General features: G+C 39.8%; 3 protein-coding genes across 7 annotated transcripts; all 3 read left to right on the top strand.

The window, feature by feature from the left end:
- The first annotated feature begins 216 nt into the window (after positions 1 to 216).
- On the top strand, positions 217 to 15,236 carry parp16 (poly (ADP-ribose) polymerase family, member 16). 5 transcript variants are annotated; one of them, XR_014600989.1, is made up of 8 exons: positions 217 to 345; positions 3,570 to 3,746; positions 4,387 to 4,524; positions 4,767 to 4,973; positions 6,271 to 6,442; positions 8,330 to 8,474; positions 11,099 to 11,543; positions 11,578 to 15,236. XR_014600989.1 is itself a non-coding variant. In XM_084060152.1 (7 exons), the coding sequence occupies exons 2-7, from the start codon at positions 3,576 to 3,578 to the stop codon at positions 11,229 to 11,231; spliced, it is 966 nt and encodes a 321-aa protein (XP_083916278.1). In that variant the 5' UTR covers positions 217 to 345; positions 3,570 to 3,575; the 3' UTR covers positions 11,232 to 15,236. The 5 variants fall into 5 exon arrangements, 1 of the variants encoding a protein (XP_083916278.1); XR_014600990.1 differs by having other exon boundaries at positions 11,099 to 12,081; positions 12,134 to 15,236; XR_014600991.1 differs by having other exon boundaries at positions 11,099 to 12,758; positions 12,814 to 15,236.
- An 11,906-nt stretch (positions 15,237 to 27,142) lies between these two features.
- LOC311047575 (CTD small phosphatase-like protein 2-A) lies at positions 27,143 to 48,360 on the top strand. Its single transcript, XM_084060321.1, has 13 exons — positions 27,143 to 27,331; positions 37,002 to 37,848; positions 38,919 to 39,018; positions 40,909 to 41,061; positions 43,093 to 43,362; positions 43,810 to 43,894; positions 44,500 to 44,611; positions 45,080 to 45,166; positions 46,470 to 46,532; positions 46,613 to 46,692; positions 46,920 to 47,046; positions 47,951 to 48,046; positions 48,220 to 48,360. The coding sequence occupies exons 2-13, from the start codon at positions 37,030 to 37,032 to the stop codon at positions 48,283 to 48,285; spliced, it is 2,058 nt and encodes a 685-aa protein (XP_083916447.1). The 5' UTR covers positions 27,143 to 27,331; positions 37,002 to 37,029; the 3' UTR covers positions 48,286 to 48,360.
- A 2,938-nt stretch (positions 48,361 to 51,298) lies between these two features.
- eif3ja (eukaryotic translation initiation factor 3, subunit Ja) lies at positions 51,299 to 59,586 on the top strand. Its single transcript, XM_084059847.1, has 8 exons — positions 51,299 to 51,331; positions 53,752 to 53,831; positions 54,152 to 54,209; positions 54,811 to 54,902; positions 55,711 to 55,789; positions 57,521 to 57,730; positions 58,268 to 58,341; positions 59,261 to 59,586. Exons 1-8 carry the CDS (start codon positions 51,310 to 51,312, stop codon positions 59,420 to 59,422), a joined length of 777 nt encoding a protein of 258 aa, XP_083915973.1. The 5' UTR covers positions 51,299 to 51,309; the 3' UTR covers positions 59,423 to 59,586.
- The last annotated feature ends 62,310 nt before the right edge of the window (positions 59,587 to 121,896 follow it).

The following is a 121,896-nucleotide window of genomic DNA, read 5'->3' as shown; positions in this document are numbered from 1 at the left end:
ACACTGGAAGTAGCTGATGTTGGTGTTCATTATTACTATATGTAGTTACTCGTTAGAATAAAAGATGGACATAAATACCAAATGAAACCTATTTTAAACCAGGGGAATCATTTTAGAGGTGCACGGCACCGGGGGTTCCGGTGGTGCGTTCCGGCTGCTTGATGACGTAAAGTTATTTCCGCTCTGGACCGGATCAGGAACCTGAAGACAGTATCGATCCCACCGAGGCTAGATGTTGGTTAAGTTAACATAGATATCTATATGAAGCTAATGCTAATGCTAACATGTTTATTATTATAACTCTATGGACATGACTGACGTCATCAACACCAACAAACACTGAAGGTAAACAACATGCTTTAATGTATTTATTAATTCATAAAGGTTTTGATTCCATGAATGAATGTAGAAGAATCATTAAATACTAAATAAACACTAACTAGCTCAGGATGCTAACTTCAGCTAGCTGCTAACTTCAGCTAGCTGCTTTTGTTTGTTTGATTGAATACTTAACAGTTTGCATAAGAAGCACATAAAGTACAGTTCAATACAAAAGGAGCTAAAGGATTTAAACTCAAGAAAGCACTATGTCTTGTTTCCATTGAGGTCCTTGCACTCAATTCATAGGAACATTTAAGATAGCATAGCAGCCTCGACTGTTTCTGTTATAGCCATATGGTTCACATGACGCTCGTCTGTCACAAAGTGTCATGGTGGAACTTCTACCTGGCTTTAGTACTTTCTCCATTTACAGCCCGTACATCTACATAAACGTTCACATTTACAATATAAAGTGCTGACCTCATGGCCATGGATGTTACAAGTTGAAACGGGTGGGTCTAAGTACCCGTATCTTTCGTATTGTTCAATACAAAGCTTTTTAATCCGATTGGTGGCCATTTTCTCAGATTGTTTTCCCATGCTTTCAACAACGCGACCTTATTGGTTGGGAGGTGTATTGCACGCTGGTACATTATAACTATGAGAAAATGGCCATCGATTGGATTAAAATGATTTTTATTAAACAATACAGAAGATACGGGTACTTAGACCATCCCGTTTCAACTTGTAACATCCATGACCATGAGGTCAGCACTTTATGTTTGACATGTGAACTTTAATGTAGATGTACGGGTTGTAAATGCAGAGAATACCAAAACAAGGAACACGCTCCGCCATGACAGTTTCAGGGTTAATTCTGTTGGTAAGTTTAGTTTCATTAAGTTGTAACCAGACTGACATCAGGGCGATTATGTCATGATTAAACATTTAAGTTGACCATTAATCGTCAGACAAATAATTGAGATTAACGATTTTATTGTGTTTTTGGCCATTGAGCATTTGAACATAAGAATACAATTTAAATGTCTATACTTAAATATACAAATAAATTAAAATATATTTAAAAAAAAAATGTAATAGTGGAAATAGCAGATCTACAAGCTTACAACAAGCTTGCATCTATTTCTTGACGATTATTGCAAAAATAATTGCGATTATGTCATAATTGTGACAGGCCTGTGACCGGATCATGACAATATATCATAATAAATAATACTATAATAATAATAATATAATATTGTACAGGACGTTGTGGACGTGCTAATATAAATTAGCGATCTCTGATGATGATTTTGTTTGAATAGTTTATGAAAAGTTTGCAGATTTTATTATAGTAGTTTATTAACAGATTGTACAGAGTTAGAGGTGTGTGTGTGTGTGTGTGTGTGTTAATTGGCCTACAGTTCTAGGTTAATGTTTAAAACAATGTTGTAATTAATTAAGCAGCAACATTACAATAAATAAAGAAAAACATCACATGGATGCAACTGGGACGTATCATCAGTGTTGTAGCCTAGGGTCATCGTGTAAGGATAATTCCTTTTAACAGGTCGTTCATGAAAGTCCTTGCGGTCTTGTTTCCAATGAGAACCTGTGAGCAATTAGGGGTTAAGAGTCTTGCTCAGGAACAAATTTCATTTCATCGACACATATGCGGACCTGGCCTGGAATCGAACCTGGGGCAACCAGGGCCTCTGGCTCCCTAGGCGGGCTCACTAACCATTCAGCTATGGCCGCCCGTGTTTTGGGTCTCGCAACATACAACATACACCCTCGCCCAGGTGACCCAGCCAGGGTTGATCAAGCCCCGACTTACGTCCCAGTAGCTACCCACGGTCAGTCCTATAGGGAAAGACAGGGCTACTCAGTCCCCTTCTCCGGAACTACTCTGCCGGGACTCGGGGAGGCTCTGGCACGTGGAGGGACTAGGCTCTGTGGGTTGTCTCCTGGCCGGGCTCCTCCTTCGTCTCACCAGGTCCAGGACCTGAGCGCTGCGCCAGATCCAGTGCACCGCCCCGATCCAAACATTTACTTCTGGCGTGATGTTCCCTTGGGCCGTGGTGGTACTGCAGGCTCCACTTGCGGATTGCTTGAATGGCCCTCCTAAAGCCCTCACGGTGGCTTTGTTGGGCTTCTTCCTCACGGAAGACACAGCCTGGGGCGCTAACCCATACTGCTCCCGGGATGCCGTCTACATTCCGGCTGTCAACAGTCTCTCCTGTGGTCACCAAACTATTCCTGGTTGTCACATAGTCTAGTCCTATGAGCCACTATAAAGTATCTTTAAGAAAGTGCAAATCAAAGTTACTTAAACTAAAATGTGTTCTCTGTGGACTAACAGTTTGACATGAATTTATATTTTTTATATATCATATTTTATTTATTATATTATTATATTTGTTAACAGTAGAAACACATTGTTCTGACTCTTTGACATTAATTTATAGATCATATTTTATATATTATATTATATATAATAATCCAATGAGACACAGAGACAGAACTGATATTGTCCTACTAATGTGTGTGGAGAAGGAAACCATGTTTTCCAATAACCTTTTTCATTAATTGTATGCAAAAAATGCATTGCATTTCTTTTTTTATTCCCCCCCAAAAATGTAAAATAAATAACAACAATATGAGTCACCAGAACCAAGGACAATGTTTTAAATGAATCTAACATGGTTAAAATTGAGTTTAAAGTTACAATGGGTTTGTTTGGAAGGGGGCGTGTGACGCGTGTCTCGTCAAATTAATATCATGAATACTGAATCAAGCTAAAAGGTGTCTGAGGTGAAACATTAAAGCCTGTAGATGATAAAATGACCCTAAACATGTTGGAAAGGGAGAAATAATTGTAATTGTCTAGTGGTCACCATCATGGAGGATGTCAGGGAGCTGGTATCTTAATGTCGCAGTCTGGTAGTTGTCATTAACATTGTTATCAGTGATGTTAACATTGTTAACAGTGATGTTAATTATCTAGTCATTAACATCGTTAACAGTGACGTTAATGATCTCGTTAACAGGTGATCATGGATGCGGTCAGAGATCTGGTGGTCTCATGTCTTCACAGAGACCCTGTAGTCGTTAACATCGTTAACAGTGGTGTATTATCTCCTTGTGATCATCGAGGTGGTCAGAGAGCCGGTGGTCTGATGTCTTCACAGATACTGTACCCTGTAGTTATTAACATCATTAACAGTGGTTGATTATCTCGTTAACAGGTGATCATGGAGGCGGTCAGAGATCTAGTGGTCTCATGTCTCCACAGAGACCCTGTTGCAGCAGATCTTCGTCTCAGCCTGTTCGTAGCAGCGGCTCAGAGCTATAAGAGAGACTCTGTCCTCAGACCGTTTCCTCCATCATACATCAGCACAGAAAACAAAGACTTTGAGGAGCTGGTAAGATAAATATACTCTATATTATTATTCACACATATGCTCTATATTATTATTCACACATATACTCTGTTATTATTCACAAATATACTGTATGTTAATATTCACAAGTATGCTGTATATTATTATTCACAAATATACTCTGTTATTATTCACACATATACTGTATGTTATTATTCACAAATATACTGTATGTTATTATTCACAAATATACTTTATGTTATTATTCACAAATATACTGTATGTTATTATTCACAAATTTACTGTATGTTATTATTCAATCACCAATATGTGTTTCTCATCCATTGAAAACTCTGTGATACAAAGGAAACATTATGAGGTGTTTTAACATAAATCTGTGTTGAAAGGTGCTTTTATATGTATTATTATGATTCATTTCTAATACTTCTCAAACGGCACTGAAGTACTATTTATTTATTATATAATTGAGCCAAACAAAGGCATTCATACATAAAGCAAACACAATATCTCATGTTTACCAGAAAATACCTTCAATGCTGGTTCTGTTAGTTTAGTTTGACAGCAATAGAAACAGTCAGCAGAATGAGGCTCACTTTAGCTGTAAAAATATAATAATAATAATAATAATAATAATAATAATAATAATATGAATGTTCTACAGCTAACAGATGCTAGCTCTCTGCCTGGTGTGAGGGATCTGGTGAGACTGAGATCTGGAGAATCAAACCAACATTTATCTCTGGTCCACTGGGTTCTGTCTTCTAGAAGCTTTGCTGTCAAAACCCTGCAGAAAGAAGAGGTAGAGAGCTACAACTATTGATTATTGTCTCATGGCATGGCGAGAGAGTATGTTTTGCACCTTGTGTGTGTGTGTGTGTGTGTGTGTGTGTGTGTGTGTGTGTGTGTGTGTGTGTGTGTGTGTGTGTGTGTGTGTGTGTGTGTGTGTGTGTGTGTGTGTGTGTGTGTGTGTGTGTGTGTGTGTGTGTGTGTGTGTGTGTGTGTGTGTGTTAATGGGTCATGTTAATGCTGGTTTGTGTTCAGTATGCTAAACTCTGCAGCCTGACGGAGAATGAAGGCATCTCTACGCCCGTACCAGACTTCCTGTTTGAGCTGGAATACAGCGACCAGCTCAACCTCCAGTTCCAGAAGACCAGAGGAGACCGAGACGTTTTCTACGCCTTCCATGGGAGTCGTCTGGAGAACTTTCACTCTATAGTTCACAACGGTCTGCACTGTCACCTTAATAAGGTTAATATACTATATATATACCATATATATACCATATATATACACCTGGAGAACTTCCACTCTATAGTTCACAAGGGTCTGCACTGTCACCTTAACAAGGTTAGTATACTATATACATTTATTACACGGCTTGGTTGAATGCTCGATTCTGATTGGTCAGTCATCGGTCATTATTTCTGGATGACCGATGAGCTCAATAACGGACCGCTGTCTAATCAGAGACTCAGAACACCTGCTCATATCAACCTGCGCTGCTTGATTTTATGCTTTATCCAACATGACAGCCATGTAAACAAACAACCAATGTCATTTACAACTAAACGTTGCTCTCAAGAATGTTTTTGAAAACATTTGAAGTGAGAAATAGACGATGCAATAACCGAAAAGTCATTCTATTTGATCCACTACACTTCCTTGTTTATCGTGGCGCAACAACGGGGGAATACCAAAACGCTCGCCCCAAAACATAGTCGCCCCGGGGCAAATCCGGCGGTATTACAGGCAAATCGGCAGTAAATAGAATGGGGGGCGAGTGTGTTTTGGGGCGAGTTTTTTTCCATTTCGTCATTTGTTTTTGCGAGGCGAACTTGTCCGCCCAGCCCAATACTTATGGAATACTTTCATTGCCGTAAGCAAGGAAATACTTCGTTTTGTTGTTACTTTTGGGTAAATGTATTTATGTATTTATTAAGTAGCCGTGTAATAAGCGATTAAGCGATTAACCACCTCGGCTTCGCCTCGGTGGTTAATCGCCCTGTCGGGCTTTAAATTTCAATAATGACTACCTCCCCATGCATTATCCCTTGCATAAACTGCCCACAAAGTTCAGAAACTTCGGTCGATTATTTCTCCCCTTTAACACATTGGCTGCCATGGACGCAGATCTGCGTTCTATTAAATAAAACCGTGGGCTGCCAGAAGAGCCCAGAACGCAGATCTGCGTTCTGTTGTTTAATTGTGGTTTAATAGACGATCGCGCTGTTTTCTGTACATTCCGAGATCAGGTTCCCTTTTGTTTCAGACGTCTCTCTTTGGGGAGGTGTTTATGGTTATGTTGCAGACGTCTCTATTTGGGGAGGTGTTTATGGTTATGTTTATGGTTATGTTCCAGACCTCTCTCTTTGGGGAGGTGTTTATGGTTATGTTTATGGTTATGTTGCAGACCTCTCTCTTTGGGGAGGTGTGTATGTTTATGTTGCAGACATCTCTCTTTGGGGAGGTGTTTATGTTTATGGTTATGTTGCAGACGTCTCTCTTTGGGGAGGTGTTTATGGTTATGTTTATGGTTATGTTTCAGACCTCTCTCTTTGGGGAGGGGACCTACCTCACCAGTGACCTCAGCATGGCGGTCCTCTACAGTCCCCATGGTAACGGATGGAGGGAGAGTCTGCTGGGCTCTCAGCTGAGCTGTGTGGCGCTCTGTGAGGTCATCGACCACCCAGAGGTCAAATGTCAGGTGAAGAGGAAAGGTAGGTTGCTGTGAGAGGTCAGAGGTCAAGGGTCAGGTGGTCTGCCGTTATCAGGATGTTTTAAATCTTAACTCTTTCATTGCCAAGGATGGGAATTCCCGTCCGATTCTGCAATGGCTCTCATTGCCAAGGACGGAAATGGACCAAAATTTATAATAAAAAAATATATATATTTTTTTCATTTATTTTTTTGGGAGTTTTCTCAAAGGAACTAGGAGATAACGCTATCCAAAAAAATGCTGCTCCATTCACTTCAATGTTTAAAAATAAACACAGAAAAAAACATTTTTTTCCTGTTTTTACCATGTATTTTTGAGTGAAACATGCTATTTTCAACATCAAACAAATGTTAACGAGGTCACAATGGCCTCGTTGACATTTGTGAAACCACACCTGAAAACTCTCAGTGATTAGCAACCATCAGGGGATCAATCATACTGGAGATAAATATTCTGTGACTACTTGAAAAGGTAAGATAATCCTGGCACTGGGCAAACACAGCCAGAAATAAGTCTGGCAGTGAACGAGTCAAGACATTTACCTAGCTTTTAGCATCACTCCTTTTTTAATTCTATTTCTATTTTTGTTACATTTTCTTTTTCCCTTTGTGTTTTTATTTTTTATTGTCCTTTTTCCTTTCATTAATGTTAATGAAATGTTATATAATGTTTCATCAATGAGAGATAGAACATACGCTGAGGTAACCGGAACCATCGCCCCAAAACACACTCGCCCCCATTGTGTACTGAGCTGAGGTGTAGGAGTACCTGGTGGCGACCGTTCCCAGGTCGCCGGTCACTTTTCGCTGAGGTTACCGGAACGCTCCATAAGACATTATATAACAGTTTATATCCAGGCCACATAGCGACACATTGTTGACCGTGTTGTGTTGTTACTATTATTATTATTATTGTTTGGCATCGGGAAGGAGAGCTGAGTCTGACATCATTCTTCCTCATTTTTCAAAGGTAGGCCTCGTTAGTTATAGGCTGCTGTAGCCTACGGATTAAACAAGTGTTCTGTGTTAATAAACACATGTTTACTAAATAAAGTCTCATTTTTATTATCATTAGGGCTTTGATGCTAATTCTAAACATGAAAGCTGCAGTTGTGGTGCTTAAAGGAAAGGGCGGTTTGCGATATCCTCTCAACTGCGCGTTGAAATAAAAAAAGAAATCGATCGACACATCGATAAATGCCCCCAACACGTCCACACGAAAAACATGAGTCGTTTCCCATCCCTAGTTTGTAATGTGGGCTAGCATGGGAGCGTCTCTGAGGAATCTGGTGGGGTGTCGTCATGGCCTTGGTTGGCTGAAGGGGCCATGAGTTTCTTTTGGCACATCTTCTTTACAGGTTTAATTGAGAACGCTTCTTTTTGAACCCCCAGGTTTTCATAGTGAGCTTGGATCTGATCTAGAGCTTTTATAGAGACTTGAATGCGAGGGAAGTTTGTCAACCCTCAATTTGACAATTGTAGTGAAAAAACTGTTAAAACAGTTTCGCCACAATCAGTTTGTCAGTAATGAGCGAGCCTTTTGAAATAATGCAGAGGTTTGTAGATCTAGTTTGAAGCTGGTTGTTGCAGCCTAGTTGTTTTAGAGCCTTCCAGCGTTTATCTGAGGACTTTTAAGTTTTCCTCAATATTCTCATTTAACTAATTCCTTTTGGCATTTTTATCTCATGCTGTTTACTATGTTTCGTAGTTTTTTGCTCTTTACAAATAGATGCTCATTACGGTGTTTCCTGTATGCAGAGTAGCTTTTGTTTCTGAGTTTGTTACCACTGAACACACTAATGCTGGCTGCCTGCCTGATGTACATCTATCAGACTGTAATAAATCATACTGATAATAATAATAATAATTATTATTATATATTGTATTAGACTGTGAGCTGGTGGACCGTCAGCGCTCTAGAGCCAAGAACAGTGAGGGAGGAGAGGTTCCTCAGAAATACTTCATCGTCACCAACAACCTTCTGCTGAGAGTCAAATACCTGCTGGTCTACTCCCAGAGGAGACACCTGTCCAGGTAATATTAATAATAATAATTATAATATGGTCTATTCCCAGAGGAGACACATGTCCAGGTAATAATAATAATAACTAGAAAAAGTGCTCCTCGGAGCACAAGTCTCCGCCAGCAGACTTGTGTTGGGAATGTTGGGAATGTTCTAATTCTTATGTTCTAATTCTTACAAAAAATAGAACATGTTACTGTGTCATAGTAACATGACACAAGTGTCCTATCCGTCTGTATAACTGTCCTATCCATCCTGTCTGTATAAGTGTCCTATCCGTCCTGTTTGTATAAGTGGCTATCCGTCCTGTCTGTATAAGTGTCCTATCCGTCCTGTCTGTATAAGTGTCCTATCCGTCCTGTCTATGTAAGTGTCCTATCCGTCCTGTCTGTGTAAGTGTCCTATCTGTCCTGTCTGTGTAAGTGTCCTATCCGTCCTGTCTATGTAAGTGTCCTATCCGTCCTGTCTGTGTAAGTGTCCTATCTGTCCTGTCTGTGTAAGTGTCCTATCCAATTGTTACAGTATCCGCCATTTCGTGATTATTCCTGTCTTACCTCACTTTGAAAGAGGCAAAGACTCTTTCAAAGTGACACATGTATTTATAGCCCGTTATATGTCACTAGCCAATCAGATCACACTATTTCACCGTATTGTCAAGTGTCACGTGAGGCTCGACCAATGTTTGCTTGGCTGACGGATAGTGAAAACAAACTCTCCTGGCGGAGACAATAATTAAAGCTGAAAGCAGCGATAAGTGGAGCCAAGGCATGAAAGGCAAACAGCAATATGCAACAATAACACAATAGGACAAAGCAGCCCATGTAATTAACAAATGAGAATTCGCAACAGCTGAGCAGAGTGCTGAGGGATTGTGGCTAGCAATCCAGGGTTAAGAAACCTTACTCATAGACACCTCAACCCATGGCCATAGACAGGAATCGAAGCCTCAACCTTCGGACTCAACAGGCTGTCACAGTAGTGATTGAGCATGATGGTGTCTGTTGAAGATCATAAAGATGAAGTTCACAAACCATTTACCAATAGAGAAATGTGATGTCTCCTCTGTACCAAAACTAGTGAAAGTAGCCGATCCACAAGCTCACAAAGCATTGTTAGGTGAAAAGTTGTGAGATGGTAGATCAGCTATTTTCACAATGAAGTATGTCATACATTGAAAAAACATACTCTCAAATAAGCATTTCATGTCATCTTTAACAATTGCACATGCATTCATTGATACAATCATGTTGTGTGAAGTGCAATGCAATTTAAATGAAGTCTGCATGAGGTGAGGCCTGAACCGGCGACCTTGTGATTACAAGGCTAATGCTGTAGCAAGAAGCCATTGGACAAACATACCTGTAGTTGTGAAAAAGGAGCTGACACAGATGACAGTTTCACACAAATTGCTCAGAAATCCTGGTTTTAAGTGTTTTTCAAACTGCTCAATATGGCGGAAAATCTAAGGGCGGAGCTTACTGGTCAAAGTGATAGATGTGTTCCTTATGAGTCAAGGCACAAGTGTAAGCAAGTTTCACGACTTTCGGCCAAACGAGGCATGACTTATGCCTGTTTAAAGTTTGCATTTTCAAAAAATTGCTATAGCGCCCCCCTTTGGCCAATTGGAGTGAGATTGGTTTCAGTGATATTTGGAATGACTCTCTACATTACTGCAACGTTTCAAAGAAATGTGAGTCTTGCATGTATGTGTTAGGGGCAGATGAATAATTTTCATAAAACTGCAATAGTTAAAATCTATGGAATCCTGGAATTTTGGAGCAATCTGCACGAAACGTTTAACACTTGAACTTTGGACCTCTGCCGACAACTTCTAGGCGGCGGAATTTCCATAAGTGAAAAAAATGCAGAAGTTAGGAGCCAATGACTGTTTTTCATATAATTCAAAATGGTGGGAGATCTAAAGGTCAGAGGTCAAAAGTCAGAGCGTGAAAGTTGTTCAGCATGAGGAGACGCATATGTGTATCCAAGTTTCATGGCTGTAGGTCAAACAGGGCATGAGTTGTACCTGTTCAAAGTTGGCATTTTCAATTGAGTGCTATAGCGCCACCTTTGGACGAAAGATTGTGAGAATTATTTTTTGATCGTTTTTCATGACCATCTACCATATGGCCGAGTTTCGTAAAAAGCGACTGCACGGTTCAGCCAGAACTGCGAAAAGTGGCAGAAGAAGAAGAAGTGACAGAATACTGCCAATAACAAAACAGGTCCAGAGCTGAGCTCTGGCCCTGTAATAATAATAATAATATGGTCTACTCCCAGAGGAGACACCTGTCCAGGTACACAGTGCCTCCTAGTGGCCACATGGTGAATGATATGCATTGACATGTAGAGGTGTAATGATTTTAATAATAATTATCATTTTGGAGGTTGAATGAAATAAAAAAGAAAAGAAAAAGGGGAAATAGCTGATCTACAAGCTTACAACACGTCACATCATGTAGATTGTAGATCGGCTATTTTCAAACTTTTTGGGGCTCTAAATTGGACTTAATTGGCTAATACTCTCAAATGGATTCAGTTCATAGTGAAAAGGAACGTTTTACTGAATGAATGAACACTAACGTGTGTGTGTGTGTGTGTGTGTGTGTGTGTGTGTGTGTGTGTGTGTGTGTAGACATTCCAGCAGGACCTCCTGGGTGGTCCGCCATCATTTTGCTATCATGATGAGTCTCTACATCCTTCTGCTCATGTGCATCGGTGCCTTCAACTCCACCTCCTTCTGGAGCTTCTGGAACAAACTGTTCTAAACTCCTCCCCCTTCTGGAACAAGTTGTTCTAAACTCCTCGCCCTTCTCTGTGCTAAACTCCTCCCCCTTCTGGAACAAACTGTTCTAAACTCCTCCCCCTTCTGGAACAAGTTGTTCTAAACTCCTCGCCCTTCTCTGTGCTAAACTCCTCCCCCTCATTCTGGAACAGGCTGTTTTAAACTCCTCCCCCTTCTGGAGCTTCTGGAACAAACAGTGTGTCTGAATCTCCACACACACACACTATATATATGATGTATATATAGTATATATGATTTATATATATATATATTATAACACATTCTCCTCTCAGACGTCCCTGGGGGGGGGGGGGGCACATGTTGACTAGGGGAGACATGAGTTACCATTCTGTCTCTATCAGGATGTAACTCCAACGGCGCTGAGTCGGCTGACGCTGACTTCGCACCGTTCGGCACGGCGAACCGGGAGTTCACTATTAGTCACTCTGGTATGTTATGGTACGTTCTGGGAGTGAGAGTGTCTAGGAAACTGTTAGGAACGACTCCAGGCTGTTATTTGTTCATTAGTGCCTTTTATTCAACATCATTACAGACAATCTGGGTTTAGGATGAAGAAGATGCATGATGAAGGTTTTAGTCTCTCTCTGTTATTACAACAGAATTATCATAGCCTTCCCATGGGTGTAATTAAGATATTAAAGCCTTTCCATGGGTGTAATTAAGATATTATATCCTTACCATGGGTGTAATTAAGATATTATATCCTTTCCATGGATGTAATTAAGATATTAGATCCTTTCCATGGGTTTAATTAAGATATTATATCCTTTCCATGCATTTGGAAATATGCTCTGAAAACTCAGATAATTCTGGTGTTGACGTCATACAGTTAGTTCTGATTATTATCAGTTAATTAATGAACAGTCAGAGTAGAAACTCATTAACTAATGTTGACGTTTTCGTCTTTTTAAATTCTTTCAGTTCATCCCCATTGTTTAAACATGAAACATGCTGTTTTGTTAGAACATACTGAGCAGTTAGTTCTCAAACGTTCGTATGTCAAGGACTCCCAAATTGATACAGGATGTATTTTGCCGCGGACCCCCATCTCAAAAGATTTTGTGCCAGGGACCCCCATACGAGAACATTTGTTTAAAACAAATGTTTTCCAAATTATTCCCCATTTTTCACATTTTATACGCTACGTTCACACAGACGCATCAGTCAGCATTTTGTTCTAAACACGTAGCAAAGGACCATCTGAAATGAGCTTTTATCATAGAGTTTAGTTTCTTTTTTTATTTTCTCAGTGACTCTTTCAGTCTGTAAGTACAGTCAGGGTCTAAGGAACATATTTACCAATAATGCAGCATCATTCATCTTATTGTGTATTCATGTATCATTGTGTTAAAGGGCCATTCTGTAATTTTATTTGTCATTCATCTTATTGTGTATTCATTTATTGTGTTAAAGGGCCATTCTGTAATTTTCATATCATTGTTTTTTGGGTTCTGGGTCACTTGTTCTTCTGTCCACCAAAGAGTGTAAAGTTTAAGACCAAACCGCACCCATGCAACTAGTCGCAACTCCTTGCAACAACACAGTTTTAAGGCCAGTCCACACCAATGCAACTCCTGGCAAATGTCATTGAGGCTGTGCTTTACAGAGCAAGAATACAATTACAGAAAAAGTACAAATTTAACAATGAAAGAAGAGCAAAAGCAAGGAGTTGTAAGTAGTTGCATTGGTGTGGTCTGGCCTTAGAGCTGGTCAGTCACAACGTTCTGTCCACTGACCACAGCGGTTACTAGTAGTTTAAAGTCATACTGTGTAACTTTTAGAAGTAAACAAACGTCATTTTGATGTCATCTTTCCCTGGTATGTTCTTCTGGATATGCATTCCACATAAATGTGTTATTATGACAACTTCTCTAAACTCTATTAAACACTATGTTTATCACTATGTGTTCCCCCGACACTCACGGCAAAATGACATACTGTAGGAGGATGAATTGAATTAATGTGTTTTAACGTTAATGAACTCATTTTCTGGCAACTTGTTGTTCCAAAGTATGGACGGGCTCTAGGACCATGCAGCCATTCCATTTTGAGCGACAATTCTATATTGATGAATCCATGTTACACCGTATGACTCTGAGAAGAGCAAAAAAACACTGTCTTCACCTGAAGCGACCGATACGTGTCTCAATTTAAGTATTTTTGTTGTAAGTATACAAGAATATGTGCAGGACCCCCTTTTTGCTTTTCTCAAGTTCATTACTCCTTTATACACGCTTGCCCATATCAGTAGGTGTTCAGAAGGACTTTTACACCGTATGGACGTTATGCTTCTGTCACTAGATTTATTGGAACGTTGGCCACTTTTGTTCAGTAAATCTTTATATTTACTTTTATATTCCTTGTAAAGCTGTAGATCTTCATCAACTATTGACTTTTTTTTGTTATAAATTGTAAAAAATAGTAATAAAACTATAATAAATACTTTATTGCCTGAAGGAGTGTTAAATAAAATCCAACCTGACTGTAAAAGGGAACATGACACCTGTATTATAGTTTAGAGTTAGTCTTCCTGGGACCCAAACTTATAAAGGCACATAATGAATTCATCACAAAAATGAGTGAAAACGGCTGATCTTGCTTGAAGCTTGTAGATCAGAACGTTTCGGGGAATTTGTTAGTTTGTTTTTTAATCTTTAGGCGAAACAAATGGTATATTTACCGTGCTTAAGTCGTGACCATTATAAAAGGGTCCGCTACCCGAGATGGGTCTCCACCCTAGGTTTGGGAAACACTGCTGTTTAGCTTGTATAATGAATGTTAATAAGAATGACAGACGGCTTTAGAGTAATTTCATTGTTAAGGCTTGTTGTGAATATTACTGTGTGGAACCAGGCCAATCCAGCTAATAATAATAATAATCTTTATTGTCTCCTCAGGAATATTCATCTTCACTGTCAGAAAAACACATGTATATACTCTATGGCACACAACAACAACATAACACCAAGACAAGTCCCCAGTATACATAGCTGGGACTAAACATTCACAAGTTACTGGCCCTCATTTATCAAAGTGTTATGGTACGTTCTGGGAGTGAGAGTGTCTAGGAAACTGTTAGGAACGACTCCAGGCTGTTATTTGTTCATTAGTGCCTTTTATTCAACATCATTACAGACAATCTGGGTTTAGGATGAAGAAGATGCATGATGAAGGTTTTAGTCTCTCTCTGTTATTACAACAGAATTATCATAGCCTTCCCATGGGTGTAATTAAGATATTAAAGCCTTTCCATGGGTGTAATTAAGATATTATATCCTTACCATGGGTGTAATTAAGATATTATATCCTTTCCATGGATGTAATTAAGATATTAGATCCTTTCCATGGGTTTAATTAAGATATTATATCCTTTCCATGCATTTGGAAATATGCTCTGAAAACTCAGATAATTCTGGTGTTGACGTCATACAGTTAGTTCTGATTATTATCAGTTAATTAATGAACAGTCAGAGTAGAAACTCATTAACTAATGTTGACGTTTTCGTCTTTTTAAATTCTTTCAGTTCATCCCCATTGTTTAAACATGAAACATGCTGTTTTGTTAGAACATACTGAGCAGTTAGTTCTCAAACGTTCGTATGTCAAGGACTCCCAAATTGATACAGGATGTATTTTGCCGCGGACCCCCATCTCAAAAGATTTTGTGCCAGGGACCCCCATACGAGAACATTTGTTTAAAACAAATGTTTTCCAAATTATTCCCCATTTTTCACATTTTATACGCTACGTTCACACAGACGCATCAGTCAGCATTTTGTTCTAAACACGTAGCAAAGGACCATCTGAAATGAGCTTTTATCATAGAGTTTAGTTTCTTTTTTTATTTTCTCAGTGACTCTTTCAGTCTGTAAGTACAGTCAGGGTCTAAGGAACATATTTACCAATAATGCAGCATCATTCATCTTATTGTGTATTCATGTATCATTGTGTTAAAGGGCCATTCTGTAATTTTATTTGTCATTCATCTTATTGTGTATTCATTTATTGTGTTAAAGGGCCATTCTGTAATTTTCATATCATTGTTTTTTGGGTTCTGGGTCACTTGTTCTTCTGTCCACCAAAGAGTGTAAAGTTTAAGACCAAACCGCACCCATGCAACTAGTCGCAACTCCTTGCAACAACACAGTTTTAAGGCCAGTCCACACCAATGCAACTCCTGGCAAATGTCATTGAGGCTGTGCTTTACAGAGCAAGAATACAATTACAGAAAAAGTACAAATTTAACAATGAAAGAAGAGCAAAAGCAAGGAGTTGTAAGTAGTTGCATTGGTGTGGTCTGGCCTTAGAGCTGGTCAGTCACAACGTTCTGTCCACTGACCACAGCGGTTACTAGTAGTTTAAAGTCATACTGTGTAACTTTTAGAAGTAAACAAACGTCATTTTGATGTCATCTTTCCCTGGTATGTTCTTCTGGATATGCATTCCACATAAATGTGTTATTATGACAACTTCTCTAAACTCTATTAAACACTATGTTTATCACTATGTGTTCCCCCGACACTCACGGCAAAATGACATACTGTAGGAGGATGAATTGAATTAATGTGTTTTAACGTTAATGAACTCATTTTCTGGCAACTTGTTGTTCCAAAGTATGGACGGGCTCTAGGACCATGCAGCCATTCCATTTTGAGCGACAATTCTATATTGATGAATCCATGTTACACCGTATGACTCTGAGAAGAGCAAAAAAACACTGTCTTCACCTGAAGCGACCGATACGTGTCTCAATTTAAGTATTTTTGTTGTAAGTATACAAGAATATGTGCAGGACCCCCTTTTTGCTTTTCTCAAGTTCATTACTCCTTTATACACGCTTGCCCATATCAGTAGGTGTTCAGAAGGACTTTTACACCGTATGGACGTTATGCTTCTGTCACTAGATTTATTGGAACGTTGGCCACTTTTGTTCAGTAAATCTTTATATTTACTTTTATATTCCTTGTAAAGCTGTAGATCTTCATCAACTATTGACTTTTTTTTGTTATAAATTGTAAAAAATAGTAATAAAACTATAATAAATACTTTATTGCCTGAAGGAGTGTTAAATAAAATCCAACCTGACTGTAAAAGGGAACATGACACCTGTATTATAGTTTAGAGTTAGTCTTCCTGGGACCCAAACTTATAAAGGCACATAATGAATTCATCACAAAAATGAGTGAAAACGGCTGATCTTGCTTGAAGCTTGTAGATCAGAACGTTTCGGGGAATTTGTTAGTTTGTTTTTTAATCTTTAGGCGAAACAAATGGTATATTTACCGTGCTTAAGTCGTGACCATTATAAAAGGGTCCGCTACCCGAGATGGGTCTCCACCCTAGGTTTGGGAAACACTGCTGTTTAGCTTGTATAATGAATGTTAATAAGAATGACAGACGGCTTTAGAGTAATTTCATTGTTAAGGCTTGTTGTGAATATTACTGTGTGGAACCAGGCCAATCCAGCTAATAATAATAATAATCTTTATTGTCTCCTCAGGAATATTCATCTTCACTGTCAGAAAAACACATGTATATACTCTATGGCACACAACAACAACATAACACCAAGACAAGTCCCCAGTATACATAGCTGGGACTAAACATTCACAAGTTACTGGCCCTCATTTATCAAAGTGGTGTAGACCAAATAATGGGCGTACGGCGAGATCGCCGCAATTGTGGGCATTTATCAATCTATCATGACTTTGACTTCATCGTACGGCCCGCTCAGATCTCGCGTCAGCTCTGAGGCCGCGTAGACAACATTTTATAAAGGCATACATCATGGACATGCGCGCCTATTTCATTTCCAAGTGACAATGATGAGCAATTAAAATCTAACATAGCCTATTTGCAATGTTGAAAGTTAGGTGCTTAGTTGGGTACATGTTGTGTTCATAACTCTTTCCTCAATCGCCCCATAAACGTTCAGATTATGACTGCCTTGCCAGGTTATCTCTCATTAACGTGGCGAGACGGCAGCCCCTGACTGACGGGGAATACATGATTGCTTTATTTTAGTGTAACTAGAATGCACACTGGCACTGCGCTCTGTAATTACTGTATAAACGTATTCCATTCATGACGATGTGATTGGTGTCATTCATGTACTTGACAGGATCCATGAGGGTTGGCAGCCCTGGCCTAAGGCAGGGCTGCCAACCCTCTCCTTTTGGACTCCTGGATTGTCATCTCTCCTTGATTTGGTATCAAACTCCCAAAATTCACCAGAACACAGGAAATGACATCTACTCTGTTAAAAGGTTTCGGGGGAAGGACCTGGGCTCAAATACCAGCTGGTTTGTTTGTACACTCCATTGACACTCCATAAATAAACGAGGGCCACTGGTTGGAACCAGGCCAATCCAGCTCACTACATGAATATCAAGTCAAACATGAAGGTCAGATCCTTCCCTGTAATCTGTTCTTTTTCTCTATTGTTCTGTGTTGTTCATTCAAACTTTAACATAAAAGACACATTTATTACACCTGGCAGTGGCTCAGGGCCTTGTTATCTAACTCTGTTATCTGAGCTTTTTATCAGTCAAATATGAGGCTGATAAACATGACAGGCTGCTTTGTTTAAGATCTCATCTTCCTGATAGGCCACTGATACAGTGGTGTGTTCATCTGAAGCTAAAACCATAATATATATACTTCACTGTCCGGAGTCCCCCAAGGGTCTGTACTGGACCCCCTCTTTTTCTTTTACCTGTAAAACAAATCTCTTCACTGAAAATAGCCGATCTACAAGCTCACAACGTGTCGCATTGTGACACATTGGCTATTTCTGCAGAAAACAAAAGTAAACTATAGGATCATAGAATGTAGAGAGACAGTGCAGTGTCTCAGTAAACTATAGGATCATAGAATACAGAGAGACAGTGTAGTGTCTCAGTAAACTATAGGATCATAGAATACAGAGAGACAGTGTAGTGTCTCAGTAAACTATAGGATCATAGAATACAGAGAGACAGTGTAGTGTCTCAGTAAACTATAGGATCATAGAATACAGAGAGACAGTGTAGTGTCTCAGTAAACTATAGGATCATAGAATGTAGAGAGACCGTGTAGTGTCTCAGTAAACTATAGGATCATAGAATACAGAGAGACCGTGTATCATAGAATACAGAGAGACAGTGTAGTGTCTCAGTAAACTATAGGATCATAGAATACAGAGAGACAGTGTAGTGTCTCAGTAAACTATAGGATCATAGAATACAGATAGACAGTGTAGTGTCTCAGTAAACTATAGGATCATTTTAACCTTTGCATAAGACTAAGGTCGTCAAGGTTACGGGCTGAGAGGCGGAACCTGAAGAGGTGAGCGTTCAGCCTCATTACATGCCCCGCCCCCATCTCTACAGGGTGTCTGAGTGACAGGATGAAAACAATAAGTCATTCTTCTAGAAGAATATTACAAAGAACAAGCTATCCTTTGTTGTTCCACTTCATTCTGTCTCTGTATGAGCTGCATCATAAATGCTCTGTTATTCAATAACTATCAAGGTGTGTGTGTGTGTGTGTGTGTGTGTGTGTGTGTGTGTGTGTGTGTGTGTGTGTGTGTGTGTGTGTGTGTGTGTGTGTGTGTGTGTGTGTGTGTGTGTGTGTGTGTGTGTGTGTGTGTGTGTGTGTGTGTGTGTGTGTGTGTGTGTGTGTGTGTGCGCGCGCGCGCCAACATCATTGATTCATTGATACATGTCATACTTATTGTTGCTGTCGGGCAGAAACCTTGTATCTCCATAGTTAAACTGTTTATGTTTTTCCGAGTAGTTCACCCAAAAAATATATTATTTTCTATCAATGACACCCCATGAAGCCTTGAATTCATTAATTTGTTGTTAAATAACTCTATATTGTGATAGTAATCATTACTATTCACCTGTTTCCTAGGCTGTGTGTTTTCCACTTCCTGTCGATTTGATCCAATGAAATCCAATGAAACTGGTCAGATGACCAATGATATCCAATGAAATCGACAGGAAGTGGAAAACACACAGCCTAGGAAACAGGTGAATATAATGTAGCAATGAGTTCTAGAATACAGAGCTTTAACCTTTAAACAAAAACCTTTTTGTTTTCACCAAAACATCACTTAACCAACATTTAAACTGCACAGAAAGGTTGAACAAAATATAAACATAAGAGCTTAAGTTAGTACTTAATATTGTAGATATGAATGAAAGACGTGAGGCGATATACAGTAGTACTGTATGAAATTATTACATTTAATTCACTATTTTAACTAAAGAAATGGTTTTCAGGTTTCACATAGAGTTGGGAGAGTTAGCTGCCATGTTCATTTGCTACATTGTTACTGGTGTCGACGTCCTGTGAGATTCATCAGCAGCCATCAGCTGGGTGCAGGTGGACAGGATGGAACCAGGCACATGAAATACCCTTCAGGATGACTCTGTTGAAACACATGAAACACAATAAAACACAGTGTCAGTTACAGTTTAATGCCCAAAGCTAAACACATTGATTTATTCTACAAAACAAAACATGCAAGTGATGGTCAACCAGTGGCTAGGTGGTTACAGTGACCTACCAGTAAGGTGATGCTAGGTGGTTACAGTAACCTACCAGTAAGGTGATGCTAGATGGTTGTGGATGACCTACCAGTAAGGTGATGCTAGGTGGTTACAGTGATCTACCAGTAAGGTGATGCTAGGTGGTTACAGTGACCTACCAGTAAGGTGATGCTAGGTGGTTACAGTGACCTACCAGTAAGGTGATGCTAGGTGGTTACAGTGACCTACCAGTAAGGTGATGCTAGGTGGTTGTGGATGACCTACCAGTAAGGATGCTAGGTGGTTACAGTGACCTACCAGTAAGGTGATGCTAGGTGGTTGTGGATGACCTACCACTAAGGTGATGCTCGGTGGTTACAGTGAGTGATGCTAGGTGGTTGTGGATGACCTACCAGTAGCTTGAGGTGATGCTAGGGGGTTGTGGATGACCTACCATTAAGGGGATGCTAGGTGGATGTGGATGACCTACCAGTAGGTTGAGGTGATGCTAGGGGGTTGTGGATGACCTACCAGTAAGGTGATGCTAGGTGGTTGTGGATGACCTACCGGTAGGCTGTGACACACAGGGTGGAGATGTGATGCTAGGGGGTTGTGGATGACCTACCAGTAGGCTGTGACACACAGGGTGGAGATGTGATGCTAGGGGGTTGTGGATGACCTACCGGTAGGCTGTGACACACAGGGTGGAGAGGTGATGCTAGGTGGTTGTGGATGCATCGTCCAAACTGCTTCAGACAGGAAGTGTCGTTTGGGCTGCAGGGGCGGGAACAGGCTGGGGGCGGAGCTTTGAGGAGCAGACAACCTGAACAGGAAGTGTGCTGACAGGAGCCGTGACACGGCTGTTTCTGTACCGAAACAAACCTAGAAAATAACATGTTGTACATTGAATAATTAATTAATATATTAATACATTAACATATCCTCGCTGTTGGGCAAATGAAAAGTATTAAAAAGTGCTTTATCATCACCTTGACAATAACTGTTACAGAATATGATGTATATCATCACCATGACAACCTTTGTTATAGAATATGATGTTTATCATCACCATGACAACCACTGTTATAGAATATGATGTTTATCCTCACCTTGCTGAGCAGATCTCAGAGGGGTTGGCCTTGCAGAAGGCCTTAGAACATTCTGGAAGACAGTTCTCCTCATCCTGGGACTCCAACACTGCATCAAACCAGATTATTTCCCTTATTGATGTGTATGTGTACATATATACAGCATTAAACCAGATTAATCATCCTCATAGATGTGTACGTGTAGCATTAAACCAGATTAATCATCCTCATTGATATGTATGTGTATATATACAGCATTAAACCAACAAATACAAGCCCCAAAATGCTCGCCCCAAAACACGCTCGCCCCTGGTCAAATTCGACGACCTCGGAATGGTCGCCACCAGGTATTCCTAAACGTAACCTCAGTAAAACTATGCCTAATCCTAACCTTATTCCTAACCTTAACCTCAGTAAAACTATGTCTAAACCTAACCTTATTCCTAACCTTAACCTCAGTAAAACTATGTCTAAACCTAACCTCATTCCTAACCTTAACCTCAGTAAAACTATGTCTAAACCTAACCTTTTTCCTAACCTTAACCACAGTAAAACTATGTCTAAACCTAACCTTATTCCTAACCTTAACCTCAGTAAAACTATGTCTAAACCTAACCTTTTTCCTAACGTTAACCACAGTAAAACTATGTCTAAAATTAAACCTAACCTTATTCCTAACCTTAACCTCAATAAAACGAATAGGCTACGCTGGGGGCGAGCCTGTTCAGAACACCATATCAGTCCTCAGCTCATAAAAACACTGTTAATGTATTATTATTGATACAAGATGCACCACGTATGAGACATTAAAGGTGCTGGAAGATATTTTAGGGTTGTATGTTTTTTATTTTATTATTAGCTCAATATTGTGATAGTAGTCATTGCTATAGAGTGTTTTGTTCAGTAACCTGTCTCTCCTGCTCTTTAGTAAACACGTGGAACATTTCATGTCAGAAGAGACTACTAATGTTCCAACTCCTATTATCAGCTCATTTCTTTGTTTCATCTGTTTATCCTGTATGAGTTCTCTCTCCTGATTGGATGAGATTGTCATCCCACCTGTTTACTGAAGAGTGGAGAGACGGGGAGACAGACTCCTGTTATTGACACACACTCTTATGATTAAAGCAATTTAACACTTATTTTAACAAGAATATTTCACTTATACCCCCGATATTAAACACATAGTTTAACTAGACAAAGTGCTCCTCGGAGCACAGGTCTCCGCCAGGTCATGGTACGTTATTGTGGCCTCCTGGTGGCGCTATAATAGGCCATTTGTTCTTAGGCCTTTCACGGCAATCGGACACTGCATTCATGATTTGAAGCATTTTGTTCCAAAAATGTGTTTTGCTAAATTAGACCTGCTGGTGGCACTATAACAGGCCAATGTGAAAAGGGTGACATTTCTTCCTCGGCCTAGTGGGAATGAGTGGGAAATTTTCACGGAAATCGCACACTGCGTTGATGATTTGAGGCATTTTGTTCAAAACAAACTTGTCCTGCAAACTTGGAAGGCAATCTTAGCCAATCAGGATGGAATATGGAAAATATGACAGACCCGTGTTGATCACAGGACTCTAGAGATAGGCTACTGTATACCGATTTGTGTGATGTTTGGACAAAGGTTGTAGGAGTAATATTAAAAAAATGTATTTTGCAAAAGTCGGCCTCCTGATGGCGCTATAACAGGCCAATCTGAAAAGGTTCGGCTTTGGCATCTATAGGGAGTGTGTGCACAGTTTCGCGGCGACCGGGCCAACGGTGCCGGAGATTAGCTGTTCACAGACAGACGGACACACGGACGGACGGACAGGGTGCAAAACATAGTCATAGTCTCGTTTCATAGTCTGCCTTTAGGCCTGGTGGAGACAATAAACATATAAGATAATAAATACTAAGATTAATGAACGTATGTAGCAGGATGGGCGTTGGTTCCCGCGCTGGATGTCTGTCTCCACTAGTTGTGGCGCATGTCGCCACGCCGTCCTCGGCGGGGGCGTGTCCACGGCCTCTAAACCAAGCTGACCCGGGTGTAGTTGCACCATTGGAACGTCAGTTCTCGTTTGGGCGACCGTGATGTAGGACACGGTGGGCCGTATTAACACGGCAACCGCGTTGCTCAAGATCGCCTATATGGTTTAATGGTTGTCTTCCATCCCTGGTCGCCTGGGTCTACAAACTCTGGCTAAACGGCCAGAGTGTTTATTTAGTTGTTTTGTGTTTGTTTAGTTTATTTAGTTGTTTTGTGTTTGTTTAGTTTATTTAGTTGTTTTGGTTTGTTTAGTTTATTTAGTTGTTTTGTGTGAGACCGTCGGGCACATAGAGGCCTGTAAACAGACGTCATCCTTTACCTCTGGTAATAGAATGATGTCATTTTAATATATTGTACGGTGCGTTACTAACTACTATTACCTTTTCAGGACGGGTGCTGCATAGGGACCGTTGGGAACAGGTGACATGGTAGTGGTACCCCCCCCCCCCCCCTCCCTTTCATTTGTGTTTCTAATTCCCTTTTTGTTCTTTTACTTTGTTTTGCTGTGATTTATTAGGGTGTTACTGCCCTTCACATGGGCCTGTTATAGCGCCACAGATTTTGTCCAAACATCACGCAAATCGGTGTGTCAGTATCTCTATAGTCATTAAAGGACGACTTCACCGCTTTTCAACCTATCTTCATATCATTGGTCCTCACGAATACTCATGATAGAGGACCAATTATATGAAGATAGGTTGAAAAGCGGTGAAGTCGTCCTTTAAACAAAACGGGTATTTCAGATTTTTCATATTCCATCCTGATTGGTCCAAAATGCCTCAAATCATCAACACAGCGTGCGATTTCCGTTCAATTTTGCACACACATTCTCACTAGGCCAAGGAGGTAATGCCACTTGAAAATTAAATCAGCCTCATGGTGGCGCTATAACAGGCCGATTCGTGTTTTTACCTATAACTATAACTTTGCAATCTCTAGAGGCCAAGGAAAAACCCTACCTTTTTCACATCTGCCTTTTATAGCGCCACCAGGAGGCCGGCTTATATAAAATACATTTTTGGAAATTACTCCTTCAGATTTTATCCAAATTTCACGCAAATCGATATACATGATCTCCATAGTCATGTGATCAAGACGGTCTGTTAGAGTTTTCATATTCCATCCTGGCTAAGATTGACATATAAAGTTTGCAGCAGTGGCCTGTTTTGAACAAAATTCTGCAAATCCACCCTAAAATGCCATCCTATCATAGCGCCACCAGGAGGCCGATTTTTGCAAAACCATTTGTTTTATATTGCTCTTACAAATGTTGTCCAAACATCACAAAAATCGGTACATTATCTCTTTAGTCAAGTGATCAAGACGGATCCGTCCGATTTGTCATATTCCATCCTGATTGGCTGACTCCAAACATTGCTGGCCCACAATAACCTACCTGACCTGGCGGAGACCTGTGCTCCGAGGAGCACTTTTTCTAGTTCACTATAAAATGGTAGAATGAAAATAATAATCTGTACCTGCTGTACAGCTTCCTGTGTTCTCTGGCAGCTTCCTGTCAGTGACATCATCATCATCATCGTGGTGCTGAACGTTAAGGACACACACCAGGCCCCGGTCACACTTCCCCAGGTGGTCCCATGTGCCCCCGCAGGGCTCCCCGGCCAGGCGGGCGCACGCCGGGCAGCAGCCGCACACGCCCGTGGTGATGCCGCCTGGACACTGCAGCTTCAGCGCCCGCCTCTGGGTGGCGCAGTGGAGCCGCTCACAGGGCGGGCAGTGGAGGCTCTGCAGGGTCTGAGCTGTGTCAGGGGGGGCGCTGTGGGACCCTGTCGTCATCATCATGCCCATCAGGACTGAGCCGGTTACTAAGAAGAACAACCACATGTTTGAGTCTTAACTTAATAATATCTGTTATACATCAGCTATCCTGCAGGATTAGTCTAACTTAATGCTATCCTGCAGGATTAGTCTAACTTAATGTTATCCTGCAGGTTGAGTCTAACTTAATGTTATCCTGCAAGTTGAGTCCAACTTAATGTTATCCTGCAAGTTGAGACTTAACTTAATGTTATCCTGCAGGATTAGTCTAACTTAATGTTATCCTGCAGGATTAATCTCACTTAATGTTATCCTGCAGGATTAATCTAAATTAATGTTATTCTGCAGGATTAATCTAATTTAATGTTATCCTGCAGGGTTAATCTAATTTAATGTTATCCTGCAGGATTAATCTAACTTAATGTTATCCTGCAAGTTGAGTCTTAACTTAATGTTATCCTTCAGGCTGAGAGGCTTTTTATGTGATGCACCTTTTATAAACCACTCCCTCCACCCCGTCTGACAGCCTGACAGCCAATAGTTGACTGTGTGTGTGTGTGTGTGTGTGTGTGTGTGTGTGTGTGTGTGTGTGTGTGTGTGTGTGTGTGTGTGTGTGTGTGTGTGTGTGTGTGTGTGTGTGTGTGTGTGTGTGTGTGTGTGTGTTTGTGTAATATCTGTTAATTATCGGCACATCTTATCTTTATGACACTGGTTCTCAAAGTGAGTTCTGCTCAATTAAATACCAAATGGACCCTTTCAGGTCACACACACGCGCGCACACACACACACACACACACACACACACACACACACACACACACACACACACACACACACACACACACACACACACACACACACACACACACACACATTGATTTGCAGGTCTGTTGGGAAAAACAGCAGAAAAAAACATATTATCACCTTGATTGATTGATTGATTGATTGATTGATTGATTGATTGATTGATTGATGTACTTTATTTAGTAAGACATGAGAACAGTACATGACAGTACATAACAGTACATGGAAGTACAAATTCACAATACAAGGTCTACTAAACTGGATAGCTCATTAAGCACTTAGCTTGTTTAAGATGAGATCCCCATGCACACATGTCATGATGACATATAAGAGACAGACAGATATACACACACACTACTATACAGAATGTCATACAATCAGTTTACAGGTTACTGGTATGAAGAGTGAAAAATATGTACGAAAGAAGAAAGAGAGAGGGGGGGGGGGGGGGGGGGTAGGGGGTATAGGTTAGGACTTGGACAGGGGCCATTTTTGAATTGCAGCCTCCTGAAGGTGTATCTTTAGGGCATTTTTGAAAGTGAGTAGGGTTTTACACTCCTTTACTCCTTTTGGTAGGGCATTCTTGATGAATAGCATGAGAACGAGTTAATTCCCTTTGTTGAGCCAAATCTTGGTTGAACATGGTTTGTGGAGCTGCCTCTGGTGTTATGATCATGGACTTGATTAACATTTTGGAAGTATTTTGACAAATACAGGGGGATCCCAATGTTGTGGTGTATCTTGAAGACCAGGCCCATAGCGTTGCTGTACTCTGTCCTCAACCCTAAGCCATCCAATCCTAGCAAAATGAGCAGGGGTTAGATGGGTTTTGTGATTGAGGCCAAGAAGTAGCCTTACAAGTTTGTTTTGGGATGTTTGTGAGCCTTGTTTTTAAGGCCTTGGAGGTGTTGTGATACCATGAAGTGCATGCATAATCATAATGACCTTGTATGAGGGCCCCTGCAAGAATCTTCAGAGTATTCTTACTGACTAGACGATCAATCCTCCACAAATAGCGTGTTATTTTGTGGACCTTTTTGATCAGCCTTGCTAAGGTTAGGGTTGGACCCAAAGAGGATGGATTCAGTTTTACCCAGGTGTAATGAGAGTTTGTTTACTTTACTTTGTAAACTTTGTTTACTTTATAAAATAAACGAACATATTCTATTCCATTCCATTCCATCCTATCCTATCCTATCCTATCCTATTCCATTCCATTCGTTCCGTTCCGTTCTGTTCCGTTCCGTTCCGTCCCGTCCTATTCTATTCTATTCTATTCTATTCTATTCTATTCTATCTTGTTCTGTTCTGTTCTGTTCTGTTCTGTTCTGTTCAAACCCCAGTAGAACCAGTATCACAGTATATTAGTGGAGTAGCCGTCGCCCATAGAGTTAGGCTGTCGCCTGGTGGTCAAATCTGAGATGACAGGACTTTCGCATTTAAAACACTACTGCGCGTGCTTCCATCGTCTGAAACGCTAGTGCGCATGCTCTATTGGCTCCAGAAAGTAGAGTTACTTCCGGATGCTTCGTGGGCTTGTTGGTTGGTTGTGAGCTACGTTCATTGACATGAACTGGTAGGGGCGGGGCCGTGAGGCCGTCTGTTCTATGTTCCATAACCTAACATCAGGCGGCCAGCAGGAGGCGGTAATGAGACTCTCTAAGCTGCTTTACTCTAAACAACAACAAGAAGCAGCCTGAGCTTTCCTTTACTGGTGTGAGACGGTGCTAGCAGCTAGCAGCTAACAGCTAACAACAACTAACGGTTTCACCGACACACCGGCCACCGTTGGCCGAACCGAACCGAACCGAACCGACCCTTAGCACCGTTGTGAGCCTCGGTAAGTTACCTCTCTAAGTTAAACAAGTAAACAACATGTTGTACTGAGAGTTAGCAGCTAGGCTAACCAGCTAGCATGAAGGAAGGGGGGCGTGGTCATATGAATGGAAACAGTTGAATTAAAGTGTTTTTCTGTTCAGAAACACAAACACTTAAATACATGATTTAAAGATTTAAACGTTCTGTATGTGTTGAAGAACCATTAAAACCTTTAGAACCTTCAGGAGAAGCTGAAGCTGATAGAACCTTTATAAACATGTTTGGGTCTGGATGATTGACAGGTGAAGAGTAGGTCGTGTTTAGCTTTAAACTGAAGATAATCTAGTTTCTAAATAATAATTATAATTATAATAATATTTAAATAATAAGTAAGATAATCTAGTATCTAATGGACATACATATGAATAATAATGTAGTATCTAATGGACATACATATGAATAATAATGTAGTATCTAATGGACATACATATGAATAATAATGTAGTATCTAATGGACATAAATATTAATAATAATAATCTAGTATCTAATGGACATAAATATTAATAATAATATAGTATCTAATGGACATAAATATTAATAATAATCTAGTATCTAATGGACATAAATATTAATAATAAATATTAACTAGTTGGTTCTCAAACCTTTACATTTCAAGGACTGTCAGAGTGTCTAAATGTAACCAAATGAACCCTTATGGATCCATTTGTACTGAGAGTTACAGTCCTGTAAACTTAAAGGTCCATTTGGAACCCTGAGGGTCCTTGGACCCCCACTGGTTTAACTTTAGACATTAATACATTTAATGTTGTTATTTGTTTGTGTTGTCTTCAGGTTGTCATTGATGTTGTGTAATAATAATTAAAAAAATAAATAATAATAATATCATTGATGTTGTGTAATAATAATAATAATAATAATAATATCATTGATGTTGTGTAATAATAATAGTAATAATAATAATAATATAATTGATGTTGTGTAATAATAATATCATTAATGTTGTGTAATAATAATGATAATAATATCATTGATGTTATAGATGTTATGCTCGCTAACATGCTATTGATCTTTGTGACACTTTGATCAGGTGTTGTGACAAGATATTTATCCTGTCAATGTGTTCCCTCCTCAATGCAATAAATTACCGCACATCAATATGATTTATGTTACATCTATGTTTAAATATACATGTTTAAAACAGCTGTACGGAAAGCTCGAATAATCATCTTTGTGTTTGTATCTACAAAGTTTGTTTCATAAAGATGAGATACTTTTTATCAATACATTCCATGCAGGTGATTATTGTCTCCACCAGGCCGAAAGGCATGGCCGAGACTGTTTTGTACCCTGTCCGTCCGTCCGTCCGTCCGTCCGTCCGTCCATCCGTCTGTGAACAGCTAATCTCCGGCACTGTTGGCTTGATCGCAGTGAAACTGCGCACATACACTCCCTGGATGCCAGAGTAAAACCTCTTCCCCAAATGTTTCACATGGGCCTGTTATAGCGCCACCAGGAGGCCGCTTTTTGCAAAACACATTTTTTGACTACTTCTTCAGGTTTTGTCCAAACATCACACAAATCAGTACACACTATCTCTATAGTCATTAAACCAAACGGGTCTTTCAGATTTTTCATATTCCATCTTGATTGGCTAAGAATGGCTTCCAAAGTTTGCAGGAGTACACCGTTTTGAAAAATATGCCTCAAATCATGAACACAACGTGCAAGTTCCGTGCAAGTTTGCACGCACATTCTCACTAGGCCGAGGTAGACAGGCTATGTGAAAAATTTCAAATCAGCCTCATGGTGGCGCTATAACAGGCCGATTCGTGTTTTTACCTATAACTGCACCGATCTGTGTAAAAATGTGTATGCGCAGTGATGTTGCTAGGTTTTCAATGTAATGGGTCCCGGGACCCACAGGTTGTCATTCAGATGGGTCCCAGAAACATTTTATGGGTCCCCAATTACACGTCCCCCCCCCCGTCCCCCCCCCCTTCGTTTTCTTTAATCTCCAATCTCCATATCTTCTATGCGTGTGTGACTGTGTACATTATATCCTGATGCAGTGGATCTCAACCTTTTCAGGCAGCGACCCCCCAAAATAATCATATTTTAACTGGGGACTCCCCACCCTGAGGAATTAGGAGTTGAGGCACTTAATTTAGTTTCATTCAGTTCCACAGATACATATTGTGAAAATAGCAGATCTAGATCAGTGCGACCCGTTCCTGCTTTTCAAGACCGATACCGATATATATATATATATATACATATATTAAAAAATCATAAATATATTTTTTCAAATGTATATGATTCTGTAGTATTAGCACACCTTATGATAAGAAATACTAGTAGTGGGCAACAGGTGGATTTAACATACCTTTGACCAATAGAATACATTTAATCATAGAACCTTTTAATCATTATTATTATTTTATTTTGTATTATTTATGAATGTAAAATTTATTTTTACTATTTATTGTGTAGCAATAAAAGACTGAAAACACTGGCTTACAGTGGAATTATTGGCAAATAAAGAAATAGGAATTCAAGAAATAATGAAGACAAATACTGACAATGCCTATGAACATTGGCTTGCAGTTATTGCACATAGCCAACATGCAATAATAATATTAGGCTTGTCATTGAGAAAGGAAAATAAAGTTGTCTTTTTGAGGAGAAGTGGAACCTTATAAGTCTTTAAGTTTAGCATGAGGGAGAGGGTCTACCCTCTTCAGGGAATTAATTGATATGATATCTCTAGGGTACAGAAAACATCCAGTTGCCTATTAAACATACACAAGACACAGACGATAGACAACCGGTTATTACTTACAGCTGCCATTAATTAGTGCTTTTGGTTGCCTTTGTGGTCAAATCAGGGTCAAATGCATAGGCTCAACGAGCCATCGTTAACCTGCTAATGTTACACAGCTGATTGGCAACATTAATCCACCACATCACTCTGATCTCCAAGCAAGTTGGAGAACACTCTAAAATCGGGGATTTTACTTTGGCTGGTCAATTTAAGATGACAACACCAACAAAGATTAGTAGTAGACCTGTATGTATGATGATCAGTTATTATTCCAGACAGTGGTCTATCCAAGACGTTTTAACACGTTTAAGAGCAGGTCCTCATGCGACTCTCTCTCTCTGTGAGTAGCGTAGACTAACAGCGAGGGGCTGTGCTGCTGCTGCTGCCACACAACGCTGTTTAACCGAGTTATACTTCTCCAGTACAACGGTGTCTAACCGAGTTATACTTCTCCACCAACGGTGTCTAACCGAGAGAGTCCATGCAGATCACAGCTGACAAATATTATATATTATCGGAGCTATTACCTAGTGCGTCCCATGGACGCCACGACGGTGTCATGAATGCGTCCTTTCGCAATATGGTGCGTCAGCGACGCAGGACGCAGGCCTACGAGCATCTCTGTATGCGCACTCCCTAGAGGCTAAGGAAAAACCTTTGCCCTGTATTTTTCACATCTGCTTTTTAGAGCGCCACTAGGAGGCTGACTTATGTGTAAAACACATGTTTGGATATTACTCCTTCAGATTTTATTTAAAAAATCACGCAAGTCAGTGCACATGATCTCTACAGTCATGTGATCAAGACAGATCTGTTTGATTTATCATATTCCAGCCTGATTGGCTAAGATTACCACCTGTTTCTGAATGTCACATAATGCAGGAGGCAGCAGGACGTTGAGTTATTGAAGTCTGTAGCTGAACCTCTGAATGACATCATATTGTAGTTTGTAGCTGAACCATGTATGTAACCGTTATTAATTATATGTATGTAACAGTTATTATTTACATGTATGTGTGACAGAGCAGCTTGACTAATTTACTAAATGCATTGTATGTTATGCTGTATTGTATAACTTGTAGATTCTCAGTCCCACAGAAGGTGCACATTCTGCTGTGACATGGAATCTAATATACCTGTGTTTATCTGTTTATCAGATGCTGTAAAGGGGAAGCTGCCTTGAAGCCTGAGGAGCTGATTAATGCTACATGGGGAGCAGCCTGGGTGGATTTTTGAATGCACGGGTTGGTTGATTGTAGCCATGGGTGGGGTCTGTTAGACTATATAAAGGAGAGCTGAAGGAGAGCTGGTCAGTTGAGTGTGGGCTGCCATGGGGAGAGGCTGACACCTTACCTCTCTGTTAGTTATGTTCTGTTGAGTTTTGATTTGTTTATTTCTTTTGTTATTTCACTTATTGTTGTCCAGGCCTGGAATAAATGATATTATTTTACCTGCAAGCCTGCCTCCTGGTCGATCTATGACATGTAAAGGGTTTTTCACTGACTAAAATGCCTATACACAATCCCACTTGGTAACAAATGGTGGCAGTGGTGGGATTGTAAAGCTTCCAAGGAGCAATAACAGTCAGTGGAAAAGCACCTAAAATGTCTCTACGAGGGCGTGGCCGACCGGGCAGACCTACCCGGCAAAACCCAGAGCCGTTCACCAAAAATGGTGAGGGACTAGTGGAGGAGAATGAGGAGGAGCCAGTCGCTGAGTCGGGGGATGGAGGAGCCATGGCATCAGTGCTGACTGGTGAAGCCCAAGTAGTGGCAGACCAGCAGTTGAATCGAGAGCCAGAGGTTGAACAGCCTTCCGTAAGGCCGAAAGTGGCACCAGTGGAAATTCACAGCACAGCTGAGTTAAGTACTTCTCCTTACTCTTCACCGGAGACCCTTCCTTTTGGGCAACAATTTATGAATGAAATGAGAGAATTCATGTATAAGCAACAAAAACATGAGAAAATGCTGTTTGATGGGCTTGAAGATCTGAAATATGTTGTGTCTCAAAAATCCAAACAGGACTGGGTGACTGAAGAATCAGCCAGTCACCAGAGTCTGTTTGCCCTGCCCACTCCAGCTCAGCAACGTCAGCCGCCCAGCCATAGGACAACGCCGCAGCCTGCCCAGCCGGAGCAGCAGCAGCCCATCCACCGGTACGACAGAGCGAAGATTCCAAACTTCAGTGAGGGTGAAGACGTCGAAAGCTTCTTCATCCGCTTCGAGCGCATCGCCAGGACCTGGGGGTGGAATCATGACGAGTGGGCAGCTCGTGTCGTCACCCTCCTCACGGGCAAAGCTTTGGAGGCCTATGCCAGCATGGACGAGCAGCGGTCCCACCTCTATTCCGACATCAAAGCTGCTGTACTTGCCAAGTACGATGTGACCGAAGAGACCTACCGCCAACGATTCAGATCCAATACTCTACCAACAGGAGAGTCGACCAGGGAGACCTACAATAGGTTGAAGGGACTCTACCGAAGGTGGATGCGACCAGAGACCAAGACGAAGGAGCAGGTGGCCGAGACTTTGATCCTGGAACAGTACCTGCGTGTTCTCCGCCCAGATGTCCGAATGTGGGTGAAAGAGCATCAACCACAGACGGGGGAGGAAGCGGCAAAACTGGCTGAGAGGTATATGGCTGCACATCGGGAGCCACCTCGAGAGCCATTTCGACCCAACAAGGTGACTGTGGGGCAGGTTAAATCAGAGGGGTCCAAAGGTGATGAGGTTCTACCCAAGCGGGATACAGGGGGTGGGACAAGGTCTAACTATGGCACTGGGGCTCTTATCTGTTTCTATTGTCATCAACCAGGGCACAAGGCAGCTTTGTGTCCACTTAAAAAACCTAAAGAGGCTAATATGTGCTATGTTCCTAGACCAGAGTTTCAGCCCGCTATGCAGATTTCAAGGGCCAAATCCCGATATTTAACCTCAGTTCTTGTTAACGGGCAGGATGCTGAAGCACTGTTAGATACAGGTAGTTCCCAGACACTGGTGAAAGCAAAGTTTGTAGATAATGAGTCTTTGAACTTTGGGGAACTAGTAGGTTTGGGGTGTGTTCATGGGAAAGAACAAATGTATCCTACTGCTGTTGTGAATATTGTGGTTGATGGTCAAGCGTACATGATGAGGGTGGGGGTGGTTGATCAACTGTCATATGATGTCATTTTGGGGGATGATCTACCAGTTCTAACTAACCTTGTTCAGTCTGTACCCAAGTTATGTGCTATGGTTACTAGGTCTCAGTCCAAAGGTTTGCAACCCCTTCCTGACATCCACCCAGGTCTTTTTGAAGGTGGTACAAAGGTTAGGAAGGATAAACGGCAGCGCCGCCATGACAAGCATGTGGGGAAAGCAAGGGTGCAGGATCCAGTCTCGGTTGCTCCAGATCCTGAGACCACTCTGCTTGATCCACAGTGGCAAGTCCCTGACAACTTTAAGGAGCTGCAGAGATCAGATCCTTTGCTGCAACCTTTGTTTACTAAGGTATGTGAGGTAGATGGTGAACCTGTTAATGGAGCTAATCTCATTGGTGATAAATACATCCTCAAAGCTAACCTTTTGTACAATGCAGACAGTGAGGTACCTAGATTGGTTGTTCCTAAATCATTTCATCAGCTAATTCTAAATTTGGGACACCACATTCCGTGGGCAGGACATCTAGGCCAACAGAAAAGCTATGACAGAATCAGTCGGAGATTCTATTGGCCTAGACTCTATCAGGATGTTCAGGAGTACTGTAGGACATGTACAGAGTGTCAAAAAGTAGCACCAATTCGCAAATCAGATCGGGGACTGTTACAACCGTTACCAATCATTGGCACACCATTTGAGCGTATTGGTATGGACATAATTGGACCATTGGTTAAAAGTAGTTCTGGGCATCGATTCGCTCTTGTAATCTGTGATTATGCGACTAGATACCCAGAAGTATATCCATTACGCTCTACCCAAGTCAAACATGTGGTCCGATGTCTGATAGATCTGATTTCCCGAGTTGGTGTTCCTGCGGAAATTTTAACTGACCAGGGTGCTAATTTCATGTCAACTTTGATGAAAATGTTGTATAAGCAGCTAGGCATCACAGGCATTAGAACTACACCTTATCATCCCGAAACTGATGGGTTGGTTGAACGTTTTAATGGTACACTGAAAAGCATGCTAAAAAAGTTTGTGGATGAGACGGGTAGGGATTGGGATAAATGGATTCCTTTCCTCCTTTTTGCATACAGAGAGGTTCCACAGGCTTCGACTGGTTTTTCCCCTTTTGAGTTGGTTTATGGCAGACAGGTTAGGGGGCCCCTGGACGTACTCAAGGAAAGTTGGGTGGCTGGAGAGCCAGCCCAGTGCAGTGTTGCGTCCTACATCCTCCAAATGCGAGACAAGTTGGAAAAGATGAGACACCTGGCCCAAGAACACCTGAGAGAGGCCCAAACCAAGCAAAAGGTGTGGTATGACAAACATGCTAGAGAGAGAGAACTGAAACCTGGGCAGAAGGTATTGTTACTGCTTCCTTCCGGTACATCTAAGTTACTTGCTAAATGGCAAGGCCCTTATATTGTGTCTAGAAAAGTGGGACCAGTAACTTATGAAATCCTGTGCCCAGAAAGGAAACGCCAGAGGCAAATTTTGCATGTTAACCTGCTAAGAGTGTTCAAGGAGAGAGATGTTATCCCACCAGCAAAACCAGTGATGATGGTGCGGGTAGCAGAGGATGGAGATGATGATGAGTCTGACATGGAACCAGTTCGACCTCAAGGGGGTGCCATTGAGGCTCCTGAACATCTGAGTGAGGAGCAACAACAACAGCTGACTCAGGTGCAGAAGTCGTTCCTTCCTCTCTTCCAGGAGAGACCAGGACACACAGAGGTTATCAGTCATGACATTGTTCTGAAGGTTCCTACACCAATCCGGCAGAGGCCCTACCGTGTTCCTGAGAGAATGGTGGAGTCATTGAGGAAGGAGGTAGCAACCATGTTGGAAATGGGCATAATAGAGCCTTCAAAAAGTGAGTGGTCAAGTCCTGTTCTTTTGGTTCCGAAGAAAGATGGAAGTGTTCGATTTTGCACAGACTTTCGTAAATTGAACACTGTTTCCTGTTTTGACTCTTATCCAATGCCCAGAATCGACGAACTGCTTGAAAGGTTAGGCAAAGCTAAATACATGACCACATTAGACCTTTGTAAGGGATATTGGCAGGTCCCACTCACCACTGCTTGTCGACCATATACAGCTTTTCGTGCACCTACTGGCTTGTATCAATATACTGTGATGCCTTTTGGTCTTCATGGGGCACCTGCTACATTTCAGAGACTCATGGACATTGTTTTATCTGATTGTGGACAATATGCAGCAGCATATCTGGATGATGTTATAATCTACAGTGAGTCATGGCAAGAGCATCTCCATCATCTTCAGCAGGTCCTCCAGAAGCTTCAGACGGCAGGGTTAACCATCAACCAAAAGAAGTGCTCGTGGGCACAGGAGGAGGTGAAATACCTGGGGTACCGCATCGGGCATGGTCACATCAAGCCGCTGGTGGAGAAGTTGGAGACCATCCGAGGAATACCCAGACCGCAAACCAAGAGGCAAGTAAGGTCATTCCTTGGCCTAATTGGCTGGTATAGAAGATTCGTGCCTCATTTTGCCACATTGGCTACACCAATAACTAATCTCACTAAGAAGACTACTTCCTCCCATCTTCAGTGGACTGAAGAATGTGAGGAAGCCTTTAGAAAGTTAAAGGAATTGTTATGTCAAGATCCTGTCCTGAAGAGTCCTGATTTCAATAATAAGTTTCTTGTACAAGTGGATGCTTCTGATGTTGGCTTAGGTGCTGTTTTAGCCCAAGGAGAGCCTGGAGAAGAGAGGCCCATTCTGTTTCTGAGCAGGAAGCTCTTCGACAGAGAAAGAAAGTACTCTACTATCGAGAAGGAGGGTCTCGCCATAAAGTGGGCAGTGGATTCCCTCAGATATTATCTGCTCGGACGGGAGTTCATGCTTCAAACCGACCATCGAGCCCTGAAGTGGATGCATTCCATGCAGAGTCAAAACTCAAGAATACTGCGCTGGTGTCTGGCTCTTCAGCCATACCGCTTTATTATTGAGTACTGTCCAGGTAGTAGAAACCTCATTGCTGACTATCTGTCACGTGTACCAGGTATGCACAACCCAGAAGGAGAGGGGGTAAGAAATGTGACAGAGCAGCTTGACTAATTTACTAAATGCATTGTATGTTATGCTGTATTGTATAACTTGTAGATTCTCAGTCCCACAGAAGGTGCACATTCTGCTGTGACATGGAATCTAATATACCTGTGTTTATCTGTTTATCAGATGCTGTAAAGGGGAAGCTGCCTTGAAGCCTGAGGAGCTGATTAATGCTACATGGGGAGCAGCCTGGGTGGATTTTTGAATGCACGGGTTGGTTGATTGTAGCCATGGGTGGGGTCTGTTAGACTATATAAAGGAGAGCTGAAGGAGAGCTGGTCAGTTGAGTGTGGGCTGCCATGGGGAGAGGCTGACACCTTACCTCTCTGTTAGTTATGTTCTGTTGAGTTTTGATTTGTTTATTTCTTTTGTTATTTCACTTATTGTTGTCCAGGCCTGGAATAAATGATATTATTTTACCTGCAAGCCTGCCTCCTGGTCGATCTATGACATGTAAAGGGTTTTTCACTGACTAAAATGCCTATACACAATCCCACTTGGTAACAGTATGTAACAGTTATTATTTACGTGTATGTAACCGTTATCAATTACATGTATGTAACAGTTATTAATGACATGTATGTAACAGTTATTATTTACATGTGTGTAACAAGAATGATCATCTCTCTTCTTCCAGTTCATATGTTTTCATGTGAGGCTGGACCATGAAGAGGCTGAGAGTGGCTCCAACTCTCCAGCAGCCAGCTCCAGGCCGTGGAGGACGCCTGTCCAACGCCAAACGGAAACACTGTGAAGTCCAACCCTCACCTGCCAGGAAGAAGAACCCACAACCATCACCTGCCAGGAGGAAGAACCCACAACCATCACCTGCCAGGAAGAAGAACCCACAACCATCACCTGCCAGGAAGAAGAACCCACAACCATCACCTGCCAGGAAGAAGATCCCACAACCCTCACCTGCCAGGAAGAAGAACCCACAACCATCACCTGCCAGGAAGAAGATCCCACAACCCTCACCTGCTAGGAAGAAGAACCCACAACCATCACCTGCCAGGAAGAAGATCCTACAACCATCACCTGTTAGGAGGAAGAACCCACAACAATCACCTGCCAGGAAGAAGAACCCACAACCATCACCTGTTAGGAGGAAGATCCCACAACCCTCACCTGCCAGGAGGAAGAACCCACAACCACCACCTGCCAGGAAGAAGAACCCACAACCATCACCTGTTAGGAGGAAGATCCCACAACCCTCACCTGCCAGGAAGAAGAACCCACAACCATCACCTGCCAGGAGGAAGAACCCACAACCATCACCTGCCAGGAAGAAGAACCCACAACCCTCACCTGCCAGGAGGAAGAACCCACAACCATCACCTGCCAGGAAGAAGAACCAGAGCAGGATCCCACAACCATCACCTGCCTGGAGGAAGAACCAGGTCAGGAGCCGAGGCAAAATGCAGAACAACGAAACAGGCCTGTTCTCCACCATCAAAAAGTTCATCCGTGGAAACTCTGTCAAGGTACATCCATCCAGATGTTTGTAACTCTGTCAAGGTACATCCATCCAGATGTTTGTAACTCTATCAAGGTACATCCATCCAGATGTTTGTAACTCTATCAAGGTACATCCATCCAGATGTTTGTAACTCCATCAAGATACATCCATCCAGATGTTTGTAACTCTGTCAAGGTACATCCATCCAGATGTTTGTAACTCTATCAAGGTACATCCATCCAGATGTTTGTAACTCTATCAAGGTACATCCATCCAGATGTTTGTAACTCTATCAAGGTACAGACAGACAGTCGGACAGCTGAGAGAGAGAGACAGTGTAGGAGAGACAGACAGTCGGACAGCTGAGAGAGAGACAGTGTAGGAGGGACAGACAGTAGGACAGCTGAGAGGAAGACAGTGTAGGAGAGACAGACAGTCTGACAGCTGAGAGGAAGACAGTGTAGGATAGACAGACAGTCGGACAGCTGAGAGAGAGACAGTGTAGGAGAGACAGACAGTAGGACAGCTGAGAGAGAGACAGTGTAGGAGAGACAGACAGTAGGACAGACGCGTATCAAAAACCTCCAGCATATGGCTAGTGGCTACATTGAGCACTAGCCATGTGGCTAGTGGCTACATTGAGCACTAGCCATGTGGTTAGTGGCTACATTGAGCACTAGCCACGTGGCTAAAGGCTATCTTGTAAGTTGTATAAAGTATATGTACATAAGGCAGTGGTTCTCAAACATTTTCATGTCAAGAACCCCCAAAATGATGTGCATTTGGCCTCGGACCTCCATCTCAAAATATTTTGTTCCAGCAAAGATTTGAGTTACAAAATATATATGTTCAACGATTTGCACAAATGTTCACGATTTTTCAAAAATAGCAGATCTACAAGGCGCCATGAGGTTGGATATCTGCTATTTTTTAATAGCCAAAGCCTAAAATATGGATAAAGGGATTAAAATGATTGTGACGCTTTATTAACTAATTTTGCTGGGGACCCCATGGTACCCCCCAAGGACCTTTCGGGGTCCCCGGACCCCACTTTGAGAACCAATGAATTAAGGTATAGTGTGTTTGTGTTTTCAGGTGGAGGACGTCCCAGCTAAGAGGAGTCGTATTGATTGTAACCTGATCACCTCTACGCCTCAGAACAAAACCATCTCTAGAGTCGGTCGCAAAAATAAAGGTAAAAACTAAAATAAAGCTTATTGCTTAATGTTTACTGTGTGTGTGTGTGTGAGAGAGAGTGTGCGTGCGTGCGTGTGTGTGTGTGTGTGTGTCAGAGGTTGCGCTAGGATTTTAAACTGCCAGCCAGAATGTCCGGCATGATAATAATTGACCCGACATTTGTCAATTTTATCGGCCATATCAATGTTCAATGCAAGCGAAGAGCGAGACGGACACTGTAGTGTAATTATACTAACGTTATGGTGCTAATAAGTGATTTACATCACTCATCACAACACGCACGTTAACAACACTAACGTTATGGTGCTAATAAGTAATTTACATCGCTCATCACAACACGCACGTTAACAGGTGATAAGAAGCTACGTCCTACCAGGGAAACTCCCCCCTGTCAGGTGATAAGAAGTTCTAGTTGGCTCTCATGCATTGAAGGAGGCATGAGCTCGGCTCTGGGCAGGCAGGGGGAGTGTAGCGCCCAGGATTACTTCGACAATTGGCACTGGGTGAAAAAGGGTTGCAAAATCGTGGGATTTTTATTTTAAACAAGTTTAATCTCTATTAATCATTGCTAAAAATTGCGTGTTCAGTAACAGGGCTTCCCCCGTCTCTCCAGCTCTTCTTTAGTCAACAGAAAATACATTTTTAGGTGCGTCACCAATTTCATCCAATCAGGAGAGACGACCCATTTATCAGCTTCAATTTTATACTCATCCAGTTACCATTCGTCAGCTCATTCATTTGTTTCATCACTTCCATTTTCACTTGTTAATCCTACATCCCGGATGAGTTCTTTCTCCTGATTGGGTCAAATTGATTTCTTAGCCTGAAAATGTCTTTATTTTCTGTTTACTAAAGACTAAAGAGATGGAGAGACAGGAAAACCTAATGTTCTCATTATGTTGTTTTCATACTGTGTGTTGTTTATGATAATGTTTGTTTTTCATCATGTCAGACATTACATGATACGTAACCTGTGGGGTTAGTTCAGGCAGTATAGAGCACCGAAGTCTGACGTAATTTACACATCCTACCTGGGTCGCGTTTTTTTCCCCCCGTTCTGAATTCCCATAGACGTGTTTAATATCGCGTCAAATAAGAACTGTGTTCCAAAAATAAACTTGACAAATGATCCCGGCGATTTTACTCTTATGGATATGAAGCATCAACTGACGGTGAGAAAACGCTAATGTTACTTCCGCCAAATTAGTTAAATTTTCGCCAATAACAGACTGTATCAAATATGAGTGACTGACTATCATAAACGATACAGAGCCTCCTCCCTGACAATTTCGCAGAGACAGTTTGTTTACTTTTGGACCCCAATTCTTATATGAGATGATTCTATGATGACGCAATGTTATTCTCCATAGAGAATTTACCTTACGAACCAGGGGATGAACGAGTGACGTCAGGACTTCTGTACTCTATACACTCCAGAGGTCACATGCATGCTCATTACTATGTGGCTGTATACAGCAGATCCATACGTCATACACTGACGTGGCAATCAGCGGACCACTTGGGCGGGTTATTTAAGCTCACCTAAATCTGCGTTCCTTCCGCTTTGTGTGTTCTAGTTTGTTGTCATGCGGCTGTTTGCTCCCACCACCACCCCAGCACCACCAGTGGGCTCTGCTATTGGTTCTGTTCCCCATGGGGGGTTGTTATTGTATATCTATCCCCCTGCTCTTAATGTTTAATGTTGTTTGTCTAATTGTGCTGAGCAAGGGAGAAAAAAGGAGCCTGAACGCCATGATAAAATATTATATTCACACTTGTATTGTCATTCCATAATATCGGTTCAATCTATTTGTTTTATCATATTGGTTCAATCCATTCGCGAGTTATCTGACAGAACTGTGTTGTTATATTAATGTCATCATGTCAGACATTAAGCCTTTGAAGACCAACGGTAAATGTGAGAGTGTTGAAGCACCCAGCACCCCACCCTGCAGAACACCCTGCAGTCCACCTCGGACCACCTTACTGGGAACCATCTTCTCTCCTGTCTTCAACTTCTTCTCACCAGCAACCAAGACTGGTAAGAAAGTCTGTGTTACAGACATGTTATTATATACTGACCCCCAGTGGACGGGGGAGGAGCTATCGTCCACAAATTATAATGTCAAAGAAACAGAAAACTAGATTAGAATAAATGAACCAACGTGTTGTAAGCTTGTAGATGGGCTTTCTGTGGTCAAGAGATTTGGTGTAGAGGGGATAAAGGTGGGGGGACCCAGTGTAGACCCCTGGGGGACCCCGGTCTGCTAACGTTTATGGGATTGAAGTGGTTAAATGGATGTCAATCATTTATTTTGAATCGTGAAATGACGGTTCATTGCAAAGCAAAACATTTTCAGTATTGCAAATGCTTTAGAATTAAAGCACTACTTCATCATCAGAATTAAAGCACTTGTATTATGAATGTAGTAACTGCCTCATCTTTAGAAATAAACAGGTGTGTATTTTGAATAGAAATAGAATAGAATACTTTTATTGGCATCATTTAAAAGTGTCACCATTTAGAAAACGCAAGCGTGGATTATAATTTCTATACACAAAAAAAGCAGAAGTTTGTTTCCATTGTGGTTCCACTTTGAGACATGGAACAACACACAACAAACTACAAACAACCATAAAACAAAGAACATGAAATCCTTATATATATATATATATATATATATATATATATATATATATATATATATATATATATATATATATACATATAAGTTATAAACAATACATGAAGGGCAAGAGGTTCACTAAGAGAAGAATCCAATGCAGTCAAGAGAAGCAGGATCTAATTTTGACCAGTTAGTGTTGAGATGAAGTTTTCTGAAAAACATATTCTGCTATATCAGTGGTTCTCAAACCTTTTCATGTCCAGGACCGCCCAAAATTATATGTATTTGGCCACTGACCCCATCTCAAAATATTTTGTTCCAGGGACCCCCAGAAGCAAGGATTTCAGTTAAAAATATTCGCTTTAAATGCGCATAGAGATTTTATATCTGCTATTTTTGAATAGCCAGGGTTCAAGATGGAACACGATCATAACATTACATTACAGTCATTTAGCAGACGCTTATCCAAAGCGACTTACAATAAGTGCATTCAACATAGGTAGGGAACGAAACTACTAATCACCAGAAGTCTTAAGTGCATTCTCTTCTAAAACAAGACACTAAGAGTATACCTAGCGCTAAGGTAAAAAGTGCAATGTATCAGCTACCTACTTTCTTAAACAGATGAGACAAATAGGAAAATTAAATGAGCACGAGCTAAAACAAATAAGTATCAAATAAACAAGATCCAATAAAACAAGAGCTCGTACAAATAATTGACAACAAGTAAGCAAGGCATGGAGGCATGAATGGACATCATTTGCATTGCTCCACGCCCATTTAAGACCATAAAAGGCAACCGGGAACGTTGAAGCTTTATTGATTACTGAGGGGAATCTGTCCTTTGGACGAACCCTCCACTGTCCGACTCCTACATCGGAATTGTAAATGGAGTAATGGAGACAGGCAGCTAGATGTCATCTATACTGTATCCGCTTACGGTAAGACTGCTTCATGTGATGTGGTCATTATTATAAATTAATAGCGAGACATATGGAGTTGACATGAAAGTCCAATAGGCCAAACTGTGGCCACATTTACAAAAACGGAAAACACGCCTAATAATTCAGCTTTAAATGGCTCAACTGAAAAGAGATACAAATTGGTTGAATTTGCAATTTTGCATCATGTCTATAATATGCGTACAAAGATTGTTTGACATTTGTTTTCTTTCTCTTTTTTTTGTGTGTTGACAAATGTTGGACACAAATATTTTATTTGAGGTTTGACACTATTGTATGATTTTGTATGAAGAATAATGCATTCTAATGACATGTACGCAAGCTTTGGTCGTCATGCCTCCGAGCAGACGTGAGAAAGAGCGGCCCTCCCGCAAAAATCACCGACAAAAATAGATTGACGATTCAAACATTTTCGTTAATGCCCGTACGTTCAAAATATGGGCGTAAACAGCTTAGTGAATCAGGCCCATTGTGTTGTTTCAGGGTCAGACTCCCCCGGGCAGCCGGTTGAAGCAGAAGATGTTCTCAAGCAGCTGGACGTTGAAGCAGAGGATGTCATCAAGCAGCTGGACGTTGAAGCAGCGGATGTTCTCAAGCAGCTGGACGTTGAGCAGGCAGAGGAGGTTCCGTGCAACGCTCTCACCACCACAGAAGAAGACATCATGGTTTGCCACGCCCATCCAGAGGACGGCCCACATTCTGCTGTAGAGGAAGCCGAGATGGTCACTGAGACGGACACGCCCCCTTTATCCTGTAAGACCCTGTCATTCTTAACTCTTTGCCTGCCACTGACGAGGGAACTCCTCACTGACGAGGGAACTCCTCACTGACAGGGGACTCCTCACTGACGAGGGAACTCCTCACTGACGAGGGAACTCCTCACTGACGAGGGGACTCCTCACTGATGAGGGAACTCCTCACTGACGAGGGAACTCCTCACTGACGAGGGGACTCCTCACTGACGAGGGGACCCTCACTGACGAGGGGACTCCTCACTGACGAGGGGACTCCTCACTGACGAGGGAGTGTTTTGCCACTCGAACCCCAATCCAATGATCCAACAGCCAAATATAAAATATAGAGTTAAACTGGTTCAAATGATTGTGGTCCCCCTAGAACCCCCTTCAAGGACCCCTGGGGGTCCCCGTACCCCACTTTGAGACGCACTGATCTAATGTTTTGTTTTGTCATTGTGAGCAGCACCAGACGTCCGCCCCCCCCCACGGATTCCCTCCTCCGTCCCTGCTGAAGCTTCATATGATGAAGAGTGGGAGGTGTTTGATCCGTAAGTATAATAACTATATAACTATATAGGTGTGGTTTGGGCATTACACTAATAAAAACAATCACCGTGCCAGATGCCATTGCCTTTAAGAGAAGACTCTGCAAGCCATTATCCCCAATGCAATCTTACGCTCTCTCCATCTCTGCCCATGGAAGAGAGACGTTGCCTTGGAATAAATGTATATTTGATACACAGAATTATTATTATTTTATTTTTTTCAGTAGGCGTGGCCTAATAGGGTCTTTAATAGCGAATACCAGGCTTTCCTCGGAGGTGGAAAGACTGGTGACGCGAGGTTAGGAGAGAGGGAGACCGCGAATGTTGTGCCGTTGTGCGCCGACTCCCAACATGTACATTGCAGGCCGTAAGATACCGTTTAGGGACAGTGCCAGCTCCTTGTGCTTAATTCACGGGTAGCGGGTAATGCGAATGGATTCTTCAGTAAAGCACATTAAAGAGTTAATTTTCTATCCGACTCTTCAGTAAAACACATTAAAGACACAGGTCCTGTAGATTAATATATATTATTTAGTTTTCCTAGCTCCTATGTGGGCCTGGCAGATGGTGTTTTTCTGAATGGCTTTTGTATGGTTTCTGTGTTGAAGGTTTTTCTTCATCAAACATATTCCTCGGCTGACGGAGGATCAACTGACTCGCAAACCAGCTCTTCCCCTGAAAACACGAAGCACACCTGAGTTCTCCTTAGTCCTGGACCTGGTAAGATTAGTTCTGTTACTATAGACCTGGTAAGACTAGTTCTATTAGTCCTGGACCTGGTAAGACTAGTTCTATGGTCACATGACATGATGCGACCACAGCTCTGGGATCATGTTGTTTCATCTGTACACACTGGGTTAAACTGATTAGAGATCAGTTTTATAGCTTCAGGACTTTCAGTGCTTTTACATTATAAATGAACAGAGAAAGTATCATTTTAAACACTAGAAGTTGCATTCATTGTATTATTACATTATAAATGAACAGAGATCGTATCATTTTAAACACTTGAAGTTGTGTTCATTGTATTATTACATTATAAATGAACAGAGATCGTATCATTTTAAACACTTAAAGTTGTGTTCATTGTATTATTACATTATAAATGAACAGAGATCATATCATTTTAAACACTTGAAGTTGTGTTCAGTGACATTAACGTTTCCTTTCCTCTCCTACCTGTGTTAGGATGAAACTCTGGTTCACTGCAGTTTGAACGAGTTAGAAGATGCTGCCCTCACATTCCCTGTGCTCTTTCAGGATGTTATATACCAGGTAGGACTACTGTTGAATGTAGAGTTATCCTCACTGTGTTATATACCAGGTAGGACTACTGTTGAATGAAGGGTTATCCTCACTGTGTTATATACCAGGTAGGACTACTGTTGAATGTAGGGCTATCGGAGGAAGGACCGCCGGCCGCTCCAAGCCGCTCCGATCGGGGCCGCGCACCACATGTTTGACAGACAGACACAAAGAAATCCTCAACACTGCATCAGAAGTGCACAGCGCACGTCCCTGAGCAAGATTTCATTACATTCTTTCCGTAATCCACACAAGTATGTTTATACATATCGTGTATCAGTTTAGTTATATCACCAGCAGATCAAAGAATACGATTTGAAGAGCAAGTTAGGGGTTTTGGCTGAACGAACCACACTCGCCCCTCTCGAACGGCGTGGTGATTAATCATTAACCCACAGGATTTAATATTGTCCGTCTTATTAAAAAAGACAATGTGTACATAAAAAGGAAACTTGGATGGCGTTTTCTGCAACATAGTAGCGCATTTGTGCCAAAAGAGAAAACCTCTCTCTGTCTGTGTGTCCAGTGAAAAGGGGAGGGGCTGGTGAAAGCATGAGCCAAAATATCAGATCTTCAAGGCAACAACGCCTCGAGTCGCGACACGTTGTTAGCTTGTAGATCTGTGGTGGAGAAAATGGTGACGTAAATGACGTCAGACCACTTCCGGTGCTAGCCTGGAATATTATTGCATAATAATGGAGTTCCATACAAACTGTACATCGTGCAAGTACATTGACGGTTCTGAAAGCAGCTATTGTTGTAGCCAGAATACTGAGCAATATGGTTGCAGTTAGTGTGGAGTTATTTGGAGCACACGTCTGCTGTGAGACCCTCCCCAACGCTGACTCCAAACTCCATGTGAGACCCTCCCCAACACTGACTCCAAACTCCATGTGAGACCCTCCCCAACGCTGACTCCAAACTCCATGGGTGTCGTCCTCGATTAGGGTATAAGGATGATGGACAAAACGTCTCCACAAGTAGGAGTTAGGAGGTTTGAACGACAGTTTGAGGATCCAATGGAGTTAGGAGGTTTAGTCAGAAGCACTACTTAGTACTTTTCATTGGTTCAATATTTGTAAAACCCACTCACAGACGTAGAAGATGTTCAATAGCACTGATTTATAAAAAAAAGTTTGTTGAAAAATGGAGATAGTTGGTTTCTTCCCGACAGTGACGATATACCTGTTGAATGTAGCATTATCACCTCACCTGTCTCTCTCTCTGTCATCTACTTTAATGGTCCTTTGTTTTATTTGTTTTATTTCTGAAGGTCTATGTGCGTTTGAGGCCGTTCTTCCGTGAGTTTCTTGAGCGCATGGCTCAGATGTATGAGGTGAGACGTCTTCTGACTCTTTGAAAGACACAATCTAAGTGTTTTTACGGTGTGATGATGAGTTCTTGTTGAATCCACAGATCATCCTGTTCACAGCTTCTAAGAAGGTGTACGCTGATAAGTTACTGAACATACTGGATCCCAAGAAACTGCTGGTCAGGTTAGTGACGTGTGTGTGTGTGTGTGTGTGTGTGTGTGTGTGTGTGTGTGTGTGTGTGTGTGTGTGTGTGTGTGTGTGTGTGTGTGTGTGTGTGTGTGTGTGTGTGTGTGTGTGTGTGTGTGTGTGTGTGTGTGTGTGTGTGTGTGTGTGTGTGTGTGTGTGTGTGTGTGTGTGTTCTGTCAGACCCAGGCTGTTCCGTGAATAATGTGTGTTGTTCTGTCTAACAGACACAGGCTGTTCCGTGAACACTGTGTGTGCGTTCAGGGAAACTACATCAAAGACTTGAACATTCTGGGACGAGATCTGTCCAAGACCATCATCATAGACAACTCTCCTCAAGCCTTCGCTTATCAGGTAATTATGTTATTATAATAACTATTAATACTAACTAACTATTAATACTGACATATAAATGTTAAAGACATCATCATAGACAACTCACTCAAGCCTTCGCTTATCAGGTAATTATGTTATTATAATAATAACATTACTAATTAATGCTATTAATACTAACTAACTATTAATACCATCATATAAATGTTAAAGACATCATCATAGACAACTCACCCTATGACCTAACTCATTAACTTTTTTATATAAAATAAATGTTATCAGACAAAAGTCCATCATAGACAACTCACCTCAAGCCAGAGTTCTGCAAGGGTCCAGTTTTGACAACCCGTACAAGCCGCCACGCGCGAGAACGTGCATACACACGAGAACGTGCATACACACAGTACACACGAGAACGTGCATACACGCAGTACACAAAACTGACCGGCGTGCTCTATGTACAGAGTTATGGCTCTATGCCGGTGTGCTGTGTTAAGTTACACAAGTGACGTTGTTTGGGCGAAAACAGGTGCTCTATGATTTTCACAATAAAATGTTACCCACCCGCGTTTAGTTCAGTACCGCCCATCGTCCCTGCCCCTGTGAACTTATAAAAGTATATTTTTCGCCCGTTTTCACCCGTCAAACGTGGGTAACCCGACCCGTTGCAGGACTCTGCCTCAAGCCTTCGCTTATCAGGTAACAATGTTATTATACTAACTTTTATATAATGTTAATGTTGGTTCTCTGGTGGTTCTTTTATCAGGTAACTAACTATATTTAAACCATATAAATGTTATTGTTGTTTCTGTGTGTTTTCCAGCTCTCCAACGGGATTCCCATAGAGAGAATGTGTTAGGAATGTTATTATAACTAACTATATTTATATCCTATAATGTTAATGTTGTTTCTGTGTGTTTTCCAGCTCTCCAACGGGATTCCCATAGAGAGCTGGTTTATGGACAGAAATGACAACGAGCTCCTGAAGCTAGTTCCCTTTTTGGAGAAACTGGTGCAGATGGTATGTGTTACTTTGTACTGTAATGTATGTGTTACTTTTTAAAGGTGCAGATGGTATGTGTTACATTTTAAAGGTATATTGTTGTGTTTTTGAGTTTTATTGTTCTTTTTTTAGGTCAATTGTTGTATTAAGGTATATTGTTGTGTTAAGTCTATTGTCTTGTCTTCTCACAGAATGAAGATGTCCGGCCGCACATCAGAGAACGTTTTCGTTTACACGACCTCCTCCCTCCAGACTGAGGAGTTGGACTAAGAGACTCTTTATCACATTAACCTGGACTAACCCACTCATATGATATATATATATATATATATATATATATATATATATATATATATATATATATATATATATATATATATATATATATATATATATATATATATATACTGTACAAAAAGCATCTGAATCTAGGTTTGAATACAACGCATGTACTGTGTGTTCTATACATTACATACTGTACGCGTGCGCGCGTACAGTATGTGCTCCTATGATCCTATAGTTTACTACACTACACTGTAATGTATAGAACACACACACACACACACACACACACACACACACACACACACACACACACACACACACGGCAGAACTGGCTTGTTTCTAGTGAACCCTAGAAGACCTGACTGACCCACACACTGAACCACCATACTGTGGACCAGTGGTTCTCAAAGTGTGGTCCTGGGACTCTCTGGGTTCCTTTAGGGGGTTTAACGGGTCCATTTGGTTCCACTTGTACACTGTCAGAGTTAAAGGGCCAGAGCACTTTGGTAGAGGTTTGGGTTGTGTGGTTACCTTGCCATGATGTAACTCCAAAGATGGACAAGAAATCTAAAATAATTGCTCCATTGATTAGAAATTGATAATTCTAAATATCCTCCTCATCCTTACATTGTACGCTGAAACAGCTCTCAAAGTCACTCTTTTAGCACGTAAACAAACACAAACAAAGCTGATTCAGACAATATAGAACATCACCAAACCCAGTACTGTTTGTTTTTTAATAACATTTTTGGGCGGTGCAACCGCCCCTATATGTGAGGTTTGGACATCGACATTCGCTGCACTGTGATTGGCCACCATTGTACCCCCCACCCATTGTACCCCTCCAACCCTGCGCTGTGATTGGCCACCATTGTACCCCCCTAACCCTGCACCGTGATTGGCCACCATTGTACACTGGTTGACTCTATTCAGGACTGTGATTGGCTAGTGAAACACATGACACATGTGCATAGCCCTAAAATAGGACTATGCACTTAAAAAAAACACATTTTTTTTTTAAGTGAATCACACACTGTGACCACACCGCCCACTTCACACTGGGTGTGATTTTTAACTTCCTGTTGATTTTGCTATTGTTATGGTGGTTTTTGATGATGTTCTATATTGTATGAATCAGCTTTGTGTGTGCTTGTTTCTGTGCTAAAAGAGTGACTTTGAGAGCTGTTTCACCGTGCAATGTAAGTCAATGAGGAGCATTATTTTCATCAATCAATGGAGCAATTATTTTAGATTTCTTGTCCTCCTTTGGAGTTTCATCATGGCAAAGTAACTACACAACCCCAAACCTCTACCAAAGTGGTCTTGATCTGTAATGTTGGAGAACCTCTGCTATGGACTGATGGAGCTGAATGTCGTTACAAGGACCTTCAACCTATAGAATACTCTAAATACTCTCTTATTTGTACATCTGACATACACACATATATACGTATATACTTCTTTTCCCTCAAGATTTTAAAGTCTGTTTCTTTAAACTTTAACAGATTTCTTTTAGTACTTTTTATTCACTCGCTTTTATAAACCGTTGTGTTTAAAGCAGCTTTTCTGTTGTTTCCGTGATGCTTCTCTCCATAACAATGCAGGCGTATGTCATTAAAAATGTATCTTTTGGGAAGAAATGTTTCTTAATTATGCTATTTTAAAGCTATAAAAAGTGTACAACTATAATACAAAGCCATAATGGCCAGATAATGACTTTGAAGACTTTTATTTGGGAGTCTCCATATAAAGATGTTTGTGGGGGAATGTACGTTTTTGTAAGCAACTGTAAAATCTTTTCATTTTTCTACACAGGTGTATCTCCCTCTACAACCTGTTATTATCCTCTGTTCTTATCCTCTACAACCTGTTAGTGGGGGAAGACATGATAATTATAGCACCAGCTAAATGATTATATATGTCTGCTTTATTCTGTATTAGTTTCCTGGACTGTTGAACCATCACTCCTGCTGTATTCAGTGTTCATCAATGGTTTCCTTTCAAATAAATACTTTTTATATGAAACTTATTTTTATCACAAAATTCATGCTGTATATAAACACATATTACTGTTTTGTGGTGGCAGTAAAACATGAAAGGGAGGCAAACAAATGAATGGACATATTTATGGGCGAGAGACCATCTGTTTGTTTGTTTCTTTAGGTGATTACATGTGAAAGAATGAAGATGCTGTTGGAAGCAGACAGGAGATTGTTTAACATTGTGGATGAACTGTAAGACGGTGGTTCTCAACGTGAGGTCCAGTCCTTGGGGGGGGGTTCCAGATAAATGATAGATGGTTAGGAGCCAAATCGACTCTTATAGGGCTGTAACTCTGATATGTATTATAATTATAGGGCTGTAATAGGGCTGTAACTCTGAGACCAAATGGACCCGTAAGACCATGGTGGTCCATGGTCTAATGTAGGGCTTCCCCTATGGCCCTATATACTGTATATCAGCTTTTTTGAAAAATATTTTTTTAACACCACAAACAACTCTGGGGTCTGGATTAGCATATTATATATAAGTGACTGTATCTGGATCACTTTGGATAATTTTTTAAAAGATTAAATAATTGTGGTTGTTTTGTTTTTAGGGGTATTTTTAAATAATTTATAGTTTTTTATATCAACAAATTGACACAAAAATAATAATAAATACAAACAAAATATATATATAATCGACTATCAATTAGAGTTATTAAACCTTTTTTTTTTTTTTTTTAAGTTATACGTGTTGTGTAATGGTGTTGAAAATGTTTTTAAATAATTCATTTAGTAGCAGTTAGTAGTCTAGTAGTTTCTTGATCTCTTTGATAAATGGCTAAAAGTGTGTAAAAGTGTATTGCTTATTTTGACTAGAGACGAGAGGCTGATCTACTGCTGTGTCAGTTAATGTCTCCTAACTCTGTGGACCAGAGAGCGGAACCATGAAGCTGTGGGTTTGTGTCCAGACGTCACACGGACCCTTTATCAGGGAGGACACCTGCAAACATGGAGGAGGATCGTTGTTGGGGTGAATCTATAAATATTATTATTATTATTATTATAGTATATATAAATATACATAATACATGTTACTGCTGGGTTACACTGTTCTTTACATTATAATATATATAAATATACATATATACATATAATACTAGCCATGGTTCACATGGTAGGGCCGAGAGTCCCCGGTTTATAGTGGTTTTCGATTTTTTTACATTGCCAACTCTCACATGTACATAAACGTTCAGATTTCAAATATAAAGTGCTTACCCCCGAGCCATGGATGTTACAAGGAAATCCGGACCACGATAGGTACCCGTATCTCCCGTATTGTTCAATAAAAAGCATTTTAATCCGACCGCCGGCCATTTTCACCAGATTTTCTCCATTGCTTTCAACCATGTGACACTAATGGTTGGGAGGTGTATTGCACTCTGATGATCGGATTAAAATGCTTTTTATTGAACAAAACGGGAGATACGGGTACTTATCACGGTCCGGATTGCCTTGTAACATCCGTGGCTTGGGGGTAAGCACTTTATATTTGAAATCTGAACGTTTATGTACATGTGAGAGTTGGCAATGTAAAAAAAATCGAACACCACTATAAACCAGGGACTCAAGCCACCATGACTGTCATGGTATGACAGTCATGTTTCAGGGCTAACATGTTACTGCTTGGTTACACTGTTGTTTACATTATAATATATATAAATATACATATAATACATGTTAATGCTGGGTTACACTGTTATTTACATTAATATATATATATATATATATATATATATATATATATATATATATATATATATATATAGATAGATAGATAGATAGATAGATAGATAGATAGATAGATAGATCGATCATTTTATTTCTGTGTCCTGCACACAAAGTGCCCAACCCTCATGGGTTTATAAGACACCATTTTACATGTATAACATGTTTTACAATATATTCACGTAGTACATTCAATTACATCTCAGAATTATACAGACTGTTCTGTCTTCTCTCCCAAGCTTGACAAATAAAATCTGCGACAACAAAAGCTCCTTTAACAAAACATATCTCAAATTTTTCATAATCATCTAACTCAAGGAAATTTCCACAAATAGAAGACATCTTACTAACAAATACCTCTCTTATATCATCATACTTTGAGCAATAAAACAAAAAGTGTACCTCATTTTCAATTTCCCCAAGTTCACAAAACAGACAATATCTCTCTTCATCTGGATTAAACCTGCCAGTCTCCAGAGCTAATGGTAGTGTTCCTGAACGTATTTGTGCACATAGAGATCGTTGTCTTTTGCTTAAATTATACTTCACATACAATGTACTACAATGTACCTGTCTTTTATGAGACAATAGGTTCGTAATGTGGGCTTATACCATCTATTACTACACCATTGGTCTTTATATCTGGAAAACATTGTACTTCTAATTTTGTGAACGTCACATATTAACTTATTTTGAAAAATAAAAAAACAATCATTTGAATAAAATAAAGATCTCAATTATTTTGTCCAAGAGTGACCACATCTAAAATACCAGTTAAAAATCTGTTTTGTGAGTCTCTGGTCAGACATCTTCACAAGCCTATTCCATAGCCGAACCATGTCACATTTGTGTCTGATGCTTGGAGGTTCCCATCCCATATCCCCGTTAATTGCCAACACTGGAGTCAATTTTATATATATATATATATATATATATATATATATATATATATATATATATATATATATATATATATATATATATATATATATATATATATATATATATATATATGTATATATATATATATATATGTATATATATATATATATATATATATATATATATATATATATATATATATATATATATATATATATATATATATATAATACATGTTACTGCTGGGTTACACTGTTATTTACATTATAAATACATATAATAATAATATATGTTACTGCAGGCTTAAACTGAGTTATTTTAAATTAAACATTACAAGTTTTAATAACATCTGTGTACTGAACACACCAGGACGTTTTAAAATGGACATTTGATATGTTTATTTTATTGTAGACATTTGATATGTTTATTTTATTATAGACATTTGGAATGTTTATTTTATTATAGACATTTGATATGTTTATTTTATTGTAGACATTTGATATGTTTATTTTATTATAGACATTTGATATGTTTATTTTATTATAGACATTTGATATGTTTATTTTATAATAGACATTTGATGTTTATTTTGTAATAGATATTTTATATGTTTATTTTATAATAGATATTTTATGTTTATTATAATATACATTTTGTATGTTTATTTTATAATAGACATTGTGTATGTTTATTTTATAATAGACATTGTATATGTTTATTTTATAATAGACATTGTATATGTTTATTTTATAATAGACATTGTATATGTTTATTTTATAATAGATGCAGAGTTGGTGGATCTTGAAGATCAGAAAGAGACTGTGTTAGATAAATGGGATGGAGAGGATGAGGAGGATGTGAAGGTACTATTCATTATGTTATTATGTTGGATAAAAGGGACGGATACACCACCAGGTTCATTTGTTGACTTGGCATCCTATAGTTTATAGTTTTAATGCAGGGCCGGAAATCTGGCTTGAGGCTGGTGGGGGCGGGGGTCGCCCGCACGGGCGCTGAGAATATGCATTTCCACTATTGCAATTTAATAAATAAGCAGTTGTAGCGTCCGCCTGTATTAGAACTGTATTAGATGTTTATTTTTGGGTCGTTTCACTGTCCTTTGTCACAAAGTTACATCTGAGATTTGCAGGATAATTGATTGATGAAGTGATTTAATTTGCAGGATAATTGGGACGACGAGGAAGAAGAACTGAAAGAAGAACAGAAGAAGAAGAATACAGGTATGGTCTTCTCAGTAGAATTATCTTTTTAAATGTATTCTATCTATACTAGCCTCTACATATTATATTGTTATATTATATACATTCTCTGTATGTGTTCATCTTGTTTGTTGTAAGTCACTTGGATATGAGCGTCTGGTGAATGAATGCATTGTAAATGTTGTCTCTATAATATTCTATATTCACTCATAGATGTCTCTAGATACGGTCACCTGACTTGATTGAATACTCTATTAAGAAATGTGTACAGCGGTACGGTTTACAATTGTTGTTAAAAGAAGGATAACACAAAAAGCCCTAGGGGCTCGTTTCCATTGTGGTCCTGTGTATTCAATTAATACCTAAGGTCATTCAACAGTAGTATAGCCGACTGCAGAGTCTGTCATTATTCCAAATGCAAGAACAAATAATAGCAGTACAGTTGAAACCCTTGATATTTAATATACTCCTAGTCTCTGAATGAAAGTAAAGAGAGAACCCTGATCTGAGGTCAGGTTCTCTGAATGAAAGTAAAGAGAGAACCCTGATCTGAGGTCAGGTTCTCTGAATGAAATTGAAGAGAGAGAAATGAAGTGTTTGTTTCTCAACGTCTTTTTTACAGAGACAAAACCACCAGAGAAGAAGAAACTACGTGAAAAAATTAAAGAGAAGGAACTTTTACAAAGAAAAGAAGAAGAAGAAGAGAAGAAAAGAGTGAGTAGTTTGCATTAAGGCCATGTGGCCTCAGGGCATTAAGGCCATGTGGCCTCAGGGCATTAAGGCCATGTGGCCTCGGGGCATTAAGGCCATGTGGCCTCAGGGCATGACATTCAGGGTCCCCACGGTCATGAAATTCCTGGAAATATTTTGAAATAAAAAATAAAAAAATCCAGTACTGGAAAAGGTTTGAAATTGATCAAACATCATCAAAGGTCCTGGAATTTATCAAGGGTCCTGGAAAAATATTTGGCTATGCATTGTTTTTGGCTATTGATTTTGTTAAAACAAAACATTTTCATAAACATGAATAATATTACACGAAATATGTAACATAAGTAGTTTTTCGCCGAACGGGCTGTGTGACGGCAGCCTAATGTATGTCTCAAACGTTATTTTTTGCTACACTGTCTATCTTTGGGCATTCTACATAGGAGTAAGAGACACATTATTGCGCCGAATGATTGTTATATAGGCCTGGAAATTGGGCTAAATATTCTGGAAAAGTTTTGGAAAAGTTTTGGAAATTCATTGCTAAAAATGTGTGGGGACCCTGGACATTGTTTTGAGGGGCACAAGGCCAAACCCAGGGGCAACGACGGCCATGGCCTTCGTGGCTTTCCTGAAATTCCTGCCCTGATGTAACATTCATCTGTGAGTTTAATTAGTCTAAAGATGTATTCTCCCAGCAGTTATGCTCAGCTTTGTTTGATTGGCTCCTAGTTGGAGGATTCCCAGGAAAACATTAATATACAGTTACAATGTACAGTATCTAATCTAATGGTGACTGTTGATTGGTTCCTAGTTGGAGGATTCCCAGGAAAACACCGCAGAGAAAGCAGAGGAAGAGTTGGCAGAGAAACAGCTGGCCAATGAGCTTTTAGGTACGTGCAAACAGCTGTCCAATGAGCTTTTAGGTACTTACAAACAGCTGGCCAATGAGCTGAATACAATACAATCATTGTTTAGTTTATTACTGTCTTACATTCTATAACATCAGCAGTGAGTTTAGCAGGAGAGCCAGGGGCTGAAAGCTCTCTATAGGCACGGCAGCAGCTAGCTCTGGTCCATAGTGTTAGACAGCAGCTAGCTCTGATCCATAGCGTTATGCAGCAGCTAGCTCTGGTCCATAGCTTTATGCAGCAGCTAGCTCTGGTCCATAGCATTATGCAGCAGCTAGCTCTGGTCCATAGCATTATGCAGCAGCTAGCTCTGGTCCATAGTGTTAGACAGCAGCTAGCTCTGGTCCATAGCTTTATGCAGCAGCTAGCTCTGGTCCATAGCATTATGCAGCAGCTAGCTCTGGTCCATAGCATTATGCAGCAGCTAGCTCTGGTCCATAGTGTTAGACAGCAGCTAGCTCTGGTCCATAGCTTTATGCAGCAGCTAGCTCTGGTCCATAGCATTATGCAGCAGCTAGCTCTGGTCCATAGTGTTAGGCAGCAGCTAGCTCTGGTCCATAGCGCTAGACAGCAGCTAGCTCTGGTCCATAGCGTTATGCAGCAGCTAGCTCTGGTCCATAGTGTTAGAAAGCAGCTAGCTCTGGTCCATAGCGTTAGACAGCAGCTAGCTCTGGTCCATAGCGTTAGGCAGCAGCGGGTGCATTTCTCCTTTCCGACATGTCGCCTTTCCGACGTTGACGAACCCTATACCTAACCCTAACCCTAACCCTAACCGCACGCGGAAGCCACTAGTCGGAGTGGTGAGATGTCCGAATGGAGAGTGAACACCGGCAGCAGCTAGCTCTGGTCCATAGCGTTAGACAGCAGCTAGCTCTGGTCCATAGTGCTAGGCAGCAGCTAGCTCTGGTCCATAGCGTTATGCAGCAGCTAGCTCTGGTCCATAGTGTTAGGCAGCAGCTAGCTCTGGTCCATAGCGTTATGCAGCAGCTAGCTCTGGTCCATAGCGTTAGGCAGCAGCTAATCTCTCAAGAACAGATTCAGAGCTCTGCTTGAATCTTTCGGGAGCTCCGTTGAGAACCTGTGCACATTGGCTACAAGTGGGCGGGCCTTCAGATCAGGCAGCAGGCCACGCTTTACCCAATCAAATGTAGTGGGCGGGATTTACAACTGTGCACTCGCTTCCCACTGGAAACAAACCGAAACTCATTTAACAATAGCGTCCTCGAAGCCGACAAAACCACGGAGAATTAGTAACATTTTAACTTGCTCTTTCATCATAGAAACAAGTGGGCTTATAACAAAAACGATCCATGTTCTTTGGGAGAATTGGTGTTAGTTTTCCGTGGAGAAATATTGTTAGTGGGAATGAAAACATAGGCGCACCACCGGAAGTGGAGGGCTGAGGCAGACCAAAACCCTGGTTTCCAGTGAGCATAGGTCTAGTTAATCCCCCCCCAGAGTCAAATCAAAGGTAAAAAAACAGCAGAGGGCACTGTTTTTCCTTTTTTTGACGATGGGTTCCCAGATTGGGCAGCAGCTAGCTCTGGTCCAAAATAATCAGGTTTATTTTTAGATCAGTTCGATAGCGATATGGCATTTTACGGCCGATATCGGCCGATTTCGATACGTTACCGATATAATCGTGCATCCTTAATTCTTACAATATTCAGCACCTTTCATCACTTCTGAAATCAAGTTTTCCTTCTCCTCCAGGTGTGTCTAACCATGTTCCTGCTGCTGTTGATGACATCGGCCTGACTTCTAAAGACTGTTCTAAAGACTGTATTGATGACATCAGCCTGTCTTCTAAAGACGACTTCACAGAGTTTGAGAGGCTGTTGAAAGAAAAAATATGTCCCTATGAAAAGTCCATTCATTACTCTGGCTTCCTGGAGTCTTTATTTAGGAACCTCTGTCTGTCACGTGAGTACTGAGGCTTAATACGTCTTTAACCACATCAACCCTATATACTGCCCACAAAGAGTTCGGAAACTTAACTTGATTATTTCTCCCTTTCAATGATACCAATTGGTATTGTATTTTATACATTTTTTATCGTTGATTAGTCTCCTTTACAACGAGGTATAACTTGTAAGGATTGTGCATTCGTGGAATATGGCCATCATCACACGTCTAGCATCACAGTAGTAAATGACACTAATCATCTCTTACATCGTCACTTCAGACTCATGTCATCCGGACCAAGATACAGAACTTTGAAATGGCAAAAAAGTTTTGTCTTCTGCACTAAACAAACTTCGCTGATAGGAAGGTTGTGTGTAAACTGGAGACTTCATGTATGGTCTTTGTGTTATGATGTTTTTCTGTTGGAACAGACTGAAGATGAATATCCCTGAGGAGACAATAAGGACTATTATTGTTATTAGTGGTCAAGGTTGATCATTCATTCACATGTTGTGTTGAATACTAACTCATATTTGTATACGTCTGACATTCTAGTGGAGGTGGAAGACATGAAGAGAATCAACAGCTCAATAACGATCTTACTGGGAGAGAAACAGAAACAAGAGAAGGTTGGTGTCTGCATGTTGTACACATGTGTCTGTTACATACAACATACAGTACATAGACATACATACATAGATACACACATGTATGTTACATACAACATACATAGATACACACATGTATGTTACGTACAACATACATAGACATACATACATAGATGCACACATGTATGTTACATAAAACATACATAGATCACTAATAGATACATAGTTACATAGATGTATGTTACATAGAACCTAAATGAGGAACATTAGATTAGCCGGAGTCATTATTGTACTTCTTAGCAGAATGTGTTTGTTGGTACTTATTTAACTAACAGACAAAACTCTGTTTGAGACATGAGTGTGTCTGTAAACATGTATGAAGACACTTGCCTTTATTTTGTATGCAAATGTGTGCCAAACCTTGCTGACAAAATGTTGCAGTGCCCAGCGTGTCCAAAAAATAAATACAAATAAGACTGGTTTGAATAACGACATTTTATTTCACATCCTGCCTTGATTAACATCTTATTATGGTGGAAGGACCGTTGAGTTTGGAGAATGAAGAAATAAACTTGTGATTTGTTGGTTAAAGGAGGTATTGCTGTCTCTGGTGGTTAAAGGGGGTATTACTACTACTGTGGCCTCGATCTCCAGGCTTTTATTTTTTATTTTTGCTCAAAAATAAAAGCCTGGACCAGCGAGTCGGTGTTCCGGGCATAGGAAGTGTTTCATTTCCTCAACCAACCAGAGTGCAGTGGGCGTCGCTCCAAATGTTGTGTTGACGGGGCGGGGGCTGACGGACAGATCGGTGAACCAATGGGATCACACACATTCTCTCTCCGGAGATGTTAAACCCGCCCCTCTATGCCAGATATCAGACACGCTAGGGCAGTCTACTACTACTGTCTCTCACAGCTTACTGTTCATGTTTTTATTCCAGCAACAAAACAAAGGCAAGAAGAAGAAGAAAGGAGTTGTTCCTGCAGGAGGAATGAAGGCCAAGATGAAAGATGATCTGGACGATTATGGAGAGTTTGATGAAGGAGGAGGAGGAGGAGGAGGAGGAGGAGGTTACACACAGGACTTTGAGGACTTCATGTAAACACTTACCTTAACCCTAACAACCAACACCTGAACACTATGACCTGACACATTCACATTATGACTGACCAGTCTCTGCAGCCAGACTGTTTATTTATACGTATATTTTGCAGGTACAGTACATATTAATGAACACCACTCATACAATGCTGTCTGTCTGTCTGTCTGTCATACAGTCTGGAGCAACTGAAGCTCTGTAAATGATCAGAGGATAAAGCAGAAACGTATGTTTCAGCGTGTAATCTGTCCTAATCTAAATAATCTAAGCCTATAAAGCTGCCTATTCAGAAGTCGAAATTCTAAAATAAAATGTATATTTCAAAATACATTTTTGGGAATCGAAATGACAAACAGATGCTAGCTTCTGTTCTCGGCTTTTGGGAGATTGTGTAATATTTATCTGGCTACGAGAGACTATGACCTGACTGACTAGAGATTACACACACTATGACATTACCAAGACAGAAATATTCCGAACCTCCCCTTTAACCCGTTAAGACCTGAGGCGATTCTTAAAAATGTTTTCTAAATCTTAACAGTTTTTTGAAAAAAATCTAAAACATTTTTTTTCAAGATTTTTCAAAAATAGCAGATCTACAAGCTCATAGCGCGGCACTCGGTGCCGCGCTATGAGTTTGTATATCTGCTATTTTTGAATAGCCAAAGAAATCTAAAGTGACACAGATGCGTTCCAGGTCTTAATGGGTTTTAACATTATACTGACATGATACATTCAACCTCCCCTTTAACATTACATTCCCTGTTAGAAATATGCATAATATACATTTTCCTTTGAGATATTTAGACCTAATTCTGGCTGCAATATATGAAGGCTCTACTGTTTTAGGAAAGGAAATATATTTGTCGCTGTTTATTGTTTGAATGCTTCTGAACTTACGTTTTATTTTTGCTGGATTTCATTGTAAACTGTTGCACTGATGTCTGATGTGATCATTAGTTGAACATAAAACAATATGTTTTTTCATCTACAATGAATGTTGATATATTTATAATATTATTTGCAAGAGTTTAGCTCAGAGCTAGAAAATAAGACAGTAGTTAAAAGGATAGTTCACCCCCAAAATGTATTTTTTTCTATTGATTACACACCCCATGGAGACTTGAATTCATGGAGATTTTTTTGTTTTTGTCGCATACCTAAGCCAATAATTTGATGACGGGCGGAAATATGGTAATGTCTCCGGTAGGAAACTCAAAGTTGACTCTTTTTGTCTCCTACCGGAGCCGCCGCCGGTCATCAAATTATTGGCTTAGGAAATTCGACCCAAAAAATGCCATTTTGGGGGTGAACTATCCCTTTAAGGACCTAAATGTAACATTTTTGACCAAAATGCAAGTATTGTATTATTTATAAACATGGACATATGGACATTCTCTGTCTGGAATCTTTCTGTGTAAACAGTTTATGTTGTGTTTCTGTCAGACATTTAGATTGTTGAGGTGTTATCTCCACCAGGCCTGTCTCCACCAGGCCGAAAGGCATGGCGAGAGTATGTTTTACCCCCTGTCCGTCCGTCCGTGTGTGTGTGTGTGTCCGTCGCCCCCTCCGTCTGTGATCAGCTAATCTCCGGCACCGTTGGCTGCGAAACTGTGCACACACTCCCTGGATGCCAGAGCAGAAGCTAATGTGGTGTCTAAGCCCGTTTGAAAGACGGAAAAGGAGATGTCTCCCGGTGGAAATAATAACGAGTTTCGAGGAGTCTGGAGGAATCGTTTCAACAATTACTTTTATTGTCGAAAATGGCGAACAAATACAAGGGTCAATGTTGTATCGCACACTGTGTCTGTCTAATGTCAGTGCTTATATACTATACACATTACTGCCTCCGGGGCGGGGTCTTAACACCCGCCTCTCATTGACAGATCGATCATCCAATCACAGAAGCTCTAATTAGTATGCGGGCACAACAGTATCCAGTTTTTAAGCATATATCATAACCAATACATTTGGTACTTAATTTCATTAGTTAAACAACTCCTTGTTCAATTATCCACATTCAATATTTCACACACATTAAAATAAGACCAAAAAGTATTCCATTAAATCATTGCAAACCAAAGTTAGACGCATACAGTCCTATTTAAAATACAGTTTCATGTTTGGGGCTTTTAGTGTAAATAAACAATTGTCCACTGTGACTTATCCATACTAAAATATGGTTCTATAAAAAGAAACTTAAAGAAAGACTATTATCTACTATTTTAATACCTAGAATTGATCTTTGATCTGTAAACTTTTTAGTCTAGTTTTTATTAAAGCAGTAAAAGTAGAAATATTCAACAGGTTTTGAGTCTTATATCAAGATATCATATAAGTCTACTATTTCTCATCCTGAGTGTACTTAGAAAAGGTTACATTTACATTCGCCATTGCTTAAGTCTGGTGACCTTTGGCTTTTCACAGTCAGGGAAAAATACTGCAACTCAACTTTATATTATCTTATCTTATGTTGCTTACAAACTTGCTTTTTGGCTTCCAGTAGCTGTTTGACCTGTCTGGAGAATCAGTAAAAAAGAGGAACTCATGATTAGTGCTATTTACATTAATGACCACCCTCTGTTCTTTATCAAAGTATTTCAGTCAGCCTTTGAAGCTTCATCAGGTGATGTACTCATCACACATCTCTATGTAAATGTGAGGACTGATTAGGCCTTTGTTAGGCAACCTCTGTCCTCTTTGCTGGCACAGTAGATTTTGAGTGAGTCATCAATTTCTTTAATCTAGTTCCTTATTATTACTATATTACACTAATGTGTCATAGCAAAATAACCTGGTAGTAATATTCTCATATTTAATAACTACTTGTAGTCCTGAATATACCACACTAATTTTTCACATGGGCCTTTTATAGCGCCACCAGGAGGCCGATTTGTGCAAAACCCATTTTTTGACATATAGTACTCTTATAGATTTCGTTCAAAAATCCCGCAAATCGATACACAGTATCTCTATAGTCATTAAACAAAACTGTTTTTCAGAGTTTTCATATTCCATCCTGATTGGCTAAAATTGCCTACCAATGTTTGCAAGAGTACTCCGTTTTGAACAAAATACCTCAAATCATGAACACAGCGTGCAATCTCCGTGAAATGTCACATGCACATTCCCATTGGGCAGAGGAAGTTGAACTTGATTTCTTTTCTAATTAGCCTTATGGTGGCGCTATAACAGGCTGATTTGTGTTTTTACCTATAACTACACCGATCTGTGTAAAACTTTGTATGCACACTCTCTAGAGGCCAAGGAAAAACCTTTGCCTTTTATAGCGCCACCAGGAGGCCGACTTATGTAAAACGCATTTTGCCTATGTTTCGGTGTGAAACTGGCACGCTCCGTCCGTTCCGCGTGTGCCCAACAATACTCCACTCTGATTGGCCCGGCCGCGCGTAATTTTGGGGGTCCTTGAAAAAGTTTGAGAACCACTGATATATTATTGCAACATACGTTTAAAATACGTTTATACTCTTTGCACTGAGGATATTCATCCTTGGCATGTTGTTACACATCGCCGGACACATTTTTAATGCTTTTCTATAAGCTCCTTGTATTATCTTGTATCTGTGAGCAGTTGACATCTTCCTATGTGTGCGTTTCAATTGGCAAGCCTCTTCTCATAATAAACTCGTAAATGTTGTCGTTTAAGCCAGTGGTTCTCAAAGTGAGGTCCCATGCAAAAAATTTAAAATCTATTTAACCACTTTAAATTGTGAAAAGAAATGTATACGGTCACAACGTGTCACATTGCGACACGTTGTGACCTTGATCGATCATCTATTTTCAAAAGATTGAAATGTGGGTCCTTGGTACAAATTCTTTCAGATGGGGTTTCTGTAGCCAAATATCAGTCGATTTGGGGGTCCATTTAGATTAGAACCACTGGTTCAAGAAAGACAATACTCTGCTCAGAGTGTAGCAGGAGATGAAACAATGGTATTGTGTCTGTCTGTCTGGCAGGGGACTTTGCACATGTCACATGAGAGTGTTGAGAGAGTTGATTGATTAGATCAGATAGGAAGCTTGAGGGACAGTGCTGGAGCCTGAGTTGCGACATTTAAGACAACACACAAGTCACATGATTAATCAACAGAAGGGTTCACCCACATGAGTAGGCCAAACCCATTTAAATAGAGTGGATGCTCACTAAACAGTACGAAGTGTCCTGCAGGCATCAGTGTTACTAATTACCAGGGTGTTATTGCTGCGTTCGTCATTTTCCATTGCGAGCTCCGAGAGACTGACGGTAAGAATTGAGAGTGTTTACGATACACGAGAGTGTTTGACGATAAATGTATGTATATTTCCAGTTTTGTGTGTATATCTCATGTCAGTAATTTGTTGTTGTGTTTCCTTTCCTAGGTTTATAACCTACCGGCCTATAAGTGTTATAAGTGCTATTTGGGGGACAATGAGCATACCCACATCATGCCTCGCCTCACATTCCCTTTCTTTGTAAGTGTATTTCATCTATTCTGCAGTGTCAGCCTGTATAGATTTAGCTGTTAGTCATTTAGGCTGGTCGTATACTTTAGACTAACAATTTTATTTCCTTGTCAGATGATGATGATTATTTTGTCTTTATAACCGTTCTTTTTGGGTTGGTATAATTATTTTTCTTTATTCCATATTTGGTTATTTGTATTGTCTCCACCATTGAACCATGAAAGCTTTGTTCTCCTCTGCACCAATTTCTTAACAGCTTCAGAGCAGAGTTCATGCTTTTATCTGTTCCATTCATCAATCTATTTCTGTCGGTCTATTTTGAGGGAGGTCCGCTATTTCTCAAGTCAGCGAGGACGCATGCCTTTTGGGACCAAAGCTTGCGTCATTAGAATGCCTTATTATTCATACAAAAGCAATTGCAATCGTGCTAAACCTCAATATGCAAACCTTTGTATGCATAAATTGTAGACATGATGCAAAATTGCAAATTCCACTGATTTTTTTTCCTATCAGTTGATGCATTTAGAGCAGAATTATTAGCCGTGTTTGTCGTTTTTGCAAGTGTGGCCAGAGTTCCGCCTATTGGACTTTCATGCCAACTCCATATGTCACGCTATTAATTTATAATATTGACTACATCACATGAACGCAGTCTTAGCTTAAAGAGGTGGTGCCATGGTTTTGCACTTTTTCTGTTTTTCATGTGTCTATGAGGTTGATAGAACTTCATTAAGCCCCCTGGTGGTGTTTTTATGGTGTTTTATGTCTTCTCTGACTATTTTGAGTTTCTTCCTGGAGGCTGAAACCTTGAGGGTCAAACGTGCCAATAGAAAAACAGCCCTTTAGTGACATAGTAAAAATATACCCTCCCCCTCATTATCATAACACAACAGGTGTGGGCATGAGGAGGAGGAGGGGCTAGGACAGGTGGGTGGTGCTAAGGTTGTGGAGGAGGTGCTAAGGTGAGAACCAGGTATACTTAATGAACTGGAGGCGTGTCCACATAAAAACATAATTTCAACAATTTCTGTATACTTTTTTGAAAAAAATCTTCCTCCTAGTATAACCATAATACCTGATGATTATGTTATGGGGGGGGGGGGGGGGGGGGGAATCACTGAAAATCACGGCACCCCGTCTTTAAGAGGATTCAGTATAGATGACATCTAGCTGCCTATGTCCATTACTACATTTCCAATTCCGATGTAGGAGTCGGACAGTAGGCTAATCGGTAGCACTTTATAAGTAGTTTGTAGACTATTAACAAATCATTAACAACCTGTTTGTTGACATTCGTAAATGATTACTAAAACCTTTATAACTACAGTTACAAATCATTTGTAAAGTATTAGTAAGTAGTGAACTATTCATGAATAAGCCATTTATATACATCTGTAAAAGATTATTAAATCATTTGTAACGATCCATTCTAAAGCATTTATAAACGTTTATAAGCAGTTTGTAGACTATTAACAAATCATTAACAACCTGTTTGTTGACATTTGTAAATGATTACTAAAAACGTTATAACTACGGTTACAAATCATCTATAAAGGTATTAGTAACTATTCATGAATAAGCCATGTATAATACATCTGTAAATGATTATTAAATCATTTGTAACTGATGTTACATAATATATACAAGCTATTGGTAGCTTGTTCATGTTTAACATGCTTTGTTAAACATTCCTAAAGTATCTATAAATCCTTAGTACATGTTATTATGTGCCCTATAGTAAAGTGAAGACAGTTCATCATTTACAACTGTCTGTTAATGTGTTTGTTCATGTTTAACATGCTTTGTAAAACATTCCTAAAATATCTATAAATCCTTTGTACATGTTATTATGTGCCCTACAGTAAAGTGAAGACAGTTCATCATTTATGACTGTCTGTTAATGTGGACTTTCTCCTTACCTGTTGCAAACTACCTGGCTTTCATGAATGCAGACACCAAACAATTACTAGAATTATCATTCATGTTAAGCAAATGATGCGTAAGACATTCGTAAAGAGTATGTAAACCATTTGTGGTGTTAGGGACCAAAAAAGTCACTACAAAGTACTACCAATCAACTCTAAATTGCCTAAAACGTACTCCTAACAGGTTTTTGGGGGGACGATTTTGGCCTCCACACTTAGTGATTATTTCGGATTTAACTTTCGTTTCGGTGGTGACCAACTTTCGTTTCGGTAGTTTGATTGCAAAATGTAAGTTGTGTAAAAAATAATCTGACTATACTAAGTTGTTATTTGTTTGTTTAAGTCAGGCTATACTCTACTCAGAGTCATAAGTTTACAAAATGTACTCAAGTACAGTGAACGTCTGTGCGGTTTGTCTTCATCACTGAAAATAACGTACATGTAAACTGATGTCATGTGCAGTTGGGGTGAAGAAACACAACCATTTCACTCCTAATAATACCTATTTGATTTGACATCCTGACTTGCTGCTGTAGCTGAGGCTTGAACCTGTTACCTGCGGCTCACTAGTCAGTGACTCTATCCATTCACCTACAGCTGTTTCCTTGGAATCTGTGGTTCTGCAACGTTTTGTTGTCAACCCCCCAAATTGACATGTATTTGGGCAGTGGACCCCAATGTGAAAAGATGTAGTGTCAGGGCCCCCCATGAAAAAGATTTATATTTATGCTGTAACACATTTTTTTTAAAGTTATTTGTCTTGTTTGTTGTTCAAGTCAAAGCACCAGGAAGGCTGTACTTGTCAGCCATCTGTTAGCTCAATGGGTTGAGACGCAGTATTCTTGATCCAGAGGCCATAAGTTCAAATCCCATTGATGTCTTTCCTATGATTCTTTCCTTTGCAGACTGGCTTCTAGAAGATCAACTGAAAACTACCAGGAAGGCTATATTTGTCATCCAACTGTTAGCTCAATGGGTTGAGACGCAGTATACATGATCCAGAGGCCATGAGTTCAAATCCCATTGATGTCTTTCCTATGATTCTTTCCTTTGCAGACTGGCTTCCAGAAGATCAACTGAAAACTACCAGGAAGGCTGTACTTGTCAGCCATCTGTTAGCTCAATGGGTTGAGACGCAGTATTCATGATCCAGAGGCCATGAGTTCAAATCCCATTGATGTCTTTCCTATGATTCTTTCCTTTGCAGACTGGCTTCCAGAAGATCAACTAAAAACTACCAGGAAGGCTATATTTGTCATCCAACTGTTAGCTCAATGGGTTGAGACGCAGTATACATGATCCAGAGGCCATGAGTTCAAATCCCATTGATGTCTTTCCTATGATTATTTCCTTTGCAGACTGGCTTCCAGAAGATCAACTGAAAACTACCAGGAAGTCTGTACTTGTCAGCCATCTGTTAGCTCAATGGGTTGAGACGCAGTATTCATGATCCAGAGGCCATGAGTTCAAATCCCATTGATGTCTTTCCTATGATTCTTTCCTTTGCAGACTGGCTTCCAGAAGATCAACTGAAAACTACCAGGAAGGCTGTACTTGTCAGCCATCTGTTAGCTCAATGGGTTGAGACGCAGTATACATTATCCAGAGGCCATGAGTTCAAATCCCACTGGTGTCTTTACTGTGATACTGTGGTGCCAACAGCATAGCTCAACTGGTAGAGCGTCTGTCCAATAACATGACTTGACTTGACTTGAGTGGGTTCGATTCCCACTCGAGTCAAGTGTCCCCGGTAACTTGGGGCAACGGATAAATTGACTGATATCCTTAGTGATGCTTCCTTTTGCAGACTAACTTCTAGAAAAACAAGTTAAAACCATCAGGAAACCTGTAACTCTCAGCCTACAGCATAGCTCAACTGGTAGAGCGTCTGTCCAATAACATGACTTGACTTGACTTAGGTGGGTTCGATTCCCACTCGAGTCAAGTGTCCCCGGTATCTTGGGGCAACGGATAAATTGACTGATATCCTTAGTGATGCTGTGGGATGTGGGTTCGATGTGGGAATCGAACCCACTCAAGTCAAGTCAAGTCATGTTATTGGACAAACGCTCTACCAGTTGAGCTATGCTGTTGGCTGAGAGTTACAGGTTTCCTGGTGGTTTTAACTTGTTTTTCTAGAAGTTAGTCTGCAAAGGGAAGCATCACTAAGGATATCAGTCAATTTATCCGTTGCCCCAAGTTACCGGGGACACTTGACTCGAGTGGGAATCGAACCCACTCAAGTCAAGTCAAGTCATGTTATTGGACAGACGCTCTACCAGTTGAGCTATGCTGTTGGCTGAGAGTTACAGGTTTCCTGGTGGTTTTAACTTACAGATTTCCTGGTGGTTTTAACTTGTTTTTCTAGAGGTTAGTCTGCAAAGGGAAGCATCACTAATGATATCAGTCAATTTATCCGTTGCCCCAAGTTACCGGGGACACTTGACTCGAGTGGGAATCGAACCCACTCAAGTCAAGTCATGTTATTGGACAGACGCTCTACCAGTTGAGCTATGCTGTTGGCTGAGAGTTACAGGTTTCCTGGTGGTTTTAACTTGTTTTTCTAGAAGTTAGTCTGCAAAGGGAAGCATCACAGTAAAGACACTAGTGGGATTTGAACTCATGGCCTCTGGATCATGAATACTGCGTCTCAACCCATTGAGCTAACTGTTGGCCAAAAAATACAGCCTTCCTGGTGCTTTGACTTGAACAACAAACAAGACAAATACATTTATTTTTTCACCATTGTGTCACTACCGAAACGAAAGTTAAATCCGAAAAAATCACTAAGTGTGGAGGCCAAAATCGTACCCCCAAAAACCTGTTAGGAGTACGTTTCAGACAATTTAGAGTTGATTGGTAATTTTCGTTTCGGTAAAATTTATTTTACTGAAACGAAAGTTAAATCCGAAAAAATCACTAAGTGTGGAGGCCAAAATCGTCCCCCCAAAAACCTGTTAGGAGTACGTTTCAGGCAATTTAGAGTTGATTGGTAGTACTTTGTAGTGACTTTTTTTGGTCCCTAACATTGAACAACTTAAAACAAATGTGTTACTTTTCACATTGGGGTCCACTGCCCAAATACATGTCAATTTGGGGGGTTGACAACAAAACGTTTTAGAACCACAGACTCCAAGGAAACAGCTGTACGTGAATGGATAGAGTCACTGACTAGTGAGCCGCAGGTATCAGGTTCAAGGCTCAGCCACAGCAGCAAGTCAGGATGTCAAATCAAATAGGTATTAGTAGGAGTGAAATGGTTGTGTTTTTTCACCCCAACTGCACAGGACAGCAGTTTTATATCTGTTTACATGTACGTGATTTTCAGTGATGGAGACAAACCGCACAGACGATCACTGTACTTTAGTACATTTTGTAAACTTATGACTCTGAGTAGAGCATAGCCTGACTTAAACAAACAAATAACAACTTAGTATAGTCAGACTCTTTTTTACACAACATTTTGTAAAGCTTGACTCTGACTCAGTATAGTCAGACTTTTGTTTCCTTTCATTTTCTGACATGATGTTAATCAGAGTGCCAATAGCGGTGCCGGGAGAGGGATAGTCTGGTTACCTAACGTGCAATCACGCTTCAGCATTTCCTAATTCCCCCATAAGATGGGAAAGCTACACTCTCATTGACTGCTGTTTTCAAATCACACCTCCTCATTTCCATTTAATGGAAATGCTCGATTCTAATTAGCTGGGGAAAAGATGGAGGTGGAGATAAAGAATTTGGAGACACCTGATTCGTTTTTCTGCAACCAACCAGCAAGCGTTCCTTCCAGCTTCTCTCATCTTTTTTTTTTTTCAAGCACAGGTGTGTTGATTAGGCTACAGCTGAACTTATGGTGAACTCTGCTTGCAAGTTGCTGTGACATCAAAGGGGCTCCAATTGAGCTGAAACTTTGCCCTTTTCTAGTAAAGCAGAGTTTAATAGCAATTATTTCATTCATGTCTTTGTATGTTTGAAAAGAAGATGTGTATATTTTGCAATAAATCTGCACTTTATTTCTACAGCTGTACTTTTGACTTGTTTCTACCAAAGATATCTGTAAAAATTAGCAGTTCAAGCAAATATATTTGCTTTTGTGTGTGTGTGTGTGTGTGTGTGTGTGTGTGTGTGTGTGTGTGTGTGTGTGTGTGTGTGTGTGTGTGTGTGTGTGTGTTGCCACTACTTATTTGGCCCGTTTTTTGACCCCTAACTAGCCCTTCATACTTTTAAATAGATACACCCTCTGATGATCAGGGAAAGGGTTCATTATGACACGACTGAGATTTAGGTTGTTTAAAACCATCTGTTAGAAAACGTTTACTCTGGCTGAGTCTGAACCCAGATTTACACTTTCATTGAAAGGAAACAGAGAGATGTTTCGTAATGGCATACAAATTCATACCCTTTTTGTCATTTATAAATTCCTTAGTTTCAGATGATCAAAACTATACAGTTTTGGTGTTAAATCAAGTAGGCTACATTGTTCTCACTTTGGACTGGACATTAAAAAAATATGTCTTAAGTTTTCAACTATAGTTCCTCAAACAGTGCTGTATTATGACCACAGATCCTCTATGATTAACTGAATTAAGTTTAAGAAAATACCACTTTGCACTCATGGCATGCAGCATATCAATCAAAACAATGATCAATTATAGGCCGAGCTCCATACTTCGTTTTGAGGTATTCTAGTGACTCAGGGATAACGAATTATGTAAATTGAATCCAACCACTTAAATGTAATGTATTTATTGCAACAACCAACCAAGAGTTTGTAACAAAATGAGGAAACTCACACAAACAAAGAACGTTTAAATGATTTTATTTAAACTAACTAACCGGTATCCCTCAGGGCTCAATACTAGTGTATTTTCTGTTTTGTGTTATTGTGGGGAAAGCTTTGGCTGAAAATAGCCGATCGACAAGCTCACAACGTGTCGTTCTTTTTACCGAAACGTTTTGCCGAAACGAAAGTTTTGGAAAATCGTCCCCCCAAAAACCTGTTAGGAGTACGTTTCAGGCAATTTAGAGTTGATTGGTAGTACTTTTTAGTGACTTTTTTTCCCGTCCCTAACATTCATCGAGCTCTGGACTTAGTAAATTTTCTTTTTACCGAAACGTTTTGCCGAAACGAAAGTTTTGGAAAATCGTCCCCCCAAAAACCTGTTAGGAGTACGTTTCAGGCAATTTAGAGTTGATTGGTAGTACTTTTTAGTGACTTTTTTTCCGTCCCTAACATTCATCGAGCTCTGGACTGGAAAAATGCTGGTGACGAAAAATGACGAAAAATGCTGGGGACGAAAAAATGCTGGTGACGAAAAATGACGAAAAATGCTGGTGACGAAAAAATGCTGGTGACGAAAAATGACGAAAAATGCTGGTGACGAAAAAATGCTGGTGAAAAAATGCTGGTGACGAAAAATGACGAAAAATGCTGGTGACGAAAAATGACGAAAAATGCTGGTGACGAAAAAATGCTGGTGACGAAAAAATGCTGGTGACGAAAAATGACGAAAAATGCTGGTGACGAAAAATGACGAAAAATGCTGGTGACGAAAAAATGCTGGTGACGAAAAAATGCTGGTGACGAAAAATGACGAAAAATGCTGGTGACGAAAAAATGCTGGTGACGAAAAATGCAGGTGACGAAAAATGACGAAAAATGCTGGTGACGAAAAATGCTGGTGACGAAAAAATGCTGATGACGAAAAATGACGGAAAATGCTGGTGACGAAAAAATGCTGGTGACGAAAAATGACGGGAAATGCTGGTGACGAAAAATGACGAAAAATGCTGGTGACGAAAAATGACTAAAAATGCTGGTGACGAAAAATGCTGGTGACGAAAAAATGCTGGTGACGAAAAATGCTGGTGACGAAAAATGCTGGTGACGAAAAATGACGAAAAATGCTGGTGACAAAAATGCTGGTGACGAAAAATGACGAAAAATGCTGGTGACGAAAAAATGCTGGTGACGAAAAATGACGAAAAATGCTGGTGACGAAAAATGACGAAAAATGCTGGTGACGAAAAAATGCTGGTGACGAAAAAATGCTGGTGACGAAAAATGACGAAAAATGCTGGTGACGAAAAATGACGAAAAATGCTGGTGACGAAAAAATGCTGGTGACGAAAAAATGCTGGTGACGAAAAATGACGAAAAATGCTGGTGACGAAAAAATGCTGGTGACGAAAAATGCAGGTGACGAAAAATGACGAAAAATGCTGGTGACGAAAAATGCTGGTGACGAAAAAATGCTGATGACGAAAAATGACGGAAAATGCTGGTGACGAAAAAATGCTGGTGACGAAAAATGACGGGAAATGCTGGTGACGAAAAATGACGAAAAATGCTGGTGACGAAAAATGACTAAAAATGCTGGTGACGAAAAATGCTGGTGACGAAAAAATGCTGGTGACGAAAAATGCTGGTGACGAAAAATGCTGGTGACGAAAAATGACGAAAAATGCTGGTGACAAAAATGCTGGTGACGAAAAATGACGAAAAATGCTGGTGACGAAAAAATGCTGGTGACGAAAAATGACGAAAAATGCTGGTGACGAAAAATGACGAAAAATGCTGGTGACGAAAAATGACTAAAAATGCTGGTGACGAAAAATGCTGGTGACGAAAAAATGCTGGTGACGAAAAATGCTGGTGACGAAAAATGCTGGTGACGAAAAATGACGAAAAATGCTGGTGACAAAAATGCTGGTGACGAAAAATGACGAAAAATGCTGGTGACGAAAAAATGCTGGTGACGAAAAATGACGAAAAATGCTGGTGACGAAAAATGACGAAAAATGCTGGTGACGAAAAAATGCTGGTGACGAAAAAATGCTGGTGACGAAAAATGACGAAAAATGCTGGTGACGAAAAAATGCTGGTGACGAAAAATGCAGGTGACGAAAAATGACGAAAAATGCTGGTGACGAAAAATGACGAAAAATGCTGGTGACGAAAAATGACGAAAAATGCTGGTGACGAAAAAATGCTGATGACGAAAAATGACGGAAAATGCTGGTGACGAAAAAATGCTGGTGACGAAAAATGACGGAAAATGCTGGTGACGAAAAATGACGAAAAATGCTGGTGACGAAAAATGACTAAAAATGCTGGTGACGAAAAATGCTGGTGACGAAAAAATGCTGGTGACGAAAAATGCTGGTGACGAAAAATGCTGGTGACGAAAAATGACGAAAAATGCTGGTGACAAAAATGCTGGTGACGAAAAATGACGAAAAATGCTGGTGACGAAAAAATGCTGGTGACGAAAAATGACGAAAAATGCTGGTGACGAAAAAATGCTGATGACGAAAAATGACGGAAAATGCTGGTGACGAAAAAATGCTGGTGACGAAAAATGACGGAAAATGCTGGTGACGAAAAATGACGAAAAATGCTGGTGACGAAAAATGACTAAAAATGCTGGTGACGAAAAATGCTGGTGACGAAAAAATGCTGGTGACGAAAAATGACGAAAAATGCTGGTGACGAAAAATGCTGGTGACAAAAATGCTGTCTTGTTTCCAATGCGGTCTTGTTTCCAATGAGAACCTGTGAGCAATTAGGGGTTATTAAAAGTCTTGCTCAGGGATGAAAAAATGCTGGTGACGAAAAATGACGAAAAATGCTGGTGACGAAAAAATGCTGGTGACGAAAAATGACGAAAAATGCTGGTGACGAAAAATGACGAAAAATGCTGGTGACGAAAAATGCAGAAAAATGCTGGTGACGAAAAATGACCAAAAATGCTGGTGACGAAAAATGACCAAAAATGCTGGTGACGAAAAATGACGAAAAATGCTGGTGACGAAAAATGACCAAAAATGCTGGTGACGAAAAAATGCTGGTGACGAAAAATGACGAAAAATGCTGGTAAGGATAAGGATAATTCCTTTTAACAGGTTGTTCATGAAAGTCCTTGCGGTCTTGTTTCCAATGAGAACCTGTGAGCAATTAGGGGTTATTAAGAGGCTTGCTCAGGGACGAAAAAATGCTGGTGACGAAAAATGACGAAAAATGCTGGTGACGAAAAAATGCTGGTGACGAAAAAATGCTGGTGACGAAAAATGACGAAAAATGCTGGTGACGAAAAATGACCAAAAATGCTGGTGACGAAAAAATGCTGGTGACGAAAAATGACGAAAAATGCTGGTGACGAAAAATGACCAAAAATGCTGGTGACGAAAAATGACGAAAAATGCTGGTGACGAAAAATGACCAAAAATGCTGGTGACCAAAAATGACCAAAAATGCTGGTGATGAAAAAATGCTGGTGACGAAAAATGACGGAAAATGCTGGTGACGAAAAAATGCTGGTGACGAAAAATGACGAAAAATGCTGGTGACGAAAAATGACGAAAAATGCTGGTGACGAAAAATGACTAAAAATGCTGGTGACGAAAAATGCTGGTGACGAAAAATGCTGGTGACGAAAAAATGCTGGTGACGAAAAATGACTAAAAATGCTGGTGACGAAAAAATGCTGGTGACGAAAAATGACGAAAAATGCTGGTGACGAAAAAATGCTGGTGACGAAAAATGACGAAAAATGCTGGTGGCAAAAATGCTGGTGACGAAAAATGCTGGTGACGAAAAATGACGAAAAATGCTGGTGACGAAAAAATGCTGATGACGAAAAATGACGGAAAATGCTGGTGACGAAAAAATGCTGGTGACGAAAAATGACGAAAAATGCTGGTGACGAAAAATGCTGGTGACGAAAAAATGCTGGTGACGAAAAATGACAAAAAATGCTGGTGACGAAAAATGACGAAAAATGCTGGTGACGAAAAAATGCTGGTGACGAAAAATGACGAAAAATGCTGGTGACGAAAAAATGCTGGTGACGAAAAAATGCTGGTGACGAAAAATGACCAAAAATGCTGGTGACCAAAAATGACCAAAAATGCTGGTGACGAAAAATGACCAAAAATGCTGGTGACGAAAAATGACCAAAAATGCTGGTGACGAAAAAATGCTGATGACGAAAAATGACGGAAAATGCTGGTGACGAAAAAATGCTGGTGACGAAAAATGACGAAAAATGCTGGTGACGAAAAATTACGAAAAATGCTGGTGACGAAAAATGCTGGTGACGAAAAAATGCTGGTGACGAAAAATGACAAAAAATGCTGGTGACGAAAAATGACCAAAAATGCTGGTGATGAAAAAATGCTGGTGACGAAAAAATGCTGATGACGAAAAATGACGGAAAATGCTGGTGACGAAAAAATGCTGGTGACGAATAATGCTGGTGACGAAAAATGACGAAAAATGCTGGTGACGAAAAATAACGAAAAATGCTGGTGACGAAAAATGACCAAAAATGCTGGTGACGAAAAATGACCAAAAATGCTGGTGACGAAAAATGACGAAAAATGCTGGTGACGAAAAATGACCAAAAATGCTGGTGACAAAAAAATGCTGATGACGAAAAATGACGGAAAATGCTGGTGACGAAAAAATGCTGGTGACGAAAAATGACGAAAAATGCTGGTGACGAAAAATGACGAAAAATGCTGGTGACGAAAAATGACGAAAAATGCTGGTGACGAAAAAATGCTGGTGACGAAAAATGACCAAAAATGCTGGTGACGAAAAAATGCTGGTGACGAAAAAATGCTGATGACGAAAAATGACGGAAAATGCTGGTGACGAAAAAATGCTGGTGACGAAAAATGCTGGTGACGAAAAATGACGAAAAATGCTGGTGACGAAAAATAACGAAAAATGCTGGTGACGAAAAATGACCAAAAATGCTGGTGACGAAAAATGACCAAAAATGCTGGTGACGAAAAATGACGAAAAATGCTGGTGACGAAAAATGACCAAAAATGCTGGTGACAAAAAAATGCTGATGACGAAAAATGACGGAAAATGCTGGTGACGAAAAAATGCTGGTGACGAAAAATGACGAAAAATGCTGGTGACGAAAAATTACGAAAAATGCTGGTGACGAAAAATGACGAAAAATGCTGGTGACGAAAAAATGCTGGTGACGAAAAAATGCTGATGACGAAAAATGACGGAAAATGCTGGTGACGAAAAAATGCTGGTGACGAAAAATGCTGGTGACGAAAAATGACGAAAAATGCTGGTGACGAAAAAATGCTCGTGACGAAAAATAACGAAAAATGCTGGTGACGAAAAATGACCAAAAATGCTGGTGACGAAAAATGACCAAAAATGCTGGTGACGAAAAATGACCAAAAATGCTGGTGACGAAAAAATGCTGATGACGAAAAATGACGGAAAATGCTGGTGACGAAAAAATGCTGGTGACGAAAAATGACGAAAAATGCTGGTGACGAAAAATTACGAAAAATGACGAAAAATGCTGGTGACGAAAAAATGCTGGTGACGAAAAATGACCAAAAATGCTGGTGACGAAAAATGACCAAAAATGCTGGTGATGAAAAAATGCTGGTGACGAAAAAATGCTGATGACGAAAAATGACGGAAAATGCTGGTGACGAAAAAATGCTGGTGACGAAAAATGCTGGTGACGAAAAATGACGAAAAATGCTGGTGACGAAAAATAACGAAAAATGCTGGTGACGAAAAATGACCAAAAATGCTGGTGACGAAAAATGACCAAAAATGCTGGTGACGAAAAATGACGAAAAATGCTGGTGACGAAAAATGACGAAAGATGCTGGTGACGAAAAATGACGAAAAATGACGAAAAATGCTGGTAAGGATAAGGATAATTCCTTTTAACAGGTCGTTCATGAAAGTCCTTGCGGTCTTGTTTCCAATGAGAACCTGTGAGCAATTAGGGGTTAAGAGTCTTGCTCAGGGACGAAAAATGCTGGTGACGAAAAATGACCAAAAATGCTGGTGACGAAAAATGACCAAAAATGCTGGTGACGAAAAAATGCTGATGACGAAAAATGACGGAAAATGCTGGTGACGAAAAAATGCTGGTGACGAAAAATGACGAAAAATGCTGGTGACGAAAAATGACGAAAAATGCTGGTGACGAAAAATGACGAAAAATGCTGGTGACGAAAAAATGCTGGTGACGAAAAATGACCAAAAATGCTGGTGACGAAAAATGACCAAAAATGCTGGTGATGAAAAAATGCTGGTGACGAAAAATGACCAAAAATGATGGTGACGAAAAATGACGAAAAATGCTGGTGACGAAAAATGACCAAAAATGCTGGTGACAAAAAAATGCTGATGACGAAAAATGACGGAAAATGCTGGTGACGAAAAAATGCTGGTGACGAAAAATGACGAAAAATGCTGGTGACGAAAAATTACGAAAAATGCTGGTGACGAAAAATGACGAAAAATGCTGGTGACGAAAAAATGCTGGTGACGAAAAATGACGAAAAATGCTGGTGACGAAAAATGACCAAAAATGCTGGTGACGAAAAAATGCTGATGACGAAAAATGACGGAAAATGCTGGTGACGAAAAAATGCTGGTGACGAAAAAATGCTGGTGACGAAAAATGACGAAAAATGCTGGTGACAAAAAATGACGAAAAATGCTGGTGACGAAAAAATGCTGGTGACGAAAAAATGCTGGTGACGAAAAATGCTGGTGACGAAAAATGACGAAAAATGCTGGTGACGAAAAATAACGAAAAATGCTGGTGACGAAAAATGACGAAAAATGCTGGTGACGAAAAATGACGAAAAATGCTGGTGACGAAAAATGACGAAAAATGCTGGTGACGAAAAAATGCTGGTGACGAAAAATGACCAAAAATGCTGGTGACGAAAAATGACCAAAAATGCTGGTGATGAAAAAATGCTGGTGACGAAAAATGACCCAAAATGATGGTGACGAAAAATGACGAAAAATGCTGGTGACGAAAAATGACCAAAAATGCTGGTGACAAAAAAATGCTGATGACGAAAAATGACGGAAAATGCTGGTGACGAAAAAATGCTGGTGACGAAAAATGACGAAAAATGCTGGTGACGAAAAATTACGAAAAATGCTGGTGACGAAAAATGACGAAAAATGCTGGTGACGAAAAAATGCTGGTGACGAAAAATGACGAAAAATGCTGGTGACGAAAAATGACCAAAAATGCTGGTGACGAAAAAATGCTGATGACGAAAAATGACGGAAAATGCTGGTGACGAAAAAATGCTGGTGACGAAAAAATGCTGGTGACGAAAAATGACGAAAAATGCTGGTGACAAAAAATGACGAAAAATGCTGGTGACGAAAAAATGCTGGTGACGAAAAAATGCTGGTGACGAAAAATGCTGGTGACGAAAAATGACGAAAAATGCTGGTGACGAAAAATAACGAAAAATGCTGGTGACGAAAAATGACCAAAAATGCTGGTGACGAAAAATGACCAAAAATGCTGGTGACGAAAAATGACGAAAAATGCTGGTGACGAAAAATGACGAAAGATGCTGGTGACGAAAAATGACGAAAAATGACGAAAAATGCTGGTAAGGATAAGGATAATTCCTTTTAACAGGTCGTTCATGAAAGTCCTTGCGGTCTTGTTTCCAATGAGAACCTGTGAGCAATTAGGGGTTAAGAGTCTTGCTCAGGGACGAAAAATGCTGGTGACGAAAAATGACCAAAAATGCTGGTGACGAAAAATGACCAAAAATGCTGGTGACGAAAAATGACGAAAAATGCTGGTGACGAAAAATGACGAAAAATGATGGTGACGAAAAATGACGAAAAATGCTGGTGACGAAAAAATGCTGGTGACGAAAAATGACCAAAAATGCTGGTGACGAAAAATGACCAAAAATGCTGGTGACGAAAAATGCTGGTGACGAAAAAATGCTGGTGACGAAAAATGACCAAAAATGCTGGTGACCAAAAATGACCAAAAATGCTGGTGACGAAAAATGACCAAAAATGCTGGTGACGAAAAATGACCAAAAATGCTGGTGACGAAAAAATGCTGATGACGAAAAATGACGGAAAATGCTGGTGACGAAAAAATGCTGGTGACGAAAAATGACGAAAAATGCTGGTGACGAAAAATTACGAAAAATGACGAAAAATGCTGGTGACGAAAAAATGCTGGTGACGAAAAATGACCAAAAATGCTGGTGACGAAAAATGACCAAAAATGCTGGTGATGAAAAAATGCTGGTGACGAAAAAATGCTGATGACGAAAAATGACGGAAAATGCTGGTGACGAAAAAATGCTGGTGACGAAAAATGCTGGTGACGAAAAATGACGAAAAATGCTGGTGACGAAAAATAACGAAAAATGCTGGTGACGAAAAATGACCAAAAATGCTGGTGACGAAAAATGACCAAAAATGCTGGTGACGAAAAATGACGAAAAATGCTGGTGACGAAAAATGACGAAAGATGCTGGTGACGAAAAATGACGAAAAATGACGAAAAATGCTGGTAAGGATAAGGATAATTCCTTTTAACAGGTCGTTCATGAAAGTCCTTGCGGTCTTGTTTCCAATGAGAACCTGTGAGCAATTAGGGGTTAAGAGTCTTGCTCAGGGACGAAAAATGCTGGTGACGAAAAATGACCAAAAATGCTGGTGACGAAAAATGACCAAAAATGCTGGTGACGAAAAAATGCTGATGACGAAAAATGACGGAAAATGCTGGTGACGAAAAAATGCTGGTGACGAAAAATGACGAAAAATGCTGGTGACGAAAAATGACGAAAAATGCTGGTGACGAAAAATGACGAAAAATGCTGGTGACGAAAAAATGCTGGTGACGAAAAATGACCAAAAATGCTGGTGACGAAAAATGACCAAAAATGCTGGTGATGAAAAAATGCTGGTGACGAAAAATGACCAAAAATGATGGTGACGAAAAATGACGAAAAATGCTGGTGACGAAAAATGACCAAAAATGCTGGTGACAAAAAAATGCTGATGACGAAAAATGACGGAAAATGCTGGTGACGAAAAAATGCTGGTGACGAAAAATTACGAAAAATGCTGGTGACGAAAAATGACGAAAAATGCTGGTGACGAAAAAATGCTGGTGACGAAAAATGACGAAAAATGCTGGTGACGAAAAATGACCAAAAATGCTGGTGACGAAAAAATGCTGATGACGAAAAATGACGGAAAATGCTGGTGACGAAAAAATGCTGGTGACGAAAAAATGCTGGTGACGAAAAATGACGAAAAATGCTGGTGACAAAAAATGACGAAAAATGCTGGTGACGAAAAAATGCTGGTGACGAAAAAATGCTGGTGACGAAAAATGCTGGTGACGAAAAATGACGAAAAATGCTGGTGACGAAAAATAACGAAAAATGCTGGTGACGAAAAATGACCAAAAATGCTGGTGACGAAAAATGACCAAAAATGCTGGTGACGAAAAATGACGAAAAATGCTGGTGACGAAAAATGACGAAAGATGCTGGTGACGAAAAATGACGAAAAATGACGAAAAATGCTGGTAAGGATAAGGATAATTCCTTTTAACAGGTCGTTCATGAAAGTCCTTGCGGTCTTGTTTCCAATGAGAACCTGTGAGCAATTAGGGGTTAAGAGTCTTGCTCAGGGACGAAAAATGCTGGTGACGAAAAATGACCAAAAATGCTGGTGACGAAAAATGACCAAAAATGCTGGTGACGAAAAATGACGAAAAATGCTGGTGACGAAAAATGACGAAAGATGCTGGTGACGAAAAATGACGAAAAATGACGAAAAATGCTGGTAAGGATAAGGATAATTCCTTTTAACAGGTCGTTCATGAAAGTCCTTGCGGTCTTGTTTCCAATGAGAACCTGTGAGCAATTAGGGGTTAAGAGTCTTGCTCAGGGACGAAAAATGCTGGTGACGAAAAATGACCAAAAATGCTGGTGACGAAAAATGACCAAAAATGCTGGTGACGAAAAATGACCAAAAATGCTGGTGACGAAAAATGACCAAAAATGCTGGTGACGAAAAAATGCTGGTGACGAAAAATGACGAAAAATGCTGGTGACGAAAAATGACGAAAGATGCTGGTGACGAAAAATGACGAAAAATGCTGGTAAGGATAACGATAATTCCTTTTAACAAGTCGTTCATGAAAGTCCTTGCGGTCTTGTTTCCAATGAGAACCTGTGAGCAATTAGGGGTTAAGAGTCTTGCTCAGGGACGAAAAAAAGGTGGTGACGAAAAATTACGAAAAATGCTGGTGACGAAAAAATGCTGGTGACGAAAAATGATGAAAAATGCTGGTGACGAAAAATGACCAAAAATGCTGGTGACGAAAAAATGCTGATGACGAAAAATGACGGAAAATGCTGGTGACGAAAAAATGCTGGTGACGAAAAATGCTGGTGACGAAAAATGACGAAAAATGCTGGTGACGAAAAAATGCTGGTGACGAAAAATGACGAAAAATGCTGGTGACGAAAAATGATGAAAAATGCTGGTGACGAAAAAATGCTGGTGACGAAAAAATGCTGGTGACGAAAAATGACGAAAAATGCTGGTGACGAAAAAATGCTGGTGACGAAAAATGCAGGTGACGAAAAATGACGAAAAAAGCTGGTGACGAAAAGTGCTGGTGACGAAAAAATGCTGGTGACGAAAAATGCTGGTGACGAAAAATGACGAAAAATGCTGGTGACGAAAAAATGCTGGTGACGAAAAATAACGAAAAATGACGAAAAATGCTGGTGACGAAAAATGACGAAAAATGCTGGTGACGAAAAAATGCTGGTGAAAAAATGCTGGTGACGAAAAATGACGAAAAATGCTGGTGACGAAAAATGACGAAAAATGCTGGTGACGATAAAATGCTGGTGACGAAAAATGCTGGTGACGAAAAATGACGAAAAATGCTGGTGACGAAAAAATGCTGGTGACAAAAAATGACGAAAAATGCTGGTGACGAAAAATGACGAAAAATGCTGGTGACGAAAAAATGCTGGTGACGAAAAATTACGAAAAATGACGAAAAATGCTGGCGACGAAAAATGCTGGTGACGAAAAAATGCTGGTGACGAAAAATGACCAAAAATGCTGGTGACGAAAAATGACCAAAAATGCTGGTGATGAAAAAATGCTGGTGACGAAAAAATGCTGATGACGAAAAATGACGGAAAATGCTGGTGACGAAAAAATGCTGGTGACGAAAAATGCTGGTGACGAAAAATGACGAAAAATGCTGGTGACGAAAAATAACGAAAAATGCTGGTGACGAAAAATGACCAAAAATGCTGGTGACGAAAAATGACCAAAAATGCTGGTGACGAAAAATGACGAAAAATGCTGGTGACGAAAAATGACGAAAGATGCTGGTGACGAAAAATGACGAAAAATGACGAAAAATGCTGGTAAGGATAAGGATAATTCCTTTTAACAGGTCGTTCATGAAAGTCCTTGCGGTCTTGTTTCCAATGAGAACCTGTGAGCAATTAGGGGTTAAGAGTCTTGCTCAGGGACGAAAAATGCTGGTGACGAAAAATGACCAAAAATGCTGGTGACGAAAAATGACCAAAAATGCTGGTGACGAAAAAATGCTGATGACGAAAAATGACGGAAAATGCTGGTGACGAAAAAATGCTGGTGACGAAAAATGACGAAAAATGCTGGTGACGAAAAATGACGAAAAATGCTGGTGACGAAAAATGACGAAAAATGCTGGTGACGAAAAAATGCTGGTGACGAAAAATGACCAAAAATGCTGGTGACGAAAAATGACCAAAAATGCTGGTGATGAAAAAATGCTGGTGACGAAAAATGACCAAAAATGATGGTGACGAAAAATGACGAAAAATGCTGGTGACGAAAAATGACCAAAAATGCTGGTGACAAAAAAATGCTGATGACGAAAAATGACGGAAAATGCTGGTGACGAAAAAATGCTGGTGACGAAAAATGACGAAAAATGCTGGTGACGAAAAATTACGAAAAATGCTGGTGACGAAAAATGACGAAAAATGCTGGTGACGAAAAAATGCTGGTGACGAAAAATGACGAAAAATGCTGGTGACGAAAAATGACCAAAAATGCTGGTGACGAAAAAATGCTGATGACGAAAAATGACGGAAAATGCTGGTGACGAAAAAATGCTGGTGACGAAAAAATGCTGGTGACGAAAAATGACGAAAAATGCTGGTGACAAAAAATGACGAAAAATGCTGGTGACGAAAAAATGCTGGTGACGAAAAAATGCTGGTGACGAAAAATGCTGGTGACGAAAAATGACGAAAAATGCTGGTGACGAAAAATAACGAAAAATGCTGGTGACGAAAAATGACCAAAAATGCTGGTGACGAAAAATGACCAAAAATGCTGGTGACGAAAAATGACGAAAAATGCTGGTGACGAAAAATGACGAAAGATGCTGGTGACGAAAAATGACGAAAAATGACGAAAAATGCTGGTAAGGATAAGGATAATTCCTTTTAACAGGTCGTTCATGAAAGTCCTTGCGGTCTTGTTTCCAATGAGAACCTGTGAGCAATTAGGGGTTAAGAGTCTTGCTCAGGGACGAAAAATGCTGGTGACGAAAAATGACCAAAAATGCTGGTGACGAAAAATGACCAAAAATGCTGGTGACGAAAAATGACCAAAAATGCTGGTGACGAAAAATGACCAAAAATGCTGGTGACGAAAAAATGCTGGTGACGAAAAATGACGAAAAATGCTGGTGACGAAAAATGACGAAAGATGCTGGTGACGAAAAATGACGAAAAATGCTGGTAAGGATAACGATAATTCCTTTTAACAAGTCGTTCATGAAAGTCCTTGCGGTCTTGTTTCCAATGAGAACCTGTGAGCAATTAGGGGTTAAGAGTCTTGCTCAGGGACGAAAAAAAGGTGGTGACGAAAAATTACGAAAAATGCTGGTGACGAAAAAATGCTGGTGACGAAAAATGATGAAAAATGCTGGTGACGAAAAATGACCAAAAATGCTGGTGACGAAAAAATGCTGATGACGAAAAATGACGGAAAATGCTGGTGACGAAAAAATGCTGGTGACGAAAAATGCTGGTGACGAAAAATGACGAAAAATGCTGGTGACGAAAAAATGCTGGTGACGAAAAATGACGAAAAATGCTGGTGACGAAAAATGATGAAAAATGCTGGTGACGAAAAAATGCTGGTGACGAAAAAATGCTGGTGACGAAAAATGACGAAAAATGCTGGTGACGAAAAAATGCTGGTGACGAAAAATGCAGGTGACGAAAAATGACGAAAAAAGCTGGTGACGAAAAGTGCTGGTGACGAAAAAATGCTGGTGACGAAAAATGCTGGTGACGAAAAATGACGAAAAATGCTGGTGACGAAAAAATGCTGGTGACGAAAAATAACGAAAAATGACGAAAAATGCTGGTGACGAAAAATGACGAAAAATGCTGGTGACGAAAAAATGCTGGTGAAAAAATGCTGGTGACGAAAAATGACGAAAAATGCTGGTGACGAAAAATGACGAAAAATGCTGGTGACGATAAAATGCTGGTGACGAAAAATGCTGGTGACGAAAAATGACGAAAAATGCTGGTGACGAAAAAATGCTGGTGACAAAAAATGACGAAAAATGCTGGTGACGAAAAATGACGAAAAATGCTGTTGACGAAAAAATGCTGGTGACGAAAAATTACGAAAAATGACGAAAAATGCTGGCGACGAAAAATGCTGGTGACGAAAAATGACGAAAAATGCTGGTGACAAAAATGCTGGTGACGAAAAATGACGAAAAATGCTGGTGACGAAAAAATGCTGGTGACAAAAAATGACGAAAAATGCTGGTGACGAAAAATGACGAAAAATGCTGGTGACGAAAAAATGCTGGTGACGAAAAAATGCTGGTGACGAAAAATGACGAAAAATGCTGGTGACGAAAAAATGCTGGTGACGAAAAATGCAGGTGACGAAAAATGACGAAAAATGCTGGTGACGAAAAGTGCTGGTGACGAAAAAATGCTGGTGACGAAAAATGCTGGTGACGAAAAATGACGAAAAATGCTGGTGACGAAAAATGACGAAAAATGCTGGTGACGAAAAAATGCTGGTGACGAAAAATGACGAAAAATGACGAAAAATGCTGGTGACGAAAAATGACGGAAAATGCTGGTGACGAAAAAATGCTGGTGACGAAAAATGACGAAAAATGCTGGTGACGAAAAATGACGAAAAATGCTGGTGACGAAAAAATGCTGGTGACGAAAAAATGCTGGTGACGAAAAATGACGAAAAATGCTGGTGACGAAAAAATGCTGGTGACGAAAAATGCAGGTGACGAAAAATGACGAAAAATGCTGGTGACGAAAAGTGCTGGTGACGAAAAAATGCTGGTGACGAAAAATGCTGGTGACGAAAAATGACGAAAAATGCTGGTGACGAAAAATGACGAAAAATGCTGGTGACGAAAAAATGCTGGTGACGAAAAATGACGAAAAATGACGAAAAATGCTGGTGACGAAAAATGACGGAAAATGCTGGTGACGAAAAAATGCTGGTGAAAAAATGCTGGTGACGAAAAATGACGAAAAATGCTGGTGACGAAAAATGACGAAAAATGCTGGTGACGAATAAATGCTGGTGACGAAAAATGACGAAAAATGCTGGTGACGAAAAATGACGAAAAATGCTGGTGACGAAAAAATGCTGGTGACAAAAAATGACGAAAAATGCTGGTGACGAAAAATGACGAAAAATGCTGGTGACGAAAAAATGCTGGTGACGAAAAATGACGAAAAATGCTGGTGACGAAAAATGACGAAAAATGCTGGTGACGAAAAAAAGCTGATGACGAAAAATGACGGAAAATGCTGGTGACGAAAAAATGCTGGTGACGAAAAATGACGAAAAATGCTGGTGACGAAAAATGACGAAAAATGCTGGTGACGAAAAAAAGCTGATGACGAAAAAATGCTGGTGACGAAAAATGACGAAAAATGCTGGTGACGAAAAATGACGAAAAATGCTGGTGACGAAAAAAAGCTGATGACGAAAAATGACGGAAAATGCTGGTGACGAAAAAATGCTGGTGACGAAAAATGACGAAAAATGCTGGTGACGAAAAATGACGAAAAATGCTGGTGACGAAAAAATGCTGGTGACGAAAAATGACGAAAAATGCTGGTGACGAAAAATGACGAAAAATGCTGGTGACGAAAAATGACGAAAAATGCTGGTGACGAAAAATGACGAAAAATGCTGGTGACGAAAAAATGCTGATGACGAAAAATGACGGAAAATGCTGGTGACGAAAAAATGCTGGTGACGAAAAATGACGAAAAATGCTGGTGACGAAAAATGCTGGTGACGAAAAATGACGAAAAATGCTGGTGGCAAAAAATGACCAAAAATGCTGGTGACGAAAAATGACCAAAAATGCTGGTGACGAAAAATGACCAAAAATGCTGGTGACGAGAAAATGCTGATGACAAAAAATGACGGAAAATGCTGGTGACGAAAAAATGCTGATGACGAAAAATGACGAAAAATGCTGGTGACGAAAAATGACCAAAAATGCTGGTGACGAAAAAATGCTGATGACGAAAAATGACGGAAAATGCTGGTGACGAAAAAATGCTGGTGACGAAAAATGACGAAAAATGCTGGTGACGAAAAATTACGAAAAATGCTGGTGACGAAAAATGCTGGTGACGAATAAATGCTGGTGACGAAAAATGACGAAAAATGCTGGTGACGAAAAAATGCTGATGACGAAAAATGACCAAAAATGCTGGTGACGAAAAAATGCTGATGACGAAAAATGACGAAAAATGCTGGTGACGAAAAATGACCAAAAATGCTGGTGACGAAAAAATGCTGATGACGAAAAATGACGGAAAATGCTGGTGACGAAAAAATGCTGGTGACGAAAAATGACGAAAAATGCTGGTGACGAAAAATTACGAAAAATGCTGGTGACGAAAAATGCTGGTGACGAATAAATGCTGGTGACGAAAAATGACGAAAAATGCTGGTGACGAAAAAATGCTGATGACGAAAAATGACGGAAAATGCTGGTGACGAAAAAATGCTGGTGACGAAAAATGACGAAAAATGCTGGTGACGAAAAATGACGAAAAATGCTGGTGACGAAAAATGCTGGTGACGAAAAAATGCTGATGGCGAAAAATGACGGAAAATGCTGGTGACGAAAAAATGCTGGTGACGAAAATTGACGAAAAATGCTGGTGACAAAAATGCTGGTGACGAAAAAATGCTGGTGACGAAAAATGACGAAAAATGCTGGTGACGAAAAATGACCAAAAATGCTGGTGACGAAAAAATGCTGATGACGAAAAATGACGGAAAATGCTGGTGACGAAAAAATGCTGGTGACGAAAAATGACGAAAAATGCTGGTGACGAAAAATTACGAAAAATGCTGGTGACGAAAAATGCTGGTGACGAATAAATGCTGGTGACGAAAAATGACGAAAAATGCTGGTGACGAAAAAATGCTGATGACGAAAAATGACGGAAAATGCTGGTGACGAAAAAATGCTGGTGACGAAAAATGACGAAAAATGCTGGTGACGAAAAATGACCAAAAATGCTGGTGACGAAAAATGACGAAAAATGCTGGTGACGAAAAAATGCTGATGGCGAAAAATGACGGAAAATGCTGGTGACGAAAAAATGCTGGTGACGAAAATTGACGAAAAATGCTGGTGACGAAAAAATGCTGGTGACGAAAAATGCTGGTGACGAAAATTGACGAAAAATGCTGGTGACAAAAATGCTGGTGACGAAAAAATGCTGGTGACGAAAAATGACGAAAAATGCTGGTGACGAAAAATGACCAAAAATGCTGGTGACGAAAAAATGCTGATGACGAAAAATGACGGAAAATGCTGGTGACGAAAAAATGCTGGTGACGAAAAATGACGAAAAATGCTGGTGACGAAAAATTACGAAAAATGCTGGTGACGAAAAATGCTGGTGACGAATAAATGCTGGTGACGAAAAATGACGAAAAATGCTGGTGACGAAAAAATGCTGATGACGAAAAATGACGGAAAATGCTGGTGACGAAAAAATGCTGGTGACGAAAAATGACGAAAAATGCTGGTGACGAAAAATGACCAAAAATGCTGGTGACGAAAAATGACGAAAAATGCTGGTGACGAAAAAATGCTGATGGCGAAAAATGACGGAAAATGCTGGTGACGAAAAAATGCTGGTGACGAAAATTGACGAAAAATGCTGGTGACGAAAAAATGCTGGTGACGAAAAATGCTGGTGACGAAAAATGCTGGTGACGAAAAATGACCAAAAATGCTGGTGACGAAAAAATGCTGATGACAAAAAATGACGGAAAATGCTGGTGACGAAAAAATGCTGGTGACGAAAAATGACCAAAAATGCTGGTGACGAAAAAATGCTGATGACGAAAAATGACGGAAAATGCTGGTGACGAAAAAATGCTGGTGACGAAAAATGACGAAAAATGCTGGTGACGAAAAATGACTAAAAATGCTGGTGACGAAAAATGCTGGTGACGAAAAAATGCTGGTGACGAAAAATGACTAAAAATGCTGGTGACGAAAAAATGCTGGTGACGAAAAATGACTAAAAATGCTGGTGACGAAAAAATGCTGGTGACGAAAAATGACGAAAAATGCTGGTGACGAAAAAATGCTGGTGACGAAAAATGACGAAAAATGCTGGTGACGAAAAAATGCTGGTGACGAAAAAATGCTGATGACGAAAAATGACGGAAAATGCTGGTGACGAAAAAATGCTGGTGACGAAAAATGACGAAAAATGCTGGTGACGAAAAATGCTGGTGACGAAAAAATGCTGGTGACGAAAAATGACTAAAAATGCTGGTGACGAAAAATGACGAAAAATGCTGGTGACGAAAAAATGCTGGTGACGAAAAATGACGAAAAATGCTGGTGACGAAAAAATGCTGGTGACGAAAAAATGCTGGTGACGAAAAATGACCAAAAATGCTGGTGACCAAAAATGACCAAAAATGCTGATGACGAAAAATGACGAAAAATGCTGGTGGCAAAAAATGACCAAAAATGCTGGTGACGAAAAATGACCAAAAATGCTGGTGACGAAAAATGACCAAAAATGCTGGTGACGAAAAAATGCTGATGACAAAAAATGACGGAAAATGCTGGTGACGAAAAAATGCTGGTGACGAAAAATGACGAAAAATGCTGGTGACGAAAAATGACCAAAAATGCTGGTGACGAAAAAATGCTGATGACGAAAAATGACGGAAAATGCTGGTGACGAAAAAATGCTGGTGACGAAAAATGACGAAAAATGCTGGTGACGAAAAATTACGAAAAATGCTGGTGACGAAAAAATGCTGGTGACGAAAAATGCTGGTGACGAAAAATGACGAAAAATGCTGGTGACGAAAAAATGCTGATGACGAAAAATGACGGAAAATGCTGGTGACGAAAAAATGCTGGTGACGAAAATTGACGAAAAATGCTGGTGACGAAAAAATGCTGGTGACGAAAAATGCTGGTGACGAAAAATGACGGAAAATGCTGGTGACGAAAAAATGCTGGTGACGAAAAATGCTGGTGACGAAAAATGACGAAAAATGCTGGTGACGAAAAATAACGAAAAATGCTGGTGACGAAAAATGACCAAAAATGCTGGTGACGAAAAATGACCAAAAATGCTGGTGACGAAAAATGACGAAAAATGCTGGTGACGAAAAATGACCAAAAATGCTGGTGACAAAAAAATGCTGATGACGAAAAATGACGGAAAATGCTGGTGACGAAAAAATGCTGGTGACGAAAAATGACGAAAAATGCTGGTGACGAAAAATTACGAAAAATGCTGGTGACGAAAAATGACGAAAAATGCTGGTGACGAAAAAATGCTGGTGACGAAAAATGACGAAAAATGCTGGTGACGAAAAATGACCAAAAATGCTGGTGACGAAAAAATGCTGGTGACGAAAAAATGCTGATGACGAAAAATGACGGAAAATGCTGGTGACGAAAAAATGCTGGTGACGAAAAATGCTGGTGACGAAAAATGACGAAAAATGCTGGTGACGAAAAAATGCTCGTGACGAAAAATAACGAAAAATGCTGGTGACGAAAAATGACCAAAAATGCTGGTGACGAAAAATGACCAAAAATGCTGGTGACGAAAAATGACCAAAAATGCTGGTGACGAAAAAATGCTGGTGACGAAAAATGACGAAAAATGATGGTGACGAAAAATGACGAAAAATGCTGGTGACGAAAAAATGCTGGTGACGAAAAATGACCAAAAATGCTGGTGACGAAAAATGACCAAAAATGCTGGTGACGAAAAATGCTGGTGACGAAAAAATGCTGGTGACGAAAAATGACCAAAAATGCTGGTGACCAAAAATGACCAAAAATGCTGGTGACGAAAAATGACCAAAAATGCTGGTGACGAAAAATGACCAAAAATGCTGGTGACGAAAAAATGCTGATGACGAAAAATGACGGAAAATGCTGGTGACGAAAAAATGCTGGTGACGAAAAATGACGAAAAATGCTGGTGACGAAAAATTACGAAAAATGCTGGTGACGAAAAATGACGAAAAATGCTGGTGACGAAAAAATGCTGGTGACGAAAAATGACCAAAAATGCTGGTGACGAAAAAATGCTGGTGACGAAAAATGACGGAAAATGCTGGTGACGAAAAAATGCTGGTGACGAAAAATGCTGGTGACGAAAAATGACGAAAAATGCTGGTGACGAAAAATAACGAAAAATGCTGGTGACGAAAAATGACCAAAAATGCTGGTGACGAAAAATGACGAAAAATGCTGGTGACGAAAAATGACCAAAAATGCTGGTGACAAAAAAATGCTGATGACGAAAAATGACGGAAAATGCTGGTGACGAAAAATGACGGAAAATGCTGGTGACGAAAAAATGCTGGTGACGAAAAATGACGAAAAATGCTGGTGACGAAAAATGACGAAAAATGCTGGTGACGAAAAAATGCTGGTGACGAAAAAATGCTGGTGACGAAAAATGACGAAAAATGCTGGTGACGAAAAAATGCTGGTGACGAAAAATGCAGGTGACGAAAAATGACGAAAAATGCTGGTGACGAAAAGTGCTGGTGACGAAAAAATGCTGGTGACGAAAAATGCTGGTGACGAAAAATGACGAAAAATGCTGGTGACGAAAAATGACGAAAAATGCTGGTGACGAAAAAATGCTGGTGACGAAAAATGACGAAAAATGACGAAAAATGCTGGTGACGAAAAATGACGGAAAATGCTGGTGACGAAAAAATGCTGGTGAAAAAATGCTGGTGACGAAAAATGACGAAAAATGCTGGTGACGAAAAATGACGAAAAATGCTGGTGACGAATAAATGCTGGTGACGAAAAATGACGAAAAATGCTGGTGACGAAAAATGACGAAAAATGCTGGTGACGAAAAAATGCTGGTGACAAAAAATGACGAAAAATGCTGGTGACGAAAAATGACGAAAAATGCTGGTGACGAAAAAATGCTGGTGACGAAAAATGACGAAAAATGCTGGTGACGAAAAATGACGAAAAATGCTGGTGACGAAAAAAAGCTGATGACGAAAAATGACGGAAAATGCTGGTGACGAAAAAATGCTGGTGACGAAAAATGACGAAAAATGCTGGTGACGAAAAATGACGAAAAATGCTGGTGACGAAAAAAAGCTGATGACGAAAAAATGCTGGTGACGAAAAATGACGAAAAATGCTGGTGACGAAAAATGACGAAAAATGCTGGTGACGAAAAAAAGCTGATGACGAAAAATGACGGAAAATGCTGGTGACGAAAAAATGCTGGTGACGAAAAATGACGAAAAATGCTGGTGACGAAAAATGACGAAAAATGCTGGTGACGAAAAAATGCTGGTGACGAAAAATGACGAAAAATGCTGGTGACGAAAAATGACGAAAAATGCTGGTGACGAAAAATGACGAAAAATGCTGGTGACGAAAAATGACGAAAAATGCTGGTGACGAAAAAATGCTGATGACGAAAAATGACGGAAAATGCTGGTGACGAAAAAATGCTGGTGACGAAAAATGACGAAAAATGCTGGTGACGAAAAATGCTGGTGACGAAAAATGACGAAAAATGCTGGTGGCAAAAAATGACCAAAAATGCTGGTGACGAAAAATGACCAAAAATGCTGGTGACGAAAAATGACCAAAAATGCTGGTGACGAGAAAATGCTGATGACAAAAAATGACGGAAAATGCTGGTGACGAAAAAATGCTGATGACGAAAAATGACGAAAAATGCTGGTGACGAAAAATGACCAAAAATGCTGGTGACGAAAAAATGCTGATGACGAAAAATGACGGAAAATGCTGGTGACGAAAAAATGCTGGTGACGAAAAATGACGAAAAATGCTGGTGACGAAAAATTACGAAAAATGCTGGTGACGAAAAATGCTGGTGACGAATAAATGCTGGTGACGAAAAATGACGAAAAATGCTGGTGACGAAAAAATGCTGATGACGAAAAATGACCAAAAATGCTGGTGACGAAAAAATGCTGATGACGAAAAATGACGAAAAATGCTGGTGACGAAAAATGACCAAAAATGCTGGTGACGAAAAAATGCTGATGACGAAAAATGACGGAAAATGCTGGTGACGAAAAAATGCTGGTGACGAAAAATGACGAAAAATGCTGGTGACGAAAAATTACGAAAAATGCTGGTGACGGAAAATGCTGGTGACGAATAAATGCTGGTGACGAAAAATGACGAAAAATGCTGGTGACGAAAAAATGCTGATGACGAAAAATGACGGAAAATGCTGGTGACGAAAAAATGCTGGTGACGAAAAATGACGAAAAATGCTGGTGACGAAAAATGACGAAAAATGCTGGTGACGAAAAATGCTGGTGACGAAAAAATGCTGATGGCGAAAAATGACGGAAAATGCTGGTGACGAAAAAATGCTGGTGACGAAAATTGACGAAAAATGCTGGTGACAAAAATGCTGGTGACGAAAAAATGCTGGTGACGAAAAATGACGAAAAATGCTGGTGACGAAAAATGACCAAAAATGCTGGTGACGAAAAAATGCTGATGACGAAAAATGACGGAAAATGCTGGTGACGAAAAAATGCTGGTGACGAAAAATGACGAAAAATGCTGGTGACGAAAAATTACGAAAAATGCTGGTGACGAAAAATGCTGGTGACGAATAAATGCTGGTGACGAAAAATGACGAAAAATGCTGGTGACGAAAAAATGCTGATGACGAAAAATGACGGAAAATGCTGGTGACGAAAAAATGCTGGTGACGAAAAATGACGAAAAATGCTGGTGACGAAAAATGACCAAAAATGCTGGTGACGAAAAATGACGAAAAATGCTGGTGACGAAAAAATGCTGATGGCGAAAAATGACGGAAAATGCTGGTGACGAAAAAATGCTGGTGACGAAAATTGACGAAAAATGCTGGTGACGAAAAAATGCTGGTGACGAAAAATGCTGGTGACGAAAAATGCTGGTGACGAAAAATGACCAAAAATGCTGGTGACGAAAAAATGCTGATGACAAAAAATGACGGAAAATGCTGGTGACGAAAAAATGCTGGTGACGAAAAATGACCAAAAATGCTGGTGACGAAAAAATGCTGATGACGAAAAATGACGGAAAATGCTGGTGACGAAAAAATGCTGGTGACGAAAAATGACGAAAAATGCTGGTGACGAAAAATGACTAAAAATGCTGGTGACGAAAAATGCTGGTGACGAAAAAATGCTGGTGACGAAAAATGACTAAAAATGCTGGTGACGAAAAAATGCTGGTGACGAAAAATGACTAAAAATGCTGGTGACGAAAAAATGCTGGTGACGAAAAATGACGAAAAATGCTGGTGACGAAAAAATGCTGGTGACGAAAAATGACGAAAAATGCTGGTGACGAAAAAATGCTGGTGACGAAAAAATGCTGATGACGAAAAATGACGGAAAATGCTGGTGACGAAAAAATGCTGGTGACGAAAAATGACGAAAAATGCTGGTGACGAAAAATGCTGGTGACGAAAAAATGCTGGTGACGAAAAATGACTAAAAATGCTGGTGACGAAAAATGACGAAAAATGCTGGTGACGAAAAAATGCTGGTGACGAAAAATGACGAAAAATGCTGGTGACGAAAAAATGCTGGTGACGAAAAAATGCTGGTGACGAAAAATGACCAAAAATGCTGGTGACCAAAAATGACCAAAAATGCTGATGACGAAAAATGACGAAAAATGCTGGTGGCAAAAAATGACCAAAAATGCTGGTGACGAAAAATGACCAAAAATGCTGGTGACGAAAAATGACCAAAAATGCTGGTGACGAAAAAATGCTGATGACAAAAAATGACGGAAAATGCTGGTGACGAAAAAATGCTGGTGACGAAAAATGACGAAAAATGCTGGTGACGAAAAATGACCAAAAATGCTGGTGACGAAAAAATGCTGATGACGAAAAATGACGGAAAATGCTGGTGACGAAAAAATGCTGGTGACGAAAAATGACGAAAAATGCTGGTGACGAAAAATTACGAAAAATGCTGGTGACGAAAAAATGCTGGTGACGAAAAATGCTGGTGACGAAAAATGACGAAAAATGCTGGTGACGAAAAAATGCTGATGACGAAAAATGACGGAAAATGCTGGTGACGAAAAAATGCTGGTGACGAAAATTGACGAAAAATGCTGGTGACGAAAAAATGCTGGTGACGAAAAATGCTGGTGACGAAAAATGACGGAAAATGCTGGTGACGAAAAAATGCTGGTGACGAAAAATGCTGGTGACGAAAAATGACGAAAAATGCTGGTGACGAAAAATAACGAAAAATGCTGGTGACGAAAAATGACCAAAAATGCTGGTGACGAAAAATGACCAAAAATGCTGGTGACGAAAAATGACGAAAAATGCTGGTGACGAAAAATGACCAAAAATGCTGGTGACAAAAAAATGCTGATGACGAAAAATGACGGAAAATGCTGGTGACGAAAAAATGCTGGTGACGAAAAATGACGAAAAATGCTGGTGACGAAAAATTACGAAAAATGCTGGTGACGAAAAATGACGAAAAATGCTGGTGACGAAAAAATGCTGGTGACGAAAAATGACGAAAAATGCTGGTGACGAAAAATGACCAAAAATGCTGGTGACGAAAAAATGCTGGTGACGAAAAAATGCTGATGACGAAAAATGACGGAAAATGCTGGTGACGAAAAAATGCTGGTGACGAAAAATGCTGGTGACGAAAAATGACGAAAAATGCTGGTGACGAAAAAATGCTCGTGACGAAAAATAACGAAAAATGCTGGTGACGAAAAATGACCAAAAATGCTGGTGACGAAAAATGACCAAAAATGCTGGTGACGAAAAATGACCAAAAATGCTGGTGACGAAAAAATGCTGGTGACGAAAAATGACGAAAAATGATGGTGACGAAAAATGACGAAAAATGCTGGTGACGAAAAAATGCTGGTGACGAAAAATGACCAAAAATGCTGGTGACGAAAAATGACCAAAAATGCTGGTGACGAAAAATGCTGGTGACGAAAAAATGCTGGTGACGAAAAATGACCAAAAATGCTGGTGACCAAAAATGACCAAAAATGCTGGTGACGAAAAATGACCAAAAATGCTGGTGACGAAAAATGACCAAAAATGCTGGTGACGAAAAAATGCTGATGACGAAAAATGACGGAAAATGCTGGTGACGAAAAAATGCTGGTGACGAAAAATGACGAAAAATGCTGGTGACGAAAAATTACGAAAAATGCTGGTGACGAAAAATGACGAAAAATGCTGGTGACGAAAAAATGCTGGTGACGAAAAATGACCAAAAATGCTGGTGACGAAAAAATGCTGGTGACGAAAAATGACGGAAAATGCTGGTGACGAAAAAATGCTGGTGACGAAAAATGCTGGTGACGAAAAATGACGAAAAATGCTGGTGACGAAAAATAACGAAAAATGCTGGTGACGAAAAATGACCAAAAATGCTGGTGACGAAAAATGACGAAAAATGCTGGTGACGAAAAATGACCAAAAATGCTGGTGACAAAAAAATGCTGATGACGAAAAATGACGGAAAATGCTGGTGACGAAAAAATGCTGGTGACGAAAAATGACGAAAAATGCTGGTGACGAAAAATTACGAAAAATGCTGGTGACGAAAAATGACGAAAAATGCTGGTGACGAAAAAATGCTGGTGACGAAAAATGACGAAAAATGCTGGTGACAAAAAATGACCAAAAATGCTGGTGACGAAAAAATGCTGGTGACGAAAAAATGCTGATGACGAAAAATGACGGAAAATGCTGGTGACGAAAAAATGCTGGTGACGAAAAATGCTGGTGACGAAAAATGACGAAAAATACTGGTGACGAAAAATAACGAAAAATGCTGGTGACGAAAAATGACCAAAAATGCTGGTGACGAAAAATGACCAAAAATGCTGGTGACGAAAAATGACGAAAAATGCTGGTGACGAAAAATGACCAAAAATGCTGGTGACAAAAAAATGCTGATGACGAAAAATGACGGAAAATGCTGGTGACGAAAAAATGCTGGTGACGAAAAATGACGAAAAATGCTGGTGACGAAAAATTACGAAAAATGCTGGTGACGAAAAATGACGAAAAATGCTGGTGACGAAAAAATGCTGGTGACGAAAAATGCTGGTGACGAAAAATGACGAAAAATACTGGTGACGAAAAATAACGAAAAATGCTGGTGACGAAAAATGACCAAAAATGCTGGTGACGAAAAATGACCAAAAATGCTGGTGACGAAAAATGACGAAAAATGCTGGTGACGAAAAATGACCAAAAATGCTGGTGACGAAAAAATGCTGATGACAAAAAATGACGGAAAATGCTGGTGACGAAAAAATGCTGGTGACGAAAAATGACGAAAAATGCTGGTGACGAAAAATGACCAAAAATGCTGGTGACGAAAAAATGCTGATGACGAAAAATGACGGAAAATGCTGGTGACGAAAAAATGCTGGTGACGAAAAATGACGAAAAATGCTGGTGACGAAAAATTACGAAAAATGCTGGTGACGAAAAATGCTGGTGACAAATAAATGCTGGTGACGAAAAATGACGAAAAATGCTGGTGACGAAAAAATGCTGATGACGAAAAATGACGGAAAATGCTGGTGACGAAAAAATGCTGGTGACGAAAAATGACGAAAAATGCTGGTGACGAAAAATGACCAAAAATGCTGGTGACGAAAAATGACGAAAAATGCTGGTGACGAAAAAATGCTGATGGCGAAAAATGACGGAAAATGCTGGTGACGAAAAAATGCTGGTGACGAAAATTGACGAAAAATGCTGGTGACAAAAATGCTGGTGACGAAAAAATGCTGGTGACGAAAAATGACGAAAAATGCTGGTGACGAAAAATGACCAAAAATGCTGGTGACGAAAAAATGCTGATGACGAAAAATGACGGAAAATGCTGGTGACGAAAAAATGCTGGTGACGAAAAATGACGAAAAATGCTGGTGACGAAAAATTACGAAAAATGCTGGTGACGAAAAATGCTGGTGACGAATAAATGCTGGTGACGAAAAATGACGAAAAATGCTGGTGACGAAAAAATGCTGATGACGAAAAATGACGGAAAATGCTGGTGACGAAAAAATGCTGGTGACGAAAAATGACGAAAAATGCTGGTGACGAAAAATGACCAAAAATGCTGGTGACGAAAAATGACGAAAAATGCTGGTGACGAAAAAATGCTGATGGCGAAAAATGACGGAAAATGCTGGTGACGAAAAAATGCTGGTGACGAAAATTGACGAAAAATGCTGGTGACGAAAAAATGCTGGTGACGAAAAATGCTGGTGACGAAAAATGCTGGTGACGAAAAATGACCAAAAATGCTGGTGACGAAAAAATGCTGATGACAAAAAATGACGGAAAATGCTGGTGACGAAAAAATGCTGGTGACGAAAAATGACCAAAAATGCTGGTGACGAAAAAATGCTGATGACGAAAAATGACGGAAAATGCTGGTGACGAAAAAATGCTGGTGACGAAAAATGACGAAAAATGCTGGTGACGAAAAATGACGAAAAATGCTGGTGACGAAAAATGACGAAAAATGCTGGTGACGAAAAATGACCAAAAATGCTGGTGACGAAAAATGACCAAAAATGCTGGTGACGAAAAAATGCTGGTGACGAAAAATGACGAAAAATGCTGGTGACGAAAAAATGCTGGTGACGAAAAATTATGAAAAATGCTGGTGACGAAAAAATGCTGATGACGAAAAATGACCAAAAATGCTGGTGACGAAAAATGACCAAAAATGCTGGTGACGAAAAATTACGAAAAATGCTGGTGACGAAAAATGACGAAAAATGCTGGTGACGAAAAAATGCTGGTGACGAAAAATGACCAAAAATGCTGGTGACGAAAAAATGCTGATGACGAAAAATGACGGAAAATGCTGGTGACGAAAAAATGCTGGTGACGAAAAATGCTGGTGACGAAAAATGCTGGTGACGAAAAATGCTGGTGACGAAAAATAACGAAAAATGCTGGTGACGAAAAATGACCAAAAATGCTGGTGACGAAAAATGACCAAAAATGCTGGTGACGAAAAATGACGAAAAATGCTGGTGACGAAAAATGACCAAAAATGCTGGTGACAAAAAAATGCTGATGACGAAAAATGACGGAAAATGCTGGTGACGAAAAAATGCTGGTGACGAAAAATGACGAAAAATGCTGGTGACGAAAAATTACGAAAAATGCTGGTGACGAAAAATGACGAAAAATGCTGGTGACGAAAAAATGCTGGTGACGAAAAATGACGAAAAATGCTGGTGACAAAAAATGACCAAAAATGCTGGTGACGAAAAAATGCTGGTGACGAAAAAATGCTGATGACGAAAAATGACGGAAAATGCTGGTGACGAAAAAATGCTGGTGACGAAAAATGCTGGTGACGAAAAATGACGAAAAATACTGGTGACGAAAAATAACGAAAAATGCTGGTGACGAAAAATGACCAAAAATGCTGGTGACGAAAAATGACCAAAAATGCTGGTGACGAAAAATGACGAAAAATGCTGGTGACGAAAAATGACCAAAAATGCTGGTGACAAAAAAATGCTGATGACGAAAAATGACGGAAAATGCTGGTGACGAAAAAATGCTGGTGACGAAAAATGACGAAAAATGCTGGTGACGAAAAATTACGAAAAATGCTGGTGACGAAAAATGACGAAAAATGCTGGTGACGAAAAAATGCTGGTGACGAAAAATGCTGGTGACGAAAAATGACGAAAAATACTGGTGACGAAAAATAACGAAAAATGCTGGTGACGAAAAATGACCAAAAATGCTGGTGACGAAAAATGACCAAAAATGCTGGTGACGAAAAATGACGAAAAATGCTGGTGACGAAAAATGACCAAAAATGCTGGTGACAAAAAAATGCTGATGACGAAAAATGACGGAAAATGCTGGTGACGAAAAAATGCTGGTGACGAAAAATGACGAAAAATGCTGGTGACGAAAAAATGCTGGTGACGAAAAATGACGAAAAATGCTGGTGACGAAAAATGACCAAAAATGCTGGTGACGAAAAAATGCTGGTGACGAAAAAATGCTGATGACGAAAAATGACGGAAAATGCTGGTGACGAAAAAATGCTGGTGACGAAAAATGACCAAAAATGCTGGTGACGAAAAATGACCAAAAATGCTGGTGACGAAAAATGACCAAAAATGCTGGTGACGAAAAAATGCTGGTGACGAAAAATGACCAAAAATGCTGGTGACGAAAAAATGCTGATGACGAAAAATGACGGAAAATGCTGGTGACGAAAAAATGCTGGTGACGAAAAATGACGAAAAATGCTGGTGACGAAAAATTACGAAAAATGCTGGTGACGAAAAAATGCTGGTGACGAAAAATGCTGGTGACGAAAAATGACGAAAAATGCTGGTGACGAAAAAATGCTGATGACGAAAAATGACGGAAAATGCTGGTGACGAAAAAATGCTGGTGACGAAAATTGACGAAAAATGCTGGTGACGAAAAAATGCTGGTGACGAAAAATGCTGGTGACGAAAAATGACGGAAAATGCTGGTGACGAAAAAATGCTGGTGACGAAAAATGCTGGTGACGAAAAATGACGAAAAATGCTGGTGACGAAAAATAACGAAAAATGCTGGTGACGAAAAATGACCAAAAATGCTGGTGACGAAAAATGACCAAAAATGCTGGTGACGAAAAATGACGAAAAATGCTGGTGACGAAAAATGACCAAAAATGCTGGTGACAAAAAAATGCTGATGACGAAAAATGACGGAAAATGCTGGTGACGAAAAAATGCTGGTGACGAAAAATGACGAAAAATGCTGGTGACGAAAAATTACGAAAAATGCTGGTGACGAAAAATGACGAAAAATGCTGGTGACGAAAAAATGCTGGTGACGAAAAATGACGAAAAATGCTGGTGACGAAAAATGACCAAAAATGCTGGTGACGAAAAAATGCTGGTGACGAAAAAATGCTGATGACGAAAAATGACGGAAAATGCTGGTGACGAAAAAATGCTGGTGACGAAAAATGCTGGTGACGAAAAATGACGAAAAATGCTGGTGACGAAAAAATGCTCGTGACGAAAAATAACGAAAAATGCTGGTGACGAAAAATGACCAAAAATGCTGGTGACGAAAAATGACCAAAAATGCTGGTGACGAAAAATGACCAAAAATGCTGGTGACGAAAAAATGCTGGTGACGAAAAATGACGAAAAATGATGGTGACGAAAAATGACGAAAAATGCTGGTGACGAAAAAATGCTGGTGACGAAAAATGACCAAAAATGCTGGTGACGAAAAATGACCAAAAATGCTGGTGACGAAAAATGCTGGTGACGAAAAAATGCTGGTGACGAAAAATGACCAAAAATGCTGGTGACCAAAAATGACCAAAAATGCTGGTGACGAAAAATGACCAAAAATGCTGGTGACGAAAAATGACCAAAAATGCTGGTGACGAAAAAATGCTGATGACGAAAAATGACGGAAAATGCTGGTGACGAAAAAATGCTGGTGACGAAAAATGACGAAAAATGCTGGTGACGAAAAATTACGAAAAATGCTGGTGACGAAAAATGACGAAAAATGCTGGTGACGAAAAAATGCTGGTGACGAAAAATGACCAAAAATGCTGGTGACGAAAAAATGCTGGTGACGAAAAATGACGGAAAATGCTGGTGACGAAAAAATGCTGGTGACGAAAAATGCTGGTGACGAAAAATGACGAAAAATGCTGGTGACGAAAAATAACGAAAAATGCTGGTGACGAAAAATGACCAAAAATGCTGGTGACGAAAAATGACGAAAAATGCTGGTGACGAAAAATGACCAAAAATGCTGGTGACAAAAAAATGCTGATGACGAAAAATGACGGAAAATGCTGGTGACGAAAAAATGCTGGTGACGAAAAATGACGAAAAATGCTGGTGACGAAAAATGACGAAAAATGCTGGTGACGAAAAAATGCTGGTGACGAAAAATGACGAAAAATGCTGGTGACAAAAAATGACCAAAAATGCTGGTGACGAAAAAATGCTGGTGACGAAAAAATGCTGATGACGAAAAATGACGGAAAATGCTGGTGACGAAAAAATGCTGGTGACGAAAAATGCTGGTGACGAAAAATGACGAAAAATACTGGTGACGAAAAATAACGAAAAATGCTGGTGACGAAAAATGACCAAAAATGCTGGTGACGAAAAATGACCAAAAATGCTGGTGACGAAAAATGACGAAAAATGCTGGTGACGAAAAATGACCAAAAATGCTGGTGACAAAAAAATGCTGATGACGAAAAATGACGGAAAATGCTGGTGACGAAAAAATGCTGGTGACGAAAAATGACGAAAAATGCTGGTGACGAAAAATTACGAAAAATGCTGGTGACGAAAAATGACGAAAAATGCTGGTGACGAAAAAATGCTGGTGACGAAAAATGCTGGTGACGAAAAATGACGAAAAATACTGGTGACGAAAAATAACGAAAAATGCTGGTGACGAAAAATGACCAAAAATGCTGGTGACGAAAAATGACCAAAAATGCTGGTGACGAAAAATGACGAAAAATGCTGGTGACGAAAAATGACCAAAAATGCTGGTGACGAAAAAATGCTGATGACAAAAAATGACGGAAAATGCTGGTGACGAAAAAATGCTGGTGACGAAAAATGACGAAAAATGCTGGTGACGAAAAATGACCAAAAATGCTGGTGACGAAAAAATGCTGATGACGAAAAATGACGGAAAATGCTGGTGACGAAAAAATGCTGGTGACGAAAAATGACGAAAAATGCTGGTGACGAAAAATTACGAAAAATGCTGGTGACGAAAAATGCTGGTGACAAATAAATGCTGGTGACGAAAAATGACGAAAAATGCTGGTGACGAAAAAATGCTGATGACGAAAAATGACGGAAAATGCTGGTGACGAAAAAATGCTGGTGACGAAAAATGACGAAAAATGCTGGTGACGAAAAATGACCAAAAATGCTGGTGACGAAAAATGACGAAAAATGCTGGTGACGAAAAAATGCTGATGGCGAAAAATGACGGAAAATGCTGGTGACGAAAAAATGCTGGTGACGAAAATTGACGAAAAATGCTGGTGACAAAAATGCTGGTGACGAAAAAATGCTGGTGACGAAAAATGACGAAAAATGCTGGTGACGAAAAATGACCAAAAATGCTGGTGACGAAAAAATGCTGATGACGAAAAATGACGGAAAATGCTGGTGACGAAAAAATGCTGGTGACGAAAAATGACGAAAAATGCTGGTGACGAAAAATTACGAAAAATGCTGGTGACGAAAAATGCTGGTGACGAATAAATGCTGGTGACGAAAAATGACGAAAAATGCTGGTGACGAAAAAATGCTGATGACGAAAAATGACGGAAAATGCTGGTGACGAAAAAATGCTGGTGACGAAAAATGACGAAAAATGCTGGTGACGAAAAATGACCAAAAATGCTGGTGACGAAAAATGACGAAAAATGCTGGTGACGAAAAAATGCTGATGGCGAAAAATGACGGAAAATGCTGGTGACGAAAAAATGCTGGTGACGAAAATTGACGAAAAATGCTGGTGACGAAAAAATGCTGGTGACGAAAAATGCTGGTGACGAAAAATGCTGGTGACGAAAAATGACCAAAAATGCTGGTGACGAAAAAATGCTGATGACAAAAAATGACGGAAAATGCTGGTGACGAAAAAATGCTGGTGACGAAAAATGACCAAAAATGCTGGTGACGAAAAAATGCTGATGACGAAAAATGACGGAAAATGCTGGTGACGAAAAAATGCTGGTGACGAAAAATGACGAAAAATGCTGGTGACGAAAAATGACGAAAAATGCTGGTGACGAAAAATGACGAAAAATGCTGGTGACGAAAAATGACCAAAAATGCTGGTGACGAAAAATGACCAAAAATGCTGGTGACGAAAAAATGCTGGTGACGAAAAATGACGAAAAATGCTGGTGACGAAAAAATGCTGGTGACGAAAAATTATGAAAAATGCTGGTGACGAAAAAATGCTGATGACGAAAAATGACCAAAAATGCTGGTGACGAAAAATGACCAAAAATGCTGGTGACGAAAAATTACGAAAAATGCTGGTGACGAAAAATGACGAAAAATGCTGGTGACGAAAAAATGCTGGTGACGAAAAATGACCAAAAATGCTGGTGACGAAAAAATGCTGATGACGAAAAATGACGGAAAATGCTGGTGACGAAAAAATGCTGGTGACGAAAAATGCTGGTGACGAAAAATGCTGGTGACGAAAAATGCTGGTGACGAAAAATAACGAAAAATGCTGGTGACGAAAAATGACCAAAAATGCTGGTGACGAAAAATGACCAAAAATGCTGGTGACGAAAAATGACGAAAAATGCTGGTGACGAAAAATGACCAAAAATGCTGGTGACAAAAAAATGCTGATGACGAAAAATGACGGAAAATGCTGGTGACGAAAAAATGCTGGTGACGAAAAATGACGAAAAATGCTGGTGACGAAAAATTACGAAAAATGCTGGTGACGAAAAATGACGAAAAATGCTGGTGACGAAAAAATGCTGGTGACGAAAAATGACGAAAAATGCTGGTGACAAAAAATGACCAAAAATGCTGGTGACGAAAAAATGCTGGTGACGAAAAAATGCTGATGACGAAAAATGACGGAAAATGCTGGTGACGAAAAAATGCTGGTGACGAAAAATGCTGGTGACGAAAAATGACGAAAAATACTGGTGACGAAAAATAACGAAAAATGCTGGTGACGAAAAATGACCAAAAATGCTGGTGACGAAAAATGACCAAAAATGCTGGTGACGAAAAATGACGAAAAATGCTGGTGACGAAAAATGACCAAAAATGCTGGTGACAAAAAAATGCTGATGACGAAAAATGACGGAAAATGCTGGTGACGAAAAAATGCTGGTGACGAAAAATGACGAAAAATGCTGGTGACGAAAAATTACGAAAAATGCTGGTGACGAAAAATGACGAAAAATGCTGGTGACGAAAAAATGCTGGTGACGAAAAATGCTGGTGACGAAAAATGACGAAAAATACTGGTGACGAAAAATAACGAAAAATGCTGGTGACGAAAAATGACCAAAAATGCTGGTGACGAAAAATGACCAAAAATGCTGGTGACGAAAAATGACGAAAAATGCTGGTGACGAAAAATGACCAAAAATGCTGGTGACAAAAAAATGCTGATGACGAAAAATGACGGAAAATGCTGGTGACGAAAAAATGCTGGTGACGAAAAATGACGAAAAATGCTGGTGACGAAAAAATGCTGGTGACGAAAAATGACGAAAAATGCTGGTGACGAAAAATGACCAAAAATGCTGGTGACGAAAAAATGCTGGTGACGAAAAAATGCTGATGACGAAAAATGACGGAAAATGCTGGTGACGAAAAAATGCTGGTGACGAAAAATGACCAAAAATGCTGGTGACGAAAAATGACCAAAAATGCTGGTGACGAAAAATGACCAAAAATGCTGGTGACGAAAAAATGCTGGTGACGAAAAATGACCAAAAATGCTGGTGACGAAAAATGACCAAAAATGCTGGTGACGAAAAATGACGAAAAATGCTGGTGACGAAAAATGACCAAAAATGCTGGTGACAAAAAAATGCTGATGACGAAAAATGACGGAAAATGCTGGTGACGAAAAAATGCTGGTGACGAAAAATGACGAAAAATGCTGGTGACGAAAAATTACGAAAAATGCTGGTGACGAAAAATGACGAAAAATGCTGGTGACGAAAAAATGCTGGTGACGAAAAATGACGAAAAATGCTGGTGACAAAAAATGACCAAAAATGCTGGTGACGAAAAAATGCTGGTGACGAAAAAATGCTGATGACGAAAAATGACGGAAAATGCTGGTGACGAAAAAATGCTGGTGACGAAAAATGCTGGTGACGAAAAATGACGAAAAATACTGGTGACGAAAAATAACGAAAAATGCTGGTGACGAAAAATGACCAAAAATGCTGGTGACGAAAAATGACCAAAAATGCTGGTGACGAAAAATGACGAAAAATGCTGGTGACGAAAAATGACCAAAAATGCTGGTGACAAAAAAATGCTGATGACGAAAAATGACGGAAAATGCTGGTGACGAAAAAATGCTGGTGACGAAAAATGACGAAAAATGCTGGTGACGAAAAAATGCTGGTGACGAAAAATGCTGGTGACGAAAAATGACGAAAAATACTGGTGACGAAAAATAACGAAAAATGCTGGTGACGAAAAATGACCAAAAATGCTGGTGACGAAAAATGACCAAAAATGCTGGTGACGAAAAATGACGAAAAATGCTGGTGACGAAAAATGACCAAAAATGCTGGTGACAAAAAAATGCTGATGACGAAAAATGACGGAAAATGCTGGTGACGAAAAAATGCTGGTGACGAAAAATGACCAAAAATGCTGGTGACGAAAAATTACGAAAAATGCTGGTGACGAAAAATGACGAAAAATGCTGGTGACGAAAAAATGCTGGTGACGAAAAATGACGAAAAATGCTGGTGACGAAAAATGACCAAAAATGCTGGTGACGAAAAAATGCTGGTGACGAAAAAATGCTGATGACGAAAAATGACGGAAAATGCTGGTGACGAAAAAATGCTGGTGACGAAAAATGCTGGTGACGAAAAATGACGAAAAATGCTGGTGACGAAAAAATGCTCGTGACGAAAAATAACGAAAAATGCTGGTGACGAAAAATGACCAAAAATGCTGGTGACGAAAAATGACAAAAAATGCTGGTGACGAAAAATGACCAAAAATGCTGGTGACGAAAAAATGCTGGTGACGAAAAATGACCAAAAATGCTGGTGACGAAAAATGACCAAAAATGCTGGTGACGAAAAATGCTGGTGACGAAAAAATGCTGGTGACGAAAAATGACCAAAAATGCTGGTGACCAAAAATGACCAAAAATGCTGGTGACGAAAAATGACCGAAAATGCTGGTGACGAAAAATGACCAAAAATGCTGGTGACGAAAAAATGCTGATGACGAAAAATGACGGAAAATGCTGGTGACGAAAAAATGCTGGTGACGAAAAATGACGAAAAATGCTGGTGACGAAAAATTACGAAAAATGCTGGTGACGAAAAATGACGAAAAATGCTGGTGACGAAAAAATGCTGGTGACGAAAAATGACCAAAAATGCTGGTGACGAAAAATGACCAAAAATGCTGGTGATGAAAAAATGCTGGTGACGAAAAAATGCTGATGACGAAAAATGACGGAAAATGCTGGTGACGAAAAAATGCTGGTGACGAAAAATGCTGGTGACGAAAAATGACGAAAAATGCTGGTGACGAAAAATAACGAAAAATGCTGGTGACGAAAAATGACCAAAAATGCTGGTGACGAAAAATGACCAAAAATGCTGGTGACGAAAAATGACGAAAAATGCTGGTGACGAAAAATGACGAAAGATGCTGGTGACGAAAAATGACGAAAAATGACGAAAAATGCTGGTAAGGATAAGGATAATTCCTTTTAACAGGTCGTTCATGAAAGTCCTTGCGGTCTTGTTTCCAATGAGAACCTGTGAGCAATTAGGGGTTAAGAGTCTTGCTCAGGGACGAAAAATGCTGGTGACGAAAAATGACCAAAAATGCTGGTGACGAAAAATGACCAAAAATGCTGGTGACGAAAAATGACCAAAAATGCTGGTGACGAAAAATGACCAAAAATGCTGGTGACGAAAAAATGCTGGTGACGAAAAATGACGAAAAATGCTGGTGACGAAAAATGACGAAAGATGCTGGTGACGAAAAATGACGAAAAATGCTGGTAAGGATAAGGATAATTCCTTTTAACAAGTCGTTCATGAAAGTCCTTGCGGTCTTGTTTCCAATGAGAACCTGTGAGCAATTAGGGGTTAAGAGTCTTGCTCAGGGACGAAAAAAAGGTGGTGACGAAAAATTACGAAAAATGCTGGTGACGAAAAAATGCTGGTGACGAAAAATGATGAAAAATGCTGGTGACGAAAAATGACCAAAAATGCTGGTGACGAAAAAATGCTGATGACGAAAAATGACGGAAAATGCTGGTGACGAAAAAATGCTGGTGACGAAAAATGCTGGTGACGAAAAATGACGAAAAATGCTGGTGACGAAAAAATGCTGGTGACGAAAAATGACGAAAAATGCTGGTGACGAAAAATGATGAAAAATGCTGGTGACGAAAAAATGCTGGTGACGAAAAAATGCTGGTGACGAAAAATGACGAAAAATGCTGGTGACGAAAAAATGCTGGTGACGAAAAATGCAGGTGACGAATAATGACGAAAAATGCTGGTGACGAAAAGTGCTGGTGACGAAAAAATGCTGGTGACGAAAAATGCTGGTGACGAAAAATGACGAAAAATGCTGGTGACGAAAAATGACGAAAAATGCTGGTGACGAAAAAATGCTGGTGACGAAAAATGACGAAAAATGACGAAAAATGCTGGTGACGAAAAATGACGAAAAATGCTGGTGACGAAAAAATGCTGGTGAAAAAATGCTGGTGACGAAAAATGACGAAAAATGCTGGTGACGAAAAATGACGAAAAATGCTGGTGACGATAAAATGCTGGTGACGAAAAATGACGAAAAATGCTGGTGACGAAAAATGACGAAAAATGCTGGTGACGAAAAAATGCTGGTGACAAAAAATGACGAAAAATGCTGGTGACGAAAAATGACGAAAAATGCTGGTGACGAAAAAATGCTGGTGACGAAAAATTACGAAAAATGCTGGTGACGAAAAATGACGAAAAATGCTGGTGACGAAAAAATGCTGGTGACGAAAAATGACGAAAAATGACGAAAAATGCTGGTGACGAAAAATGACGAAAAATGCTGGTGACGAAAAAATGCTGGTGAAAAAATGCTGGTGACGAAAAATGACGAAAAATGCTGGTGACGAAAAATGACGGAAAATGCTGGTGACGAAAAAATGCTGGTGACGAAAAATGACGAAAAATGCTGGTGACGAAAAATTACGAAAAATGCTGGTGACGAAAAATGACGAAAAATGCTGGTGACGAAAAAATGCTGGTGACGAAAAATGACCAAAAATGCTGGTGACGAAAAATGACCAAAAATGCTGGTGATGAAAAAATGCTGGTGACGAAAAAATGCTGATGACGAAAAATGACGGAAAATGCTGGTGACGAAAAAATGCTGGTGACGAAAAATGCTGGTGACGAAAAATGACGAAAAATGCTGGTGACGAAAAATAACGAAAAATGCTGGTGACGAAAAATGACCAAAAATGCTGGTGACGAAAAATGACCAAAAATGCTGGTGACGAAAAATGACGAAAAATGCTGGTGACGAAAAATGACGAAAGATGCTGGTGACGAAAAATGACGAAAAATGACGAAAAATGCTGGTAAGGATAAGGATAATTCCTTTTAACAGGTCGTTCATGAAAGTCCTTGCGGTCTTGTTTCCAATGAGAACCTGTGAGCAATTAGGGGTTAAGAGTCTTGCTCAGGGACGAAAAATGCTGGTGACGAAAAATGACCAAAAATGCTGGTGACGAAAAATGACCAAAAATGCTGGTGACGAAAAATGACCAAAAATGCTGGTGACGAAAAATGACCAAAAATGCTGGTGACGAAAAAATGCTGGTGACGAAAAATGACGAAAAATGCTGGTGACGAAAAATGACGAAAGATGCTGGTGACGAAAAATGACGAAAAATGCTGGTAAGGATAAGGATAATTCCTTTTAACAAGTCGTTCATGAAAGTCCTTGCGGTCTTGTTTCCAATGAGAACCTGTGAGCAATTAGGGGTTAAGAGTCTTGCTCAGGGACGAAAAAAAGGTGGTGACGAAAAATTACGAAAAATGCTGGTGACGAAAAAATGCTGGTGACGAAAAATGATGAAAAATGCTGGTGACGAAAAATGACCAAAAATGCTGGTGACGAAAAAATGCTGATGACGAAAAATGACGGAAAATGCTGGTGACGAAAAAATGCTGGTGACGAAAAATGCTGGTGACGAAAAATGACGAAAAATGCTGGTGACGAAAAAATGCTGGTGACGAAAAATGACGAAAAATGCTGGTGACGAAAAATGATGAAAAATGCTGGTGACGAAAAAATGCTGGTGACGAAAAAATGCTGGTGACGAAAAATGACGAAAAATGCTGGTGACGAAAAAATGCTGGTGACGAAAAATGCAGGTGACGAATAATGACGAAAAATGCTGGTGACGAAAAGTGCTGGTGACGAAAAAATGCTGGTGACGAAAAATGCTGGTGACGAAAAATGACGAAAAATGCTGGTGACGAAAAATGACGAAAAATGCTGGTGACGAAAAAATGCTGGTGACGAAAAATGACGAAAAATGACGAAAAATGCTGGTGACGAAAAATGACGAAAAATGCTGGTGACGAAAAAATGCTGGTGAAAAAATGCTGGTGACGAAAAATGACGAAAAATGCTGGTGACGAAAAATGACGAAAAATGCTGGTGACGATAAAATGCTGGTGACGAAAAATGACGAAAAATGCTGGTGACGAAAAATGACGAAAAATGCTGGTGACGAAAAAATGCTGGTGACAAAAAATGACGAAAAATGCTGGTGACGAAAAATGACGAAAAATGCTGGTGACGAAAAAATGCTGGTGACGAAAAATTACGAAAAATGCTGGTGACGAAAAATGACGAAAAATGCTGGCGACGAAAAATGCTGGTGACGAAAAATGACGAAAAATGCTGGTGACAAAAATGCTGGTGACGAAAAATGACGAAAAATGCTGGTGACGAAAAAATGCTGGTGACGAAAAATGACCAAAAATGCTGGTGACGAAAAATGACCAAAAATGCTGGTGACGAAAAAATGCTGATGACAAAAAATGACGGAAAATGCTGGTGACGAAAAAATGCTGGTGACGAAAAATGACGAAAAATGCTGGTGACGAAAAATGACCAAAAATGCTGGTGACGAAAAAATGCTGATGACGAAAAATGACGGAAAATGCTGGTGACGAAAAAATGCTGGTGACGAAAAATGACGAAAAATGCTGGTGACGAAAAATTACGAAAAATGCTGGTGACGAAAAATGCTGGTGACGAATAAATGCTGGTGACGAAAAATGACGAAAAATGCTGGTGACGAAAAAATGCTGATGACGAAAAATGACGGAAAATGCTGGTGACGAAAAAATGCTGGTGACGAAAAATGACGAAAAATGCTGGTGACGAAAAATGACCAAAAATGCTGGTGACGAAAAATGACGAAAAATGCTGGTGACGAAAAAATGCTGATGGCGAAAAACGACGGAAAATGCTGGTGACGAAAAAATGCTGGTGACGAAAATTGACGAAAAATGCTGGTGACAAAAATGCTGGTGACGAAAAAATGCTGGTGACGAAAAATGACGAAAAATGCTGGTGACGAAAAATGACCAAAAATGCTGGTGACGAAAAATGACCAAAAATGCTGGTGACGAAAAATGACCAAAAATGCTGGTGACGAAAAAATGCTGGTGACGAAAAATGACGAAAAATGCTGGTGACGAAAAATGACGAAAGATGCTGGTGACGAAAAATGACGAAAAATGCTGGTAAGGATAAGGATAATTCCTTTTAACAAGTCGTTCATGAAAGTCCTTGCGGTCTTGTTTCCAATGAGAACCTGTGAGCAATTAGGGGTTAAGAGTCTTGCTCAGGGACGAAAAAAAGGTGGTGACGAAAAATTACGAAAAATGCTGGTGACGAAAAAATGCTGGTGACGAAAAATGATGAAAAATGCTGGTGACGAAAAATGACCAAAAATGCTGGTGACGAAAAAATGCTGATGACGAAAAATGACGGAAAATGCTGGTGACGAAAAAATGCTGGTGACGAAAAATGCTGGTGACGAAAAATGACGAAAAATGCTGGTGACGAAAAAATGCTGGTGACGAAAAATGACGAAAAATGCTGGTGACGAAAAATGATGAAAAATGCTGGTGACGAAAAAATGCTGGTGACGAAAAAATGCTGGTGACGAAAAATGACGAAAAATGCTGGTGACGAAAAAATGCTGGTGACGAAAAATGCAGGTGACGAATAATGACGAAAAATGCTGGTGACGAAAAGTGCTGGTGACGAAAAAATGCTGGTGACGAAAAATGCTGGTGACGAAAAATGACGAAAAATGCTGGTGACGAAAAATGACGAAAAATGCTGGTGACGAAAAAATGCTGGTGACGAAAAATGACGAAAAATGACGAAAAATGCTGGTGACGAAAAATGACGAAAAATGCTGGTGACGAAAAAATGCTGGTGAAAAAATGCTGGTGACGAAAAATGACGAAAAATGCTGGTGACGAAAAATGACGAAAAATGCTGGTGACGATAAAATGCTGGTGACGAAAAATGACGAAAAATGCTGGTGACGAAAAATGACGAAAAATGCTGGTGACGAAAAAATGCTGGTGACAAAAAATGACGAAAAATGCTGGTGACGAAAAATGACGAAAAATGCTGGTGACGAAAAAATGCTGGTGACGAAAAATTACGAAAAATGCTGGTGACGAAAAATGACGAAAAATGCTGGCGACGAAAAATGCTGGTGACGAAAAATGACGAAAAATGCTGGTGACAAAAATGCTGGTGACGAAAAATGACGAAAAATGCTGGTGACGAAAAAATGCTGGTGACGAAAAATGACCAAAAATGCTGGTGACGAAAAATGACCAAAAATGCTGGTGACGAAAAAATGCTGATGACAAAAAATGACGGAAAATGCTGGTGACGAAAAAATGCTGGTGACGAAAAATGACGAAAAATGCTGGTGACGAAAAATGACCAAAAATGCTGGTGACGAAAAAATGCTGATGACGAAAAATGACGGAAAATGCTGGTGACGAAAAAATGCTGGTGACGAAAAATGACGAAAAATGCTGGTGACGAAAAATTACGAAAAATGCTGGTGACGAAAAATGCTGGTGACGAATAAATGCTGGTGACGAAAAATGACGAAAAATGCTGGTGACGAAAAAATGCTGATGACGAAAAATGACGGAAAATGCTGGTGACGAAAAAATGCTGGTGACGAAAAATGACGAAAAATGCTGGTGACGAAAAATGACCAAAAATGCTGGTGACGAAAAATGACGAAAAATGCTGGTGACGAAAAAATGCTGATGGCGAAAAATGACGGAAAATGCTGGTGACGAAAAAATGCTGGTGACGAAAAATGACCAAAAATGCTGGTGACGAAAAATGACCAAAAATGCTGGTGACGAAAAAATGCTGATGACAAAAAATGACGGAAAATGCTGGTGACGAAAAATGACGAAAAATGCTGGTGACGAAAAAATGCTGGTGACAAAAAATGACGAAAAATGCTGGTGACGAAAAATGACGAAAAATGCTGGTGACGAAAAAATGCTGGTGACGAAAAATTACGAAAAATGCTGGTGACGAAAAATGACGAAAAATGCTGGTGACGAAAAATTACGAAAAATGCTGGTGACGAAAAATGACGAAAAATGCTGGCGACGAAAAATGCTGGTGACGAAAAATGACGAAAAATGCTGGTGACAAAAATGCTGGTGACGAAAAATGACGAAAAATGCTGGTGACGAAAAAATGCTGGTGACGAAAAATGACCAAAAATGCTGGTGACGAAAAATGACCAAAAATGCTGGTGACGAAAAAATGCTGATGACAAAAAATGACGGAAAATGCTGGTGACGAAAAAATGCTGGTGACGAAAAATGACGAAAAATGCTGGTGACGAAAAATGACCAAAAATGCTGGTGACGAAAAAATGCTGATGACGAAAAATGACGGAAAATGCTGGTGACGAAAAAATGCTGGTGACGAAAAATGACGAAAAATGCTGGTGACGAAAAATTACGAAAAATGCTGGTGACGAAAAATGCTGGTGACGAATAAATGCTGGTGACGAAAAATGACGAAAAATGCTGGTGACGAAAAAATGCTGATGACGAAAAATGACGGAAAATGCTGGTGACGAAAAAATGCTGGTGACGAAAAATGACGAAAAATGCTGGTGACGAAAAATGACCAAAAATGCTGGTGACGAAAAATGACGAAAAATGCTGGTGACGAAAAAATGCTGATGGCGAAAAATGACGGAAAATGCTGGTGACGAAAAAATGCTGGTGACGAAAATTGACGAAAAATGCTGGTGACAAAAATGCTGGTGACGAAAAAATGCTGGTGACGAAAAATGACGAAAAATGCTGGTGACGAAAAATGACCAAAAATGCTGGTGACGAAAAAATGCTGATGACGAAAAAGGACGGAAAATGCTGGTGACGAAAAAATGCTGGTGACGAAAAATGACGAAAAATGCTGGTGACGAAAAATTACGAAAAATGCTGGTGACGAAAAATGCTGGTGACGAATAAATGCTGGTGACGAAAAATGACGAAAAATGCTGGTGACGAAAAAATGCTGATGACGAAAAATGACGGAAAATGCTGGTGACGAAAAAATGCTGGTGACGAAAAATGACGAAAAATGCTGGTGACGAAAAATGACCAAAAATGCTGGTGACGAAAAATGACGAAAAATGCTGGTGACGAAAAAATGCTGATGGCGAAAAATGACGGAAAATGCTGGTGACGAAAAAATGCTGGTGACGAAAATTGACGAAAAATGCTGGTGACGAAAAAATGCTGGTGACGAAAAATGCTGGTGACGAAAAATGCTGGTGACGAAAAATGACCAAAAATGCTGGTGACGAAAAAATGCTGATGACAAAAAATGACGGAAAATGCTGGTGACGAAAAAATGCTGGTGACGAAAAATGACCAAAAATGCTGGTGACGAAAAAATGCTGATGACGAAAAATGACGGAAAATGCTGGTGACGAAAAAATGCTGGTGACGAAAAATGACGAAAAATGCTGGTGACGAAAAATGACGAAAAATGCTGGTGACGAAAAATGACGAAAAATGCTGGTGACGAAAAATGACCAAAAATGCTGGTGACGAAAAATGACCAAAAATGCTGGTGACGAAAAAATGCTGGTGACGAAAAATGACGAAAAATGCTGGTGACGAAAAAATGCTGGTGACGAAAAATTATGAAAAATGCTGGTGACGAAAAAATGCTGATGACGAAAAATGACCAAAAATGCTGGTGACGAAAAATGACCAAAAATGCTGGTGACGAAAAATTACGAAAAATGCTGGTGACGAAAAATGACGAAAAATGCTGGTGACGAAAAAATGCTGGTGACGAAAAATGACCAAAAATGCTGGTGACGAAAAAATGCTGATGACGAAAAATGACGGAAAATGCTGGTGACGAAAAAATGCTGGTGACGAAAAATGCTGGTGACGAAAAATGCTGGTGACGAAAAATGCTGGTGACGAAAAATAACGAAAAATGCTGGTGACGAAAAATGACCAAAAATGCTGGTGACGAAAAATGACCAAAAATGCTGGTGACGAAAAATGACGAAAAATGCTGGTGACGAAAAATGACCAAAAATGCTGGTGACAAAAAAATGCTGATGACGAAAAATGACGGAAAATGCTGGTGACGAAAAAATGCTGGTGACGAAAAATGACGAAAAATGCTGGTGACGAAAAATTACGAAAAATGCTGGTGACGAAAAATGACGAAAAATGCTGGTGACGAAAAAATGCTGGTGACGAAAAATGACGAAAAATGCTGGTGACAAAAAATGACCAAAAATGCTGGTGACGAAAAAATGCTGGTGACGAAAAAATGCTGATGACGAAAAATGACGGAAAATGCTGGTGACGAAAAAATGCTGGTGACGAAAAATGCTGGTGACGAAAAATGACGAAAAATACTGGTGACGAAAAATGACCAAAAATGCTGGTGACGAAAAATGACGAAAAATGCTGGTGACGAAAAATGACCAAAAATGCTGGTGACAAAAAAATGCTGATGACGAAAAATGACGGAAAATGCTGGTGACGAAAAAATGCTGGTGACGAAAAATGACGAAAAATGCTGGTGACGAAAAATTACGAAAAATGCTGGTGACGAAAAATGACGAAAAATGCTGGTGACGAAAAAATGCTGGTGACGAAAAATGACGAAAAATGCTGGTGACAAAAAATGACCAAAAATGCTGGTGACGAAAAAATGCTGGTGACGAAAAAATGCTGATGACGAAAAATGACGGAAAATGCTGGTGACGAAAAAATGCTGGTGACGAAAAATGCTGGTGACGAAAAATGACGAAAAATACTGGTGACGAAAAATAACGAAAAATGCTGGTGACGAAAAATGACCAAAAATGCTGGTGACGAAAAATGACCAAAAATGCTGGTGACGAAAAATGACGAAAAATGCTGGTGACGAAAAATGACCAAAAATGCTGGTGACAAAAAAATGCTGATGACGAAAAATGACGGAAAATGCTGGTGACGAAAAAATGCTGGTGACGAAAAATGACGAAAAATGCTGGTGACGAAAAATTACGAAAAATGCTGGTGACGAAAAATGACGAAAAATGCTGGTGACGAAAAAATGCTGGTGACGAAAAATGCTGGTGACGAAAAATGACGAAAAATACTGGTGACGAAAAATAACGAAAAATGCTGGTGACGAAAAATGACCAAAAATGCTGGTGACGAAAAATGACCAAAAATGCTGGTGACGAAAAATGACGAAAAATGCTGGTGACGAAAAATGACCAAAAATGCTGGTGACAAAAAAATGCTGATGACGAAAAATGACGGAAAATGCTGGTGACGAAAAAATGCTGGTGACGAAAAATGACGAAAAATGCTGGTGACGAAAAATTACGAAAAATGCTGGTGACGAAAAATGACGAAAAATGCTGGTGACGAAAAAATGCTGGTGACGAAAAATGACGAAAAATGCTGGTGACGAAAAATGACCAAAAATGCTGGTGACGAAAAAATGCTGGTGACGAAAAAATGCTGATGACGAAAAATGACGGAAAATGCTGGTGACGAAAAAATGCTGGTGACGAAAAATGCTGGTGACGAAAAATGACGAAAAATGCTGGTGACGAAAAAATGCTCGTGACGAAAAATAACGAAAAATGCTGGTGACGAAAAATGACCAAAAATGCTGGTGACGAAAAATGACCAAAAATGCTGGTGACGAAAAATGACCAAAAATGCTGGTGACGAAAAAATGCTGGTGACGAAAAATGACCAAAAATGCTGGTGACGAAAAATGACCAAAAATGCTGGTGACGAAAAATGCTGGTGACGAAAAAATGCTGGTGACGAAAAATGACCAAAAATGCTGGTGACCAAAAATGACCAAAAATGCTGGTGACGAAAAATGACCAAAAATGCTGGTGACGAAAAATGACCAAAAATGCTGGTGACGAAAAAATGCTGATGACGAAAAATGACGGAAAATGCTGGTGACGAAAAAATGCTGGTGACGAAAAATGACGAAAAATGCTGGTGACGAAAAATTACGAAAAATGCTGGTGACGAAAAATGACGAAAAATGCTGGTGACGAAAAAATGCTGGTGACGAAAAATGACCAAAAATGCTGGTGACGAAAAATGACCAAAAATGCTGGTGATGAAAAAATGCTGGTGACGAAAAAATGCTGATGACGAAAAATGACGGAAAATGCTGGTGACGAAAAAATGCTGGTGACGAAAAATGCTGGTGACGAAAAATGACGAAAAATGCTGGTGACGAAAAATAACGAAAAATGCTGGTGACGAAAAATGACCAAAAATGCTGGTGACGAAAAATGACCAAAAATGCTGGTGACGAAAAATGACGAAAAATGCTGGTGACGAAAAATGACGAAAGATGCTGGTGACGAAAAATGACGAAAAATGACGAAAAATGCTGGTAAGGATAAGGATAATTCCTTTTAACAGGTCGTTCATGAAAGTCCTTGCGGTCTTGTTTCCAATGAGAACCTGTGAGCAATTAGGGGTTAAGCGTCTTGCTCAGGGACGAAAAATGCTGGTGACGAAAAATGACCAAAAATGCTGGTGACGAAAAATGACCAAAAATGCTGGTGACGAAAAATGACCAAAAATGCTGGTGACGAAAAATGACCAAAAATGCTGGTGACGAAAAAATGCTGGTGACGAAAAATGACGAAAAATGCTGGTGACGAAAAATGACGAAAGATGCTGGTGACGAAAAATGACGAAAAATGCTGGTAAGGATAAGGATAATTCCTTTTAACAAGTCGTTCATGAAAGTCCTTGCGGTCTTGTTTCCAATGAGAACCTGTGAGCAATTAGGGGTTAAGAGTCTTGCTCAGGGACGAAAAAAAGGTGGTGACGAAAAATTACGAAAAATGCTGGTGACGAAAAAATGCTGGTGACGAAAAATGATGAAAAATGCTGGTGACGAAAAATGACCAAAAATGCTGGTGACGAAAAAATGCTGATGACGAAAAATGACGGAAAATGCTGGTGACGAAAAAATGCTGGTGACGAAAAATGCTGGTGACGAAAAATGACGAAAAATGCTGGTGACGAAAAAATGCTGGTGACGAAAAATGACGAAAAATGCTGGTGACGAAAAATGATGAAAAATGCTGGTGACGAAAAAATGCTGGTGACGAAAAAATGCTGGTGACGAAAAATGACGAAAAATGCTGGTGACGAAAAAATGCTGGTGACGAAAAATGCAGGTGACGAAAAATGACGAAAAATGCTGGTGACGAAAAGTGCTGGTGACGAAAAAATGCTGGTGACGAAAAATGCAGGTGACGAAAAATGACGAAAAATGCTGGTGACGAAAAGTGCTGGTGACGAAAAAATGCTGGTGACGAAAAATGCTGGTGACGAAAAATGACGAAAAATGCTGGTGACGAAAAATGACGAAAAATGCTGGTGACGAAAAAATGCTGGTGACGAAAAATGACGAAAAATGACGAAAAATGCTGGTGACGAAAAATGACGAAAAATGCTGGTGACGAAAAAATGCTGGTGAAAAAATGCTGGTGACGAAAAATGACGAAATATGCTGGTGACGAAAAATGACGAAAAATGCTGGTGACGATAAAATGCTGGTGACGAAAAATGACGAAAAATGCTGGTGACGAAAAATGACGAAAAATGCTGGTGACGAAAAAATGCTGGTGACAAAAAATGACGAAAAATGCTGGTGACGAAAAATGACGAAAAATGCTGGTGACGAAAAAATGCTGGTGACGAAAAATTACGAAAAATGCTGGTGACGAAAAATGACGAAAAATGCTGGTGACGAAAAATTACGAAAAATGCTGGTGACGAAAAATGACGAAAAATGCTGGCGACGAAAAATGCTGGTGACGAAAAATGACGAAAAATGCTGGTGACAAAAATGCTGGTGACGAAAAATGACGAAAAATGCTGGTGACGAAAAAATGCTGGTGACGAAAAATGACCAAAAATGCTGGTGACGAAAAATGACCAAAAATGCTGGTGACGAAAAAATGCTGATGACAAAAAATGACGGAAAATGCTGGTGACGAAAAAATGCTGGTGACGAAAAATGACGAAAAATGCTGGTGACGAAAAATGACCAAAAATGCTGGTGACGAAAAAATGCTGATGACGAAAAATGACGGAAAATGCTGGTGACGAAAAAATGCTGGTGACGAAAAATGACGAAAAATGCTGGTGACGAAAAATTACGAAAAATGCTGGTGACGAAAAATGCTGGTGACGAATAAATGCTGGTGACGAAAAATGACGAAAAATGCTGGTGACGAAAAAATGCTGATGACGAAAAATGACGGAAAATGCTGGTGACGAAAAAATGCTGGTGACGAAAAATGACGAAAAATGCTGGTGACGAAAAATGACCAAAAATGCTGGTGACGAAAAATGACGAAAAATGCTGGTGACGAAAAAATGCTGATGGCGAAAAATGACGGAAAATGCTGGTGACGAAAAAATGCTGGTGACGAAAATTGACGAAAAATGCTGGTGACAAAAATGCTGGTGACGAAAAAATGCTGGTGACGAAAAATGACGAAAAATGCTGGTGACGAAAAATGACCAAAAATGCTGGTGACGAAAAAATGCTGATGACGAAAAATGACGGAAAATGCTGGTGACGAAAAAATGCTGGTGACGAAAAATGACGAAAAATGCTGGTGACGAAAAATTACGAAAAATGCTGGTGACGAAAAATGCTGGTGACGAATAAATGCTGGTGACGAAAAATGACGAAAAATGCTGGTGACGAAAAAATGCTGATGACGAAAAATGACGGAAAATGCTGGTGACGAAAAAATGCTGGTGACGAAAAATGACGAAAAATGCTGGTGACGAAAAATGACCAAAAATGCTGGTGACGAAAAATGACGAAAAATGCTGGTGACGAAAAAATGCTGATGGCGAAAAATGACGGAAAATGCTGGTGACGAAAAAATGCTGGTGACGAAAATTGACGAAAAATGCTGGTGACGAAAAAATGCTGGTGACGAAAAATGCTGGTGACGAAAAATGCTGGTGACGAAAAATGACCAAAAATGCTGGTGACGAAAAAATGCTGATGACAAAAAATGACGGAAAATGCTGGTGACGAAAAAATGCTGGTGACGAAAAATGACCAAAAATGCTGGTGACGAAAAAATGCTGATGACGAAAAATGACGGAAAATGCTGGTGACGAAAAAATGCTGGTGACGAAAAATGACGAAAAATGCTGGTGACGAAAAATGACGAAAAATGCTGGTGACGAAAAATGACGAAAAATGCTGGTGACGAAAAATGACCAAAAATGCTGGTGACGAAAAATGACCAAAAATGCTGGTGACGAAAAAATGCTGGTGACGAAAAATGACGAAAAATGCTGGTGACGAAAAAATGCTGGTGACGAAAAATTATGAAAAATGCTGGTGACGAAAAAATGCTGATGACGAAAAATGACCAAAAATGCTGGTGACGAAAAATGACCAAAAATGCTGGTGACGAAAAATTATGAAAAATGCTGGTGACGAAAAAAATGCTGATGACGAAAAATGACCAAAAATGCTGGTGACGAAAATGACCAAAAATGCTGGTGACGAAAAATGACCAAAAATGCTGGTGACGAAAAAATGCTGGTGACGAAAAATTATGAAAAATGCTGGTGACGAAAAAATGCTGATGACGAAAAATGACGAAAAATGCTGGTGACGAAAAAATGCTGGTGACGAAAATTGACGAAAAATGCTGGTGACGAAAAAATGCTGGTGACGAAAAATGACGAAAAATGCTGGTGACGAAAAAATGCTGGTGACGAAAAATTATGAAAAATGCTGGTGACGAAAAAATGCTGATGACGAAAAATGACCAAAAATGCTGGTGACGAAAAATGACCAAAAATGCTGGTGACGGAAAAATGCTGGTGACGAAAAATGACCAAAAATGCTGGTGACGAAAATGACCAAAAATGCTGGTGACGAAAAATGACCAAAAATGCTGGTGACGAAAAATGACCAAAAATGCTGGTGACGAAAAATGACCAAAAATGCTGGTGACGAAAAAATGCTGGTGACGAAAAATGACGAAAAATGCTGGTGACGAAAAATTACGAAAAATGCTGGTGACGAAAAATGACGAAAAATGCTGGTGACGAAAAAATGCTGGTGACGAAAAATGACCAAAAATGCTGGTGACGAAAAATGACCAAAAATGCTGGTGATGAAAAAATGCTGGTGACGAAAAAATGCTGATGACGAAAAATGACGGAAAATGCTGGTGACGAAAAAATGCTGGTGACGAAAAATGCTGGTGACGAAAAATGACGAAAAATGCTGGTGACGAAAAATAACGAAAAATGCTGGTGACGAAAAATGACCAAAAATGCTGGTGACGAAAAATGACCAAAAATGCTGGTGACGAAAAATGACGAAAAATGCTGGTGACGAAAAATGACGAAAGATGCTGGTGACGAAAAATGACGAAAAATGCTGGTAAGGATAAGGATAATTCCTTTTAACAGGTCGTTCATGAAAGTCCTTGCGGTCTTGTTTCCAATGAGAACCTGTGAGCAATTAGGGGTTAAGCGTCTTGCTCAGGGACGAAAAATGCTGGTGACGAAAAATGACCAAAAATGCTGGTGACGAAAAATGACCAAAAATGCTGGTGACGAAAAATGACCAAAAATGCTGGTGACGAAAAATGACCAAAAATGCTGGTGACGAAAAAATGCTGGTGACGAAAAATGACGAAAAATGCTGGTGACGAAAAATGACGAAAGATGCTGGTGACGAAAAATGACGAAAAATGCTGGTAAGGATAAGGATAATTCCTTTTAACAAGTCGTTCATGAAAGTCCTTGCGGTCTTGTTTCCAATGAGAACCTGTGAGCAATTAGGGGTTAAGAGTCTTGCTCAGGGACGAAAAAAAGGTGGTGACGAAAAATTACGAAAAATGCTGGTGACGAAAAAATGCTGGTGACGAAAAATGATGAAAAATGCTGGTGACGAAAAATGACCAAAAATGCTGGTGACGAAAAAATGCTGATGACGAAAAATGACGGAAAATGCTGGTGACGAAAAAATGCTGGTGACGAAAAATGCTGGTGACGAAAAATGACGAAAAATGCTGGTGACGAAAAAATGCTGGTGACGAAAAATGACGAAAAATGCTGGTGACGAAAAATGATGAAAAATGCTGGTGACGAAAAAATGCTGGTGACGAAAAAATGCTGGTGAC

Source organism: Gymnoscopelus microlampas (assembly GCF_963454915.1).
Source record: "Gymnoscopelus microlampas genome assembly, chromosome: 6".
In the NCBI taxonomy this organism is placed as follows: domain Eukaryota; kingdom Metazoa; phylum Chordata; class Actinopteri; order Myctophiformes; family Myctophidae; genus Gymnoscopelus; species Gymnoscopelus microlampas.
Note: the sequence above shows the minus strand (reverse complement) of the source record. Positions and strands in the feature narration are given on the sequence as shown.

Bases quoted from the DNA above. Each gene is read 5' to 3' on its own strand.
- parp16 (XM_084060152.1), top strand. From the start codon at position 3,576: ATGGAGGCGGTCAGAGATCTAGTGGTCTCATGTCTCCACAGAGACCCT. The intron at 4,525-4,766 runs GTAGAGAGCTAC...GTTTGTGTTCAG, and splicing joins AAACCCTGCAGAAAGAAGAG to TATGCTAAACTCTGCAGCCT. The intron at 8,475-11,098 runs GTAATATTAATA...GTGTGTGTGTAG, and splicing joins CAGAGGAGACACCTGTCCAG to ACATTCCAGCAGGACCTCCT.
- LOC311047575 (XM_084060321.1), top strand. From the start codon at position 37,030: ATGAAGAGGCTGAGAGTGGCTCCAACTCTCCAGCAGCCAGCTCCAGGC. The intron at 39,019-40,908 runs GTAAAAACTAAA...TCATCATGTCAG, and splicing joins AGTCGGTCGCAAAAATAAAG to ACATTAAGCCTTTGAAGACC. The intron at 48,047-48,219 runs GTATGTGTTACT...GTCTTCTCACAG, and splicing joins TGGAGAAACTGGTGCAGATG to AATGAAGATGTCCGGCCGCA.
- eif3ja (XM_084059847.1), top strand. From the start codon at position 51,310: ATGGAGGAGGATCGTTGTTGGG. The intron at 51,332-53,751 runs GTGAATCTATAA...ATTTTATAATAG, and splicing joins GGAGGAGGATCGTTGTTGGG to ATGCAGAGTTGGTGGATCTT. The intron at 57,731-58,267 runs GTGAGTACTGAG...CTGACATTCTAG, and splicing joins TAGGAACCTCTGTCTGTCAC to TGGAGGTGGAAGACATGAAG.